This window comes from Eschrichtius robustus, chromosome 10 (assembly GCF_028021215.1).
Source record: "Eschrichtius robustus isolate mEscRob2 chromosome 10, mEscRob2.pri, whole genome shotgun sequence".
Classification (NCBI taxonomy): domain Eukaryota; kingdom Metazoa; phylum Chordata; class Mammalia; order Artiodactyla; family Eschrichtiidae; genus Eschrichtius; species Eschrichtius robustus.
The window spans coordinates 4,044,816-4,158,083 of NC_090833.1; the positions used below are offsets into that span (position 1 = coordinate 4,044,816).

At 47.7% G+C, this 113,268-nt stretch overlaps 3 protein-coding genes across 5 annotated transcripts; 1 reads left to right on the forward strand and 2 right to left on the reverse strand.

Annotated features, from left to right (window-relative positions):
- Positions 1–2,593: 2,593 nt before the first annotated feature.
- GTF3C4 (general transcription factor IIIC subunit 4) lies at positions 2,594–26,589 on the reverse strand. The gene is made up of 5 exons (XM_068553930.1): positions 25,861–26,589; positions 16,757–18,583; positions 13,402–13,532; positions 10,186–10,274; positions 2,594–8,652 (listed from the first exon to the last, which is right to left on the reverse strand). Exons 1-5 carry the CDS (start codon positions 26,200–26,202, stop codon positions 8,588–8,590), a joined length of 2,454 nt encoding a protein of 817 aa, XP_068410031.1. The 5' UTR covers positions 26,203–26,589; the 3' UTR covers positions 2,594–8,587.
- A 107-nt stretch (positions 26,590–26,696) lies between these two features.
- Positions 26,697–99,476, forward strand: DDX31 (DEAD-box helicase 31). 3 transcript variants are annotated; one of them, XM_068553931.1, is made up of 20 exons: positions 26,697–27,005; positions 31,797–32,053; positions 32,160–32,235; positions 33,248–33,291; positions 34,604–34,674; positions 35,624–35,688; positions 42,198–42,242; positions 43,580–43,621; positions 44,420–44,484; positions 46,040–46,159; positions 46,276–46,382; positions 47,898–48,133; positions 48,882–49,058; positions 52,801–52,860; positions 62,852–62,902; positions 64,460–64,599; positions 69,584–69,665; positions 76,660–76,771; positions 82,248–82,416; positions 98,783–99,476. In XM_068553931.1, exons 1-20 carry the CDS (start codon positions 26,910–26,912, stop codon positions 98,967–98,969), a joined length of 2,202 nt encoding a protein of 733 aa, XP_068410032.1. In that variant the 5' UTR covers positions 26,697–26,909; the 3' UTR covers positions 98,970–99,476. The 3 variants fall into 3 exon arrangements, with proteins under 3 accessions (XP_068410032.1, XP_068410033.1, XP_068410034.1); XM_068553932.1 differs by lacking the exon at positions 48,882–49,058; XM_068553933.1 differs by lacking the exons at positions 48,882–49,058; positions 52,801–52,860.
- Positions 99,477–104,294: 4,818 nt separating this feature from the next.
- Positions 104,295–110,764, reverse strand: BARHL1 (BarH like homeobox 1). The gene is made up of 3 exons (XM_068553399.1): positions 110,305–110,764; positions 106,197–106,419; positions 104,295–104,589 (listed from the first exon to the last, which is right to left on the reverse strand). The coding sequence occupies exons 1-3, from the start codon at positions 110,762–110,764 to the stop codon at positions 104,295–104,297; spliced, it is 978 nt and encodes a 325-aa protein (XP_068409500.1).
- Between the last annotated feature and the right edge of the window lie 2,504 nt (positions 110,765–113,268).

A 113,268-nucleotide genomic window follows, 5' to 3' on the forward strand; every position in this document is an offset into this window, starting at 1 on the left:
GAATCTCCATATTGTTCTCCACAGAGCCTGCACCAATTTACATTCCCACCAATAGTGTAGGAGGGTTCCCTTTTCTCCACACCCTCTTCAGCATTTATTATTTGTAGACTTTTTGATGATGGCCATTCTGACAGGTGTGAGGTGATAGATACAAATCATTGTAGTTTTGACTTGCATTTTCTAATAGCGATGTTGAGCATCTTTTCACATGGCCTTTGGGCATCTGTATGTCTTCTTTGGAGAAATGTCTATTTAGATCTTCTGCCTATTTTTTGTTTGTTTTTTTGATATTGAGCTGTATGAACCTTTTGTATATTTTGGAGATTAATCCCTTGTCGGTTGCATCATTGCAAATATTTTCTCCCATTCTGTAGGCTGTTTTTTTTGTTTCGTTTATGGTTTCTTTGCTGTGCAAAAAGGTTTTAAGTTTAATTAGGTCCCATTTATTTTTGTTTTTATTTCCATTACTCTAGGAGACAGATCCAAAAGGATACTGCTGTGTTCTGCCTATGTTTTCCTCTAGGAGTTTTATAGTATCTGGCCTTACATTTAGGTCTTTAATCCATTTTGAGCTTATTTTTGTGTGTGGTTTCAGAGAATGTTCTAATTTCATTCTTTTACATGTAGCTGTCCAGTTTTCCCAGCACCACTTATTGAAAAGACTGTCTTTTCTCCATTATATATTCTTGCCTCCTTTGTCATAGATTATTGACCATAGGTGTGTGGGTTTACTTCTGGGTTTTCTATCCTGTTCCACTGATCTATTTTTGTTTTTGTGTCACTACCATACTTTTTTGATTACTGTGGCTTTGTAGTATAGTCTGAAGTCAGGGAGCCTTGTTCCTCCAGCTCTGTTTTTCTTTCTCAAGATTGCTTTGGCTATTCGGAGTCTTTTGCGTTTCCATGCAAGTTGAAAAATATTTTTTTGTTCCAGTTCTGTGAAAAATGCCATTGGTAATTTGATAGGGATTGCACTGAATCTGTAGATTGGCTTGGGTATTGTAGTCATTTTGACAATATTGATTCTTCCAATGCAATGGAATGTCAACTACTTTTTGATTAGTGCTTGCATGGTATACTTTTCCATTCTTTAAAACTTTCTGTATCCTTATATTTTATATTTATCACTTTTAACATTAAAAAAAATCAGTCTGACAGATATTGAAAACAAACTTGTGGTTACCAAAGGGGAAACGTGGGGCAGGGAAGGGATAAATCAGGAGCTTGGGATTAACATACACACACCACTATATATAAGATGGATAACCAACAAGGACCTACTGTATAGCACAGGGAACTCTATTCAATATTCTGATAACCTATGAGAAAAGAATCCGAAAAAGAATGAATATAGTACATGGATAACTGAATCACTTTGCTGTACACCTGAAACTAACACAACACTGTAAATCAACTATAACCCAATAAAATTCAAAAAATCAGTCTGACAATCTTTGCTTTAATAGTTTATTTACATTTAATATAATTACTGCTCTATTTCAGTGTAAAAGTCCATTATCCTTTTGCTTTTCATTTTCCCAGCCTATTCTCTGTTTTTTTTTCTTGCCTTTTGAGTTATTTTTAAAATGTTCTAGTTTTCCCCCTCAGCTTAATTAAAAGACCCTTTGCTCTTCAAGTGTTTACCATAGAGAAAACTTTACTTATCAGTGTCTAATATGGATTAGTTTTACTTGCTCCTAGACAGGACCAGGACTTACAGAACTGAGCACTCCTGACTTGCGGGCATGTGTTTTATTTAAGAACCTCAGGATGTTCTGTTTCACACAGTCACAGCTTTGCCCTCCTGCCTCCCCTTCTTAGTGCCCTTGAGTTCCACCTGACACCACCCTTTAGAATTTCCCTTGGTGTGGGTCTGTTGTGAAGCATTATTTTCCATTCTTATTCGTCTGAAAATGTCTTTCATTCTTAAAGGACTTTTTTTGCCAAGCTCAAAATCTGAGGTTGGAAATTATTCTCTCAGCCCCCAGAAGGCACCTTTTCACTGCCTTCTCATTCTCACCATTTCCATTGAGAAGTCGTCTTTAAGTCTTATTACTGCTTTTTTTTTAAAAGTAACTTGTCTTTTTTCTTTGCTTAGTTTTTTCTCTTTGATTCTTCAGCAGTTTTATTACTGTATGTTGAGGCGTGTTATTCATTTTCTTTATCCTGTTTGGTGTTTGTCTAGCTTTTCTGGTTGCTCTCAGCAGGAGGATTTGTCTGAATCACAGGTTTATTGTTGCTGAAATCCGGCAACGAGCACTTCATTTAAGTACTCACCAGATACTATTTAACTGACATTGTTAACTATACGTGGTCTAATAGCCTACTGAAGCTGTTTTATTTCCCCTTACGTTCCTCAGACTTGTTCTGGAATAAACCACCGAAGGCATACTGAATTGCTTTCGAGGTCCTTGCTAATGGCCATTTCTTGCACAATTCTTTCCCTTCTCCTCTGCTTGTGCCTGCGCATTACTTACCTTTGCTGGTGCTGGTCAGGACAAAAGAGGTTTCTAAGCTTTGCTACAAACCAGGTGAAAATATGCACACGATATACAAGTAATTTGATTATTTATTTTGAATAAAAAAGTGGCCAAGATAACAATACTAGTGGCTCTGCATACAAAACACAACATAATTGAGGTTATTTCACATTTACAAAACTGCCATTATGTACAGCACTGGATATTCACAGCAACTTTAATAGACTCTAAGTACCAGAATCCTAAGAGCAATTGCGGGGGATCCAAAATGGGAAAAAGCTAAAAAAAACAATGATCTTTCATTAACTGGAAAATTGGCCAACCAGCTAACTGGTAAAGAAAGAGAATCTGCTACCCTTTTCTTTAGTAATAACTAAAATAAGATTGCCCCACAGGACTGCATTTGACAAACAGCCTCCATAATTTCCACTTCATTTTCTCTATAATCTTTCCCACTTCAAACTTTCCCCAGAAACCTCTGCCCTATTATCAGATAAAAGCTCAGGACACCAGTATATCTTCAGGGAAAGAAGATAACTAGTGCAAAGGATACAGCATGGTCTGCTTCAGCCCAGGAGACCCAGTTCAAACCCAAGAAAGAATTCTGCCCTCTTCCGGTCATCAGTTCTTCGCAGTTTTGAACACACTGGAAAAGTGAACCATGCTTCCTCTTACAGGTGGCAGGAAGTTACTCACTCATTCGCTGTATCACCAGCACCTACTCTGTGCAAGGCACTTGACACTCGGTGCTGCAGGAACTACCAAGATGAGACAGACAGTTCCTGCCCTTGAGGAGCTTACAATCTAATAATGAACACTATGTACATACGTATAATGCAGAGAAGCAGCCAGTTCTTCTGGATGGGGGTATTCCAAGCAAAATGTGCTATTATTCTTAAAATTTTTTTATTTACACACTAAACGTTTAAAACACACCACCTAATCAGATGGTAAGCATTAAAAAACCATCTCCTTTCTATAACCTTAAGTTTTTAGATGCCTGTTCTTTTTATTTCAAAAAATGTCATATGTAAACAAACACATAATTTGAAGCCAAGCACAAAGATAGCACAGGCATTGGATAAACAAAATATATACTACTCTACACAACACAGACTTATTTTTCTATACAGTCTTATTTCTGTATACACAAGTTTGATGTTCACTTTCTTTTCATACACTGAAGTACAAATCTGAGTCAGTCTTGAAAAAGACATAATTCACTTTTGCATTTAATATTGCATTAGTACCAAAAACAAAACAAAACACCCTAGACCTCACCAGTCTGTTAGCCAAGCGTCAAACTGGTAACACATGAAATGCTTCAAAGCCACCACCTCTTACACCATCCAATGAGACCATTTCACAGGACCTTTCTATGAAACTAACAGGACTTCATAATAGTGAGGTAAGCAAGTTTTTACCTTAGAAATAACTATAAGATTTAGAGTTCTGAAATTCAATTCCACCAACCCATTTACAATATTTCAACTAGACAGCCTGCACCTTTGCTTTATCACATCAGTATGAAAGTATCATCATTCCCCCTTTGCAGCTCCTCCCAAGCCTGGGATGAATGAATGAATGAATGAATGAACACCATGTTGGTTAACCATATAATACTGTGGTAAATAAACTCACTGTCTAGGACCTCATATTGTATATTAAGTCTCCCCCCCCCCCCCGAGTATAGTTATAAGTTAAAATGCAAGATAAAAGCTGAATCACCTAATCTGATTAAGAGGTTGGGGGCATACATATGTATATAACAAAAAGATTAACTTCTTTACAGGACTTCTTTATATAAACAGTCTCTCCCCTGTTAAATTTACTGATTTCTACAGCAAGTTTTCAGAAACAGCCATCTTAAAACAAACCATACATGCAGATAGGAGGCTGCACCCTATTTACCAGACTCAGGCCGGCCAGCCAGTCCTGATACTGATGTGTATCTGTGCCAGGGAAACAAGTCTGCATCTTCTGAAAACCCTGCTGTACACCAGGATAGCAATGCTGTGGTGAGAGTGACCATTAGAAGCAAGTCTGCAAAGCTGACTTAATTCAGTATAAGGACAGTCAAATCTCACGCGCTCTAACGTCAGCTTGAACTGCAGATACCAGGTTATCACATGAAGATCCTAGCTCCAAAAACTTCTTTTAGCATCAAGAAAGAGCAGTTCAAAGCTTAATACCTATGAGACTTGAGACATGGTCTAAAACTCTGCTGGAAACTGCCAGCTGATACTTCCACTAATAGCTAAAGTGCAACCACTTCACTTCAGTTAGATCTGCTATAGAGGCATTTTTACAATCCGACGATGGTGAGGGGAGAGGCTAGATGCCCGAGCCGCTCTGCCGTCAACAGAGCTGCTGAGCCCCGCGCACACAGGGGGCAGCGTGAGAGCACAGGGATGTGTTCACCCTCAGTCATGGAAGCCTGCAGACCCCAACAGTCCGTGCAGGGCTAGCCGGAAAGAGATGCTTTTACTTGTCCGGCTATTTGCTGTTTGTGCTGTCCCATCTCTAAAAAGAAAAGAGGGCAGAACCTATCTTTCCCTTAAAAAAATTTAGGCCTGCTGACTTTGAATATAGCCAGAATTTTTTGGCTTGTCAGGAATAGCTGGCTGGGGGAGCAGAGTGGGTGGTGGCAGCGAGCTGAAATCCAGCCCACTCTGCCCCAAGTCCAGCCTGGAGGTGTGGGAAATTTCCAACAGGGAAATTGTAATTCAGAGTTTTGAAGAAAACCAGATACAGTTTATCAAGTTGTTAACAACTAACACTATTACCCTTAGAAAGAAAAACTACTGTTTAATAGTTTCTTCTAGGAAGGGAGACCTGCTATGTGGTTTAGTTTTTAGAAATTTTATCACAAACCTATTTTTCTTTCAAATCTGGTAGCTCAGAAGGTGTCCTAAAGCTGAGAGAACTAAAGGGACGGAACCGGAGAGGACCTCTCCTGGAAGGAAAAGCGAGGGAGAGGGAGGTCAGGAGCAGAGAGGACGGACGGACCTGTGGAAATCAGACAGTGACAGTAATTCCTGCTTTCATTCCAGGAGCCGCGGCAATTCACCAAACCCCGACACAGTTCAGTGCTGCCAGGAGAGCGGGTGCTCTGAAAAAGCAGCTCTGCGTTCCTCCAGACAAGACCAATGAGCCTTGATTTCTTCTGCATATTATCTGACACCATTACCATTACAACAGAATATATTTTAATATTCAATTATTACCCTTGGACATTCTTTTAACCTAATTAACTGGTGAAGGCTGCTAATAGGCCTAGCCCACACGCCCCAACATTAACATCCTCAAAAACTTCCTAGAGGGAGAAGCAGAAAAATCTCACCTTCGACCATGAGCTTCACCAGTGGTTCTAATAACTCCTGACATTGAAAAGTAATTGGTAGTTTTGGCAGATACAATAGTAGGCAGAGATGGCTTGAAGTCTGGGTAGTGGACATATGAGGATTTCAGAATGAATATCAAGCCTAACAAACTATCAATTTCTTATCTAGAATAATAGGAACAGATTAACCCTCAGCAGAGAAAGTGTGACACAGGTGTGGATATCAGACTCCCAAAATGCAACGCTGTCGTGGCTTAGAAGGTCTAATTGCACAGGACCTTTGCTCCTGCACCTTCATGCAAAGCAGTGGCATCACCGCCGTCTCATCCACGCCGTGGAGCGGTGACAGCTGAAATTAACTTGAAATCCACTACACAGATCAGGTAAGTTTTAGGAAGGTATAGAGGGCATGGTAAGTGTAAACCAGGAGAGACAATTTCCCGGTGTCCCTCCCGCTCTTCCAGGGCTTCACTGCTCAGCACTCTGTCACCAAGTATGCTGACCCTTAGGACGTTCAGAAGTGCACTGTGTTTGTGATGCTGCCATTAACTGCAAATCTCCTCTCGTTCTCACAGGTCAATGGATTAACCTCCACAGAAGAGGGGAGGGGTGGGGAGAGGGGGCGGAGGGCTCCCAACTCGGTGTGCAGAAATTTGAGGCAGGTGCTGGCTGGATTTCAGCCTTAAGAATGCCATTGGGCAGAGCCCCCCCAGAGAGAAGCCACATTCTAGTAAAAGAGGTGCCATGTTTACTGCTACCCAGACATACGAAATAACTCAGGTGACCCTTTTTAGTTTATTCCTAAGAGTCAAATTCTCCCCCCCAATGCATAACTGCTTTAAATAAAAACTTAACCTAAGTTTTAAATGGCAGCAGCACAAAATTCCCCAATAAGAACAAATCAACTACTAACTCTGATTAGGAAAAAAAAAAAATAAGTGAAACTAAGCATGCTATGATTATAAAAACTGCAATAATTCCTTGACAGGATCTCAATTTTTACTGTCATATTTACTGTAAAGTGAAACAGCTCTAGGCACAAACGACCGCAACTATACAACTTTCTGAGTTGTGTTCTTCCTGATTTTAATGCTCCCTGGTTCTCTTCCCTGACAATCATTTGAACATGCTGGACCCTAAAGTCTGGATAAACGCTCCTCTTGAAATTACCACCAAAATGAGAAAGATAAGCAGACGATGCCAGCAGAATTGAACAGCAGCAGAAATACAGAATTCAACACAGGAGACAGAAACGAAAACTTGAATGGGAAACAAAAGACATTTCAAAGCAGACTGTCTGGAAGTGCCTCTTAAGGGCTCTTGTCTCCAATACCTACGGACAGAGCAGGGAAGACACTAGGGGGAGAGAGGCTACAGGTGGGAGCGGGGTGTCTGTTACACGCTCTCCAAACAGCGAGTGTTTCTCAGTGAGGACAAAATGTCTCTCACTAAGGATACAAAAATAAAAGCAAGAATAAGTGTTAGAATAAAGGCAAATTAGATAGCATTTAAAATCACTTAAATTTCACATTCTGTATTTCCCATCCAACTTTCCAGAAATATGCACCATTTCAAGGTGAGTGCATTACAGTCCTGTTAATTAGCACCAATCCCTAGGATACTTATTTTAAAAATCCAAGAACACTGTAGTTCTAGAATGTCTATTTTTAATTTTAGGTTTTAAGACCAATTAATGTCTAACATCTCTTCTTAACAGTCCACAGGAAAATGCCTGTATTATAAATATCGAGGACCTTTGCAGAGAGAAGGAATTCCCAGCCTCTGGTCGACTGAGCTACACACACGATAGCACCAGAGCTCAAGGGTCCACACTTCTGAGCCGCCTGTCTCTTTCTGGAAGTCTCTAGACAGACTCGGGATATAAATGATACGTCTGGAAATATCAACATTAAAAATATTAAATGTTTTAATTTAATACTAAAAGGAGAAAATATTACTTTTCCTCCATGTACAAATATCTCACCAAGTTGTCACAGGTAAGTCTGAAGAGGGTTGTGACGCATGTGAACAGGAATACTTGACATCCTTATACCTGTGAAGGAGTCAGAGCAGGAAACTGATGACATGGGAGAGAGATCATTAAAAATAAGTCACAATTATTAACTTACAAGAGTCACCTGATCTTTTGACACATTAAAACCAACTTTAGTCTTGGCTTCAACCTCTTTCAAATATGTAGTTTTAAGAAAATGTTTTCAATATGCATGAAAAACAACGGGCGGGATGCAGATCCGCAGCTATTTGTTGAGAACAAAATATCAGGCCCACAGGTTGCTTCAGACACTTTAATATCTGTTGGGACACTGCATACCACGTAGCAGGTAACTAAGGCTCCCTGGAACCACAAGGCAGTTCCAGACCAAGGCCAGGATTAAAAAGCCTAACTTGGCCCAGCAAGGCCCTTATCCATACTCCCTAGAAGGGACCATTCTGTTCTGAGAAATGACAGGGCATGCGTTTTGTTCAAACTGCTTCAGTCAAGACACTTGAAAAATAAGTGTTCCTCATTGGCAAGGAGTTGGGGGATAACGTTCATCTCAAAAGGACTTAAAATCTCTGCACTCAGTCACTTTAAAGACATCCTTTAGTCCCTGGAGACAGAGAACGCAGTTCAGCAGTGAGTCCCCACGCCCTATGTACAGTCACGAAGGGCGCCTCTCCTCTTGCACGTCCTAGCTCTCGGGGCTGGACGGCACTTTCCACAGCAGAGTACGTGCCCTTTCCATCTTCCCATCGTGGACATTCAGAAGACAGGAGAATCACAGAAAGGGCAGGGGCTTTGCAGTAACCTCTTAATCCAGTCAGGATCTGCAAGAGTAAGACAAGCAGTATTGAGCGTAAACTTCAGAAAAGGCAATCAAATGGGATGAGCCCTGGATGGATCACAGTATTAAGGGATGGGCATTCTGGTCCCAGCTCTGTGTCCCTGGACAGAGCCCCTCACTACAACATTCTAGACAAGGCTGGACCAAATCTGTGGTTCCCAAAGCTAAGTGTGTAATGAAATAGGAAAATAAGGGTAATGAATGAGTGTTTTCATAAAGCTAAATTTATTCTGTTTAAAGAAAGGACTATACTTTGTTCTGAGAGTATTTCCTTCATACATGGATAATGTTAAAATACTCTTATAAAATGACAGTAACAGTAACTTTAAAAAATACATTACTTGGAAAAATAAAAACATGGCAACACTGTGTCAACACTTTCTCCCCCTTTTAAAAACTTGCCTGGTCTGTGAAATACTGTGCTCTACTGGTTAGTACTCTCCAGATCTCAGCGATTCACACTCTTCCCAAGAGCTGTATGTGGCTCAACACAAAATCAACCGGCAGGTGTGTTTTTTTAATTTGTTTCCATCTTTTCCTGATTTCCTGTCTAAATAGTACACCAATTCTCAATTGCAATGAGTGTTTGAAAGTCCCCCCAAATTTGCTTCAAAATAATCCAATAAGAGGAGGGAAGAGGGGGAGGACTACAGATGAAACATTAAAGGTCATGAGCTGGCAATTTTTGAAGTTGAATGATGGGTACATCAGAGTTTCTTATACTCTTTTTCTCTACTTTTATGATTGCATTTTCCATAACAAAGAGTTAATACAGAACACAAGCTGCCAACACACCGACTTCTCAGAATTAGAGAGCTTCAGCCAGGTGAGAGCAAAAATCAATAAGGGTGTAGTTTTACACAGAACATTTTGTTTTACTTGAGACCACAAATTACCCCCAAAGTGTACACAGGTGTATAATGGTGTCTAGTTAGCTCATTTGGTTAGTGTGATGTTAATGAGCCTCAGGTCATAAACTGACATTCATGGGACTGTTTACATCACTAATTCCTGACTCACATCTACGATCTTATTTCCAACTAGTTATGTCATAAATGTGGGCTTTGTCACCGGGGCTATCAGGAAAGAGAGTACTGACCAACCCGAAAAAGAATCCCACCATGGCTACTAGAAGGATGACTGCAAGTGCACGTCCCTGTTTCAGCAATGCTGTCTTTGTATACGTTATCAGTTGCAGAGTTTTCCTTCAAATACTGTATAGTCTATACATGCCATCTAAAACAAGCTTTTCTGAATAAATGATTTGCTTGCAGTGACAGAACAGTAAACTGCAGCCCTACTTACTCACATACTAAAATGCAACAGGTATGTTAACGTGCATATTCCAGTGATCATCTTTTAATTAGTTGTGGCTCATGATAATACCGTACAGAGCACAAGGAGCCCGCTCGCCACCCCTGATGGCGCGAGACTAAGCGGGATGCAGGACTTGGGGGTGCTGGCGTGGTGCCAGCGTGCTCCAGCTCACCCTCCCGCAAGCTGGGAAAGCACTCACCTTCTGGGGCTGGATGGCGGGCAATGCTGTCATGGAGCAAACACCTCCTGTATATCAAACTCTGGCAGGACTGGTAGGTCAGGAAGCACCTGAAAGCAGACAGGTTGCACCATCAGCTCTACTAAGGGTGGAAAGCAGCAGTGTTGGAGGTGACTCACCACATACAGTTATTCTAAAACCACAAGTTAACTGAGTAAAGGGCAGAAACAGTTCACAAATGCATGGCGACAACGTATCCCGCTGTACAGGCCAGACCTACCCCACCCCACACTTAGTAAAGGGGAAGTGTCGGTCAGGCTAAACCAAGAGGTACAAAGCTTCTAATCCAGACAGTCACTGCAGCTTCTTGTTTTTGCCATGTTTGCAGCACTGAGAAAGGATGTAGTCTGCTTACACCTGATTGCACTGTGAATTTTTCATATGTTAAAAAATATCAATTATGTATTATACTGGAAACTATTCTTGTTAGTGATTTTTAAGATTAGGTATAAGCACTGTCTTTAAGAATCTGACAGCACAGTGGGGAAAACCTGAAAGATATCGAAGACAAAATTAATGGTGCAAAAAAAGAAGGGCCATGAACAAAAGCTCAGAGGTTCAATTCCATCCAATGACCATTCACTGAGCATCTACCAGGACCAGGCAAATAAGGGAAGGTGGGCAGCAATGGGATATCAGAGCGAGCACTTGGGCTCTGCGTGGAAGGTTTTCTGCAGGATAACGGTGTTTAGGATGAGCAACTAAGCAGTAAAAAATACAAAGAGGAAGGGAGGTTGGGGGAAGGAATTCCAAGTAGGTTTACCTTGAGTAAAGACTTGGGTGTACAGGAAGAAAGATTATACCTGAGTGGGAGCAAGTACCCATTCTCACCGGGAGAAATTACACCCAGGTATTCTGGCACTAACTTCAATCAGCAAAAATGAAAATAATTTTTGTGGAAGAAGCCATCTGAGAGACAACAATGTATAGTGGTTACACATGGAAACTCTGGAGCCAGAAGGCCAAGTTCTCAGCTCTGCCGCTAACCACCTGGGTGCCTCTGGACAAATTCAAACTTCCCCAGGCCCCAGTTTCCTCATCTGTAAAAATGGGAACAGTGGCGGTGCCCCTCATGTGGCTCAGGATGCGTGTACTGCTTAAGAGTCGTGCCTGGCACGCTGGCAGCGCCAGGCGCAAGTGGCTACTGTTACAAGGCCACTGCTATTACAAGCTTGTTTCCTCTTCTCCCCAAACATAAGGCAGAACAGTCAGATCAGAAGAAGTCTAGGGACACAGCAACGGCCGGGAAATCCAGACATCCGTCAGTCAGAGAGGCAGTAATGGAGCACCCACACAGTGGAAAGCTCTGCAACTGTTGAGAACGGGATCTACGTACTGATGTGGAAAACGCCCACAACATCTTGCTAAGAGAACACGCAAGTTGTTACGGTAGTTATATGTAGCACAATCCTGTTTCTATTGGAAACAAACTTTAAAAACCTACTGAGTGCCTACCACACACCAGGCATTGTTCTAGAAATAGCCATGAACAAAGCAACCAAATTGCCTGTCTTCGTGAACTTTCTATTCCATAGAAAGGAGAAAAACATAAAGTAGAAAATATATTAAGTGGGACCTCCCCAGTGGTGCAGTGGTTAAGAATCTGCCTGCCAAGGCAGGGGACACGGGTTCGAGCCCTGGTCCGGGAAGATCCCACATGCTGCAGAGCAACTAAGCCTGTGCACCACAACTACTGAGCCTGTGCTCTAGAGCCCACGCGCCTACAGCCCGTGCTCCGCAACAAGAGAAGCCACCGCGATGAGAAGCCCGTGTTGCGCGACGAAGAGTAGCCCCCGCTCGCGGCAACTAGAGAAAGCCTATGCATAGTAACGAAGACCCAACGCAGCCAAAAATAAATAAAATAAATCTATAAAAAAGAAAGAAAAGGTTCTTCATTAAAAAAAAAAAAGAATATATATATATATATATATATATATATATATATATATATAAAGTGGTGATAACTGCTAAGGAGGAAAATAAAGCAAGGAAGAGGGATGAAGACTACATACTGAGAGGGGAGAGGGATGTCATCAGGTGTCATGATTTTAGGCAGTGTGGCCGGGAAGGAAGCCCTGTGGACACCTGCTGGAAGAGCACCCCGGGCAGAGAGGACAGCCAGTGCAGACGTCCAGGGTGGGAGGGGTGCTGCGTGTACCTGAGGAACAAGGAGGCCAGTGCACCTCGAGTGAAGTCAGCAAGCTGGAGAAAATGTAGACGAGATCAGAGAAGGGATGGGGGCCAGGCCATGGAGTCTTGACCACTGACTGGATTTTAGCTTTTACTCATCAGAAATGGGCAGCCACTAGAGAGTTTTGAGCAGAGGGGGTGACATGAGCTGATGAGGTCGTAATAGGATCACAACCTCAGCTCTACTTAGAACAGCCTGGAGGGGGCAAGGAAAGACACGGAAGATGGGCTGGGAGATAACTATAATAATCTGGGCAAGAGATGATGGTGTCTTGGACCAGGGATGTAGAGGTGGAGGTAGCAAGAAAAGGCTGGATTCAAATTTGAAATGCCTTTATAACTTCCAAACAGAGCAACTGAGTAGGTGCTTAGATATGAAGTCTGGACTGAAGGGGAGCAATTCAGACTAAAGCAATATGTTTAAGTCACCAGTGTACAGATGATAGGCGACAGCCCAGGGAGAGTGCTGACAGAAGAAAGGCAGGTCCAAAGACGGACATCAAAGAGACACTGTGTCCAGAGGGCCAGATGATAACAAAGTGCTTTAAGGAGGAGGAAGAGGGAGTGATCAACTGCGTCACATGCAGCCCGTGGGGCCATAAGATGAGGACACGCCAAGGTTCCCTCTTAGAGCGAGACTGAGAAGCCCTCTACCTTTTGTTAGAGTTAAACCAGAGTACAGAAGCACTTTATATTCTATAAACTTCAGCAGGTATTGCTTTTGTCATACTGATTTTTAAAAATTTAATGCTACTTCAAAGCAAAATAATATTACCAAAATAAATAAACCCCTATATACAAGAAGCAGAAAAAAACCCATCATTAAAGGGTGTCTTGCTTGAGTCAAATGGATGGTACAAAGCCCACACCAGGTTTTATAGTAGCAGCTTTTCTCCAACCTAATGGCATGGGCAACATATACTTTGGATAAACACTTTACAGTGGTTTGTGTGACACAAAACTGGAAAATGACCAAAAGCCGCTTACCGGAGCCAAATGTGGCCATTGGAACAGACCGCCTGTTTGCGATCTGTGAACGGCAAAATCTCTTTACACAAACTACAGTGCTCAGGGAAAGTTTGCTTGTTCATCTTCTTTGAGATGTGTCCGATCAGCACCTAGTAAGACAAAGCAGTCAGCAGTGTTTTGTGGTGAGTGCAGGGCTTCCCGACACAAAGGAGAAATGGAAAACTACACGGTATCTTACATAAGACAGGAGCTCTGCATCTCCACGTAGGCCCATCACGCTCTCTGAAAAGTAAAAAAGCTGGACCTTCAACTTGTGTCAACTGGCTGAGTACAATAAAATAAATTCATTCAGGCACCCTGTGACGACAGAGTGAACTTTACTCACTAAAGGAAAAACTGTTCTGAAAACGCAAATCTTATTACTTGCCTTTAGTTGCTTCTGAAACAAGGACTTCAGAGTTCTGTTAGAAGACAAAGTATTCAGCTACACTTACAATGTTTTGACTTTAAGAAAGAAAAACATAATCTCTATAGGCAAAATATCATGTGAAACACTAACTCTGTAGAACTATACAAATGTCTATTCTTTAAGAAAAGCTTACAAAGTAAAAAGATAATCAAGATTAAAAAATAATACTTTCCCCTTCTGATGGCCCAAAGACCCATGACCAATCTAGTCAGCCTGCAATTGGAGACCAACCGACCTCACAGCAGAGGCATGGCGGGACCCACCGTGGGAGTGGGAGAGATGGACGGGGCAGGCTCTAGGCCTTGGCCCTACTTCAGCTTTGCTTGTTTCTCCGCTTTGTTTATTAGAATTGCATCACTCCCAAAATGAAAGTCTGAAAAACACTGATCTACTTCATTATTTTGTTGGAAGAACACCTTTACCAGCTATATTACTGGGAGGCATGGGATACACCAATCCTTAAGAACCACCTTGTCTTACTAGCAGATAATGTCCTTCAAAGTTTTAATCCATTGACACTTAAGCTCTTGTGTAAGAACTTCTTAGTCTGCGATTCACTAAAATTAGTTCACTGAAGTTCTGAACGGTATCTTAATAGCTCAAAAGGGTGTCTTACCTACTCTACCTATAATTTACAAATTTAAAGCCCATTAACTTTTGGCCTTTATGGCCTTGAAAATTCTAATTTATGGTCCCTTACAGCAGGGACAACCAATGTACTAGGTTTGAAAAGATTCATTTTTATGCACACAGTAGGATTTTACTTTATTTTTTAGATGTTGAAAACAAAATTTATTCCGTCTTTCAAAATATATGCATTTATTAAGAAAACTGTCCAATGGTTTACTGTCAGATTTCACAAGCAAGCTTCAAAGCAGGGGATAAAGAAAGTTATAAATTCCAAGTTACAAGTTAAGTGCTCTCCTTAGCCTTTAACTAGTAAACTCCAAAACAAAAAACATTTGTTTTACACAGTAGGATTTTAAAACATGAAATGTATTGTTTTCAATCAAAACTCAGTTGCTGTAGATGGGCAGAAGTCTAATCTTCCCTTCTTTAAATTGGCTCTGTTGGAACCAAGTAACTATGCTAAATGTAGCTTTCCATGCTCATGCAGCATCTGGTCAATTATTCTGAATCATTGCCAACCAGCTTCCATTACAAATTCCCTAAAATGTTTTTGTTAATATTTTACGCTTATAACATCCCTGCTAGGTCCTATGAACCAGTGATACCAGAAAACTCTTCCACACAATTTAGACCACAATGAAACAATTCTTAAAAGTTGACTTTCAAAGATGAAAAGTCCATTACATGAACAGTACATCTTAACTACTCGAGTGTGAATGAAAGTACTGCTTGCCATATCAGTAAACAAAGGATGTTGCAGCCATCGAGCCATCACATTACAGCTGCCCGTCGGTGAGCCCTGAGGGAACTCAGGAGGGAGGCAGGATGCACTCCCCCCCCCCCCCCCGGCCCCCGCCCCTGGCAGTCAGCCGCTACAGCCACCCCCGACGGTGCACCAAGGAGACTCGGGATGAGAAGCACATGGGGATACTGGCCCCATGTAGCTGAGGTGCACATCAAAGGAATGATTTCAGTGAGCCCAGACTTTGCATCTTCCCATACATAGAAAAGCGCTAAATTTCTTAACTTCAGATATCTGGTTTTCCTTAATTAACAGTAACCTTTAATGCTCCAACTACCCTGGCCTTTGTTGCAACAACTCCAATATATCCTGGCTCCACCCCCTTGCCCCTTGGGAGCAGTCCCTCAGAGCTATCTGAGATGCTGTGTCCCAGGCTTAAGTCCTCAGTTTTGTCTGCCGAATAAAATGTAACTCTGAACCTTTAGGTTGTGTATTGTTTTTCAGTCAACATCAGATTGTTGCAAACATCCTTAAGAAATAATTTTAGGGGTGTACGGGTACACACACACACACACACCTTTCCAACAAGAAAATGCAACAAGTGATTCGCGAATGGTTTAACATTAGGCATGAAGATATCTGAATTTATTACCTGCAATTAATATTTTAGATAAGACTTTAGGCAGTGAGAATAAATATCAATCTTCAGAGTAAAAAGAACCACAGACATCTGTGGTCCTGAATATTTTAGTATACAGTATGTTCCTTAAAACCCAATTCCTCAGGATTTTAGAAGCTGTTAGCTCAGGATTCCTGATTAATAAGTCTATATAACACTGAGCTACACAAAGTTAAATGATTTCTTTCCTATAGGAATTCCCAGAACCCTCAGAAGGACGATGTACACTGGGAACCTTTAAGAGGAGTACAGAGCATGCAGTATCTCCCCAAGCTTGGAACCCTACTGTTCTGTCAGGGAACTTGAATTCTGTGAAATACATTTTGGATAATACTGCAAGATTGTTCTACCATCAAAATAAAGATTATAACCCAGTTTTTGTAACAAAACAAAACAACAATGTATAAGTAATCATTTGTTTACCTCTTATGCCCTTCTAGACTAAATCAGAAGACCCCTCGAGTACTATCAAACGGAAACAATCCCGGCCACAGTCCTCCCCAAACCTTCTGCAAACGGGAAGGGAAAGGAGGGTGTGCCACACTTCCCCTGCTGGGTCTGCCCAATCACAACGCAGTCTGCTTCTGGAGCTCATCCACAGCCTGGAAATCTCCCAAACCTTGCGTATCAATCAAGGCCACAGTGAGAGTAAGAACTGAAATATTCTTTGTGTGATATGAATATGCCCTCTGCATTCATCTGTTTCTTATTTATTCTCCCGCACCTCATGCCAATCAATTACCTAAAAAATGTCAAAGCAGAAGTTGAGCTTTACGAATTAAGTTTAGGTCATTTCTTTCTCACAAAGAAAGCAGACTTTTCAGTTTCAGTGCTTTTGTTAATCAACACCTACCCGTGCGGTTCTGTCATCATACTCTTCATCAGACATTAAAAAGTTACAGAGTCCCCGGGTGGGGATGCTAGTGTTTTCTGTGATCCAGGTGTGCAGGTATACTTCGCCTAAGACTCGCTTCATGTGCTCCCGGGTCAAGTGCATTTCCACAGCTTCAATTTTCCCTTGGATTTCAAGGAGTTTCTCTTCCATTGGCTCTCGGCCTCCAACGTCTCCAGACTGAGCGAGCGAGTCATCTGTGGGGCCCTCCGGACCACCTTCTTTGCTCCTCTCCTGAAGGCCTTGCTTATTTGTCTGTTCGGAGGAAGCGCCTTCTTCCGGCTGCTCACCCTCAGCACTGCCCGTCCCAGGTGAGTCAACCAGTAAGATTTTTGAGTCCTCAAGGATGGGTCTGCATAAGGCTTCTGAAGCGGTTTTCTGCATCGACTGGTATAAAATCCTCAGGAGGAAGAGTTTGAAACGCCAATAATAGGTGGCCCCACTGCTTTCAATCTTTTTTTCCAAAGCTTCTTGTAAAAACTGAGGGATATGTTTATCTTTTAAAATCTTCCAACGTACTAGGTCTATTAGATCTACCTGCTTAAAGAGATTTTGAACTGAAGATTCCAGAAGCTGAGCAGCTGCCTCTTCAAAGCTTTTGAGAGTAACGAACTGAACCTGGTAGTTTTTGTTAACGGGATGGAGGCCGTTGACCATGCCCTCAGTGGTAATGACGGCCAGGTACGCACCAAAGGGGCTCACGGCTATCCCGTGTGTCCTCACTGAGCCAAACACATCCGAGAGTTTAATCAACTGGTGTTCAAACTTCAGTGCAACATCTGTGAAAATGGGAATCAGCTGCCTCACCTTCCCATCACTGGAACAAGTATATACCGTCCCATTCTGCTTGTCTGCAGTCATGGAGACAATCGGCAGTGAGTGCAGGCCTGTGACGTGAGAATTGTGAACATTCAGACCTGCTTTGGAGATCAGAAGAAGACACCAAAACACATAGGGTCCTCTTGCGGCCACCACTAAGCTACAACTACACTTCTGGTAAGGGTGATACAGCGGTACACACTTGATGCTCTGTACTGGCAACTGGTCCATTTCTTTCCACAAGACGACAGGCTGCCTTAACGTGAAATAGCCTTTAACTGCTTTGAGATTGACAGGAAGAATTTTTACAGGTCCAAAAGCACTCCCCACAATAAGGCCGCTCATTTTCCGATTATTGTGCTCATATTCCCACCAAAACAAAACACTAGGAGAGTTGATTCCTGACTCAATCGTGTTGCATGAAGAGATAGATTCCTTTCCTACAAACGGTAGCTGAAACTGCCACACAGCAATGTTACCGTTTTCAAAGAGGACGGCCAGGAGCACGCTGCCCACGTCACGGCACTCGTTGTTATGCTTGACCTGCTGAGTGGTACAGATGCCTGACCACTCCATCCTGACTGGTGTCTGCATGCTGTGTCTCCTCTGAAACTCAGCAAAATCCCTGAGATTCCCTTCTGGGGCCTCACTTTTAGAGAACCTGTAACTGGTCTCATAAAGACGTTCTCCATAAATCTCCGTCAGATCGACCAGCTGGACCCACTGCAGTCTGTTGAGGTTAGCCTGGATGGTCAGGCGATTGTCCATGGTCAGTGCTGCCAGGAGGCACCTGCCATTAGCATCACAACCCATGGGGGACCAGCTAGTGTACTTGAATCCTCTCAATGGTGGCAAAGCCTTCCCCTCAGGGTTGAACACCCTGTCCAACATGAAAGTCTGACTGACTGTGGGGTCTTCAGAGGTGGCAAATTTCTCCTTACACTCAGCAACTTCCGTTTTTGAGCCAACCTGAAAATAAGAGATATAAAAACTATCAGATAAATATTTCACTCTAAGAGGACTATATGTACATTGCTTAGGGCGAATTAACTGATTCACATAAATACATAAATCAGTTACATGTTTACATATTATAAATATGTAAAACAGTAATTTGATATCAGTTCTGTTAATTTTGGCATGACATGCATTTAAAAGATCAAGCACATGTCTAAGACTAAATGAGCATTCACTCAGGAAATGGCAATTGTTTTTTAAGGGTCAGAATAAGTGCTGTCATTATTCATAGCCTCGTTCCCACATTGTTCTCAGAATTGACATATGCAGTAGCAATGACAGAGATGTACTTGATTCTAAAGAGTCAGCTAAGCATTCTGCTGAACTAGTCACAAAACAATAAAGGAGAAAGTCATGAAAAAACATCTATCTATATACATCTTTGATACAATGAGATGTTTGCATTTTTAACAATATTTTTTTTAACAATATTTTTGTAATACAAATGTCAGCTCTTAAGTTTTCTACCTAAAATTTCATTTACAAATTAAGCTGAGAGCCAACTCCAACAGTTCTGTCCACTGTTTCTTTCTTTTTTTTTTTAAATTAATTAATTTATTTTTATTTATTTATTTTTGGCTGCATTGGGTCTTCGTTGCTCTGTGCGGGCTTTCTCTAGTTGCGGTGAGCGGGGGCTACTCTTTGTTGCAGTGCACAGGCTTCTCACTGTGGTGGCTTCTCTTGTTGTGGAGTACGGGCTCCAGGCCCATGGGCTTTTGTAGTTGTGGCACGTGGGCTCAGTAGTTGTGGCTCACGGGCTCTAGAGCGCAGGCTCAGTAGTTTTGGCGCACGGGCTTAGTTGCTCTGTGGCATGTGGGATCTTCCCGGACCAGGGCTCAAACTCGTGTCCCCTGCATTGGCAGGCGGATTCTTTTTTTTTTTTTTAATTTTTATTTATTATTTATTTATTATGTTTATTTTTGGCTGTGTTGGGTCTTCGTTTCTGTGCGAGGGCTTTCTCCAGCCGCGGCGAGTGGGGGCCACTCTTCATCGCGGTGCGCGGGCCTCTCACTATCGCGGCCTCTCCCGTTGCGGAGCAGAGGCTCCAGACGCTCAGGCTCAGCAGTTGTGGCTCACGGGCCCAGCCGCTCCGCGGCATGTGGGATCCTCCCAGACCAGGGCTCAAACCCGTGTCCCCCGCATTGGCAGGCAGACTCTCAACCACTGCGCCACCAGGGAAGCCCCTGGCAGGCGGATTCTCAACCACTGCGCCACCAGGGAAGTCCCTGTCCACTGTTTCTATAGAATAATGTCCACTGCCGTTAAGACTATTTGCCGTTCCCTGAACACTCCCACTCTGCCTTCCCTGGCTCCCTTGTGTAGAATGCTCTCGTTCCTCCTATCTGAATCCCATCCCTCCTACCAGGTCAAACTCTATGAAGCCTTCTGAGATCATTCTAGCTTTCATTCATCTCTCCCTCCTCCAAGTCTGTAACATACATGAGCAGTGCTATTTATTTAATGTCTAGGTGTACAATGGTGAGCTCTTTAGAAAGATTTTAAAGGGACATTAAAGACAGAGGAGAGATAAATGACCAAAAGAAAGTGGTCCAGAGCTATAAGAAAATAGTCAGAAAGGCTAAAGCCAAAAAAGAACACAGGTCAATTAAAATATGGTTTCCATTATGTCAGAAGCAGGAAGAAGAAAAGGACTTGAACCACTGTCTTTAGAGAAATGAATAACAGAGAAAGCAGAATCTTTCGATTCCTTTTTAGTGTCAATCTTCTTTTACATAGAGGCTGATCTTTAAACGGGAAAGGGTAGATTAAACATGATTAAAAAGGAACTCAAGCCTAAATATACATGGATATAACAAAACTCACTTTAAACCCCCAAGCCCAGAGGAATTACACTCCAGAATACAGAAAGACCTTGGAAGATGAACTCAGAACCATTACATTCCTCGATAAAGCTTGGACAACCAGAGATGTGTCAGAAAACCATAATGCAACAAATAGTTAACTGCTAAATTGCATAATAAATAAGCATATAAAATGAAAGGTAAAGTCCAACAAATGAATTAGAAGACTAACTTTTCCTAAAGTGTGTTAAACAGAACATCACTCCCCTAAATTGCCCCTTGAAAAAGAGGTCTATAACCAAATAAGTTTTGAAAATGCTATATATTATACATTTATTCCCCCTTCAAGAGTTACAGCCAGGGAGCTACTGAAGAGACTTATTTAACCAGAGTTATCCAAACTTTTATTTTTTATTTACTTATTTATTTTTTTTACCATTTAAAAAAAATTGGGGTATAGTTGCTTTACAATGTTGTGTTAATTTCTGCTGTACGGCGAAGTGAATCAGCTATACGTACACACATATCCTCTCTTTTTTGGATTTCCTTCCCATTTAGGTCACCAGAGAGCATCGAGTAGAGTTCCTTGTGCTATACAGAAGGTTCTCATTAGTTACCTATTTTATACATATTAGTGTATATATGTCAGTCCCAATCTTCCCAGTTCATCCCACCCCCACCCTTCCCCCCTTGGTGTCCATACATCCAAACTTTTTTTTTTTAAACAATAGAACCTTTCGGGGGGCTGTCATCTCTGGAAATTGTGTCTTGGGCAGTGTATCTTGATTTTAGGGTAGTCTCTTGGCTATACCTACAGACATGCTGGAGAAATACAGACTGGAAATTCCAATTAAATACAGGTGTCACTGGCTAACCTGTTAATAAAACAATGCTAATCAAAGCCCAGAGCTTTGGATGGGTATATAAAATTTGAGTAAAAATCTGTCCTGTGATGCCAGACTGCCTGGATTCAAATCCTGGCTCTATCATACACTAGCTCTGTGACCCTGAGCAAACTGTTTAAACCTTCTGGCTTTAATTTCCTCGTCTATAAAGAGTATAATAATACATGTTCTCATAGAGTTTGGAAGGTTAATTAAGTCAATGTATGTAAAGCACATACTAATAAATACTCAATAAATGTTATCTATGATGACAATTATTAATACTCTCTGAGGATTAAGTAAATGTTAATGAGACCTAATAAAAGTGTGTAAAATGCAGGGTAGGTAGGTATTAAGTTGTCCACCAAATGAAGGGTAGATATAAAATTGTTCACCAAATCCCATAATCCTGTAAACTAAGCAATAATCCTCAGACTAGGACAATTTACTATTACAGTAAAAGCTACTATGGAACTGAAAGTAAACTTACAGAATGTATAACCCCAAACAGCAGCACAGAATGAAATAAAGGAAGCTCAAGCTTGGTCCTACTCACTGCAGGAAGAATCCTCGACGGAATGGAGAGCAGTGTGGATGTCAGCCAGTAGGGAAAATCCTTAGGGTTTTTTGTACAGTAGTTTCTAAAATGTTAGGTAGTTTGAATTAGCCTACTGCACCTCCCCTCAACTCTCCATATCACAAAACTAGTTAACAAATCAAAACAAGTACTCAGATGCCCTAGGAGCATACCAGTTAAGAGTCCAGCTCCCAGAGGCTGACCCCCAGCCAATCATTTGACTATCACTATCCTGTTCCTAGTTGGCCACTATTACAACTAATAGCTACGTACTTTGTAAGCACCTAACAAATAAAAACTCATTTGAAGCTATTAGACAGAAAACTTCTTGAGGGCAGGAATATAATTCCAAAGACAGGAAACAGTTATTTAACTTAATGTAGTAGATGGAGTTAATATTACTAAAGTTCTTAACAACTGATACAAATTAGTTATGCACATATTATTAGAATTTGGAACTGTGTACAACTAGATGATTCATTAAATCAGCAGTCCAATGGGAAAAGAAGTTGCAACTTATTCTTTTTTTTTTTAAATTAATTTATTTATTTTTGGCTGCGTTGGGTCTTTGTTGTGGGGTGTGGGCTTGTCACTGCGGTGGCTTCTCTTGTTGCGGAGCACAGGCTCTGGGCACGCAGGCTTCAGTAGTTGTGGCACGCGGGCTCAGTAGTTGTGGCTCGCGGGCTCTAGAGTACAGGCTCAGTAGTTGTGGTGCATGGGCTCAGATGCTCCACAGCATGTGGGATCTTCCCAGACCAGGGCTCGAACCCATGTCCCCTGCACCGGCAGGCGGATTCTTAACCACTGCACCACCAGGGAAGTCCGCAGCTTATTCTTTTTTTAAAATTTATTTATTTATTTATTTATGGCTGTGTTGGGTCTTCGTTTCTGTGCGAGGGCTTTCTCTAGTTGCGGCAAGTGGGGGCCACTCTTCATCGCGGCGCGCGGGCCTCTCACTATCGCGGCCTCTCTTGTTGCGGAGCACAGGCTCCAGACGCGCAGGCTCAGTAGTTGTGGCTCACGGGCCTAGTTGCTCTGCGGCATGGGGGATCTTCCCAGACCAGGGCTCGAACCCGTGTCCCCTGCATTGGCAGGCAGATTCTCAACCACTGCGCCACCAGGGAAGCCCCCGCAAACTTATTCTTAAGTCACTATTTTATTGCTTTTCAGATTTATATCATTCACCTTTATATCACGTAACCTCAGTGCCCAGGACACTAACTTGCAAATAGCAGATAATATGTCAACTATTATTTAACTGCATATTTTCCTGAAAAAATTCATAATCTAAATAACGATCAGACAAAAGCTTCAAAGAGGTTTAGTATCTACCTTCTAGCAGTGCTACATACTGAAATCTAGGTTGCAGAATGTCCGTCTTTCATGTTACAGCGAGCTGGACAGAACCAAGTAGATTTAAATCCACAGGGACTGTCAACGGGTCGTGCAATCAAAGTACAGATAGAGACTTCTTTACATTCCTACCATTACTCCAGTTTTATCCCACAGAAGCCTCTTTTAGAATTGCAGGACAACTCAGCATTCATTCACCAGGCAGTGCTAGGCTAGTAAGACTGCTAATTGATTGGTGGTTTCTGTGATGTGCATACCGAAGAACAGTGCAGAAGGGGAAGATGCCACTAATTAATTTCAGGAAAGCAATCAATTACCAGAGGGATATATAAAGATTTCCTGTTACTCATTTTTCAGGTGTGGAACCAACGACAGAGTCAAATTTTTATCAGAATACAGTACTATAAATAACTTCATATCCACAGCCATAGCATTAACCCAGACTCCTTCCTTCATACTTGTATGACTATTTTTTAAATTGAGCATTTACAGTGTGCCAGGAACTGTACTAAGTAATTACACATGTGTATGTATGTACATGTATGTACGTACATAAATATATATTTAACTGAATCTTCCAAATATTCTAAACAAGGTAGGTTTTACTACCCTCCCTTTATAGATAGGCCTATCTTGCTATCTGGTGCCAAAGTGCAATCTCTTAACCGCTGTTTTATACTGACCCCAACAATCATCTACTTGCCTCTAGGCCAGCCAGATTCATATTCTTGAACCACACCAGGTCAGTCCACGTCTATGATACTGTAACAGCACTTTAGGCCTTCCTAGATTGAAGTCAACCATCTCAGACTGACCTTCAAAATTCCCAAACTGGCCTCAATTTACTTCCTCTGACTCTCTAGGAAAGTTACTTGAACTCAACTGTTGACCCATCATTATTTACACAAACAGCAGCAAGTTATGCTCATGATTTACATGTATGTGCGTGAGATGGGCACCTCATTCCTGCCATCTGGATGACCCTTTCCTCCGGAGGACTTCTTACAACCCAAACCCTACCTTTTTTAAGGTCTGCTGCAGATTCACCACCAAATAACTTTCCCTGATAAAAGCATCTCGCTTCACTATTCCTTCCTTTCTTTAAATTCTCTCTGCTAAAGTATTAAATCTCTACCATATTGAGACACACACTTAAGATTTTCTCTAGCTGATGTGCATATGAACATCCTCAGCAACAGTAAGTTTCTTTTCAGCAGAGCATACACCTTTTAAAACCCCTTTGTTCTGCCTCCCTCCTTGAGTGTTTCTCAGTTCGGCAGCATTACGAACATCTACCCACCCGATTGGTTATACTTGAATCAATTTGTTCACATCTTGTCCAAGATCTTAGAAGGCTTAGTCATACAGGTTTACCAATGATCCAATTCAACATCAAATTATCAGTTTCAAACTTGGATTAAGTATCCTAAAAAGTGGTGTGGGTTCCCAGCACCCTACCCAGTTAGTGATTCCTATTTTAAATGGCTGTGCAGGGTAAGAGTTTTTTAAAAAAAACTTCAAGTTCACAAAAATACGTTCTCTTTATGTAGATACATACCCTTACAACGTTTATCACTACCCATTATTACATTGTTATTTGTTCACGACTTGCGAAAAGAAGGTAAGCTCCATGAGGACAGGGACTTTGTTTTGTACAATGCTTTACTTCCAGAACCTAGATTGGTGCCTAGCTGATACATAGTGGTATTCAAAAATGTGTTGAAAGAATGAATATACACTTTGTCACATATATGCATACAGATCTATAAAAGAAACAGCAAAAGTTTTAGTACTTTTAAACCACTAAAATGAACAATACGACTTCCTACTTAAAAAAACAAAAACAAAAAACTTGCAAATGGTGATGATAGAACAATAAAACTTCAGGAGCCCTAAAGTTCTGAAGGCAAACTTAGTTAATATGAAGCCGAAAGCACTAAATTTACACGGAGATCTCGGGCTTTAAGTTTAAGAACTGCACTTATTTTCCAGAGGCTTTATTTTTCGTTCTACATCCCAAAGCCTCTTAGTTATTGAAGAAAAACTGGAGTACTAACCCCGACATCCAGTATTTATGCATCTGCGCACGATGAGAAGCAAGGACCATTCATAATAAAGTCACTGAAACAGTTAAGACAATGGAAAGAACCAGTTTTTCTCCTCCAAAGCAAAAGAGGCGCAAGGGGAGGGCACAACACAGTAAACAAAGCCAGCCAAAGGCCTCGGGGAGCAAGCCCCAGACAATAGGAGCCACGCTAGAGGCAGGTCTGGGGTTGGGTCAACAGGGGGTGGAGCCTCAGAAAGCACCGAGGAAAGAAATCGGCGCCCGCAGCCGGCCAGACGCTGGGGCAAAGGGGAAGCCTGGCTCCGAGAGGGACCTCCCGAGATGTGTGCGTGTGCGTGTGTCAGGAGTGGATGGGTGACCCGGGAAATCGGGCGTAAACGGCTGGACAGTTTTTTGTTTGTTTTTTAAGCTACCGTGACCCTAAGCGCTGGAGGCGAGGAGGGGAATCCCCGGACTAGGCGTGGGCCGGGATTCCCCGGGGACCCGTGACGCGGCCGCGGGAAGGGAGCAGGAAGAGACCCCAGGGCTGCGGCCCGGGGATGACTTACTTTGAGGAAGCAGCTGTTGAGAGGCGCAGGCACCGAGGTGCGGTGGATAACCAGGTCCTGGCCCGGGTTGTGCACGTCGCAGATGAGCTCCAGCACAGCGATGCTGCGGGCCGTGGACACCGACACGCGGTGGTCATCGGACCACACCAGCGGCTCCAGGCCGCTCACCGCATACTGCAGCTTCACCGCCGGTTCCCGCCGAGTCACCAGGAGGCGGAACGCGGCGCTGGGCCCGGGGGCCGCGTCCGACCCCGGCTCCTTCCCGCCCGCCTCGCCCTCCTTCTCCTCGGGTGGCGCAGGCCGGTCGGCCGCGGGCCCCACCCGGGCCTTGGCCGTATTCATCTCTCCTCGGATGCAGAAGCCGAACCCCGGGCGCGCCAACCGCGCGTCGCCGTCCCGTTGCCGCCTCCCGCACCGCGGCCGCCGGCCCCCAGCGTCCCCTCAAGCCCGGAGCGCCGCCGAGCCAGGAAGGACCCCGTCGTTGCTAGGCGACCCAGCCCTGCCAGGTGGCCAAGGCGCTGCCTGTAAAAAACGCTACTCCTCTGCTGGCCGGACAGAAGCGCCCGGGCTGGACAGCGGGTGGGCGAGGGGCAGGGACCACCCCTCCCTCCACCCCCGCCGCGGCGTGATCAATCCCCAAGCCCTTTTAGGGACCTCCTGGGGCAACTAAGGTGCTGAGGGAACAGTAACCCGGCGGCAAAGGAAGGAAACATTGGTTCGATGGGGCACGTCTCTTCTTGTTTCTCAAAGGAATTCAAAGAACTGCACGGCATGAACTGTGGGGTTGAGTGTGACTTGACACCCCCCTGCCATAGGCCAAGCCACGAGGGACGCCAAACGGGGCGGCCGCCTCGCCCTGGGGCCCCGGGGTCGCGGCTTCGGTCTCTAGTAGCGCGGGGCCGTGTGTTCGCGGGCTCTTTGGGACCCGGAAGGCGCGCGGGCGCAGGAGCCGGCGGGGCAGCTACGCGGGGTCCTCGCGCACGTCTCACGTGGGTCCGAGCGGAGTGGAGGTCCCGGTTCGTGAGGTCTCGACTTGCCTCTCCGCCGGCATGGCAGCAGCCGACGGAGTGCTTCCCCACGTTCCCGAGTCCCGGGCCGCCGTCCCCACGACGTCCTCCAGACCCCGCCCAGCCCAGTCGAGGCGGGTGAGTTCTGACCCGGTTTCGGATTCGTTCGCACCCGGGGCCGCGGCGCGCCGGGACCTACCGCCTTGCCTCTCGGTCGGGGTTCGAATTACTTGCGGAGTTAAGAGGGGAAAGTCAGATATCGGGCAGCTCCTGGAGTCGCCGAGCAACACGTGTCTGAGACCGGGACACCATTCTGCGGAGACGTTCTTGGAGGGAGCGGAGCGGGTGTAGACGGGCGGGAGCTGGCGCGGGCTGCTAATTGGAGGCAGGGATCTGAGACTGTCACTCGGAGAAGTTAGGAACTGACGCTCGCGCGAGAGGCCCAGCTTGTCACTTACCAAGCGCATCTCTAAACTTTCAGCCGCCCTTTCCTCGACTCTAAGGGTCGTTTGTTTCGGGAATGAGGACTGGAGACTAGAAATTTCTTTGAAGAGTTTTCAAAACTGGGGTGTATTTTCATCCACGTGCAGTGAAGGGGGAAAAGAAAATACAACTCATCAATATAATCCTCTCATTACGTGAGAAAAAGATGCCTTAAATTTAACCCAAGCCAGAGCTGAAAATTGGTTTAGGATGGTTGGCTTAGCTCCTAGGAAAGAGGAGGGCTGCAGGGCAGAAATCTGTTGGAAAATCATGTTGCCTTAATGACCAGGAAGGTTACAGTTGGTGCCATGGAAAGTGTGTGTGTGTGTGTGTGTGTGTGTGTGTGTGTGTGTGTGTGGCGGGGGGGCGGTTCTCGAACAAGCATCACTTTATGCCATTGAAAAATTGCCAAAGTTCGGTTCAGTTCCTTTCTTTTTTTTTTTTTTTTTTTTTTTTTCGGTTCAGTTCCTTTCAACCAATGTGGTGACGCTGAAACTCCTTGAGTTCATATAAGCTTACATCAGCTCATACCCACTGTCTGGATTATTGTCTAGATTTTTTTTAGTGATAATCCACTTCAGGATTTAGAGGCTTGTAAGGACTTTTCAGCTGGGTGATGTTGTAGCTGCATCTATGCCGAGGGGGCGGGGGAGTATCAGTACCAAAGAGCCAATTGGGAACGTGGAATTTGGAGTGGGGTAGACCTGGGATTTGACCTTGCAACATGCTAGCTCTGTGACCTTGAAGAAATTACTTCACCTCTCTGATCCTCACTTTTCCTATCCATAAAATGAGAACAATAATTTCTACTTCATATAAGGCTATTATGAAGATTAAATGAGATAATATACATAAAGACTCCATACGTTTTCTGGCCCATAGGAGCACTTCATACATGTCAATTATTTTAAAAAAAAGTCATATTGGCTCCATTTTGGGTAATAGAATTGCTACATCAGGAGGTCAGTAGGGTGCTTGTGCCGTGTACATGCCTAGTAACTAACACATAGAAAGCACTGAGTAACACTTTGTGGAGTGAGTTGAATAAATAAATGTAAGCTATCTGGTTTTATGATTGCTTGAACCACTGTGTCAAAAAGATATTAATCAGGTGATGATCACTGTCTGCAGTGGCCTTGTCTGCACCTACATTTTTGTTTATGTCTTGAATGAGAATTATGTATATGCTGATCAAATTTGCTAGTAGCCTGAATTTGGGTTGAGTAGCTCATATACTGGACTTGGAAAGACCTTGACAGCTTAAATTATTCTCTATCTAATGCTATGCAGAATGTTTTTTCTAAAAAAAAAAAAAGAAAAGAAAAAAATACAAATTTATTGTAGGAAATTTGGAAAGTAAATGAAAAAAAACCACAAAACCCACCCATGATTGTCATACTCAGAGATAACTCTGGGTAACATTGTGGTATATATCCTTCTGGAAAACAAACAGAACAAAATCGGGATCAAACTATACATGACGTTTTCTAACCAAACAAGATACATTTTCTAACCAAGCAGGATACATTTACTAGATGGTGTTGTAGCATTGTTGTTAGGAACCCAGGGCGTGGAACTAGTGTCTGGGCAAAGCCTTGATCCCTCAGTGATCCTGGGGCAGATTACCTCACTTCTCTGCCTCTGTGTTCTCATCTTAAAATGGGATGATGCCAGTACCCTATGGATAGATGACATCATTCGTGTAAGTATTTAGTATACTCCCTGGTGTATAGTAACTACTGAATACGTTTATTAATATCAAAGACATGGCATGTAGACTGTTAGGGCGGGATGGACCCTAGAGGTCACCTGCCATAATCCCCTCATTATGCAGGTGGGGGAGCAGACTCAGGGACTTGCTTGTTTTTAGAAGATCCAGATGTGTCCCTGCTCTTCTCTGCTCAAATGCCACCTCATGAAGCATTCCTGTATCTTTGCCTCCCTTCCCCTCGCTGTGGGCCATGGTAGTCTTACTTCATGTTTTGTGCCCAAATGACCCTTTGTCCATACCTCTTCTGTAGTACAAATATAGGTTTGGATTTGCGATTTTACACTTTTGTCTCTTCCACTAGTCTGTGACTTCTTCAAGGGCTTGTCTAATCTTTGTATCTTCAGAACCAAGCTACTTGATGGTGGTCAGTTTTTTAAATGAATGTGTTGTGGATGCTGGTGGGGTGCAGGGGAACTAACAAGTAGAATAGATCCAGATCACGGAAAAGGATAATTCCATCACGTGTTATTCATTAATCTTACAGTTATTTATTGAGCACTTACTTTGTGCCAGACGTGGTCCTGTGCAGGGGATTCAGTGCTATCTGGGACAGGCTTGTCCATTTCTTCCAATCTAATGGGGAAGACAGACATCACACAATGAATTACGTGCTGTATTTATTATTTTACTGAGTGCTGCAAAGGAGAATAAGGGTGCCAGGAGAGCCAAGAACAGGCACCCTGGTTTGACAGGTGGAGAGAGGAGGTCAGGAAAGCCTCTTCTGAGGACGCAGCAGGTAGCCCTAGATCTGAAGGATGAGTATGAGGGGAGGGCTGGGGACATGGGTGTAGGAGTAACATGTGCAAAGGCCCTGAGGAGAGAAGGAGCTTGGTACATTCTAGGAATTTAAGGAAGTCCAGGACGGCAGAGGGTAAAGCTGAGACTGGTGAGATGGGCAGAGGTTAGATTCTAAAGGGCTTTGTAGCTCGCATTACACATTTTCAATTTTAGCCGAGCAATGGAAAGCCTGCCTGATACTGTGCTTAACTCGGAACACTTGCCTGTTAGAGAGAAGTTGACATGGGAATAAAGAGTGACCGGGATGGTAAGGGATCTAAAGTTTGTGTCCAGTTTGGGATATTTAGTCCAAAGAAGGAGGAAAAAGAGGAGTTCTGTGATGAATGAAGGAATGTTACATACAAGAGTTGCTGCAGAAAGCAAACTGCAAACTAGTAGACGGATCTTCCAGGAGACAGGTCTTGCCTGGATGTCAGAAACAGCTTCCCAGCCCCTAGAACTTGGTTGGGGACAGAATGGGCTGCCTCATGGGATGGAGAACAGTAGGAGGAGGTGTAGGCAGGAGCTGCAGGGCCACCTGTCAGGGGGTCTGGTGATGGGAAGTCCACACATGCGTTGGGGGGAGAGGCCTTTGGGCCTTTTTGTGCTCCAAGAGCCTGTGGGTCTGTAAACCAGGTAAGATCTGCACGTTTCATTCCGTCTTACAAATGATTCAAGAGACCTGAAACTTGACTTCATCTCTTTTTAGTCTGAAAATTTGGGACTTCGTAAAAATAAATTTGTAAAATTTGTAAAATGAAGCAGGTCAGTTACCTACTTCATTAATACTAAATATTAATACTAAATATTTGAAGTTGTATGTATCGAATTACTTATCTATAGGAGCCCTTAGGGTTGCCAGGAACAAAGAACTATTGTTATTGCTAGGTTAGTCAAAAGCTGACAGTCATGGCTAAAGCAAGCTGATGTGTACACAGAAGTCATGATTTCAAGCCAAGAGGAAAATAACATATTCCAAGAGAAACCAGAACTCCACAGTAACAATTCCTAGCTACTCACAGGATGTTTTTATATTCATGTGTAATGTAAACTGGAAGAGAAGGCCAAGGAAAATAGAGGAATTGGATGAACTTCTCCTAGGGGAAGTTTGGACATCATACATTTAACAACATTCATGTTACGGAAATGAGAAGCAACAGGCAAGAAAATGTCTCGTATCGTAGCCTGTAATCGGCGATCAGACAGGGAATGGAAAGGCGAGGAGAGTTGGAAGTAATTGCAGTAGAGGTGATGGATGGAGCTGGATTCTCATTTGGAATGGAAACGGTGAGGAGGAATCGTCTCCAAGCCATCTGAACCTGGGGGAGCAGCTTGAGGGCAGAGAATGACGGCGATCCAAGCGCTCTGGGGTGGAGCGGTAATAAAGGTTTCCGCTTCCTGGGCATAAGCTGGGATGCAGCATCCCACATGTCGTCACCGATGGGCTTTGTTGGCGGCAACAGAAAAGATTCATTTCCCCTCTTCCTCGTCCTTGTCATGTGCGTGGATTCCTAGAGATTTGGATTGACTCAGCTTGCACACTTCGCAAGGTGGGTCCTCTTCTCCCCGCAAACAGACTCCCATTTGTTAAAATTCAGCCTGAAAAATGTTTCTTCCTTCTTGATTATCTTGGTGGAGTTGAAGGTTAAGGTGATTGGTGAGGTCTAGTAGATGGATCAGCTGAGGTTTGTGGGTGTTTTTTTTCCCCCTTTTTGGGGGAAAAAAAAGGGCTGAGTCAAAGAATCTGATTGCAGACCCTAAACTGTTGCTTGACATATGGGGCGTAATGGTCTCTGCAGGGAGAGATGCAATTCTGTGGGCAGTCAGGCTTCACTCTGAGGTCTGTTTTCATGGACTAATGCATCTCTTGTCACTCTTTCCTTTTGGGAACGATGCAGCAAGCAGCGGCCACCAAAAGAAAATACCGAGCGTCCAGCGAGGCTCCCCCAGCGAAACGGAGGAGTGAAACATCATTTCTCCCGGCCAAGAAAACTACTGCTAAAGAAACTCCAAGGACTTTTAAGGGGAAGGCACAGAAAACGTTTTCTCCCAAGAGGTCCTCAGGTGGTGCGAGTGATGGAAACCAGGAACAGAAACCGGGCATTAAGACTTCATCCCTGTTTAAAAACAACCCTGAGATTCCAGAACTCCACAGGTATGTCCACGTGTAGACGCCCTTCGAGAATAAAAGGAATTAAGTGTCTTCTGCCTTTTTCTTTGTTTCTTGGAACTGATGCCTGCGTCTTGTTCGTCATTTGCAGACCTGTAGTAAAGCAGGTGCAAGAAACAGTGTTCACTTCAGATGCTTTTCAAGCCCTGGACCTCCACCCACATCTAGTAAGTATCCCTCCGTGTTTTATTGGTGTGTCGATTTTTTGGGTCTGTTTGTTCATTCAGAATGTCTGTGAAATGACAGTTCTAGGAAGAAAAAAAATCAAAGAATGGTTATTTTTGCGTCAAGTTACCTGGATGAACTCAGATTGATAAGATGCTCTTCCAGGACCGTTCACGTGAACTCACAAGTCTGTTCACTGTTCCCACCCAACTCCCCCTTTTTTTTTTAAAGAACTCTGAAGACTTTCCTCACCTAAGTCATTTTAGGACTGAGACTCCACATATCGAACTTGAAATCCACCTCATATTACTGGATAGATAACGACATCAGGGCTATTCTGGGTGGCTGATGTCACAGGGACCTTAGGAGAGGGAACAGAACCGGCATCTTGCTGTTAAGGGAGTTATAAAGAATTGAAGGAAGAAGGGGCTCTTTAAACATGCATTTGCTACAAACAAACGGACACTCAAAAAAAAAAACAACAAAAAAACCGTGAATGAGTGTTCCAGCCTTATTTATGAGCGAGGTGAGAAACATACATTCACTTTTAGGGAGTCTGGATTTCCTTGGCTCATATGGTCATGGCTTACCTACTCCTTCTTTCGGGTGGGTTACCTCTACTTGCTTTCTCACCTACAGGTTGGAGTGGGGTTTCCCAGCCTTGGTACCGTGCACGTCTGGGGATGGGGACCCTGTGTCACGGGGGCTGCCCCGTGCGTCGCAGGATGTATGGCGGCGTCCTGTGCCGCTACTCACTTAACGCCAGTAGCACCTCCACCCCCAGTTGTAACAACCAGCAATTTCTCCAGGCATTGGGAGGTCCGGGGGAGGCAGTGCTCAGAACCACCCCCAGCTGAGAACCACTGAGTTAGAGGAACTTGATTTGATCGTGGTCATCCATTTTTACCCCAGTATTTTCCCCTTTTTTGCATCCTTATTTGCATTAAATATATTTGTACCAAAAAATTTGTTAAAGAAAAGTTTTTTTGTTTTTGTTTTTGTCTTTTCTCTTAGATTTCCACAATAAATACGGTCTTAAAAATGTCTAGTATGACCAGGTAAGAGCTCCGGGTCAGTCTTGATTTTCTCAGGATTTAAGTGGGTATAAACAGATGAAATCTGAATTGTCTGTGAAGGACAGCAAACTCGTGTCTTGGCATTAGAGAACAGGCCAGATTATTGACCCTCGAGGGCTTGGTAGCCGCTCAGCTTCCCCACCTGGGAGATGGAGGGACTGGGTCTCCGTCCCCTTCTGCCCTCAGCTCTAAACTGTAAGAGATCTCTGCTCCAGAAGATGGTCTGCATAAGATCCCACTGTTGTCTGTGCTTCCTGAAAATAACTTGTCTAGAATACAGAATTTATCTTGTCATTTCTTAGTAGTAAGAATTAGAGTCAGCTACAAGATAGGAGTAAATACTTAGTTGGATATAATGGATGCTGAAAAAAGTTTTTAAATGTTAGTGACAACTCCTGGAAAACAGAAATAGAGTGGTGACAGGTGTGGGGCAGAGATGACCCCCTCTCTTTGAGTATGTATGATTCTGTACATTTTAATGTCACCTTTCACTTAGAAGTAAATATTAATGAGAGTATCAAAGAATAAAATAAGGAACCCCTTTATTATTTTTTTGTTCAGTTTTATCAACCAAATTTAAGTGATTTCCATATACCCTTTTGGTTTTTTTTTTAAATTTTATTGAAGTATAGTTGATTTACAATGTTGTGTTAATTTCTGCTGCACAGCAGAGTGATTCAGTTATACGTATATATTCTTTTTCATATTCTTTTCCATTGTGGGTTAGCATGGGATATCGAATATAGTTCCCTGTGCTGTACAGTAGGACTTTGTTGTTTTAGTTGTTTGTTTTTGAATACACACGTGGACACACATCTTACTGTGTCCGCAACAGTCATATTTGGTTTTCTAGAGAACGGACAGCAGTTCCTGGCTGTCTGCGAGGCTCACAAGCTTCCTTTCATTCTTCTGCTTGGGAATCTTTCCATAATGTTTTATTGTTTCCTATTCCCTGGTTCAGAAGGCAGGAGAGTGTGTGATGTGCTTTTGTGGTGGCTCCAGCTTGTCATCAAGCCTGTCCCATTTTTCTTTTTAAGTAGTCTAATAGAACGGCCAGTCTCTGGCTTGCCTCAACATTTGCAGCCCCAAAAGTTCCAAAAATTTAACTGAGGTTTTATTCTTCTAACCGTCAAAGGTTTCTCAGCCCTTCCCATGACTGTTTAGGTAACCTCTGAGGCGGCGGGTGATAGAGCCTGGGGTCATTGCATTTTGTGTATCTTGCATCTCTGCGTGTAAACATGGGCAGGTGGTAGTTTATAGATAATCATGTGCTTTTTCTTTTGGGCGGCCCAAGCGTTCAGAAGCAAAGTATCCCTGTGTTGCTGGAAGGCAGAGATGCTCTCGTCAGATCCCAGACTGGCTCAGGTCAGTTGTCATTTGATTTCTGCCCTTCCTTCCTCCCTTCCTCGTGTGGTGGGTTGTGTAGTGAGGTGTCTGTCGTGGTGGTGGCTGCTTTGTTTGGTTTGGGGGAGGGGCGGCCAGGCTTGCTTCTGATTAGAGCCCTGAAAGGAAAGGGATGATCAATGGGGCCCGTGATCAGGAATGATCAGGAAGGAGTCAAGTCCGCTATCATTTCTCACAGCCCATCTCAGGGCTTTGCCTGGTCCCACCACCTATGGCCAGAGCTGCCTGCCTTCACTCCAGTGGGCGATGACTCTTTCCTTCTGGTATTAAAACAGTCCTGCTGGGAGCACACACTGATCGGATGCTAGTTGTTTTGCTAGAACACGGAACACCGTTCTGGCGCGTTCCAGAACAGTCTGGACTTGCTCTTCTGACCCTCGTGTGCTCTTAGTGGCAGGTCAGCTGTTCTCTGCTCCCCCAGCTCAGCCACCTTTCAGGTGGGTGGAAGCCCAAAGTTTTTGCCATCCTTGGTTTCTCCTTGGTCTTTAGAGGCCAGCTCTGGGGTTTCAGACTGGCTGGCTCCTCACCACGAAAGCACCACGGAAGACACTTACTTGACCACGGAAGCCCCTTTGAGAGGTTGAGGTGACCCCAGAGGGGGAGTTTTCTAGTGTCTAGGGACAGTCATTGAGTTGAGCTTCCATGTGACCTCGGAAATGTATCATTGTCTGCCTTGTTAGACGTCAAAGGAGCTGAAGGTGCGAGTTTATTAGAAGTACTGAATTTACAAAGCAGCGCTAGGAGTTGTGGCAGACAGGTGACTTCCGTTTCCACCTGGATGTGAGTGCACTTTTCCTGTCCCCAGACTTTAGGATGGCCCAGAGGTAGCAGCGCCGGTTCGTTTACTGTCTTTGGTTTTCTGACATCTACAGGCTCTGTGATTTTGATTGCTCTTGTACTTTTTTAAAAGGTAAAACTCTTGCCTATTGCATCCCTGTGGTCCAGTCTCTTCAAGCAATGAAATCCAAAATACAGGTGAGTAGAAAGTGTGTTTTTCTGGGAATTCCCTGGCAGTCCAGTGATTAGGACTCGGCACTTTCACTGCCGAGGGCCTGGGCTCAGTCCCTGATCGGGGAACCAATATCCTGCAAGCCACGCGGCGTGGCCAAAAAAAAGAAAAAGAAAAAGAAAAAGTGTGTTCTTCTGTTACCGTTCACAGTGCGTAAGAAGCCGTCAAACTGAACCAAAGCAGGAATGTTGGGACCAAAAGAATCTTTTCGCTTAGCTTTGTTTTCCCACCTCTTTTTAGTTCATTTATTACATAAGCGTGTTGCATCTGAAGACCGTGCCCAGAGTGGAATAGAATAAATATAAACAAATGTAACCATCATCCTAGTAGGTCTAATAGGGAATGTTTGTAAGATGCCCCCCCTGTGTCAGACATGGTGCCGAATGCTTTGCTTGTGTTGTCTTCTTGACTCTCTAACTACCCCAGTCCCACTGAGTTGGAAGGTACTATTACCTCGATTTGAAAAAAAAAAAAGAAAAAAAAAAGGAGGCTTGAGGAAGTTAAATAACTTCCTAAGGCCGTGCGGGGAGTGATTGTGGAGCTGGGTTTCCACCTCCATTCTCTTTGGCTCCAGAGGCCAAGCTCTTCTGACTGAGAGAAACGTGAACATTGTGTTGAAAACAGTGGTTTCTCATGAATAGTAGAAGTGAAAATAAGTACCCAATTAGCGGGTGTGACAGTTGGGCCTCCTTGTATTTAGTATTTTCTAGAACTTATCTTTAGTTGTGAAACACACTTAGCGCCTGGGCCAGAGGGGCCAGAACTGGGTTCCTTGGAATGGTCCCCTAGGAGGCCGTGTGACTGCCATGTTCCATAGGCATAGGTGTCATCTCAAAACCCAGCCCAGAATCTCACAGATACACCCTGGTTATTCTCAGTTGAGAGGAGACAGTGAGATCAGAAATAGGAAGAGAGATGGGTTCACAAACAGATGACGAGCTAGTTGGTTACTTTTTCCTCAGTTGGGACATGCAGAATTAGATGTGTATTGAGCCTGCCTGTTACTTGAATGACAAAATAAATAATGATGGTGTTGGATTACAGCCCACAGTCTAAAACAAATACCTATTGAGTCCAAGCTGATATAAATGAATTATTGAATAAATAGGTGGGACGAGGGGAAGCCCTTCCTTATACTAGAATTCCAGTGAATACTTGTAGGACATCATCATTTGGCAAATGACACAGGAATCATCAGAGATGCTAAAATGAGTGGATTAAAGTGTGATGAAAATGGGATATTTACACAGTCTCAAAGTATGTATCCAGAAGATACAGGAAAAAATGGTAACTTTACAGTGGGGAAGCCTGGCTGACGCCACCTTAACCAAGTGGTTGGATGGGGCCTCACCCGTGCCGGGATGTGTTGGCCTAATGTGTCTCCTGATAGGCGCATGAAGGATGAAACAGTACTTCTCTGGTTTTCTTGCCAAAAATGCACAACTCTAATTTAATCATAAACATCAGACAAAGCCAAATCAAAGGACATTCTGCAGAGTGACTGGCCAGTACTCTTCAAAAGTATTAAGGTCACAAAAGACAAAGAAATACTAAAGAGCTACCCCAGAGTAAAAGAGACGAAGGAATCATGACAACTGAATGCTGCGTGGTCCTGAATTGGGTCTTAGTCTGGAAAAAGCATGTTAATAGGTCAGTTAACGAACTTTGAATAAGGTCTATAGATTAACTGATAGTAGTGAATCAATGTTAATTTCCTATTTAATCATTGTATTGTGATTTTGAGAATCAATATCATATAAGGAAGCTGGGAGAAGGGTGTAAGGGAGTTCTTTGAACTATTTGTGCAATTTTTTGTAAGCCTGAAATTATTTCAGAACGAATACGTTTAAATGTTATTTAAATTTTTTTAAATGATTTTTAAATCAATAAATGCTACACAATCATCCAAATGGTGGAACCTTGTATAGTTATTAAAAGTGCTGTTTTCTTCAATTACTATTTGTGCACTTGACAGGCATTCTTGCTATGTTAAAAAGGCAGGTTATAAAGCAGTATGTATAATATGACTCCAATTTCATAACTAATAATTATATATATATACATATATATATGTGTGTACACACACAAAGGTGAGAAAGATAACTTTTCAATCTAATGCTGGTTTTCTCTGAGGTGGGTGAGTCGGAATTCTGTTTCCTGCAGGTGAGTGATGTTTTCTTCCATTGGGCACCTTGCAGTGCGGTGGTTCATACAAGGGCCTTAGCATCGTACCCGGTGTAGGTTAGAGAAGAAATGTGAATTATTAGAAGTCTCATCCGTTTAGATACTCCGGGAGAGCTTCTAGTAGAGGGTTTTTTCTTCCTGGAAAGTTGCAGAGTTTGGGCGTCTATTTGATCTGGCGTGGGTCCTACAGTTCTGGCCCAGCTGTCTCATTTGCTGGATCCGTGAACGGAGGACGGGAGACCTGCGATTACCTTCCCCAGGTGGACAGCATTTTGGGGGCTCTGCTCAGATCCTGGGTCTGAGTGTGACGTGAGCGCATCCCCTCATCCTTGTGTGCCTCGTGGGGGATCACGGCGGTGCCTGTGTCCTGGGGTTGCCAGGAGGATTCAGGGGGTCAGCGCATGGGGAGAGTTGAGACCTGCTTCCAAGCGCCTGGTGGTGATGGTACCCGCTCGCTGAGTCTCCACTATCACTGTCAGCAACAGGGACGTGTGGCTGGTTTGAAGGGCAGTGTTCTGTTTTGTTTTGTTTTGTTTTTTAATTTTATTTATTTATGGCTGTGTTGGGTCTTCGTCTCTGTGCGAGGGCCCTCTCCAGTTGCGTCAAGTCGGGGCCACTCTTCATCGCGGTGCGCAGGCCTCTCACTATCGCGGCCTCTCTTGTTGCGGAGCACAGGCTCCAGACGCGCAGGCTCAGCAATTGTGGCTCACGGGCCTAGTTGCGCCGCGGCATGTGGGATCTTCCCAGACCAGGGCTCAAACCCGTGTCCCCTGCACTGGCAGGCAGATTCCCAACCACTGCGCCACCAGGGAAGCCCAAGGGCAGTGTTCTGAATTGCTTAGATTCAGAGCATTAACCAGCCATGTCGTTGTTCTTATTTACTCAAGTATTTTTTTAATATCAATAACAGCTTGTTCTATTAAAGATTGGAATATTCTGTAGAGATGATTTAACAAGCCCAAATTTAATTCACTTATTTCAAGTGATGCTCAGTACAGGCCCTTGGAGTTCATTGTAAACAGATTTGACCTGTAAAAAAAACCTATCTTGAGGGAGCAGCAAATTCAAGGCACCGGCAGAGTCTTCAGTTACTTTAGTGACGGAATGAAAATGGACTGCTTTTCTGTGTTTTCACACTTTCAGCTCTTTGGGCTCTGATTTTGTTTAACATCCCATCCATCCTTCCTCACTCACTTCTGCCCTGCGAGGAATTGATTGGTCTTTCTTCTTCTCTGTGTAGTAACACCTTTTGAAATGTCAGAATCTCTAACACTGCTGTGTTGATACTGTTGTACTAACATGTTTACTGTTCCTCGCCCGGCTTCAGCGCAGTCTCGCAAAGTCGATGTTGAGTACAGACGGCTGTAGTTTGAATTCCAAATCCTTTTCTCCTTGTGGGTAAATGTTTCCTATGCAAAATATGAAAACCATATTTGTAACTTAGTTTGCTGCTAAATCTGTGCTTAGCTTCTACACTAACGTATTCGATTCATTCCCTAAGTGTCTGTGAGCGCTTTGGAGGTGCAAGGCACTGCTGACTTCCTGGCCCTTATTATGAGATTACTTTGTTTTCTTCTATTATTGTTACTGTTATTTGTAGGTATAATGTACATGTTAAAAAAATTTGAAGAGCACCAAAAAATATGCAGTGACAAGTAAGTCATTCTACTGCCCCTTGCCCTGAGTGGCACAGTTCTTCTCTCAGGATGGGATGGTCCTTATCACCAGTCTCTTGTTTAATCCTTCCAAGGATATTCTTTGCATATAAAGCAAATCTGACTATACATAGTTCCCCTCCCCCTTTTGTTGAAGTTTTTGTTTGTTTGATACGCAAATGGTTGCTTGCTGTGCATGATTGTCTGTGCCTTGCTTTTGTTCACTTAATACGTTTTGGGGATGGTTTCTTATCAATACCGTGTTGACCCGCCTTGTTTTTTTTAATGGCTGTCTAGTCTTCCACTGTAAGTATGTACCATAAATTATTGAGTCATTCCCTCATTGGTGGGATTTACATGTGTTCAACATTTTGCTACAAACAAAGCAATTAAACAACCTCTTTTTTTTTTTTTTTTTAATAAATTTATTTATTTATTTTTGGCTGTGTTGGGTCTTCGTTTCTGTGCGAGGGCTTTCTCTAGTTGCGGCGAGCGGGGGCCACTCTTCATCACGGTGCACGGGCCTCTCACTATCGCGGCCTCTCTTGTTGTGGAGCACAGGCTCAATAGCTGTGGCTCACGGGCCCAGTTGCTCCGCGGCATGTGGGATCTTCCCAGACCAGGGCTCAAACCCGTGTCCCCTGCATTGGCAGGCGGATTCTCAACCACTGCACCACCAGGGAAGCCCAAACAACTTCTTTATACACACGTATGAGTCTCTCTTTTTGAGAAATTCCTATAAGTGGAATTTGCATTTTTATTTGGTAGATAATACCAAAATTGATCTTTAAAGGAGTTATACCAACTTGGATTCCCACCAACAGTGTATAAGAGTTCCTGTGTGCCTGTGCCTTTATCAACACTATCGGCTGTTTTATTTTTGCTCATTTGACAGGGAAAAATATTGTATCGTAGTTTTGATTTGAATTTCTCTTAGGAGTAAAGTTGAGCATCTTTTCTTAACATTTAAAAGCCATATTTTGAATTCTTATTTCCATAAATTAGCTGTTACATCCCTCTCCATTTTTCTATTTGCGTTGTTGGTCTTTTTTATTTTTATTTGTAATTGAATTACAAACCTTCTTTATAAACTAAGAAATTGGCCCTTTCTCTTATATGTGGCATATTTTTTGCCCCACGTTGTCATTTGACTCAATTTTCTTCAGGTATTACTTTTCCATTCTGAAATTTAAAGATTGTTATGTAATAAAATTTATCAGAGTTTTATAGTTTCTGAGTTTTATGTCATCTGTAAAAAGGCCAACTTAATTCCAACTTCACTTTTCTAACTTAATTTTTTTTCTAAAAGGACATTTGAATTTTCCATCTTTTCACTGCTGATATAAATTGCCTCTTATCATATTTCCGGACTTTCTATATGTATTTGATTCTATTCTAGGCTGTATTTGTTATTGTGATCTCTATGTGCTAGCATCAACTTTTTAAAACTATTGTAGATTGAAATTGTCTTACCATCTGATGTTGTTCAGAAATGTCTTGATTATTCTTGCACATTTATTTTTCCATATGAACTTTGAAATCAGCTTGTCTGGTTATACATATTATTTTTTATAGCCATATGTATGTATACTTGGGGCATTTTGAAAATACTTTACATATGCATAAATATGCATGTTCATGGCAGTTTTATTAGAATTACATAACATTTATGGATTGATTTAGGGGGAATTAGCTTATTTATAATATTGAGTCTTCTTATCCAAGAATAGGCTACCTTGTTCCATTTATTCAAATTTTATTTTATGTGCCTCAGAGGTATTTAAAATGTTTTATTGTATAGATTTTGTACATTTTTGGTGAAGCTTATTTTTTTTCACCGTTTTTGTTTTTTTTGTTATTCTGAGTGTGATTCCATCTAACTTTCTGTGTTGGAAGGCTGTTGATTTTTCTGTACTAATGTTGTATTCAGCTAGTTGACTTGTCTTTTTTGTAGTAGATTTTCAAGTGATTTCTTTTTTTTTAAATTTATTTAATTAATTTATTTTTGTCTGCGTTGGGTCCCTGTTGCTGCGCACAGGCTTTCTCTAGTTGCGGCAAGCAGGGGCTACTCTTCGTCGCTGTGCACGGGCTTCTCGTTGTCGTGCCTTCTCTTGCTGAGGAGCACGGGCTGTAGGATGCGGGCTCAGTAGTTGTGGCACGTGGGCTCAGTAGTTGTGGCTCACAGGCTCTAGAACGCAGGCTCAGTAGTTGTGGCACACGAGCTTAGTTGCTCCGCGGCATGTGGGATCTTCTGGACCGGGGATCAAACCCGTGTCCCCTGCATTGGCAGGCGGATTCTTAACCACTGCACCACCAGGGAAGTCCTCAAGTCCTGATTCCTTAAGTTGTTTTTGTTTTTGTTGGTTTTTGGGTTTTTTTAGGATAAAATATCATCTGCTAATAATGACAACTTTACTTCCTACTTTCCAGATTTATACATATTTCTTTGTCTTTTCTGATTGCGTGGGCCAGAACTTCTAGATTAATGTTGCATAATCATGAGGGTCGTGGGCAGGCTTAGCTTTTTAATGAACTGCTTCTGACGTTTACAAGTGGCCACCCTTAATCTCCCCGTCTGGACCTCTGTGACCTGCGTTCATTCAACTAATGGCATTTTTCTCCTTCTGTGTCAACAGCGTGGTGACGGCCCCTATGCTCTGATACTAGTGCCAACAAGAGAGGTAAGCAGTCCCACTTTCGGAGTGCTAAGCAAGTACTTTCAGTGATATTGTTGAATTTAAAAGTGGTTTTTACCATTTTTTCCCCTGCTGCACAAATCACTACACCCTTTCCTTTGCCCAGGAACCATCCTTCTGGCTCCTGACAAGAAGAAAAGTTCAAGTACTCTTTGAAAACCAGAAGTTTTTTGGTTTTGGAAAAGTGTTTCCCTGTTATCTAAAAACTAATGACACTATAAATTTCTGTCCTCATAAAAGGAATAATCACATTTTTGTACGTTGTCTTTTTCTTTTACAACTTAATTAAAAAATAAAAGCAGTTGACCCTACAAATGAACTTTCATTTTTTTAAGAAGCTACCAAAAATTTTACTCGTTTCTGAAAGTTAAGCTTCTTGATGTTTTTCTTCTCTCTTGGTGGAAATCTCTTCTATCCGCTTTATTTTATTTGCCTTCAGAGGCAATTTCAGATTAGGGTATCTGTTTCCTATATCAAATGCTAATCACTTCCTTGCAGAGAATCAATCATGGCGATGGAGGTTTCTGTACAGCCTGCAGCATCCTGTCTCAGCTCCATCCATTGAAGGAGCGGGCACGGAGCTATTTAAATTTTTACAGCAGCAAACTCGCTACTTCCCTGGGATGCTTCCTGAATACAAAACGTGTGGAAACTGTATATATATCCTTGGGTAAAGGGATTATGTAGAGGCTTTGTTGATGGTTGTTAATGGTTATAAACTATTCAGTACATTAATTTTCTCTTTCTCTGGTTTCCACTGGGCTTGTTGGTTTTTTCTTTTTTTCCCCCTTTAATAGACTTGGGAAATGAACATCTCTGTCTTTAGCTACTGCTCTGCCCCAGCATAGCCTTAGGATATAGTCATGTCACCTGTAAAGGAACGTTCCCAAGGCTAGCCTGTTGCGTCACTGTGTGGTTTACCCCTTCACACATATTACATTCTCTCTCTTTCCAAAGGGAGCCAGGCTCAGGTTGACTCTGTTTCATTTTCTTCCGTCCTTGTGTACCATAGACTGTACTTTTCTGTGTGGTACTCTGGGAATTTGAGCCAGCAGAGGGAGCACAGAACACTGTGTTTGTGTATGTCCGAGAAATAGATGTGATGTCTCTAGCCACATTCTCCAGACGGACAGTTTTCAGAATCAGTCTAAGAACAAGGTGTATTTCCCAAGTAGATTCTGTGTATAGGGCTTTTTTAAAAAAATCCTAACTTTAGGTCCAAGGTTGGATCCTTATCACTTTACACTGTCTAAATTTTTAAAAATAAATAAAATGGTAAGAAGGGACCTTGCTCATTAACTCTAACTTTTTAATATTTACAGCTGGCCCTACAAAGCTTTGATACTGTCCAGAAACTGCTTAAGGTAAGGCAAGCCATGAGTTCAGTTTTGTCTTTTTTTCCTGACTTTTTGAGGAAAGAGAAAGATACCACAGTCTTTTCTTTATTTTCAAAGAGCTAGGAATTACTGCAGTTTTCCTTGTATTCCCTGGATGTCTCTGCTCACCCCAGATACAGTTTGTAGGTTTTTATTGATCTGAACCTTACGAATCACCAGTTTCTAGCTTAGTGAGATTATTAGTGTTTCCTGGTACTTCGGGTCCTGTAATCTGTTCATCATAGTCACTAGCAAGCCACCTACAGAGACTCACAGGTACAACCTTAAGGTGATCCAGTGAAAGCAACTTAACAAGCTGCAAGTAGGGTTTGTTTAAGAAAGAAGGGAGAGAAAGCTTCCAAGCCAAAGGCTGCCAGCCCACCGAATTAGACTGAGAATTGATCTTTCTTTTATCACGAGTGGGAGTAAGGAAGCGTTGTACTTGGGTTTGAGCTTAACCAAAAAGGAAAAAAAAAAAGGCGATAGACTTACTGAATTGTGTTTTCAATTCAGGCTCTACGGGGAAAGGCAGAGAAGCTACTTGAATCACTTAAAAAGCCCACATTTCTCTCTTACAGTGTCGGAAGCTAGTCGCATAGGTATAATTTAAGTTACTGCTAATATCCATGGGCATGGCAAGGCCTAGGAATTGTGTCTGCACAGTAATACCTCCTGCAATGAAAAGCCGAGTCCTCCCTCACGACCTCCTTAAGGAAAGGGAATTTGGAATCAGCCTCTGCAGTAAATGGGGCTTTGCATTGATTTTGGTCTGATGTCTTTCTGTAGCCATTTACCTGGATTGTGCCTGGAGTGTTAATGGGAGGAGAGAAGAGAAAATCAGAAAAAGCCAGGTAGGGGGAGGTTTGTTTGTTGTTAATTCCTTTTAAAGTCTGTCCTGTCTTCCTCTTCAGTAAGACTCTGGCCCTTCTCAGCCTGGGAGAGCCTTGTCTCAGATGATGGTTCCTAGTCCCAGTGTGTGGGGACAGATTGAGTCCCCAGGGAGTGGTCACTCTAAACGGTGCTGTTTTTTTAAATATTGGTGAACCTACCAGGGGCTGCTCCCTTTTGATGTGGTCAGTAACAGGTCGTTACCTTCTTAAATCTCAACCCCCACCCCGCCCCCGAGACCCACGGTCCCCCCTTGTTAAGGATGCATCCCCCTTGACTCCCTTTTGTGGATATTGGGAGTTTGGGAATTTTGTTGTTTGATTTTACAGAAACAAGATTATAAACCTACATAATGCTTTGCATCTTGCTTTCTACACCCAAATACATTGATTCCTAATTCTGTGTTAGAATTGGTAATGGGTGTCAGTAGAAAATTGTTGCAAGAAGTAAATTCCAAATTTTGTGCATTCTTTTAAAAACGTTTTTATTTTATTATAGCTTAATGCTTAGTAGTTATGCTCAACTATGTGTGTAGTCTGTAACTGAGGAGCAAATATTCAACTTGAAACCTTCAGGTGTTGGTTAGGGTAAGATTCCGCTGTAACTAACAACAGCAGTGGCGCAAACAATATGGAAGTTTTTTCTTTTTCTTTCACGTTTAAGAAGCGTGACGGTAGCCATCGGGGCTGGCATGGTGCATGCGCCAGCGTGAGGACCCTGGCTCATTCTGGCTTTTTGTGCCACTAAGTGAAGCTTCCATTTTCAGGCTTTCCTCATAGTGTTAGATAGTTGTTGGAGCTCCAGCCATTGTATCTGATTTCCTGCCAGTAGGAACAAAGATAATCATACCTCCTCTTTTTAAAGGTACTGGTGGGATTTGCATGCTCCCTTTATCCATTTATCTTATTGCCATAACATAGGCACGTGCCCACTTAATTACAAGGGCAGCTGGAAAATGTACTCAGCTAAAAGTTGTAGGCTTTTATTACTATGGACTAATGGGATGAAGGATGGTTGTGGAGTAAGAAGTTAGATTTATTCCACCTGGTCCATGGGGCAAGGCTAGGCCTATCGCATGGAAGTTACAACAAGGATCCAATGTAAGAAAAAAGCATTCTAACCATTAAAGCACGTTGGCATGGGATAATGCATTCAGGTGGGAGGTTCCCCGGCACAGATGCCTTCAAGAACAGATTAGGTGACCATCTATCTGGAATATTCTAGGAAGCGTCTATGGATCAGATAAAGGGCATTGGGTTATATAGTAAAGATTCCTCTGAGACAATTTTAATAGGATTTCAGATCTTACAGTTATGTTTTGTAAGACAGAGAAACTTCAGAGAAAAATTAGAACTTAAATATATCTTTGTATCCACTTGTCGTTACGCTTGTCATGATTTCAAGCTGTGGCATGTTGGCGCTGGCCATGAATGTCTCCTCCTTAGCCTTTTCCCTGTGTTTTCTATTGCTATGGCTCCATCTGATTTACTTTCTTTTATGATATATAATTTTAAACAGACTCCGGAAAGGAATAAATATCCTCATCTCAACTCCCGGACGCCTCGTGGATCATATTAAATCCACAAAGAACATTCATTTTCGTCGGATCCAGTGGCTGATTTTGGATGAAGCAGACAGGTGAGCCCGTCCAGGAAGCGGGAAAGGGCTGTTTCTGTGGTCTTTGCCAAAACTTCTGGAGCCCCTTAGTGTTCCCTTTATTCACGTAGATTAAAACTCCTCCCTTGACACCACAGAATCCTGGATTTGGGTTTTGAAAAGGACATCACGGTGATACTCAACGCTATAAATGCCGAGTGCCAGGAACGACAGAACGTCTTGCTGTCGGCAACACTCACGGAAGGTGAGTTGGGAAGAAGTGCTGTTTGTTCTCAATGGAGAGGAAGGGCCTAGATGCGAGCTGTGTTGTTTCCCAGCAGCGATTCTCAGCCTCGGTGGGGAGTGGGCGAGGAGGACGGTGTCGCGAGAGGACTGCTCTTCAAACCGTGTGTCCTGTGCTCCCGGCCTCCCTCTCCCATCATCCTGACTCTCTGGTCCCCAGCACGTGGGGAAAGGGAGAGGGGGCAGGTCCCAGGCCCAGAGCCCTCACAGGAGGGAGAGGCTGCTGTGCTCCCGTCAGGGCGTGGAGGGGGGGAGGAGGCTGCCTGCCGCCCACCTGGTGGTCTCGTGAGGCTGTGATCGCGATTGCTGCCCGCTGAGAGCAGGGCTCTTGTCCTGAAGGTGGTAACCTCTATCCCAGCTCATTTTTTGGTGTAATCACCCTGCCTTTCTCCTAAAGAGAAATCTGTCCTAAAGAATATATTATGTAAGCTCATTTCTGTCTTTCCATCATCGTAAGATGGAATTTCTTAGCTCTCTTTTGTTGATGGGAACACCTAGGCTTGGAAAAGTTGTATCACTCTCCACCAGGACCCCCCGCACGTGACTCCCTGTCTGAGCGACAACTCAGCTCTCATGTTCTTATGTCACTTTACTCGGTTTACTAGTCTGCTCTGGTGCACACGTACCACATGCCATCCACGTGACCCACCAGCAGTTCTCAGAGTGTATCCTAACTAACAGTGACTTTAAGAGATAATCCATGGGACTTCCCTGGTGGTCCAGTGGTTAAGAATCCTCCTTCCAACGCAGGGAACGCGGGTTCGATCCCTGGTCGGGGAACCAAGATCCCACGTGCCGTGGGGAAGCTAAGCCCGCATGCCTCAACTACTGAGCCCAGGTGCCTCAACTAGAGAGCCTGCGCGTGCCCGCAAGCTACAGAGCCCACATGCTCTGGAGCCCAAGCGCCACAACTACGGAGTCCGCGCGCCACAACTAGAGAGCCCGCGTGCTGCAACTAAGACCCAACGCAGCCAAAAATAAAATAAATAAATATTAAAGAAAGAAAGAGATAATCCATGGAAAGGGGGTTCTGTGCTCAAAAAGTTGGGGAAATGCCTCACGTTACCTCCTCCTCTTGGAGATTCATGTGCACATTTATACAATAAAGGTCCTGAGAAGGCCTGTAAACCCGGGAAACCCTGGGAAAGAATCCCAGGAAAGCTTTTCATCAGGGTTTTCATAACTTACTTGACCACAGAACCCTTTCTGGGGGATGGTGGGCAGACATCTGTTTCAGTGGTCTTCCACAGGTCAGAGTTTAGAGACACCGGTGGTGTGGATGGGCTGTTGGGCCCTGGGAAGAAATAGGTGGGTCTCCGCTGGACTGACAGTGGGGCAGATCAGTGCTGGCATTTGGGGATACCCATCAGGAGTTTCTTAATAAGCCTGGATGTGTGGTGTTGGGGGCTGTGCAGGTGTGACCAGTTCTACAGCGTGTGCCTGTCAGTTGTTTTGTCCTTGTCGCTTTTTCTCCAAGGTGTAACGTGGCTAGCTGATATCAGTTTACACGACCCAGTCAGTATTTCTGTCCTGGATGAAAGCCATGACCAGTCGAACCCAAAGAGCAAAGCCATTCCTGAAGCTTCTCCTCCACGAGCTAGCGATGAGCTGGACAGCTTTGCCATACCAGCGAGCCTCGAGCAGTACGTGACGGTGGTTCCCAGCAAACTGAGGCTCGTCTCCCTAGCGGGCTTCATCCTGCAGAAATGCAAGGTAGGTCTGGGGACTGGGTCCAGCCTGATCCGGGGAAAGACCACAGTTCTGTTCACGTCGGGCATTGAGGCAGTGAGCTGAGACACACACAGAAGTTTCCAAACTGAGCTGTGGTGCAAGCGCAGACCTTAGCAGAGATCTTTTCAGGCAGTGGTTCTAGGATTGCGGTGAAGACTCAGAGGTCACTGGTGGCCATTACGTTCAACTGAAGATCTGCCTCAAATACCTTTCCTGGGACTGATACCGGGAATGTCACAGGTGGTACACACATGCTGGATGTGAGGCAATACAGGGGCCTGTGCTCATGTTTTTTTAAAGAATCATCGTATTTGTATATTTACTAGAGTCACGTGATAACTTTCTCTGGTATATGGGGAGAGAGTAGGTGGAAGGGCTTGAGGGTGCAGCTTCAAGACTGACTGCGTGTGCAGAGTCCCTGCCGGGGAGTGCCGTGTGTGGCGGGACCGAGTGAGTGAGAGGGACACAGCTAAGGGCAACTTCGCTCTGAAGCATAATTGTTTTTCTCAGATGCAGGAGGCCTGTTCAAGTTTGCAGCTATGTCATTTTCCTGTCCTACATTCTTTGTAGTGTGGAGGATCTGTTATTTTTAAAAATAATTCAAAGCCATCTGTCACCTCTGTTTCCAGATCGGGGCTAGCCTGCCCATGTGTTTTAGAAAGAGATTCATTTTAAGTGTCACCTGATCTTAAAAACACGTGGTGGTTTTTCCCCCTTTGTATCGATGTAGTTTGAGAGAGACCAGAAGATGATCATCTTTTTCTCGAGTTGCGAGCTGGTGGACTTCCACTACAACCTCTTCCTCCAGACCCTGCTGAGCGGCTCAGGGGCTCTGGCCCCAGGTGGGTTGCCATGTGCCTCCACGCGGTTAAAATTCCTGCGGCTGCACGGCAACCTGGAGCAGGAGGTGAGCCTGTCCTCCCGGGTTGGCCCTGGCTTCCCTAGGGGCCCCGCTGGGCCAGGAAAGAACGTGGCTAAAGTGGGCGACCCACCAGAGGCCAAAGCGGGTGACACGGCTGTGTCGATGGGGCGAGGGGAAGCCTATTGTTCCCGTTTGATTTTCCTCCGGGAGCTGGTCTCTTCCACCCGAGAGAGCTCGCAGGCCCAGCTTGGCCTGACTGTACCCCAACCAGCTGTTAAGGCAACAGAGTACCACTAAGTAGCTGGCACCAGGGAAGGGTTTTGCCTTTTTAGTACCCAGTGTGTAATTAGGGCTTGATGTCTTCAAATTAAGAGCATTAATGGAGCTAAATTGTGGCTCCCATATGGTACTGCTGAGCGTGACTGCTGTCATTGTCAACAAGATGCAGCGCTTTCACTCGGAACACTTGGGTTGGGAGAGGACGCTGGGTTCCAGAGGGGCTGCAGGGGCTCAGCGCTGGCGAATATTTTTGATCAGGAAGAAGAGTGGAACATTTTCCTCATCTTAGGTACTTAGCTACATTCACTCTCATTCCACTACTGGTAGGCAGGCCATCCATTTAGGGAGTCGAGCGGGGTGTAGAATGAGATGAACTCTCTGGAATTGTGGCAGGAAGGACAAGCAGGGCTTGGAAACGGGAGCCACCTTGTCCTAGAGCAGAGGTTACCAGGCAGCTTAGAAAATTAGAAAGCTTGAAAGAAAGCCAGAAATCGGAATAAGGTTTGACTAGAACCACCTTTTAAAAATCAGAACATTTTTAGAGCTAAAGGAGACATTAAAGGTCATCAAGTCCAGCCCCTCTTTTTGTTTATTTTGTTTTAATAATTAAGGAAACGGAGGTTTAGAAAAGTGAAGTTGCTCAAGGTTACTCAAGGACACAGCTTCTTTTTTTTAATATACATTTATTTTATTTATTTAGTTTTGGCTGTGTTGGGTCTTCGTTGCTGCGCGCGGGCTTTCTCTAGTTGCGGCGAGCGGGGGCTACTGTTCGTTTCGGTGCGCGGGCTTCTCATTGCAGTGGCTTCTCTTGTTGCGGAGCACGGGCTGTAGGCGTGCCGGCTTAGTAGTTGTGGCTCGAGGGCTCTAGAGCGCAGGCTCAGTAGTTGTGGCGCACGGGCTTAGTTGCTCTGCAGCATGTGGGATCTTCCCGGACCAGGGCTCGAACCTGTGTCCCCTGCATTGGGAGGTGGATTCTTAACCACTGTGCCACCAGGGAAGCCCACAGCTTCTTAATTAACACAAGACTATACAGAATTTCCTGAATATTCCAGCTTTAGTTTTGTAAACTCTTAATTTTTACCTTCAGGATCCCCAGTTCAATCAAGTTTGTTGATTTCATAATGTAATGCCATTTATGGGTTTGCTTTTTTTTTTAACTGATTTTATCAATACTGTAGGTCTGTTTTCTGCAGAGCCATCCTGCAGGGTAGGTGTAAGGATGATGAAGGAGCTGGATGTGGACTCAGAAGGATCTAGGGGTTTGAATGTGTCAACAGAAGATTCTGCAGTTAGGTTATTTCAGACTGTGTATCTGTCATTGTAACAGGGTGGTAACTGGGTAGGGTGTTTACAGCCGTGTGCTCTGGGGGCAGACTGCTTGTGTTCTGGTGCTGACTCTGCCATTCACTGGCTGTGTGACCTCAGGAAAGCATTTAACCTCTCTGTGCCTCAATGTCCGTGCCTGTGAGGTGGAGAGAACAGTAGTACGTACTTCCTGGGGTTGTTGTGACGACTCACTGAATGAATGCAGATCAAGTCCTTAGTACGTGGCCTGGTGCAGAGTGAGCATTGGGTAATGTCAGGTGCCATTATTGCTGTTATTTCTCTTTCAGGAAAAGTGCAGTTTTTTCATTGTTTAATAGTTGTTAGTATTCTACTTGTCTTGTTTATTAAGTGTTTAGCCTTCACACCCTCCCTATGAGATGGGTAGAAGGTGGCAGGGAGGATCTCTGTATTTCGTTTTCTAAATATTGGTGCAGTGTCTTGTCCCAGGGGACTAAGCTAAAACCGCCCCCATCGCGTCTTCCTGGCTTGTCACCCTGCCCCCCTGCTCCACATGACCTTAGTGTGGTCTCCCTAAGTGACTGACGTGACCCTAACCAAGTATTAGAGCGTCAGAGAGGAGCTGCTGTTTGAAGAAGTTGCTGCATGATAGCTGCGATGGATGCTCAGGGCTTTGGTGGCTGTGTTCCTTACCCCGAACCTGAGTACAGTATGTCTGGTCTTTAAGATTAGTTTCACGGGCTTTTATGAACTTTCCTGATTTTTTTCTGATTTTGACTCTACAGTGCAGCCATAAATTCCCTGGGTTCAGATCTCAGTTCAGTCCTGTATTAACAGTGTATGCACGTGCCTTGGGCAAGTTACTCAACCTCTCTGTGCCTCGGTTTCTTCCTCTGGAAGTGAGGGTGGTGACAGTAGCTGCTCATTGGGTTGCTTTGAGGATCGGATACGTTCAGACACGTAAAGTGCAGGCCAGCCTCTGATACCTGGTACACTCCCTACGTGCCGGTCGTCACTGTCCACTGTGCTCAGTGAGGTGCAGCCTGGGGTCCAGTCACGTGATGGGACGTGTACCCGCAAAAGGCCAGAACGAGGTACACCTTGGTGTCAGAGGGGAAAGAGAGACTTCACTTCTTTCTTTTTTCCAAATCTTCAGTGATTTGGGTATATTTCCTTTTTGTTGTTGTTGCTGCTGACAGAGGGACATGGCCAAGTCTTAACTGCTGGCAGCTCTGTGACTTAAACACACCCCAGTGTGGCCCCTGCAAGTTCACGCCCAAGGCCTTTTGGTCCAGCAAGTCTGCCTTTAGGAATTTACCCCAAGGGAATAGTTAAGCATGAGCACGGTGACTTGCCTACAGACCTGTTTATCGCAGCGTTGTCTGTGATGGTAAGCAGTGCAGACAACCTCAGTTGTCAGGAGTGGGGCGTTGGTCACGTGGTGGCGGGGCTCCCATTCAGCTGCATGTGGTATAGTCACGGGAGACGAGGCGGTTCGGGGCTATTTATTGGCATGAAAAGATGTCCACATTCAGTTGATATATGATAAGAGCATGTTAGGAGTGTAAGAACCATGATGCCAGTTTTTAAAAAGCCACATATTTGGTTATGTTTCGCCTAGAAAGGGGCTCAGGAAACCTCAAGGTGTTGCCAGCGGTGGTGGTTTGTTTTGAGTGGTAGGATGATTTAATTTCCTTCCTTTGACTTGAAGTATAATTTTTCTACAGTTAAAATATATGGCTTTTATAATTTGAAAATCTTTTTAAAAATCAGTTTTTAAGACAATTGCCCCATAGGAAAGGTTGGTTGTTGTTCAGCCTCTAGACCACCTGTAGAAAAGGTGTTAGAGTAAATTCTGAGTTGGGAACCCTGAGTGCAGGAACTTGTGGCCTTTGGCCCTCCTTGCTCTGGGTGTTGGCCGTTTCTGGAGGGCGTGGCCGCCGACCCCCCCACCCCCACCCCCGCCGCCCCGCATTGTCTTAATGAAACGTGCTGCCCTCAAAGCTTGTTACTCTGCCGCAGTCCAAGAAGCCTGGTCTTGTAGATATAGGGTCTTGCTGGAAGATGTGAAGAATCCACTTCTTCCTCTTTCCTGGCAAAACCTCTCTCTGTGCCTAAAAATAGTTATAGCAGCAGAAAATTGGGAGAGTTATGAGAATCTAAGCCTACCATGCTGGGCTCGATCTCAGAGTTATAAAGGCCCTATTTTTCCTTGTTCTTGTAGGAAAGAACAGCAGTGTTCCAAGAATTCTCACATTCCAAAACAGGGGTTCTTCTTTGCACGGTATGTATCATTCTGCGCTCCGTGGGAAGGTTGACAGTTGTTGTGATGGCGGTGGCAGTTTTTCGTCCCCTGACGATTTGCCTTGGGGTCACCAGCGCCACAGGGAACAGGAATTCCGGGGGCCGCTTGGTGTGGCTGGTCTCTTTGCACTCCTGGTTTGTCACCTTACTGCCACAGATAGCGGGCTGCCACCGCGCGGAAGACTTGGCAGTTTGCTCACTAATAGTGGCAGCTGTTTGTCTGAAAACGTGTGAATCTTGGCGATTTCTCTCCACCAAGAACTTGTAAATTACAGCTATCGGGAGTAATTAGAGCTGAGAACGTCTTTTCACAACAAAATCACTCTACTTGCCTCTGCTCACCTTTTCTTAAAGGAAAATAGATGCTCTTGGACAGATTTTATGTGCTGTTGTCCAGAACTGTCATTTGCCCCACAGTTTTCAGGGCCAGCTCACTCGGCCTCCGTCTTTGCAGTCGTGGGTAGCCGCCGCCTCCAGCACCGCAGTGACCTTTTTCGTGCACGCCTCTTGTGATCTTTTGAGATTGAAAACTCACACCTTCAACGTCCCTGCTTCTCTGGGGACTCACTTCACCAGAGTTGCTGCTGGCTCCCAAGATTAAAATGCCTTCCCTGTTTGTGCCATCTTGGAAGATGTAACTTAATCCCCAACTGGTTTTTTGAGAAATCCCTATATATAGTAATGAAATTGCACCGTCAACTTAGTAATCCTGTGAACAAGGGCTAGGTAGAAGCAAAGACATTTAGCTACTTGAATGCCTGTCTAGGCCTCGTTTAACACAATTACTTTTTAAGGAACTCCTGTTCTCTATTTAGTTTTAAAGGTAATAGAGATTGTTTTCTTTCTAAATTGAGAGTTTGTGAGCGAGTGCAGCTTTGTTTCTCGTGTGTGTATATATGCATGATCATCTACAAGACGGCCTGCCCGGTGACCTGCGGATTCTCGTGTGTGTGGCAAACAGTGGTTCCGCCGGCTCTGGTCCTTCAGATCTGAGAGCAGTTGCTCCTGGAATGCTTGCCTCAGAAGGAGATCTGAGTCTGACCAAGTAGCCCTTCTCTTTATGAAGCCCATCAAGTCAGATGCTTGTGTTTGCTCTAAAACTGTCTTCACATGCCTGGTCTAAAGCGAAGATGAGTCCAAGTAATCTACTTGATAAAGAAATTTGTCAAAAATCCTCTGTCTGTTGACACTTCTGGAGCCTGACCCCTTCCTGTTTCCTCTGTCTCCACTTTCCCTCTTGCTGCCTGTCCTTCAGCCAAACAGGGCCCTCTTTCAACTCCTCGAATGTGTCATTCTTACTTTTTCTGGCCTTGGGGGCCCTGGTACATGAGCTCCCTCGGCCTGGGACACACCACGCTGACTTAGACTAACCCCTTCGTAGGTCTCAGCTTCAGTGGCAGTTTTTCAGGAAACAGAAGCCCCAGTTCTTCCCCACGAGGCACTCCCAGCGGGCCCTGCATTCCTTTATGATGCTCCTCACAACTGGTCTAGGTGTCTTCCCACCAGAGCGCAGGCTCACGAGGACGGGGGCTGTCTTTCCCATCCCAGCGCCTGGCACAGAGCGGCAGGCACCCGGTGTTCGTGGGTTAAGTGGGAGGACAGCTGGGGCTCAGGAAACTCCATGCTGAGAATCAACTGATACATGTCTTTTTCTAAAGACTGAAGCTGAGATTAATATACTTGATCATTGGGGAATACTACTCAGCCATAACAAAGAATGAAACAATGCCATTTACAGTGACATGGATGGACCTAGAGGTGATCATACTAAGTGAAGTAAGTCAGACAGAGAAAGACAAATATATGATATCACCTATGTGTGGAATCTAAAATGTGATACAAATGAACCTGTTTACAAAACAGAGACAGACTCACAGACATAAAAAACAAACTTACGGTTACCAAAGGGGAAAGGGAATGGGGGAGGGATAAGTTAGGAGTTTGGGATTAGCAGATACAAACTACTATATATAAAATAGGTAAACAACAAGGTCCTACTGTATAGCACAGGGAACTATATTCAGTTTCCTGTAATAAACCAAAATGGAAAAGAATATGAAAAAGAATATGGGGCTTCCCTGGTGGCGCAGTGGTTAAGAATCCGCCTGCCAATGCAGGGGACATGGGTTCAAGCCCTGGTCCGGGAAGATCCCACATGCCGTGGAGCAACTAAGCCCTTGCGCCACAACTACTGAGCCCGCACTCTAGAGCTTGCAAGCCACAACTACTGAGCCCGTGTGCCACAACTACTGAAGCCCGCATGCCTAGAGCCCATGCTCCGCAACAAGAGAAGCCACCTCAGTGAGAAGCCCGCACACCACAACAAAGAGTAGCCCCCGCTCGCCGCAACTAGTGAAAGCCTGCAAGCAGCGACAAAGACTCAACACAGCCAAAAATAAATAAATAAATTTAAAAAAAAAGAATATGTGTGTGTATGTATAGATACACATGTGTATATATATACATATATAAACTGAATCACTTTGCTGTACACCAGAAACTAACACAACATTGTAAATCAACTATACTTCCATAAGAAATAAAAAAATAAAAAATAAATAAAATAGGAATTCCCTGGTGGTCCAGTAGTAAAGAATCCGCCTTACAATGCAGGGGACACGGGTTCGATCCCTGGTCAGGGAACTAAGGTCCCACATGCCGCGGGGCAACTAAGCCTGCGCGCCGCAACTACTGAGCTCGTGCGCCTGGACGACAGCCCGCGTGCTGCAAACTGCAGAGCCCACGTGCCCTGGAGCCCGCGCAGCACAACTAGAGAAGAGAAAATCCTCACGCCACAACTAGAGAGAAGCCTGCCCACCGCAGTGAAGAGCCCGTGTGCCGCAGCTAAGACCTAATGCAGCCAAAAATAAATTTTAAAAAATAATAATAAATCTTTAAAGAAAATGAATAAATAAAATAAACTTCTTTGTAAAAAAAAAAAAACCAATAAAATAAAGAATTTAGTTTTACCTATGGGATTCTCTCAAACATTCCAATAAAGAATTGTTTGTGACATGAAAAAAAAAAAGTGCTCACTGGGAATAAGTTCACTTTTTCATATATATGATGTTATATGAAGAGTGAGTGTTACAGATCATCTATATTAAAACAGAAGGCAGTAGGAACCTGTGTGTTGGAATTTGGGTTAGGACCAGAACAAAATGCTTTATCTTTGACCCTTAAGATGCTGGATTTGTCCCTGGTGGGAAATTATTGAGTCTCCTAGTGTGCAAATGCTGCCGTGTTTTTTACAGACATGGGTGAGCTCTAAGTCTTAAAGAAAACTCCAGGTATTTGAAGTTCAGTTTTTTGTTTTGTTTTTGGGGGTTTTTTTAGTAGCTCTCTGGAAGAAAAGATCATTTTCTGAAATGTGATTCTCGGTGGGGTCAAGAGCATATGATGACTTCCTTGTCCTTTTGGCTGCTGCTTGCAGGCAGGTGACGTCAGCTAGATGAGGAGCACCATTGACTTGGCACCTCTGCCCCCGGCCAGTCCCGGGTGCCACATGAAAAGCAAGCTCTCACTTGCCATAATCTGATTTCTGTAAGCCCCTTGGTGCGTGTTCCCTTGCTGGCCCAGGTCACGTCCAGCATGCAGAGCCTCTGCCAGTCTCATCTTTTCTTTATTCTGCTTTAGGAAATTACTGGAAAAGAGCTGGGTGGAAGCTCATTCCTCTCCATTTCTAAGCCAGGGGACAAGCCCAGAGTCCCCAGTGGTGAGAAGTTCTTCTTTCCTGCCCAGTCTTCCTTCTACTTCTGCCGTGTTTGTTTGCTATAGGCAGAAACTTGGGGTGTCTGAGATGCTTTGGCTGTGATAGGTGGGGCCTGGGTTGGGGAGATGTTGTCACTGCGTCCGTTTCAGCAGCCTGTTACTTGCCGGGCTCTGAAAGCTCTCCGGGAGCCTCCTGGGTGTTAATGAGCAACGGGGCCACAGCAGGACAAGGCAGATGGAGGACTCGCTTCTCTGGATAAAAGGGAACCACTTGTTAATTGTTGCGTGGGGACTTTCCCCCTTCGCACCATATCTTTTGCCATTTTGATTTATCGACCCGAGATCGTTTTAATGAGGCCAGAAGACTGACTGTCTTGTGTGAGAAGTTGGGAATTGTGGTGTAACCACACAAAAGCTCACAATTCTGCTGTTTCCTTTACTTCTAGAAAATCCCTCCCTCGACCCCATTTTCCTCCCTTATATCTTTTCTATTGTGAAGAAAGTTAAAGGTGTGTCTCTGTGTGTGTGTGTGTGTGTGTGTGTGTGTCTGTGTCTGTGTCTGTGTCTGTGTTTCCTTTCATCTTAAACATTTTAAAAGCGAGGATCTTCTTAACTTCACGCAGTCTTGCGGGACCTGGTACATGGCTGTATAATGTGGGTTCTCAGTACACGTGTGGCCCCGATGAGTCCGGAGTCTGGGCAGAGGGGAAAAGATGGTCAGGGAGGAGAGACCAGTCTGGGAAAGAGAAGTCCTTACATATTTGAAATATAAGTTTGTGTCCTCTAGAAAACTGGATCTAAGAAGAACCCAAGTTAAGGAGGGAGCAAGTATTAGCAGGAAGGAGTCATTTGGAAGTTCAAAGCCCACTTTCCTCAATGGAGTTAAGAAATCAAAAGAAGCAGAATATTTCCTCCGGCTTATAGTGAGGCACTCACCCTAAGCCAGAGGTTTTTTTTAGTACCCCTGTTGAGTTGAGGGGTTGGGAAGGAGAAACCCCACCGAGTGACTGGAATGTGGCGTTTCCAAGCCCCCTCTAGTTTTAGGGCTGATGCGTGGCCCTCCCTGGTTGTCCCTGGATGTATGTACCCAGTGCCTTGGCCTTTTCCCAGCAAGGAGAGGCACTTCCGGCTCCACCTGCATCCGCTGGTTGAGTATCCCTTGGAATGTTTTGTGCTTGTCCACACATGCCTCCTTTTTCAGAAGATACCTAAAGCACCTGTGCTGCTCTCCTCCACCTTCTCTCTCTCTCTTTTTTTTTTTTTTTTTTTGCTCGAAACACACCGTTAGGTCTGTGCGGTTCTTAATTTCCTCTCCTCCTGGGAAATTTCGCTGTGCCAGGCGGCCAGGAGACAAAGGAGGGGGGCTGTAAGCATCCCAAGAATGTCCCTTCAGCACCCCTGAAGAAATGGAGACTTTCTCGGTTTTCTCTGGGGTATGCTTTTTAGGCGAAGTTTATCTTTTCCGCTCGTATTTCATTCGTGTTAATGGCAAGATCATTTGGAGATGGTTGGCTATTGACTCAGTTACGCTAACTCATGTTGCCAGCTTTTTGGCGGCTCCAGCCAAGATCTCGCGCCTCTGACAGCTTCTGCGCTCTCTCCTTCCCCCTCTGATTACGCAGCCCAATCTGTCACCCGGACGACGGGGGCCTGTGCCCCGCTGATGGCTTTCCACACGCCGCAGTAATGACTTTGGCAGGACGGGAAGGCAGCAGAGGCGAATTTGCTGCGTCCCTTGCTCGGAGAGCCGCAGGCCCCCTCTCCCTGTTAGTAAAAGCACTTTGTGAGGTTCTCGGGTAAATAAATGAGTCATTTTAATCCAACTGACAGGCTGGCACCTGAGCAAGCTGCCTTCCATCTGTACCCCTTGGTCTCATGGAGGCGGCCAATTGTCAGGCCCACGGACTTCAAGGCCTGACTGGTGAGTGTCTTTCAGAATTGACTTTAGCGATTCTTTCACCCTAATTAGGTTAAAGGAATACAGTTGGGTTGGATCTAAGTTCTAAGGGTGGGCGGAGAACCGAAGCCTTTGCTGAGTCTTGTGCAGGTCAGTTTCCTGTGGCTCTGGTGCTGCTGGCTGACAGCATCCAGGAAGATGGAGCCATGTCCCCTTCCTCCGTGGTCCTCTGCCCGGGTCGGGTGGATGGGGTGTGAGGGGGGAAGAGAGCCGAGAGGCTTTTAAATTCCCACCTCATTGCCTCCGTCCAGCTCTTATTTCATCACGAACTGGAACACTCAGATTTACAATTCTCAGGACACTTTGCACACCCACTGTCTCATTGGATCTTCACAGCAACCTCGGGAGATACGTAAATTGTAGCCATTTTATAGGTGGGTAAACTGAGGCTCGGAGAGCAGATTGCCTGGATTGGTGGCTGCTAAAGTGGTCCTAGAGTCCGGTTCTCCCTGTTCCTGCACCGGCAAGATTGAGCCACTCTCCCACCCTCAGAGTAGCCTCGGCTGAGACTGGAAAGAAGTGCTTAAGGAAATGGCTGGTGAAGTCGAGCAGTGGCTGGCTGTGAGGTGCCCCCACCCCAACACCAGAAGTAGTGGGCGGCAGGAAGGTTGTCAGCCTGGCGTCCTGAGCCGATTGCCCAGCCCGAGTGGGAAAGAACCGTGAACAGTCCTGATGGCGGTGGCTGCCATGCCTCCTAACTCACTGTCTAAGCGTGTTTGTACCCGGAGTGGCTTTCCTAACATCGTATGCTAGTTTAGAGATTCATCTGTGTTTCTTAGTTGGATTTACTAAACCGACGAGCACTACATTTTTTACAAAGCTTATCTGTAAAGCTCAGACAGCCCATTGTCTACGTACCTCTCCCAGTGCAGAACACTTAAATGAAGTAAATCATTTCTTAACAAGAGCTTCGCAGATTTAAGAACCCGTCAGTTTTTCTACAGACACTGACTGTGGTTAGTGTAGAGAACGCTCTAAATTGTGTTCTCAAAGGCATCGGCTCTGGAACCTCCGCCTTCAGCTTTCAGGGCACCTGGGAGCTGTCAGAAAACACTTCCTGGGTGGTTGACACACTTCTAACACACGAAATGTCTACTTAACACTTATAAATGCAGCCTCTGGCCATCGTTCAAAGGAGACCCACAAATCCCAGGTGGGATTTAATCACAGCGAAGGCAGACCAGCCCTGACTTGCCTGCAGTGGTCCTTCTGGGTGACTTAGATGATGGTGGGACAGTGTCTTCCTTGGGTCCTGCCTCTGACCCTGGAGGATAAGGGTATGATTGTTTTAATGTGCTTCTTACAGAACTTTGCGTAAGATTATTATTTTTTAGAAAACCTTATATACCTATAAATTCTTGGTGATACTGAAAAGCGAGGCGAGAGGAGGAAGAGCTGTCCTTTACAGAAGAATGCCAGTTATAAAAACGGAAGGAACGATAGGCTTAGAAAGCCATCATTTTGTAGACATCAGGGTAACAACTGATACAGACAAGTAGCATCAAATGATGCTAAAACCACTGGGCAGAATGTTCTGGGAAACAGTCTCAAAGTTTCCCTCCTGAGGTTACTCACCCATCGCAAAGGAGAAAGGTACCGTCACAAGGGAGTGAGATGGTGGATGCCACCTGCTCCAGTGACCGAGCACAGCGTCCCCAGCACAGGACAGACACCCTGCCTGTATCCTGAGGTCTCGTGCTGGGCGGTACACCCCACCCTGATGTCGTTCTGCCAGAGCACTCCCCCTGAATCTTACTATGAGGAGACAGAAAAGTCCAGATTCTGGGATGTTCCTCAAGACACCTGGACTCTTCAAAAAATGATTGTTATCCAAAAGATAAAAAATAAAAAGAAGTAAATGTTAAGGGTAGGGATACAGTTCTACGTTAAGGAAGTCTAGAGGGCTATAATAAAAATAGAATGCAATGATCTAGGCTTCAGTCCTGGGTTAAGAAAGGAAAACAACTATAAAAATCGTCTTAGGTACAAGTGGTGAAATTTGAATGTGAACTGATTATTATAAAATAAACTTATTTATTGTGAAGTTTCTTAGGTGTGGTAATGGTATTGTGATTTATGTAGAAGAATGTCCTTTTACTTAGGAGACATGTGCTGAAGTATTTAGGGGCAAAATGTCATGATACTTGCCACTTCCTTCCAGATGGTTCAGAAAAACACGTGAGTACAGAGAGGAAAAAAGCAGCTGTGCCAATGTTTAGCAATTGGTGAATCAAGATGAAGGACTGACAAGTGCTCGTTGTACTCTTCTTCCAGCTTTTCTGTAGGTTTAAATTTTTCTAAATAAAAATGCGGGGTTGGTGGGGGGGAATAATATGCATTCGTCGTCAAAAGAAAAACAGAGCAAACAACGCAGGAAACTGCGAAGAGAAAAGTAAAAATTGCCCCAAATCCCTCTACCTCGAGGTAACCACAGTTGACAGTTTTGGTGAACCTCCTTCCAGGTGTTGGTTCTCTTCTTCTCGATCCATCTGTCCATTTATCCATTTATCCATCTGTCTACTTAATGTTTGCTGTTTTTGTTACCCTCCCTTTTTTCCTGGATTTTTTGGTGCAAGAAAGACCATTGGTCCTTTAGAATGCTCCACATTGTGTCCTTGTGGTGCTGTTTACCTTGTTCCTGTCTCCCTGCAGTAGATCTAGGCACTTGTTTAGATTCCATTTCTAGGGTTTTGTTTTTGTTTTGGCAAGAATATGTCATAGGTGATATTCTGTCCTTCCTATTGCATGACAGCTGGTTATCTTACTTTTTAATTTTTAATTATGTTGAAACGTGGTCTCAGGGTCAGAATTATAAGGGCCCATTAAAGGAAGTCCAGCTTCCATCCTCATCCCCTCCCCCCATTCTCTTCCTTCCCGTATAGGTCACTACTTTTTATAAGCTTTGGGGGTTTTCCCTCCATTATTTCTTTTTCAAATATGAGCAAATATATTTGTATTTCCCCCATTTCTTACACAAACGCATACTATTCACACTCAAAATATAGCCTAGATATTCTCCACATCAGTACATAGGAACCTCCATTCCTTTTGTAGCTATGTAAAACTCTGTTCTATGGGGTAGGTGTTGCCGTGTTTTATTCAACCCGTCTCCTGCTAGACATTCGGGTTATTACCAGACCTGCAATTATAAATAGTGCTGAACTTGGTGGTTTGTGACCACCTAGATGGGTGGGATGGGGAGGGTGGGAGGGAGGGAGACGCAAGAGGGAAGAGATATGGGAACATATGTATATGTATAACTGATACACTTTGTTATAAAGCAGAAACTAACACACCAGTGTAAAGCAATTCTACTCCAATAAAGATGTTAAAGAATAAATAAATAAATAAATAAATAAATAGTGCTGAGATGAATAGCCTTGTGCATAGATCATTTTAAATTTTTGCCAGGGATGGATTGCTGGGAGATTGCTCAGGGTCAAGAAGGGAGATTGCTCAGGGTCAGAGGGCAAGTGCATATGTAATTTTGCTGGATATTACCAAATTCCCCACCTTAGGGGTTTGTATTATTTTGCATTCCCACCGGCAGCATATGAGGGACACAGCATCTTTTTTGATAGTGGAACCGTATACTGTAATATGGTCTTGGAAAAGTAAAGCCGACCTGGATTTGAGGGCTACCTCTGCTTCTTAGCTGTGTGTCCCTGGACAAGTTCCTTAATCTCTCTGAATCTTGGTTTCCTCTCTATCAAATGGGAGTAATAGTTGTCTGAGGCGTTATTTTGACAATGAGTCAAGATAACGCAGGTAAAATGCTCTCCACCGTGTCTGGTGTGTAGTGAGCGCTCAGTACCTGTTGGCTGGGGCTACTCTTGGTGTGACTTGTGCTTGGAGGTGAATGCCAGGTGTACCTTTATTGCCAAAGACTGGAAGATTCCCATTTTCTAGTCTCTCTGCCAGAATGGCCAGAAACCAGAGAGCAGAGTCTTTGCTCTTGAGATGGCGACCAGCTGAAAAGAAAAGAAAAAAAAATCTCCATTGCTTTTATACTTTTTGTCTGTCTGGTTGATGACTGTCTGATCATGACTTATTTCAGTTCTCAGGCCTACATGCAGATGATGTTCTTTTAGTGAAGTGGGCTCTGGCTGCCTCACCTGCGGGTTCTGTAGAACTAGCCTCTGAATTGGAATTTTACCCACAGGTGGACGTCAGTGGGTTCCTGAAGTTGTGCACATTGCTGGGGGGTGAGCCCTCAGAGTTTGCATTAGATCATCAAATGGATCCATGACCCCCAAAAGGTTGATAAACTCTGTCCTAAGCCATATTCTTTTCTGTTTTGAAGGATGTTGCAGCTCGGGGCTTAGATCTCCCTCAAGTCACGTGGATTGTCCAGGTAATGTATTTAACTTGTTAAGGTGCGAGCTTGAGGCCGGAATGTGTGATCATGAGTAAGTGCATTGGCTTTAAGTAGAATAATTATTATCACCCTCTTGGGTGTTGCCCTGGTCTCCAGGCAGCAACCAGCCCGACCTGCACAATTCTCCTGACATCTTTCCTTAACCCAGCCCACCTGCAGCACAGGCTGCAGACTGTACCACTGCAGCACAGCCTGCAGACTGTACTGCCGTGGGAGGGAGGGGCAGGCTCCCCTGCTCACAGACTAATGTGTGTCACACACAGAGTTTTCAGCAATCTGAAAATAACAGGAATTACCTGGGCCCCTGGGAGGCCTCATTCTGTCCAAGAGGCGATGGCTCAGCTGTCCTGAGAGCTGTGTCCATGCACATTGACCTGCAGGGGGCAATTAAGGCCCTGACAGCATCTTACACATACCTCTAGCCTTAGACGCTTTGCCAGAGGGTACAGGTGTTAGCACTAGTCTAGTGGTTTTAGTTTTGTTTTTTCTTTTCCTTAGTCTGCAGAGTGGTATTTTTAAGCCCTTCTGTACGGGGGCCAGGGGACATGGGCCCTGTTTACGTGAGTCATGGTTTATTCACATTTTAGTGGAATTGCATGCCTGTCACTAGCTAGGAAATCTCTGCTCACCGCACATGATGACTTTGCGACTAGAGGCATTGTGTCTTCTTTCCTGCTGTCCATGGAGCAGATTTGAAATAGGAAGGCGAGGATGATTTTAATGTGCAGGAGGCCAGACATATAATTGATCATTGAGAACCTTCTTATAATCGTGGGTATTGATTAGTTTAACATGCCTGGCCTCCCATCATATTCTTGGCCCTCTGGTCTTTGATTCACGTAGCAGCAAAGAAGAAAAGGGCAGAATGAGTACAGGGACAGTTGGTGTTAACGACGATGACGTTACTGCCGTAGAGAGCGTCCGTTCTGCTGAGTTAGAGCATTGGCCCTTTTGCCGGGTCAGGAACACTGTCCATGGGAGCGGAGGCGTTTCCCTGCAGGAAGGGGAACCTGCCTCTCAGCTGGCCTGCAGCTCTGCTCCGTTGGAACTGGGTGGCCTGCAGCGAGGCGGTGGAGACCTGATTCTCTGTGCCCTGTGCAGCGTCTTTCGTGGCCTCAGCCCCACTGCTCTGTCTACTGAGGAAGTAGGCCAAGGTCGTGCGGCCATCCTGCGCAAGTTTGCGCCCACCTGCCTGCATTCTCACCTTGCCCAGTCACCTCAGTGAAAAGATGCAAATAGGAAAATGAAGAGACCTGTGGAGAAGTGAAATTAAATAGGAGATATTGGGACGAGAGGACGTCTCGTTTATCTGAAACTTGGCCACTGTTCCCCGTTGGCGTGTCGGAGCCCTGTTATTTCCAATGAAGCCAGGAGTTTCAGGGTTGAGTGACTTCTCCTTGTGATTGTGGTAGGGTAACCATAGCACCAGGATTTAATTCTTGGGATACCTGGAGGCAGGTGAGGGGTATTGCACTTCCAATTGATGGCAGTCCCTTGATCTGTGAATGCCTTCATTTTTGTTACCCTTTTTAGTACAACGCTCCGTCTTCACCTGCTGAATACATCCACCGGATTGGGAGAACCGCCCGGATTGGCTGCCATGGGAGCTGCCTGCTCATTTTGGCTCCTTCGGAGGCAGAATATGTCAACTCGTTGGCTTCTCACAGAATCAAGTGAGTCAGAAACACGGGGCTTCGGCTGATCTCACCTAATTAACTTTCTGTCGCTTCTTACAGTGGATGGGCCTTGTAAGCTGCCGAGGAGCCATTAACCCTTGTGATCCCTCAATGAGTCCCAGAATAGCCAGTGGCAAAGACTAAAACCCTTAACGCCATCAGCACATGACAGTTTTCATTGCGTTGCCATTCCAAGGCGTAGAACGATCTGCTGCGCTCTTTCTTTCAGGTAGAGGTCTGCGTTGCGTTGCTCCTGCTGCGCAATCAGCGTGCACCACCCGCCCAGCCAGCTTCTCAAAGGTCTCTCTTAGTCACCATTTTTGTTTCTTGCAATTAATTAACGCTTAGGACCTTTAAAGTTGGAAAAAAATAACGCTTTTGATTCTTTACACAACTCCCCCTCCCCCAGGAAAGGAAAACGAGGGAAGAAACCATTAGGGGCAGGTGAATTATGTACCCCATGTCTGTGGCCAAGGCTGTCCAGCTGCTGTCTCGTATGCATCCAGTCAGATGGCAGCCTCTCACATCCCCCGGCGTCAAGCCCCCAGTTCCAGCCCTGGGTCGGGGACTCCACGGGGCTCAGCAGCATGGAACCTTCGCCAGGGGCTTCCGTCGAACCCCGATCTCCCCGAGGAGAGACAAAGAAAGCAAAGACAGAGGACAGCGGCTCGAGCTGGCCAGGGGTGATTGTGATGAAAGCAGAGAGCATCCGCCTGGGCCACGGAAATGAGTTTGTTTAGTCATGTTTTCCATAAAACCTAAGGTAACAGGCTCTAAAACTGGGCTTCTGAAGGCATGCGGTTTTTCACACTGATCTACTTTCACGAATTTCTTCTGCTCAGAGAAAGTACAGAGATGCACAGAATGTTTTTGGAGGCACAGGAAGAGCCGTGTGATGCCCAAGGTGGTGGCACGGTACACGCCGGGCACGGGAGTGGCCCAGCTGCTCAGAAGCCACTCGGTGACTTCCCCCGTCCCCAGTCAGACTTCAACACTCTCAACACTCTTTTGAGGTTGCTGCTGTGACCGTTCGTGGAGTGAAGCTTTCTCAGAAAACGTGCTTCACACCCCTCAGTGTCGGGGGAGGTGAGGACCCGCACCCGATGAATTCAAGAGGGCAAAAATGAGGGTGGTGTGGGTTTTCCTCTTACGTAATTCTCTCATCTTGATACAGCTTGTCAGCTGAAGGAGTGGTTTTTGTTTGTTTCAGGAAGACGTGCATCTCTTCTCTTACTTGTGAGAGAAAATCTCATGTAGATCAGTCAGTCACGTTTCACCAGGAGCTCCATCTCCAGCTGGATTCTGAGTTCCCGGGGGCTGGAGGCCGCTTCGGACTTCTCTCTGCGGCCCTTTCAGAGTCTAGGCGGCACCCGATCAGGCAGTTCCACTCCAGAAATACAGGGGGGTCGAAATGAAAACCCGCCCCGGCGCCGTAGCTTTTGCCCTCTGTCCCGGCGATTCGTGTACGTGTGGAAGGTGTTCTCAGAGGTGTGTTGTCCCACAAGAGGAGGGACTCGCTGCACCTTGGCTGCCTCTCTCTGCCTCCACGGCTCCCTCCTCCTTCCGTTCTAGACCCAAGTTCACGTTCTCCCCTTCCTCCCCGTCAGCCGCTCTCTCTGCTTGGCCTCCTGTGCTCGTTCACTGTGATGTGATCTCCTTGCAGAAACGGGTGCACACAGTTCCGCAGTCAGAGGGTGATGGTCCAGCACAGAGTCGTCAGCCTAGATGCCTCTGCCCCTCTCGCCTCTCGTCCTTGTTCTCGAATAAACGCCTTCCAGTTGATTGCTATGGAAGGTTCAAATGTAAGCCTGAAGTTGAAAGAGGGAAAAAAATAATTAGCACCAACATGAATCATTGGTGAGCTGGGTGTATTTTAAAGGTATAAAAAGGACAGCCCTTGGGACTTCCCCGGTGGCGCAGTGGTCAAGAATCCGCCTGCCAGTGCAGGAGACACGGGTTCGAGCCCTGGTCCGGGAAGATCCCACATGCTGCGGAGCAACTAAGCCCGTGCGCCACAACGACTGAGCCTGCGCTCTAGAGCCCGCGAGCCACAACTACCGAGTCCGCGTGCCACAACTACTGAAGCCTGCACACCTAGAGCCCGTGCTCCGCAACAAGAGAAGCCACCGCAATGAGAAGCCCGCGCACCGCAATGAAGAGTAGCCCCCCGCTCGCCACAACTAGAGAGAGCCTGCGCGCTGCAATGAAGACCCAACGCAGCCAAAAATAAATAAATAAATAAATTTTTTTAAAAAAGGCAGTCCTCCCTTTTGATGATCTTGTCTGGAAAAAGAGCCCGCAACATTCATGGGAAATTCAGCATAAGGTTCACGTTCAGGAGAGAACTCAGTGATGCCAGAGACTCGGAAGGAAGTTCAGAAGGACGAAGACTGGGAAATACCACGAGGAAGAGATTTGGGTCTTATGTGCTGTAAGAATGTTCTTACGGGGGGGTGTAAGAACATTCATTTAAGGGGCAGAGAGTTCTGTAGGAGTCCAGCCTCACTGGTTTCTGCCCTGAAAATTCACCTATTGAAGTGACTGGCCCTGAACCACTGGCTGCTTCACCGGTGAGATGTAGTCAACCCGAGTGATGATCAGATCTGTCGCTACGATACTGCCGTGCGTTACACTTGCTGATTTCTGTTTGAGGAAGGGCTGTATGTTGGGGATCTATATATAAACTGTTTCTTTGACTTAATACAAAAAACTAAATCTAATAAGAACTAATTACAAAGTATGCCATGGAAAGAGGCAGACTTGAAGATTCTTGGAATACAAAAGGTACATGTCTAAAATATCAAAAAAAGGAGGAAGACATGTGTGCCTGTTTGGTGCCTAAGAACCTGAGAGCCAGGCGGTGCACTGCTGGGACGGCTGATGAATTACAGAGAAGATTCAGGAAGGCAGGCGGAGGCTCTCAGCAGCAAGGGCCATCGCAAGAAATCACCGCCCGCCCCCATACCCCCAGCGCGTGGAACTCGCCCTGACAGTTTAATTTAGCAGGGCAAGAGACAGGTGCCCCGGGCCGCTTCGCCTCTGTCTGAATGCTCAGAACTTTGTCTCTGCAGCCTTCTGACTTCTTGGTATTTGCCAACTTCTTCACTTTTTCCCACTTCTCCATTAAATGTGTTTCTAATGAAAGTCATCATTGGTTTATTAAAATGTAAATGCTTCCTCGAAATGTGTTATTTCTTAGATCAGGCATAAGACAGTTCCTTGAATTTATTTAGCTGTCTCTCCTCATAGTGTGGTGGGATGATTCAGGTTTGTTGATAGAACCATAAATAAGCAGAGTAGATGTGCTTTGTTCCTCAGAAGCAAGATTTCTTAGACTAGGAGGAAAAGGCCCTTTTAAACTATAAATCACTCCAGTGCAGTCCCAGCTCCTGTTCACTTAGGGTAAATGGTCCCCCAACATTGTCATATGGACACATACAGCATACGAGCCGTGCCCTGGCTGAAGGTGAACATTTGAGAAAACTGTGCCTTTCTGTGGCATATTTAGTTCTTTGTATCCCTGACTGCGAATGCCATTATACTTATTTTCTTTCTCCCCACTTCAAGATCTGACCCCAGGCTCTTATGTTGCTTTTACTTTTGTATTTCTTCTTTTTTATTTTTCCTCAAGAAAAAAAGTGATGAATAGAGGCAGGTCAACTAGAAAAAGGAAAAGGCAGGGCTGGGCTCTGATTTTTACCTTCCTTCAGCTTTCCAGGCATAAATGAGATGCAAATTCAGTAGCCGTAACATTTCTCTCCCGTATGAAAAACAGATTTTCCAGGAAACCACGAACATTTCCCCCCCAACTCCTACACTCTTGGTATGTACTCCGCATTCTCCGGTTGACTCTGTAAAAATATTTTCCGAAGCCACGTGGCTGTGAGCTGGCAGTGAAGAATGAACGGTGAGGGCTGGGGGCTGGGGGTGTACGGGGAAGCGGTGACACAGCTCAGGCAGATCGTGTCACAGACATGACATGTTCATTCATAGCTTTGTCAGAGTCACCTTTAGGGGAAAGTCACCTTTGTCTTCTCCCACAGAAGAGGCTGCCATTCACGTTTTAATTTGCTGTTACATTTAGGAAAAAACAACAACAACAACAACATACAAGAAAATCATTTCTCTTTCTATGATCTGCTTTTCTCCCCCAGAGCTCCTCCTTCCCTCCTCCTCTTTCCCTGGGGAATTTGTTTCCCTCCTCGCCTCTGACACAGGACTCCGCCGCGCGCCCTTCCTGGGGCGAAGGCTGGGGCCTTCCAGAGCCGTGGGGGGCGGTGGGCTGTCTTGACTCCCCTGCTGGGCAGCTTGGAGTGTCTTATTCTGGCTGCTGACGGCTTCTGTTCACAAGGGAAGCCTGAGTTCTGGTTTCAGCCATTCGCATGTAGCTCTAGATTCGCCAGAGATCGTTTGGTCCTCACCCCTGAATAATTAAGAGACAAGAGCAGCAAAGATCCCTCAGGGTAGATTAGGAGAGAGTTCTGGTGCCCTGACGGGCGATGGGCGTTGGCCACCTGTTTACCTTCACTCAGGTGTTTGATTACGCCTCACAGTTAAGGGTCTTCAGCCACCTCCTTTCTTTAAGTATGAAACTAAAGGGACTGTCGGAAATTTTTTTTAGTTTGTCTTCTATTCAAGTCAAGGTCATCTATCAATAAGCAGGCCTATTTATTTAGTGTTCCAGATTTACTAAGAAATAACGACATGATCCCTATAGAGGAAATTCTAAATGTAGCCTATGTAAATGTATCAGGCAGGAAGGAAATTGTTGGGAATATTACCCTGTCTGTCCCTTTAATATCATAGAGGGCCCCTTCCTTCCAAATTCCTAAAGGTTTAGGAAAACATTCCCTTTCCCTGACCAAGTGTTGCTTCTCCTTTATATCAAATTAGCCTGAGGAGAGGCCAGTTTTATGCATCAAGATTCCAAATGTTTTTGAAAGAACAAAAGGTTTACCTCGATATGCCCTTCCTTTTACAGTGTTTCTGAGATAAAGATGGAAGATATTTTGTCTGTTCTGACACGGGATGATTGTTTTAAAGGGAGACGATGGGGAAGCCAGGTGAGTTTTATTATTTATCGTGTTTGCCACTAACAGACGTGACGCATTTCCTGATTTGGGGAAGCAGTGATTCTGAGTATGGGGAAGTTACTGCCTCTGTCGAGTAAAACGTGTATTTTAAGGACCATGAACATTAGGTGAGACCTCATCTTGATGGTGTTTTTTCTGTCTCTGCTCCTGGACATGTTTGCTGGGCTCATCCAGTTAACGGGCTCCAGTCCGTCCTGGGCGTCTGCCAGGCTGCAGCAAGCTCCCCGGAAAGGAGGGCTCATCCCAGGCCAGAATGAGTCTGGAGGCAGCGTTACACACTGAGCGCTGGTGGTCCCCCTCCAGATTATCAGCAAGGACACCTGGCTAGACCCGTCCACCCAGGACAGCGTGGAAAAAATAAATAGCTCGGAATCTCCGTTCAGACACACTTAGTTCATCCATTTTTTAACGTTCGCTATACACAGAGGAAGAGTGAAGTTGAGATCATTGAGAAGAAGAATTTTTATTATCCGTGCAGTTCCACATGGAGATCCTGAGCAGTTGCAGACAGCCCGGGACATCCTTTCCTGCTTCTTTTCCGAGGCTTCCCCCCTGCTCGGAATCACTCCCCCGCCTCCGCCCCCGGCTCTACCGCGTTACTCAGTGTATCACATGTACTTGTCAGTGTGTGTGTAATGATGTTGCTGTGTGTAATTTTGTCCATGAAATTTTAATTATTTGGATATTTTACATTTCTTTTCTGATGCCTGAGGATAGACTGGAAAGTCAGAGCCAAATAGATCAAGTTTAAGAGTTTCTTTTATGCATTAGCATGTGTCTTTATTTGGATCGATATTCTCCCTGAGGCAAGGACTCCATCTGGCTGACCCCGACTTAAGTTCTGTTCCAGAGAGTACCTCCGGAAATGTATCTAAGAAAAGGAGAGGAAATAATCAAGTGTCTGTTACCGCAGCGTGTGTTCCAGACCTGGGACTGTGCTAAGCTCTTTACACGCTTGGTCCCATTTCATCCTCTCAGCAGCCCTATAAGGCAGATGTTACTGTCCCACTTTATAGGTGAGGAAACCGAGGCTTAGAGAGCTGAAGGAACATTCACGAGGGCACAATAATCATTGATTCTCCTGGTGTGAAAGCAGGCCATCTAACTTCAAAGCACCTGTGCTTCACCATGTACCAATAAGCCTCTGTTAGTATTAGTTAAGCCAAGAAATTGGAACTAAAGTGCTTGTTAAATTGGGTGACGTTAGCCATTTTCATAAAGGTGAGATTTGGTCAGTAAATGGTACCACAGCAAAGATCCCCGTGAGCAAGAAAGTGATTAAGGACTCAGTTGATCAACACGTTATTTTAAGTGATATTTTAAGTGATATTATAGAACAACCGGGGCACCCGAGACTTTGGGCCATCCCATATTATCGATAGTCTGTTGTCAAGGGAACTGACCAGAAATGAGACACTCATTGGTCTCGGCACACTTCTCTGTCCTTTGGAAACTATTGCAAATTCTAGTTGGCGGGGGGTGGAAAGGTGGGGTGGGGGGCGGTGGTTTTCTGGGGGTTTTTTTTGGTTTTTTGGGGTTTTTTTTTTCAAATGTTCCCACGGCTATTTAATTATAGCCCCGGGACAGCTACGTGGGCTAAGCAGGGGCACCTGGGGAGCGGAGCTGTCTGCGGCGGCATGTAGCAGCAGGGTGGCCAGGAGCATGGCCTTAGGGCCCAGTTCCTCGTCTCACCAGCTGTGTGGCTTTGGGCCAGTCCTGGGCCTTCCTAAGGCTCATGAGTACATTTCTTCATGTGTACAACTGAGATAATATTAGTATTCTCAGAAGGAGATTGGAGGGTTGAGTAGGAAATAACCTGAAAGTCCCAACACAGGTAGCAAAGGGTATTCATTATTATTACTATTATTATTATTATTTTGTTACATCAGTTAGTAGCAGATGTGGAATTAAAGTCCAGACTCATTGACATGAAGCCCAGCGCCTTTTTTTGCTGTTTCACACTAAGTGGAAAATTGGCATCTGCCTGCTCTCCAGAAATAAGAGCAAGCCGCAAAATTACAAAATGAGATGGTAAAGGTTTGAATAATCTAGTCTTACACTGTTTCCAGGACCGGCTTTGGTGTCAGTATTTACCCCCTGAACACAGCCCAGTTCTCTCCCGGGTGCCAATGGTCGTGTGCCCCTGTGCATCCCTGGGGAAGCTGTGGACGGGTTCGGGGCCCCTCCGGCAGGACGCTTCCCCAGAGCAAGAGAACGTTCCTCTGCTCTTTCGGGGGACAAGCCACAGCCATTCTGTTAACATCTGCCCTTCTGTGGCCTGGCAGCCCCAGTTCCTCTCCTTAAGCCTTTTCTGTGGCCTGAGGCCAGCCTTGAAGACTGGCTGGGGCTTGAGGAGCCTTCATAAGGTCGTGGGTGAGAGCCGGGGCCCAGAGTCGGACAGACCTGGGTTCGAGTCCTTGCTTTATAGCCAGCCGTTCTGCAACCTTGAGCAGATTATCTCCTCCTCCCCAGCCTCAATTTTCCCATCTGTAGAATGAGGACAGCACGAGTACCCATCCTGGAGGGTTGCTGTGAGGTTTAAATAAAACGAGGCCCAGCATGCTCTGCACACCCTGGGCCATGTGAGTTCACCTCAATCCTGAGTTGCTGCTCAGATGGACAGGATGTTTTGATATTTTTAAGGTCTGGTGGTCTTTGGTTTTAAAAAGAAAAAGTGCTAATCAAGGTTGGGCTTTCACCGACACCAAAATAACTGGTTAACTTAGAAAACTCAACTAATCATGCCAGGTTCTAGATGTTACGTCCATAAACACCACTTGTTTGACCAAATTTACCTTTAAGTCAGAGGACAAAGAAAAACGAAACTAAATTGACTTCATTACTAATTATCTCATGGATATACAGCCTGAAAGAGTATATTATGTGCATGACTCATGTGAATAGTAAAGAGAATAAAGTAAATGCTGGCTACAACTTTTAATTCTGGGGGGTTTTTTACAGCTTTTTTTCTCTTTTTTAAAAAATTTATTTATTTATTTATTTTTGGCTGCATTGGGTCTTCGTTGCTGCACATGGGCTTTCTCTAGTTGGCGACAAGTGGGGCTACTCTTCGTTGCAGTGTGTGGGCTTCTCATTGCGGTGGCTTCTCTTATTGCGGAGCACGGGCTCTAGGCGCGCAGGCTTCAGTAGTTGTGGCTCGCGGTCTCCAGAGCGCAGGCCCAGTAGCTGTGGCTCATGGGCTTAGTTGCTCATGTCCCGCGGCATGTGGGACATTCCTGGACTAGGGCTCGAACCTGTGTCCCCTGCATTGGCAGGCGGATTCTTAACCACTGTGTGCCACCATGGAAGCCCTTAATTCTGTTTTTTTGTTTTTTGTTTTTTTTAATTAATTAATTTATTTATTTTTTGTCTGTGTTGGGTCTTTGTTGCTGCACGCGGGCTTTCTCTAGTTGCAGTGAGCAGGGGCTACTCTTGGTTGCGGTGCGCGGGCTTCTCATTGTGGTGGCTTCTCGTTGCGGAGCACGGGCTCTAGGCGTGCAGGCTTCAGTAGTTGTGACACGTGGGCTCAGTAGTTGTGGCTTGTGGGCTCTAGAGCGCAGGCTCAGTAGTTGTGGCGCACGGACTTAGTTGCTCCGCAGCATGTGGGATCTTCCCGGACCAGGGCTCGAACCCGTGTCCCCTGCATCGGCAGGCGGATTCTTAACCACTGCGCCACCAGAGAACTCCCTTAATTCTGTTTTAAATACGGTATGTCTTAATTGGTATCCTCAGTGTGGGCAGTTCTCTCTGGCACACAGGCCGGGGCCGGGCAGATGAATGTGGGCTCAGTAGCTGGGCCTTCTACACACCGAGCCAGACACCTCATCGTAATGCCCGTCTTCACCCAGCTTGGTTGAAGGCCATTGTAAATGTCCTTTGGCATATACATTTTGGGGCTTCTGTGAACAGAACGCAAGCGAGTGAAGCATCTGTAAAATGTATATTTCATATTTAGGTATATAAAATATATATGGCTACGTCTGGGTGCGCGAATGTTCAGCCGCCTACAAAGAGAATAAATGTGATCTTTCAACTTGACTGGGAAGTGCTCAGAAGGTTCTAGGGACCGCGGGGGTAAAACTCAGCTTGGCAATAAAATGATTAAAACAAAATCCTTCCATTTAGTTTAAAAATGCCTTAGAAGTTGGCGATTTCAAGACACATGCTCCAAATAACCAGCCCCCCCCCCGCCACCCCGCCCGCGCCCAGCTGCTACCACCTAGAACTTTGTACAACAAAAATAATCCAGCCCAGCTGTCTAAGACTCATCTGTTGCCTCTTGATAGGCATGAATTTTCATCTTCACGGTATAAACACAAACCCCAACATGTTTTTCCTAAAAGTTTTTTGTCCTATGAAATACATCTGTAAACTCATCCTAACAAAACGCTCACTGGCATGGTGAGAGATTAAAATAAGATCACAAGCCCCTAGCCTAGTTTTTGTGGATTGTCTCTTCTCTCCAAGATCAGTGGGGTCTTTACAGAAAAAGGGTATTGAATGCGTCTAGACCTTTGGAAATGTTATTTTTCTAAACGACCCACAGTCTGCTAGTTGCAAGTTGCTTCATTAAGCAGGACTAAGTCTGCGTCTTTGAGGGTGGGAGAGCCGGTCCTGCGGGATGTGCCCTCCGGGGTCTGACCCCCTCTCATTATGGGAGCATTTACCTGTCTGGGGCTGAGCCAGCACTGCATGACTCTGCTCCCTGTGTCTTCAGTTTAAATTCAGACTGTCCTCCCAAGAAGACAGCTGAAAAATACTCATTCTCAAGAGGGGCAATTTTAAAATAAAGTATTTCTGGAAGTGGCAGGGTAAGACCTGCTTTCTCCTAAGTATATTATGTTTTCTGCCATTAACTTTTTCTTATATTCTACTAAAGTGACCTCATCATTTCAAACATGTGAACCTAGTTTTATTGCGTTTTTTTCCACATATTTCACTAGTATACACACTCACATTATACGTATGTATATATGTAATTTTTTTTTTTTTTTTGGTTGGGAAGAAAAGATACCTCATTTTGAAACCTAAAGGGGGAAATAAGAAAAGCCCTTTGTAATATATTGCCATATTATCACTAAATCCCCTGACAGTTGTGACACAGAAGCAAGTCACCTGTCACTTAAGCTTGAGGTCTCTTTAATTTTCTCCTGGAATTCGCACCAGGCTGTCTTTAATTTGAGGCCTTTATTGGAATTCTGAAACCTCTCTGCCTCCCTGGCTCTCAGATCTATTCTGAGAGCTGTTACAGAATGTATACAGTAACCAACAGAGGGATTGGAGAGGGCTGCAGCTCTGTTTATTTAACACTCTAGAGGGATTTTTGTGCTTATTCGGTCCTGGCTGCCCGGCTTTCAATATCGCTTTGACAACCATTCTGCCCTTCTCATTAATTTTAAACAGTTAAAACACAGGAAAAAGAGGAAAAAGTTTTCATTATTAAAGTGCTTTACTTTTTAATAACAGAGGATTCTGTCCGCCAGGGGAAAGGGCATCCTTGCTAATTTCACATTCATATTAAAAAAAAAAAAAAACGCAAGGAAGGTGACAGTTTCGCTGCTGAGGTGGCTTAACGAAAGGAGGGCAGCAAAAAAAAAAAAGTTTGCATTTCACATCAGTTAAGAGGGTAAAAAAAAAAAATCCTTGTTAATGACAACAGCAAATGTCCACTTTCGTAACACAGCTCCTGAGTGACTTTTCTCTTGACATTTGAGTGGATAAAACCCTTAGGGGGACCATGTACCGTGAAATCAGCTAGACTGTCATCAACCAAACAGGTAGCAGGAATGATTTGACTAAACTAAAAACATTTTCAGGTTGTTAAGTCTCTATTAACACAGAGACAAATGTCTCTCCGAAGAAGGAGGCTTTTTCTTCTCCTCCCTTTATTCTTTCTCCGGCAGCTTTAAATGTGAAAAAGACCGGGGTGACGGGGTTAGGGTCGGTCAGCCAGACCCAGGGGCTCGCACCCTGTCCTCTACAGGAGTTAAAAGGAGCATGAGCTGGGTCTCACACTGGTGAGACCCACACTGGGGGGTGAGTATGGGTAGAGCTTAATTAGCACCATCCAAAGAATCAACATCTTTGGGGAGGCACATTAGCCAAATCCGGTTCTTTTGGATGTTGGTTTCACGTTCAATAGAAAACATTTGTGTTAAGATACAGGAAACAAAAGCCACTTGTTTCTAGGGGGATATAAAGAAAGGAAATCTTTTCTCTGGGGTTGCTAAAGGCTGAAAAGAAAAGAAGTTTTTATTTTCCTCATATTTTCCATCTGTAAGGTCTTCTGTGCAGACAGATGTGAGTTCTTACAGAGGGACTGTTGGCTGCAAAGGTCCCTGCCATCCTCTTGAATGTGGCTTGCTGGAGCAGCCCACTCCTCAGTGGGTTCCTGGGAACTCAGCACAGAGGTCTGGGCTGAAAGAGTGAATCCGAAACACTCAGAGTCTGAACCTCCTAGGAATGAGGAAGCATGCTCTACGATTCAAGGACAGACTAACCTGTGGTCAGGTGACTGTGGGATGCTCTTAGACAGGAATGGCCAGGCTTCCACCGATGAGTATAAGGCAGGCGAGGAGATTGAAGGCGTAAGCGGGCCATACAAGATTCCTTTAAAAACTGCTTGTGTCCAGTGATGTTTTAAATGCCTGAATTGGACTTGGAAAATTCCAAAGTGTCTCCAGTAGACTTTGATTTTGAACATGAGTCATAAGAGGCCAGGAAGAAAAGTAAATAAGTAAATAAAGAAGAGACATGATCTGCTCCCTCACAAAGCCATCCTCATCTTTGCTTGACTTTAGCATCTTTATCGCGCCCTTTTTTTCCCTAGTAATATTGAAAGGATTACCCTTGTTGGCCCCTCTGTGGTTACTGTGTGATTTTACTGTTATTAAATCTGTTATAAACTGCTTCATTATTCCTGACTCTGACTGTCTCTCCTTTAATCCTGCCGTCACCCTCCCAGAAACCCCGCTCCGTTGGCCCCCAGGAAATCCGAGAGCGAGCCACGGTCTTGCAGACAGTATTTGAAGATTACGTGCACTCCAGTGAGAGGACGGTCTCCGGGGCCAAGAAAGGTCGGTCGATTTCTTAGGTGATTGTGGATGGATAACCCAGCAGGGCATCGTCCCCACCTCCACCTGCACGCCCCCCAGACAGGTCGAGAGGCCAACCAGGCGTCTTTGTTCAGCAGCAAGAGCCTTCAATCTCCCTAATTCTGCAGGGTTTGGGACCAGGCACGGAAGGCTTTAAAGTGATATTAAATGTTAATTTCATCCTTCCCCGTGTTTTGCACAAATGAGGCTTTATCCTGGCTTACATCAGGACTAGAGCTTTGACCCAACAACTTGGATCTCAGGGATCCATTTTTCTCTTTCTTTGAAAACCAGATAGAAGAGATATGACACGTCAGTAGAAATAGTTGTCGAGATGGAAGTTAGAGATGAAGGCAAGGGCTGGAGTTATTAGAGCAAAGCAGTTCCTATTTGAAAGTACAAAGAAAAATGAGAAAGAACAGTGCTGAGGAAGGGCCATAGGCCATGAACCCAATTCCTGGGAAATTTACAAAAGAGTTAGGTATTAATTTAATATTCAGTGCCTTTATAGGATAAGTTGGCCCCTGGGATCACCAGGCATTAAGGGTGGACTCAACAGTTCACCGTGAGCGCTGAACAGAGCACGGGAGAAGGGAGCTTAGAACAGCTGCGTGTCTTTCATGCTGGAATGTGTGTGTCTTGGCTAGTGACTTACCCCCATGTTGGGGGATCCAGAGTTCTTTTTGATAGTTACCTACTATTTTGAGAAGAATGCCAGGCTGGCTTACCAATAGATAAACACTATAGAATCCTTTCTTTTCTTCTTTTTATGAAATGAATCTTTAAAAAAAAACAACAACATTCCTTTAACAAATATTTATTGAATTGGGCGCCGTTCCAGGTGCTTGGGATACACCAGGGATCAGAACAGACAAAAATTGTCACCCTTAGAACATTCTAGTGGGGGAGCAGAAGATGAATGTAATAAACACAATAAGTAAATTACGCATAAATTAGATAGTCTAGGGAAAGGTGATGAGAACGATGGAGAGGAACAGAGCAAGTGAGGGAGACGAAGGGGTGAGGGCAGAGTGAGCCCTGTCCTGAAGGTCAAGAGGGGCCACCCCGTGGCTCTGACAGAGGGCGTCCAGGCAGGTTGGGGCGTGGGGGTCAGAGTGCACGGGAACTCCAGGACGGCAGTGTGGCTGGAAGGAGGGGAGGGGTGGCAGAGGAAGGGCGTGGAGGCCATCCAGGGACCACGAGTGGAAGGGGAACCATTGGAGGGCTTGGGGCAGAGGTGTGGTCTGACAGGTCTGAAAAGGTCACTTGCTGCTGAGTGAGAACAAACTCTGGGGGCAAGGGTGGAGGCTGGGAGACTGGCTGCCAGGCACTTATGGTCATCTGGAAATAGATGACAGAAATAAGTTAGTCAGCAAGTATTTGCAAGTGCCTGTTACATACCTTAGCACGTCATAAAGGCAGTCCTTAGTTAGGCAGTCCTTAATCAGAACTACCCAAGATGAGAGATGAAGTCCCAGTAATTGCCCCATAACTGCTGATAAATAATTAGCGTGTATTCCAGTCTGGTTTCTGATAATATCCTGTCCTAACGTTTCCCTGAAGTGAATTCAGCAACTCCTAAGGCTCCTCCTGAGAACCTGCCCTTAAAGATGCACTGGAACATTCTGTCAAGAGGAATAGAATGTTTGTCTCAGTGGAACTTTAGAGTTTGGTCATTTGTTGAAAGTTAGGCAACGTCAGCTTTCTGTACGATGCATAATCAAGTGTTTGCAGCAGGATTTCAGGGTTAATAGCAGAGTTGCAGTGAAGAGAAAGAACACCATCATTACGATGTCGGTGTCAGAGGTAATTTGGATATTCTAGCGAGCCTACAACTGTTTCAACGTGGCTGGGTCATCAGAGTAAAAATTACAGTGAATAGTCCGTAGAGAATGCGGTTTTGTGTTTTCTCTCGTTATCGTTACCATTGCGCTTTATACCAAGAAACAGACAGAGTTACTTGCCTTCTTTTTAAAGGATGTTGGAGTGGGGCCAGTCCCCAACGTTTATGTACCAAGAAGGAAATAAATGTTTCATCTTTTAAGGAAACTGCCTGTAGAAGATCTCGGTCACCCCACAGCAGACGTTAGGTTCTCCCCTATTCTTCTCTCTCCTCTTACTTAGGATTGAGTTCTGGAGGTTTGGGAAGAATATACATATAATTGCCACACCCCAGGAGTTGACACTGTCTTTTGCATTTCAATCTGCATATGCAAATTCCCCACTACTGACTTGCTTCCCTTTTATGCCATTTCAGAACCCACCTCATGAATAATTAACAAAGCAGCTGGGTTTTGCCTTCACGGCAGAAACCTAGTTGGAAACTGGGCCAAGTGTGCATTTGTTTTCCTTTTGTATTTTCTGACCCAGTCATTGCTAATGACCTGAACTTTATCGTGGTCAGTTTCCAGAAGCAGTTACCCCTTTTTCCCCTCATGTCTTGCATCTTGTAGCTAGAGCTTCAGGTGGTAAAAATTGTGGTAACCTAAGTTTGAACTCCAGAGTCCTGAACAAAAATTTCAGAAAGCGGAGTCCTCTACCTGCACAGCGCCACTTGCCCTGCGGTTCGAGCCGCTCTGCCCTGAAGAGCAAGGGCTACACATGTAGGGCTTGTGCCTGGCTCCGGAGGGATGCTTCTCGAAGTCAAGAAAATGCAAACTACTGAAATCATCCCTCTCGCCTCAGTGTGATCAGAGGGAGGTTGGCTTCTTGGCCAAATGCTTTGTCTTTAAGAGAATTAGAGCAAGCAGCCTCCTTTCCCCCTTTCTTTGGGTGGTCGTCGCTGTTGATGTGCCGCGTAGGAAAGTGCAGCGCGCCTTCTCTGTACAGACGCGTGCTCTTCTCGGGCAGCGGTGGGGTCGGGAGGAGCGCGGATGAGCTGCACCTTCCAGGCTGGAGTTTTGCTCTGTTCTGCCTCCTTGACCCTAAGCCTCATCTGCAGGATGCCGCTCTTCCTGGTCAGATGTCCGAGGGTACATTTGGTTTTATTGCTCAAAAGGACAGAATGTCCTTGGAAGGTATTTTGAAATAGATTTCCCTTAATTCTGTCATCCTCTGGCTCTGAAGTGGGACTTGGTGACGTGCCAGTGCCTGCTCTGATTGGCTAGAGCATCATCCGTCTTCCCAAATAAATGCCTCCTTTCAGGACTTCTCGCCTTTCCGCTCGCCTCGGGCCCACAGCCCTCTTCCTTCCACGCGTTCCTGGTGCGGCCAGCAGGGCCACTTCCTGCCCCTTGGAAGGTCCTACAGACAGCTGCGCTCCGTCTGAGGTTCCTGCTTCTCTGAGTGGGCCCAACCTGGGAGTCCGTGCGTGTATGTGAGGACGACCAGCTGTCGCTGTCCCCAGCGAGACAGGAGCCTTGAGGACGGGGAGGCTTAGTGCAAGCAGGCAGTGGGAGATGCTGCCTGACGAGTTGTCGAGGGAGAGAACTCTCCTGCCGTTTCTTGGCGAACTCATTATCCCCGTACAGCTGTTAGTTGAGCACCTACCTCTCCCAGGACAGAGGCTCTCCAGCCTCAGCTCTCAGGATTGGTGTAGAGAAGAGGAATCTTCTCTGACCTGCTAATCTGCTCAAGCACAAGAGTGAGATGAGTGAGGAGGCCTGGGCCAGTATCGGGGTAAATGAGATTTTAGAGGTGCAGACTCTTTGCTTTGGCCTGGCGTGGTTCCAGTCTGCTTTTTCTGTCTAGAGTAAATGTTGGGGGTTGGGAAAGAGAGGGAGCTGGAGAAGAGGCTGGCGTCTCCAGGGTCGCGATAGTTGTAGAGCTTTCCCCTCTGAGGACTTGAATATGTGTCAGAACCCTCCAAACAGCACGGACCATTTGAAGCGTTAAAGATTTTCCTTGAAAAACCTCGTCCCCAGTCATTAAAAAGGGGAGTAAGCACAGATTTAAGAGAGGGGTACAGTGGAGTTGCCTTGGTTATTATTTCTCATCGATTGGGAAAAGGAGTTCACTTTGCTCGGTAAATAGAGCTTTGACGGGTTCCCAGGATCCTTCCAGGAGCTGATCTGCTAAAATGACACTTTTTATTACTGTTCATAAACGCCAATCTCCAGGTGCTGCTGGGATATTACGTTTAAGCTGTGGGCAAACTTGCCAGTCCAGTGGCTCAACAAGCGAGGGCGAGAGAGGCTGGTGTTTAGTGCCTGCTTCCATCAGAAGCACTGTAGGGCGGGGCTCCGGGGGAAGTAAAGTCAGTGGGGATGGAGATGGGGAACAGTCCCAAGGGTCCCCGCCTGCCCTGTTGGAGTGAGACAAGGGCAGACACTTGAGTGTCACTGTTACCGGGAGACATTTAAGGGGAACGAGGTATAGGAAGATGATTCCTCAGAGGAGCGCCCAGGGGCTTCCCTGGCGGCCCAGTGGTTACGACTCCGAGCTTCCAGGGCAGACGCACAGGTTCGATCCCTGCTCGGGGAACTAAGATCCCACAGGCCGCGTGGCGTGGCCAAAAAATTAAATAAATTAATTAAAATAAAAATAAATTTTTTAAAAAAGGAGTGCCCAGTCAAGGGGCAGCCAGAGCGCCACCCTCCTGGGAACCGCCTGTGACCAGTGCCGGGTTGAGGACAAGGGCCTCTTTCTTAACTTTAAAACAGGACCGAAACTTTTCGTGATGGACTGTCTGAGGGACAGCTCTACACCGCTGGCAGTCCTCAACAGATGAACTGTCTTGTGGGCTGTTTTAGAAATTTAATACTTTTCTTTCTCTTTAAAATTCTATTATTGCTTCCGTTTTTACACATTCTTTGAAAGGGTAAGAAACCCCGTATCGATCAATTCTGGATGTGTTAGCACAAATTCGGTTTTAAAATCCCATGAGTATATGGAGAGCTGATGTCAGTGATTCCTCCAGATGGGCAGATGGAGGTGGCACTCTGGGCGGAGAGAGTGTTTACAGTAATGGTAATGTACGGTAATAATAAACATAAGGGCAATCATAATAAAGCCTTGTGAGCCTTTTAAATTTTGTGACATTTGCATGTATTACCTATTCGAAAAAATAATAATTCGATTAGGGAAAAATTTTCCCAATATAAAGGTCTAATGATTTCATTTTTCATAAGAAGATGGTATACATTGATCCTGTCTTAGTTTCTTCACTCATTCTCTCATTCATCCATTTATACAACAAAAACCTGCTGTGTGCCAGGTACTGTGCTAGACCCCAAGACTATAATGAAGAAGGAAACAGGACCCTCCCCTCTAGGTTTATTACAAGCTACACAGTAAAATGTGAAATTTTATTGGGTTTATTCATTGTGGCTGGTAGACTTACTTATTTTTAGAAAATTTAAAAAAATACACAAGTATAGCTTTAGGTTGTTGATGCTTGTTGTGCTGTCCTGGTTGTGTGTCCATCGTGGCCCGGCAGGGTGAACTGCGCAGGGCAGCCCTTAGGCTGGGGCAGCTGAGACCCGTCCTGACCGCCTCCCGCCCTCTCGCTGTCTTTCAGCCCTGCAGTCCTTCATCCGGGCCTACGCGACCTACCCCCGGGAGCTGAAGCACATCTTCCACGTCCGATCGCTCCACCTCGGGCATGTGGCTAAGAGCTTCGGGCTAAGAGATGCCCCTAAAAATCTCAGTGCCTTGGCCACAAAGAAGAAGAAAGCAAACCTGAAAAGGTAAGTGGGCTGAATTTGTCCTGTGACAAGTGGCTGAGGGTCAGGTGGGTATGGAGAACTCTGTCCAGATTGGCAGATTGTTGAGATGGTGTGGGGGGCTGCTGTGTGCCAACTTGGGCTTTTGTGGTAAATTATCACCAGTATCTGCCCTTCTCTCAGTATGGTGAGTGCTTGGAACAGCTGGAAAAATACCTAATCTGAATGCTTTTAAGGCACTTGCAGAAATTCGGTGACGTCTCCTGGTGGGTCCAGAGTAGTGGGGGTTATTGGAACAGCAAGAGTGCCCACGCATAGAGTAACTCAGGGGCTGTTCACACTCGGAGCTCCAGATGCTCTGTGGTCCACCCTGGAAAGCTTCAGGGACTTGAAGGAAGACTGTGGTGTGTTCCGTGAAACTCTGCTGCGGCCGCAGGGCTCCCGCAGGCTGGCTGGGCGTGGGGGCCAGGCCCGGGGCTCCCAGCGCCGCGTGCTGCTCTCCTTGGTGCTGACACTCACCTCCAGCGTTGAGCACGTGTAGGCCAAGTGCAGTGGCCTCTTCTCCCTCCGCCCCCTGCTCCCCACCCCACCCTCCCCCAAAAAAACACGTGAGGAACCGTCCAGAGTCAGAGTGAGAAGTGTTGCCCTGCAGGTAGGGCACTGGGCTCCGAGTCCATCTTCAGTTTCAAGAGGTCCTGAGATGATTTCCCTCCACAAAATGCAGTTGTAAAAGGTCTCTTCCTCTCCCCAAAGACAGGGTATTCATGGGAATTCCCTGGCGGTCCAGTGGTTAGGACTCGGCCCTTTCACTGCCACGGCCCTGGGTTCAGTCCCTGGTCAGGGAACTAAGATCCCGCAAACCACATGGTGCAGCCAAAAAAAACACACGGTGTTCTTTTAGTACCAGCCCCAGCCCTTTGCGGGAACTAGAGTTTCTTAGGTACCAGGAGCTGCTTTTATGGGGGATTTGGGGCAGATCATTGTTTCTGCTTGCTAATTACAAATGCCAGTATATCCTTGCCCTGCCACTGAGCACCTGTGGGCAGTACCACACTCTCCTACGTGTCCCAGCACAGTGTCTGTCTCGCATGTTCACCGAGAAGAGCCGGTCACGTCATCAGCCTCATCAGGGCCCAGGTTCTCTGGTTGAAATGACAGAGGGAGATGCCCGCCCAGTGCAGGGAGACGGCTGTTGGAGTTAGGGGGCTTGGCCTTCGGTTCCAGCTCCAGCCTGACGTGAGCTTGTGAGCTTTGGGCCGTGTCTTTGCTTAATTTCTCAGAGCCTCATTTTCTTCAGCTACAAAAGGGAAAAGGAAATCCACGTTTTTAGCCACTTCAGAAGAATCAGAATTAGGTGATACATGTGACTGTGCCTTTTGAACCATGAAGGGCCATCCAGGTGAAACACCTTAGGACAGAGAGCTGGAGACCAGCTGAGTTAAGATTCCAGAACATCCAACTGGATCTGTCCAGGGACTTGGCACTTAGAAGGCTCTTTATAATGGATAAAAGGTTGCCTAATTCTACTTCCCATTTTGGAATTTTTAAGATGCTTGGTCTTTTTTCTTATAGTAATCCCTCTTATATAGGGCAACACTCCAGTGATTCTGTGAGGCAGGCATTTCCCCGCACGCTGTCCTCCGATGCCCGGACAAGACTGAGACACGTCCGGCTCTGGTTTCTTCCAGGCGGTTTTGAGGTGCAGAGCGTTGCCTGCTGCCACACTCTACCTGTCCTGGGCAGGACTGCAGCCAGAGACCCCTCTGCTCGAGCCGGGTCCTCCCAGAGGGAGAAGGTGCCTCGGCTCCACTCCAGATTTGGGACTGCCATGCACCAGAGTTAGGTTCCTGCCTTTAGGTTTGGGGTAGCTGGCATCTGTACACAGTAACTGGTTTTAAGTATGTGACAAAACTGTGAGGCTCGCAGTCAGGTCTGGAACGACCTCCTAGTGATCTGGAAGCCTGGCCGTCCTGTCCCATCGTCTCTAAAACGCCGACACCTGCAGGAGGTGGGGATCCATCTGCCACATGATCCCTGGTAAGAAACACGTATTTTGTTTATTCTTCTTCCTGCAAGTAAATGTGACCCCAGTATTTTATTGTCAGCAGCTGATCTACCTTTGCAAGCATTAATAGCAGCTCTTCAGACTGGGTATGCCCAGCCCTCACCCAGGGAAGGCACAGGCGGAGGCTCGAGGCGCTGGGGGTCGGGGGGGGGGGGGCGGACTCGGAGCCAGCATTGTCCTTACCTTGCGAAGCCGCCAGGGAGAGAGCAAGCCGCCGCCTCCCGCTTCAGCTGACCCGCGCTGGCAGATGGGCACCAGGACGACGATACCCCTGTGAGCAGGGGATTTAACAGGGCTTTATTTAGGGAAGAATGGGCTGATTAGCCGATAAAGAGCATGTAAGATGGTATGGGGCAGCCTTTGATGTCTGGCTGGCGCGGCAGGGAGCCGGGTGGTGAGTGACAGCAGCGTGTCACGCGATTACTCCGCCCGTGACAGTGCCGCTCTCCGTTCTTGCCATGTCACCACTCTGTTACAGCTACTTTTTCCGTTGTCACGCCCTTCTTTTGAAGGCATTTCTCCCCACACTCCTTACACCCTCCCGCCCCACCCCTGCCTTGCTAATGCAGACGGGCACTCAAGGATACAGTAGGTACCTTTCTTATTGGGGGAGATCTTGTCACTCCTGGAGGAAGAATGGCTTTGCAGCTAATCTGCACATGGACCGTATCACTGTGGTCGGGGAAGCGGCAGAGAAACTTGACAGATTCTCCGCACCTCAGTCAGGGCTCGAGCCAATGCCAGTCGCCGCTTTTTAAGGAACAGGAAAGAAAAGTCCATTAAACCCCACACAAGTGTGGAGAGTTATGCTGTGGCCACAATGATTGTCCTGAGCCGAGGCGTCTCCTCTGAAATCCATCTGTCAAGGAAGAGAATGGGTTCCTTGGGTTTTGTATGGGTGGGTAAAATAATAGCACTAAATTCTCCAAATTATTCTGCATTCCATTTTATGGTGTTTACTGCCTAGAATAATTATGTTATGTGCAAACCTCTGATATCTGCAAACCAAATTTATGAGACCGTAAGCAAAATCCTGTCTTGCCTGCCATCCCCAAGCAAGGAGTTCACCCGGGTATTAGCGGATGAGGCCAGGGCAGGTTAGGCTTGGAGACTACCGGGCATTTCTATGCAGTGACAGAGGGAACTTTTATCTCGTCTATATGCCTTTATTCCTTTACTGGACCACTTTTCAGAAAAAGGAAGAAAAGAGTTAATGTCCCCAAATAAGGTCTTAATCAGCAGGTCTCTCTCTGTCTCCTTTTTGAGTCCTCAGTTCTGAAGGGGAACAGTAAGTGTCTTCCCCCTGCGCACAGAAGCACAGGGTCACGAGCACTCTTCTGCCACCGACACACAAGCCTGTCAGAACAGCCCCCCACCCCAGATACCTACATATCCACGCACACAGGGAGTCGGTGCTGTTGGTAAAATTTTGAATGGCCCCTTAGCAACATCCATCACGAACACAGCATTTTCCTTCCGTGAAATGCAGTTCTGATTTTGAAGCTAGGTAGATTCAGCAGTCCCTGAGAAGCAAAGGTAACATACCTTCCAAAATTTCCATCTTCCCAGGAGACGCTGAGACCCAGCGCTGTCTGCTCTGGGAGGGCAGAGCTGGGTTGTTCGCCAGGGTGTCTGTCTGTCTGTCTAGGCAGTCACACATGTGAGTAGAACCTGTCCAGGACCAGTGAGCAGACAACTTCCTCATCCGTTTGACACTCTGTGGTCACTGGTTCAAGGATATAGAAAGTAATGAGCCTTAAAGTCTTAGTGTTACGGTGGCAATGTGAAAGGGCGAGTCTGTTGGGTTTAAACCACCCTATCTCGTTTGGATTATATGCTATAATTGTAAGTTTACTTCCCCCCAAACAGTTTAGTTTGCAGCTACCTAAGGCTGGTCTCACCACTGGCTTCTACCGTCTGGGTCTTTCTGAAGTTCTTCTTCGTGCGTAGAAGATTTCTTTGTATAAATGTTCTCAAACCAGCCCGGCTAAGTGTTACCTGGTAGTTCTCATTTGATCAAAAAGTAGAGCTGTGTGATCCCTTAGTGCTTACTGGGTCCGGGTATGCTTGGTCAGGGCTCAGCAGGCTGGGATCCGTCGTGGAAGGGGACATGGGGCTGGTCCCCTGGGGCCTGGCCTCACATCCTAGCCACCATACCCAGCACGACAGAGCATGTCCTTCACCTCTGTTACTTCCAAAGTTCTACGTTTAGTGTATTTGTTAAAATAAGGAAACATCCTTAGGGAGGTCATTCTTGCCAGACTTTTCTCATCTGTGAAATGCTTTATCACTGAAGTTCAAATCAGAGATTTTGTAGACCTCCACTTCAGGGTCATTTTTCACCTTTTTTTTTTTTTTTTTTTTTTTTTTTTGCTTTTTATTTATTTATGTTTCTCTTTTTTCATTGAAGGATAGTTAATTTACAATGTTGTGTTCGTTTCAGGTGTACAGCAAAGTGACTCAGTTATACATATGTATTTATATATTCTTTTTCAGATTCTTTTCCATTATAGGTTATTAAAAGGTACTGAGTATAGTTCCCTGTGCTCTACAGTAGGACCTTGTTGTTTACCTGTTGTATAGTAGTGTATATATGTTAATCCCAAACTCTTAATTTATCTCCCACCCCCCCATCCCCTTTGGTAACCACAAGTTTGTTTTCTATGTCTATGAGTCTATTTCTGTTTTGTAAATAAGCTCATTTGTATCATTTTTTTAGATTCCACATATAAGTGATAAGTGGTGTTATGTGATATTAGTCTTTGTCTGACTTACTTCACTTAATATGATCATCTCTAGGTCCATCCATGTTACTGCAAATGACATTATTTCATTTTTTTTTATGGCTGAGTAGTATTCCATCGTATACGTATGTACCACGTCTTCTTTATCCATTCCTCTGTCGATGGACACTTAGGTTGCTTCCATGTCTTGGCTATTGTGAATAGTGCTGCTGTGAACATAGGGAGGCATGTATCTTTTCAAATTACAGTTTTCTCCCATTTTTCATCTTTGAAGGCCTTTGCTCTGTCCCTCTCTGTGATTCTCACTCTCACTTTTTCAGTAATTATTAAATAACTTGTGAGAGTTACTGTGTTGAGTAGACTCTAGTTTGAGAAGTTCATACCCCCATCAGCCATCTCCCTGCCCCTCCACTTGTTTCTTAAATGCTGACTGTGGGAGTGTCACGCAGTGATTAAGAGTCTGGGTTTTACCCACACAGGCATCTGGGTTGGATCACTTACCGTTCCTGTTCCTCAGTCCCCTCACCTCTCAGAGAGTGGCACGGAGCCTCGCAGTGTTGTCTGGGGATCAAGCAGGTGACGAGTACAAAGCATCGACACAGTGTCTGGGACATGAACACGGGGGAGCATTTGTGGAGGTGGTGACCCAGACAGGAGCGTTGGTTCTTCCCGCCGGCCTTCATCACACTTAGAAGCGTCCCTGGAACGGAGAGAGTGAACCTGTCATTAACCTTTTAGCACCTCCCAGTTCTCTTATCAGGAGCCACCTTGAAAACGCAGAGCTGGTCCCCTCCAAGACGAGCATGAAGATACTGCAGCTGCATCTCCCCGCAAAGCAATATTCTCATCATTAGGAGCAGCTTGCCTGCCAATTTTTACGTGGCATTTACAGCCTCCCTGATGTCACTTAATTAGCTGAAGGCAAACCTGGAATCTTGCCCACTGGGAAAATTCTCCCGATTTCCCTGAGCCAGTCATCGTTCTGTAGGAAGACAGAGGGGCCAAACGTGAGGTCAGAGGCTGGACTAAGCCCCGTTTGGAAACACGGGGGATCCTCTGCGCACGCGATCTTGGAGCGGCGTCCTGCACCGCTGACCCCTCCCCTCATCCCTCTGGCCTCCTGGTCTCTCCCTTCAGCTTCCCCACCCCGTCCCCATGAATCCCCTCAACTTCATTTTCCAACAGTCCACTACTGAGCCTCCTGCGGCCCTTCTGGTCCCGCCGACTGGTGCTCCCCTCGCCCGTCGTGCCCTCGCTTCTTCCAGCCTGTCGGTGATGTCTCGTTACTCTGATGATTAGGACACACCCCCTCTTCCCTCTCCCCACGGCCTCAGCTGGCACCCCTGCTTTCTCGTTCTCTCCCGGGGCCTTTGCCCAGCGTGCTGCGGGCCTGGGCCTCTCCTCACCCCTCTTCGTCTTTGGGCCTCCGTCCCTTCTTCGAGGAAGTCTCCTCTGGCCCGCCTGCCTGGGTGGACACCGCGCGCCCCCATTCCACCCCTGACCCCACCCGCTGACCGCCGTCACGGGAGCCCTACACGTGTCTGTGATGTGTGTCTGTGTGGCTCCTGTCTCTCTCCTCCTCTCCCTGTAGCTCAGGGTAGAAACCCTGTCTGGTTTTCCTCATCGCATCCCCAGCACCTACCTGGCACGCGATAGGTGCTCGGGAAGTAGTTTTGAATAGATGAACGGAACCTGAAAGTCTTCTGTAATCCTGAGAGGAAGAGCATAAAGGGAAAGAGAAAAGAGGAATTGTTCTGACGGGAACCAGGTAAATGCCTCTGAATTGTTTCATTAGCCCAGCGAACAGCAAATCCTGCCTTTCGGAGCGCCCCGTCCACTCGTTAGTCTGTCCTGAGAGAACAAGCATGGGGTCGCTTTCCTCTTGGCATGAGATAGTCCCCGAGAAGGACTGAGCCTCGGGCCCCGTTTCCCCGACGTCACAGTGGAGGAACCCACAGAACGTGGAGATGAGTGGGTTCGGGATCGGGGTCTCCACCAGCCTGGGCAGGGCCCGGGCAGATGCCCACGGAGGGTCAGTTCACTCGACCTCAGCCTGAAGACCAGAGGGAAATAGCTAGGACCGCCGGCAGTGACTGTCAGGACAGATGTGCGTGTCCCGTGGAGCAGGGCAGCGGAATCTCCTCTCACAGTCTGCTGGGGAGCCGTGTGAAAATACAGGAGGGCCTGTGCTTTAAGGATGAGTTAGGGTTAAGGAAGAGAATTTTCACATAGAACCTGGGTGAGTTGTATGGACTGTAGCCAAGACCATATTCTGCTGGCCTCTCTGTCAAGGGTGATGAGATGGGTGACTTCGAAGCCCACGCTGGCTTGCCTCTCTGGGACATCTGTACCGACAAGAAGTGTCCAGACTGGGACAAGGGGCAGGATGAGTGCTCTGGGTGGTGGCTGGGTCTCTTCTGGGTGAGGAACACCGGCACAGAGGGGTCACTTGGGGGTGATGTGATTATTGAGGTCCCCCCGTTGCATTCACACGCAGCCCTGGGTTGAGCTGCGTGGGCAGGGCTCCTCGGAGGGCCGGCCCTCCCGACCTCAGCACCCCTGGCGCAGCTCCAGGTCGCTCCCTGCCCGCCGCCAGGCGCCAACCCTGCACACGCGCCTCTTTACATCTGGCCCTTGCTTCTACCACTGTTTGTTCCTCCTGACACCATGCAATTACCAGCCTCCTCATGAAACACCCCGCCACCGGTCCGTGCCCACCCCCGGCTAATGAGGCAATCAGAGGGATTTCACAGTGACCCTGCGCTGCCTCCACACCTGGGTCACCTGCAGACAGCGGGAGCCACGGGGCGTGCTTTCAGGCAAGCAGTCAGGGCTGACAACAAAGAACAGGAACCCAGCCAGCCTCTCCCGGGAGGATGCTGGAGACGGCACATTCCCGTTGGAGCCTTCCCGGCCCTGGAGTCTGAAGATGTGCCCGGCCCAGCACGTGTTGGCAGATGAGGCCTCGTGCAGCAGGAGAAGACCCGACTCTGCATTGCCTTGTCCTTGCCCCGGGCTCTTCTAGTTCAGACCATTGGAGAGATCAGGAAGGAGCACGACGGTTCCCCAGCTCTCCCCTTGCTACATACAGCTTAGTTCAGGCTGACTACTCCCCTCCTCTCACCTGTCCCCACGTTCCCCGGGCTCCTTCACATCCCCAGCCCCTCCACATACTCTCTGCTCTTATGCCACAGAGCCTTCCCGTCTCGTTAGGACCCATAGGAAATGACTTCAGGTCTTTTCCAGATGTTCTCTCCATTCTGGCCCTGACGTTCCAGCAGCAGGCTGACACGTGGAGTGACGTCTTAACCAATAAATAGTCCAGGAGAGGGATGTGGTTTGAGAGAACCGACATCCCGGAGTGATGGCATCTGGCTGTGTGCCAGCACGTCTCTTGAGGGAGTACGTGTGCCCCTGGCTGTGCCGAATCCACGTGCGCTGTCTCATTGAGCCTCACCAGGTCCCTTTGACCACGGCCGAGTTCCCAGTAACTGGTGAGAAAGTGGGCATGCCCGGTCATGTGGCACCGAGTCTGAGAGACTCCGGAGCCCCCATTCCTGGCACTCGTCTCCTTCCTTGCATGCACCCCTTTGGAAGCTTCTGGTTTCTACGATTAGTATTAGGCTAAGTAACAAGTAGATGAATTCTGTTAAGGGTGTTTTTTGCCCGTGAACAGGTAATTCTTTGTGTACTGGGAGAAATGGACTTAAAGCAGGAGATATTTTGGTGCATGTATGGAAGGATTTGATTTGAAGCCATCAGAATGGCAAACCCTGGAGTGGGTGGGAGCAGCTTTCTGCTCATGGGGCGGATCTCTGAGAACAGACAGCTGCGGGCAAGATGTGGATCCGGCTTTTTCTCTAGCTTCCTTCTGAGTCTAGAGGCAGAGGGTGCAGTGGGAGAGGCCCGGGCTTGGAGTCAGGCGCTCAGCAGCAGCTGCGCGTTGCCGCGGGGCCTGTCAGGTCGTGTGGGGCGTGGGGAGGGATGACGGACACGCGGCACGCGGCACCGGCCGGGGCTTAGAGTCGTCGTCCAGTACATGCTGATTCCTCTACCCCGGCCCGCTTGTCTCTGAGTCTGTGAATAAAAAGTGGAAGCTTCACGGGAGTTCCCTGGCGGTCCAGTGGTTAGGACTTGGCGCTCTCACTGCCGAGGGTCCGGGTTCAATCCCTGGTCGGGGAACTAAGATCCCACAAGCCTCGCGGTGTGGCCAAAAAGAAAAAAAAAAGTGGAAGCTTTATAGACTCTTCCCTGAACGCTCCCGCCCACCGGGAACCTTGTGCCATCGGTCACATTACTCCTTGGTTGTAAGACCTCCGCTTCAGGGCTCCCAGCAGCAGGGTAGGGGGGACTCGCCACCTCCAGGGTGGAGTTAGTTAGAGCTCCTGAAATGAGCCCAAATTGACCACTTTCACTTTCCACCCTTTGGTCTCTGGGATTCAAATGCTGAATGTGCGTGATTTACAAACCTAACGATACAAGGTGTTGTTATTGATCAAAGCAGTCCCGGGTCCGCGTGACAAGGCGTCCGGTATCTGATGACGGCTGCTCATCTCCTCTGCCTTTCCTCTTTCCGGATTGTTAATGATAATTATAGTCAGCATTTTCCCGGTGCCTTCACGACAGGCGCTCTGACACGGGCTTTGATTCATTAGTTCGTTTAATCCTTTTGAGAGTGAGCAGCCTGGCACTGAGAGAAGTAGCACCTTGGCCAAACTCAGTAAGTTCCACAGCCTCTGCAGGACGGAGCCGGGATCCTCCCCTCCGAGGGCCAGCTCCGCTGCAGTGTGCCTGGCCCCGGCCGCCCTGCCCCAGCGCCTCCAGCTGACCCAGGTCCCAGCCCGTTGTCTGGGTGGCTTTTCTCTCCGCTCAGGTTCTTGTCAGAATCTGGCTCGTCCCAACTACACAAACATGCAGTAGAGACCGGCCGGCCCAGAGAGGAGGGCAGTCACGTCTGTCACTGCAGCCAGTGGTGACAGCAGAGACCACGGCTGCCACCCATGTGGGGCTCAGTGCCGGCTGGGCTCCCGTCAGAGCCGTGGGTTTCCTCCCCTGCTCCTCCATGTCCTCACGTGCTGTCCCTCTCCCGGGGCGGGGCCAGGACTCGCACCCTGGCGTCCTGGCTCGACCCTGTGCGGCTTCTCCCCTCCTTGGCATCGGGTCAGCCTGTGGCTCAGGTGGAAACTCGGCAGCTGAGCCCCTGCCTGTGTGCGCATGTGACGAGCCAAACCACCCGCCTTCTCTGACGCAGGAGCATGGGCCCCAGTTCAGGGTCACCTTCTGGCCGAGCCCATCCTTCTGGCCCGTTGGGGTGCTCTGCCGTCCAGTGTGCTGGCTGTCCCTGCAGGCTTCGACTCATCTGCAGATGTGATAAATATGCCTCATAATGTCATTCGAGTCATCGATAACGGTGTCAAGCAGGGCAAGCCCAGAGGGTTTGGAGCTGGGCCCAGAGGGTTTGGAGCTGGGATTCTGCCCAGGCTTATCAATCTCAGTGTTTCTAGGATACGGTCCTGCCAGTTACAAAAGCACTTAATTGTTTCCATGTGCACCCTGTATTTCTCCATCTTAACATTTTCACTGAGAATTAGATTTTATAAAGCACCCTTCGTTTTACCTTCACGCTACCCCTGCACCCATGTGGAGGCCCTTTCTGACGTGTGAGGAATCTCAGCTTAGAGGAAGCTTCTGACTCTGCAGGGTCGTCAGCTAGGCGAGGGCCGGGCTGGGATTCCAACCAGTGCCATCAGAGTCCTGCTGCTACGCCTCTTCCCCAACACCGCCACCTGCGGTGTGACGTCCAGGCCTGGGTCCTGACAGAACTTCCGTAAAGGTCTCTGGCACTTGGACAGGTAATCCCAAAGCTCCATGCACTTCTGGGATTCTGACTCAGGGCGTCGCTTTCAGACCTCGGCCATCTCTAAGCCTTGTCTCTGTCCCCCTTCCCGTTGTGGGCGCCTTTCCGGGCAGCAGGTCGGTCATGGCATCTACATACTGATCGCCTGTGACCTGCACGGCCTGGCCTCTGCCCGCCACCAGCTCTTCACTGGGTCTGGTTGTTAGGTGTGAGGCAGAGACCCACTTTTTCTCCATCTCTGCGTCCACAGAGCCACTCAGGAATTTTCTGGAATGATATCCACTGCCTCAGCAGGGCTCCCCTGGAATGGAGTGTCTTCTGGGGCCCTGGGAGTTTTACAGACGCTAGAGTCGGCGTGGTCCTAAGAAATCGCAAAGAAGGCATCCCTAAAATGGGCAGCCCATCAGCGTGCATCTCTGCCGAAACAGAATCCAGAGGTTAAAGAGCCCTGATGCACTTCCTTTTCCTTCGATGGCCGTAAAAGGTCTGATAGCTTGTTTCCCTTCAGTAGGCTAAATTATCGTCCCACACTGGCGGGTTCTGCACCTGAACTACTTTGTTGCCCCAGGGGGACTGCTTGTCACCTTCTCCCTGGAGTTGTTGGTCACCCTCACTGTCATCTGAGAGCCCCCTCAACCCCCTCAGATTCTGTGCCTTTGCTTCATCCGTAAGGGCGAGGCAGGAGGGTAGAAACTTGGAGTCAGCCTCAAGCCTCTGAAGCCTTCACTGTCTCCTTCCACGATCACTCAGAACCCAGGCTTTTCTTCCAGTCTGGGGGCTTGCTTCTGCTGCAGGGTCCTTGGGGCCTCAGTGTGGCCCTGGGTCATTTGCTTACAAGCAGAACTTTTCAGATTAGAGAAAGAAATACACTTTACTGGTCTTCTGTTCGTCTGTTTTAATTATACCACAAGAGAAAGATCCCTCACAAAATCAAACAAACTGAAAGCCAGAGGCAAAGAGGTTTTTGATAAGTCAACATTAAAATACTTTGCTATTTCAGCCCAGGGTAGAATTGTACCACTTGATTTTTTTTTTCCCCTAAAGTGAATATACTGTTTTTCCTGATTACAAAAATAATAATGTGTCTATTGTAAAAATTCGGGAAAGAGAGACAGAGCTTAAAAATCATCCAATAAAAGCCCACAATCCAAGTCAATCTTAATTCACATTTTTTGTGGCTCATACTTTCTCTGAAGGTATACATGTAGGATTTTTTTATGACTATGATGAGATTGAGCAAATCATGATTTCTTAAACTGCTTTTTTCACTTGTCATCCGGCTGTTACTCTTACGATGCACTTTTATCAGGGGTTCCAAAAGTCTTCGAGATCTGCTATGATGTGAACGTTGCTTTTGTACTGGAAATATTTCGTGTGAGGAACTTGCCCCTTATTTTGGTACAAACTTAAGACACAGCGGTTAAGTGTGTACGTCGCGGAGTCGGAAAGTCCTGGGCCCCAGTCCCGTCTCCTCCCTGGACGTGCTGTTTAACCTCCCTGCACCTCGGTTGCTGTGCCTGTGGTGCCTCTTTCACAGGATCGTTGAAGTAAACGAATTAGATGCCTCTCAAGTGCTTACAGCAGCACCTGACGTAAGTAGGTGTCATGCACGTGCTAATAATACAGTTATTATTAAAGTCACAGAGCCAGTGTCAGTGGCTACGATTTGACGTGCTTTATATTTAAATCCGTTAACAGCCCCTGTAATTGTTATTTGCTTATATGTTAATGTGTGTGGTGGACCCCACTAACGTCGTCGTCATCATCAACATCTATTCTTTAAATATGGCCTGCAGGGAGTGTTCCAAAAGTCTGAAGGAACGTACTAGAGGTACATTTCAAGACCTTGGGGAAAAGATTTCTTGTTCAATGACTGTCTCGGACAACTGGATGACTCTTGGGAAGAAATAGTTAAATTCGCCACATCCTACCATAAGCCAAAACAAAATCTAGATAGAATTAAGGCAATAGCAGGCTAAAAGAAAATATCCTTGAATACTTTAAAAATGCTAGGGTGAGGAAGACTTTTCTAAGCATGATCCTAAAGCCATAAAACGTAAAAGAAAATATTGAGAGACTTGACAGTACATAAAAATGCGTATTTTATCTTCTGATAAAATTTAAAATTCTGTCCTGCAAAAGAATGCCATTAGCAAAAGCCTGCGTTAGAATGGCTTTTTACGTAGGATGATCGTCTATGAATTTATTGATAAAGTTGGGAGAAGGTCCTGAGATCTCTCTTCTCCAGTGGCCATCCTAGCAGGCGTATTGATTTACTAGTTAGGCTGTGATTTCACCTCACTGGCAGTGAAAGTGGCATCTGCCTATCCTGCTGGCTAATCCAGCCTGGCAGCCAAGGGGGGGGGTGGTTATCCAGCCTTCACTACAAGGGAGTTCCCTGTGGTTAGATAAACTGATCTGTTGCTTGGTAACTACAGGATTACTCTGGTGGATGCTCAGGACGCCCGTTTGAGAGGGGTTTGGGTGTTTGGAGGGCAAAGAGGGCAAGAACGTTGGCAAGTTTCTGGGAGAACTGCAGCTTGGCAGGAGAAGCCCATCGTGGGCTTGGGTTTAGAACGTTTCATCTTCCCATCTGTACTTTGCCTTCTCGGCACTGGGCCTCAGAACAAAGGAAAAGCAGGCAGCGAGCTGGCCAAGGGCAAGGTGGGTCCCGTTGGGGTGGCAGCTGACAGCAGGGGAAATCCCTGCAGGGTTGACCCCAAGGTTCTTCCTCCCGAGGAAGAGGTCTGGGTCTGGAAGGCAGGAACCCCTGTTTGCTGTCTGGACCACCACTCAGAGTTTGAGTTCGGGTCCCAAGTTGGAAGTCCATTGACTAGAATAAAATCGTAACGTAGCTAGGAAATTTTGAGATCATAACCTCAAGGCAAGCAGGACCGTCTCCAAGCCCCGCTTTCTAACGGCATCCTCTGCCTCAGTCGGTGTGGACTCAAAGCCCCTTGATAAATATTCCTGATCCGTGGCATGACACACGCACCAGAAGTTACCTTCCACAGCCCCAGGGCTGGCTGAGTTTGCCTGGGAAGGGACAGATCTCACGTGACTCAGAAGCAGACGAGAGTGGTGTGGGCGTGTGTGCACACACCGGTGTGTCGCAGGCCTCGGTGCGGCCTTCGGTGCCGGGTCTGGAGGCCCAGCGGCCTGAGCCCAGGCGCGCTGCCCAGCGCCTTCGGCCGGAAGCGGGACGCATCCCCGGTCTGCTTGCGCCGCCGGCAGTTCGTGTATCGGTCCCCCAAATAAGAGTCTGGTTATTTATCGTTAGCAGTGGCAGGAGCCATCGTTGAAGTGGTAGGGCTTAGGCTGGGGCGGATATTTTGACTGAAATTTTGCATATTTTGAAACTCAGGTTGTTACATTTAAAATTATACACGAGGTGAGTACCTGCCTTCAAACAAGGGGGGGAGAGAAAGCGTTCCTTCCCGTCAGAGCCTGTTCACTCTGGCTGTCGTGTCACCTGGCTAAAAATAAACTGCAAGCACGGGAACTGACAGCCTTCCGTTTGGAACGAGTTTAGCGCGTTCCGCTGCAGGCCCGTCTCTTGCCACTTCCCAGCCACGCGTGAGACCCAACATGTGGACGGACCTCCCCCGGACACCAGGGCACACGGTCCACACGGGCAGGGTCCGGGGGGTTAGAACCGCTGCTGTGCACAGAATGGTGACGCGGTCACCGGAGCCCCAGCCCCAGGGTCAGTCCTGGCTCCTGTGTGGCCTGGGGCGGGGGACAGGGAGGCGGAGGTCCGCTTGGCATCTCTGGGCTTCAGCTGCCCCGTTTTTAACTGTGATTGTCTGCAACCCACATGCCAGCCACCAGCCAGCACTCCGTACGTCTTGCTCTCTTTACTCTTTGTTCCAAGTATCATCCCCATTTTTCAGATGAGGAAGCCCGCGTCACCCGTTCACGCCATTCAGCTAATGAGCGACAGAGCCGGGTTCCAGCGCAGGCATCTCCTTCACCCTTCAGCTCTCCCCTCACTCCTCCCTCTGTCATCTGGCCTCTGCCCGCATGGTCCCACTGACACGTTCACGTGAGACCGCGAAGGCCTCCTCCGCGTCAGATCGCGGTCCTTTGTCCCCCTCGACCCCACTGGACCTTCCTGTCCTGCCCAGTTGTTCCATCCGGACCGGCTGCCTGGTGGGAAGAGCTCAGGCTTTGAGTCCATCGGCGCTGTGTTTGCATCTGGGCTTCTGCTCCTGGAGCTGGATGGTCTTGGGGAGGTTACTTACCTCCTCCAGTCTTGGTTTCCCTGTCTGTAAAGTGAGATGGTAGCCATACCTGCCTCTCGGAGTGAAGCTCAGATGTGGTGACGTAGAGCCCAGAGAGTCCTTCCCTGTGTATCTCTCCTCCTTTCACCAAGTCCCGTCCCTGCCCTTGCACGTACTCTTGTTACCACAGATGCCTAGCCCTTAAATGCGGGGTCCTGTTATCCCCTTGCCTCAGACCTTTTTCCCAACACAGGTTGACTGTGCGTTTCTCCCCGTTTGTCATGGTAGAAACTGTTGTATGACTGACACGGATTTAGCCCCACCGTTGCTTGCACCCTGCCTTCTGCAGCGTGAGTGTAAAGAAATATGGTTGCTTTAGCCTAGTTACAATGGTGTCCCTTTCTTAATCAGTTTACTGTCACGGTATTAGTCCTGTTGTTAGTTCCTGGGCTTTAAAGGAGTTCTGTTATATTTATTTTTAGTCTGATTTATCTTCTGATTTTTACAGCAGAGGGAAGTGCTGTAAATATAAGTAGCAGAGGGTAACATCTGCCTTTTGTAAGAACCCAAGACACTGCCACGTCAGTGTTGAAGGAATTGCAGGCAGAGCAAGATGGATTCTCTGGTAACGGCTCTGTCGTTTTGGTTAAGATCCTGTCTTAAGAAACATTACTTTACTCTTCAGTTTTCATAATCATTTTTTCTGTGTACGACTGAACTTCTACAAATTTCCCCCTCTGCTTTTCTAATCAAATAAATGATGAGGCCGCTGTCCTTTGAAAACCGTTAGCGGGATTCACCATCTGACATTGATTTTCAGCCTTGGGCATTTTCCCTGCCGGTTGGGGCAGGTGAGGACCTCCCTCCCATTCCTGGGGCTGCTGCGGTCCATTCCCGGTGCGGACACTGACCGGTCTGCCAAAGCACACCTGGGTTTGGGGTTTTGGGGGTCAGAAATAATTTATAAGAGTCTCTTCGGTGGGTCAAGAGGTGTCTGTGGCGGACACCCCAGCCCTCACTGTTTGGCCGCCAAGCCGGGTCCCCAGGAGGAGGCCAGTTGCTTTAAACTGCACGGGGAGGTGGGGGCCGAGGGGGGCGTTCCCAGGAGCTGCTAGCCGGCGCTGACGGCTGAGTGTTGCCGAGTTTCAAGGCGGGTTTTTTCCCCTTCTTTTGGCAAACCGCTGTATCAGGCACCTCATTTGCCATCAGAGTGGGAGTGTGTTTCCGCTCTTTTTTTCCCCATGAAAACAACACAGAACAAAGCCTCACTTTTAAAAATGCCATGATATTTTGCCACCGTTATGAAAATCTGTCAGCGCCGTATCTAATCTTCTGGTGCATAGAATATCAAAACAAGCGCCATTGAAGGGATTGTACTTCTGTTAATACAAAAATGTCAGTTCTACAGTCTTGGAACCAGCTGCCATCAGCCTCTTTCCAAATGGAAAAGAAAAAAAGTAATAAAGTTTCCTTTCCCCCTCTGCTTGTTACTGTTCTTCAGGCCTGACCTTCATAGGAAGACCCAGCGTAAACAGCGCCTTGCTGAAATCTTGCGTTCCGAATACTCCAGCGGGATGGAGGCCAGCGTCACCAAGGTCAGAGAGCAAAACAAACACGCAGGGCCCGGCAGCCAGCCTCGCGGCGCCGTCCGAAACCAGCGCCCAGCCTTGGCCGTGGGAACAAACTAAAGCCGAAAGCCTCACGGAGGGACAGCGAGACTTCCCAGAAAGTAGTTTTAAGCTCTGCCCCCGCGGGACTGGGCCTCCGTGGATCCCGGAGGGGGCGTCCTGTTCTCTTCCGAGGAGCCTTGTGAGGACGAAGGGTGCCGCCCCCCCTGCAGACCCGGTGACCCGGTGCGCTGCCGAGACGCGCCGCAGCCTGAGGGGTCAGGGGGGCGGGGGTCAGCACGGGGTGGATTAGCCGCTAACCTGCCTTGTAGGTCTCTCTCTCTCGGATTTATTCCATCAGTGCCCGTAGACCACGTGGTGCCATCACGACTTCGTGTAAAAGACTAATGTCCTTCGCTGCAGCCGGGAAGGGATTTGATCCCGCCTGGCGATGACATTCTGAAGAAGTTTCACAGTTTACTTCAAGCTGCCCTCTCAACGCATATATTGGCCTGAATTTTGTAAAATGAGATTTTAAAAGCTGGATTGAATCGCTAAAAGAAGAGAGAAAAACTATTTATCAAATCATCTTCTTGGTGTATAGATGCTTTATTAAAAAGGACCAAAGGAGCATTTGGTGTGGGTCCCGACCGCCTCCAGGGGTCTTATTTCCCGTGCGCAGGGGGCTCGAAGCACCGCGTCGCATTTGCGTGCAATGCTCTCTCCTTCTTGTCCAGGGAAATTGTACTTTCTCAGGACTAATTGATTTACTGTTGCCTTTTTATTATTTGCATTTGAAGTCAAAGGGCACCAGTGTCCTGAGCTTTTCCTCCCATCGAGTCCCCTCTTGTCTTCCAGAAGGGTCCTGGGGTCTGTATTGTGGCCCAGGCCACAGCTGCCCCTCCCCCATTGTGTTTCCTGGGAGGTTTGAAAGAGGACCCCCGGGGCATATTGATTTCCCAATCAATGTAAGATTTGGACACGGGTAACTCCAGAGGGGTCCGAAGGAGAAGGGGGGAAGCCTCGGCACCTCTCTGTGCGCTGGGCAGTGTCCTCTCCACTTTGCCTCCTGTCCTCAGTCCACCCCCGCACCCTGAAGTTACTGGCATGGGTGTCGAGGCCCCACTTCTGTAGACCCTCCAGATCACATGAACTCAAGGGCCGAGGGAGGACCGTGAGAGTTACAAGGTGGGCCGTCTATGGGGATCTTGGGGATCGGGGTCGGCGTCCCTGCATCCATCCCTCGGGTGTAAGGTGAACTTTGGCTGGCACCACACCAGAAGGGACTCATCGTAAGGGTGACTGTGAGCCTAGTAAGCCCTGGTCCTCTGCAGGAGGGAAAATGTGACCTCGCGGACCTGGCTGTCACATAGGAATTGAAAGGAACGGTTGGTGAAATCTGTAACAATGATAATAAATAAGTCAACCTGCAGCACAAGTCATACTGACTTTGGGCAAATCTGCCACCTTTCTTTTATTTCCGTGTGTAATGGTCCACGTGATTTGGATGAGAAAAGGAGGGATCAAACTTTATAAACAAAACCCAGCTGTGTGAGAAACAGGATTAATGCCAGTGATCTAGGATGATCAAAGAGGAACCCTACTCTTTAATTTTTTTTTTCCCCCATAGTATTCATTCCATTAAAGGGTGAGTCTGCAGAGTTCTGCACTCCTGGTGGGGGAGAAGTGCCAGAACTGTGCAAAGCATGTAAGTGACTGTAATTCTGAGATGGAAACTCACTCTTACTTCGCTGACACTTAGGTGAGGGTTTCTTGCCATAGGTGCTATGTGGGCCTGTTTCTAAGTAGAATCAAGGTATTACCCCCAGTTAATAAAGAAACATGGATTTAGCAGATTTAGGGTTAATATTATCTAAATTTAAATAACCTTAAAATAAATCTCTTTCTTATTATGGCTCTTGACAGATTATACATTTCAGGCATCAATTAGGCAAAGCTTTAGCCTAATTCCACCACTGTACCTATTCTAATTTTGTGTGTATTTCCAATTGTGCCTCTTTTTCTAATTTCTCAAACTTACCTCTTTCTCTGTGTCATAAGCCTGATCCCCATATTTAAAAGTCAGAGAATCTGGACATTTCATGGAATGTTGCAACCTAAAGCTTTTTCCCCTCGTGGGTTTGTAAAATGCTTTTTTTTTGAATCCTAGACATCTTCATGTTTGCAGCCCTTAGCGGCTGCATATCTTCAGAGGGGGCCCCCCGTTCTCACGCACTGACGGGCAAAGAGCCCTTGGTGAGTGATTAAGGCAGCGCTGATGCAATGCAAACGGCATTTTCCACTCTCAGAGAAGCAGAGCCAACCAAATCTCGGCAAAGGACATTTTGACAAAGCCCAGTGGATTCCTTTGATTTTTTTCCCCCCTGTGGTGAGGGGAAGAGAGATTTAGGGAAGAAAGGGGAGTAAATGAGAGCCCCTTAAGGCAGGTGGATCCAAACGGCTAGCACCCTCGGTGTTTAGCACTTGAGCCCCTCAACGTAAAGTCAGCGGAAGCCGTTAAAATCCAACCATCGCTTCCAGGAGACAGAAATTTAAGGCTTTCTTTCCACTGGAGAAGTTGCCCTGCTTGCAAAGGGCGCTCCACTGGTCTCGTTAAATTGCCTGCATGACCATGACGCCTTATCTCTTAATCTGCTCCACGAGGAAAAGTTCGTGGCAAAGCCTTTCAGCGTGCTGGCGGCTGGGCACCCCTAAAATCAGCTCGACTTCTCGAAAATGCCCAGAAGAAGCCTTGCAGCAAGGCTGGTTGGGGAATCTCAACTTCTTCTCCACTTCGTTGCCCCTGCCCCCGTGGAGTCTACGTTTATAAGTTGGGGGGAGGTGTCAGTGGAGGAGCAGAGACACTACCCTCCCAGTGCCTCTCCTATTGTCTTGCCTGCTGGGGGTCTCACACAATTCTTTCCCCGCCCCCCCCATTTTAAATGAGAGTTCACCCAGCCCCAGGGTTGGGAACCGAGAAACCAATTTAGCCTTCTAAATGGATGACAGCCGAAGCCCACCTCACTGCAGAGGCTGTAAAGATATTATCACAGATGGGAAGTGCAGGACAATTTAAAATATTGTAATTATAAACTTGTAGGGAAGACTTGTTCTTCATTAATGTAAGATATGAAATCACCTCGGCGGTACAAGGACAATTACATAGTTGGGAATGTGTCTGTGATTTACACGGCCGCTGTGTAAATGTAAGGGTGGTTGCTCCAGTCTATGTCCTTCACTTACACAAAATGAAAAGCACACCAGTGCAAGTTGTCCTTTGATAGATTTTTAATATGATTTTAAAGAGTTTTGTTTGGTCTCATTCTTATTCAATGAGATTAATTTAAAGCACTTATCCCCTGGGTTTAAGTCAATCCATGTAGGATTTGGGCAGGGTTTGTTGCATGGGGGGTTTTGTTTGCAGGAGACTGTGAGAGACTCCTTTCCCACTTCATTAACCCTGAGTTGGGGAAGGTCCCCCGTCACCCCCCACCCCAGCCAGAGCTGGGGATTTACCAACCCCCATTCACATGCAAAAGAACTTGAAAGCCAAGGGGCTCCTTGACTTAATTAGCTGCTGTGCATTTTGCAAAATTAGAATAATACCCTCACCATCCCGGGAAAGAAAAGCGGTGGTGTGAGGGTGTTGGGCGGTGGGGAGGAAACAGTAGCAGGGTCCGGCTGGGGTTGGGGGGGGGGGGCGGCCAGCGTTTAAGCAGAACCCCACCCCTCCTGGCCAGGCAGTCCTCTCCGAGAGCAATCCTGCCGCAAAACTGGGGAGAGCTCGGCGTGCCGGCCCCCAAACTTGCCAGCCCTGGGCTGATCCTGGGAGTCTGAGCTGCAGGTGGTGTGTGGGAGGGGGAGCACCTGAGCCCACCTCCCCAGAGAGGAACTGCCTGTGGAGGTGACCTTGGCCCTTTGAACGTGAACCGGAGGTCTGGAGTCTGGCTCAGAACTTAAAGCCCTCTCCTGAGACCCTTGGAGTCGCAGGCTGGGGCCCGGCGGCTGTCGCTGGGATCTGGCTTCCCTCTGGGTCGCATCCCCCGCACAGTCCCCGCGTGAAGGGGGGAGCGAGAAGATGCGGGAGTCGGGGGTGGCCCGGCGGCGTCAGGTTCCCAGCGAAGGCTCGTCGGGTCCTACCCGGTGCGGGGGGCCGAGAGCCGCGTCGGCCGGCGAGCGCGAGCGGCCGGGGCGCGGGGCGGCCGGGGGGGGGGGGGGGGGAGTGGGGTGGGGCGGGGGTGGGAGTAGCCTCGGAGTCCATCTGTCGCCCCCGCGCCCGGCGGGCCGGTCACCAGCTGCCGGCGCCCTTGTCGTGGCCAGATGAGCCGCCTCAGCGAGGGCACCGCAGCTCGGCCCGCAGCCCAGCCAGCCCGGGCGCTGACCCCCACCCCGGCCCCCGGGACCGGCTGAGCGTCCAGCAACCAGATGGGGAGGCAGGGGCAGGTGGGGGGCAGCGTGCTCTCCTCACCGTAGAGATGGGAAGACTGAGGCCAGGGAGGAGGGGAGACCCCTGCCCACGACCACAGCACCAAGGAAGAGAGGGAGACGAAAATGCTTCCTTACTGAGGGCGGAAGGAGCCCGAGTCCCAGAAGGGGAAAATGAATCTCAAGGAGGGACGGGGAAGAAGGGCCGAGCGCGGACCCACCGACGGAGCGCGGACAGGCGCCTGGTCATTTGTAAGAAGTTTATTTCGACATTTAAAAAAGAGAGAGAACCCGAGGGGCCTGGCTGCCCCCCGGACGGAGGCTGGAGATGGGGACTGGGGGTCGGGGTAGGTGGGCAAGTCCCCTGACCCCTTCCTGCCCCGCCTGGGAGGAGGGTGGGCACAGGCCACAAACTCACTGATTCACGGACACAGTCACGGGCTCATGGGTCACGAATAAATAACTTCATATACACTTTGCACACGGTATGTACAGCTCTGCCGTCGGCCCTGGAGCTGGGGGGAGGGGCGGGGCGAGGCTCCACACTCCCCTTCGCCTCCGCGTGTCAGGGCTGCGGGGAGAGGGCTTGGTGTACCGCTGGAGCGTGGAGGGGGAGTGGGAAAGGGCAGCATGGGGGTCGCCCACCTGCACCGGGGAGGGGCAAGGGGGCGCGGGTGGGGAGTGACGGGGGCGGGGCGTGGGGATGTATGTACCCCCGGCGGTGGAAGTGGCTCCCTGATGGAGTGGCCGGGAGTGAGGACGCCGAGGATGGTTAGGGAGACTCAGTCCGGGGGTCCGGGACTCAGAAGACTTGGCATTTGGCCCTTCTGGGGACACTGGGCTGGACGCCAGGGAGGGCCGGACCGGGGGCCCCTGGGAAGGGGCGTTGAAGCCCCGCGCCCTCCCAGAGGCAGGCGGAAGGGGCCAGCGCGGAGCCCCGGAGCGGGGGCCGGGTGCGCCGCGGGCCGGCGGGCGGGCGCTTCACCGAGGCTGCGCGGCCCTCGGGAGGACGCCGGCCAGCGGGGGCAGCGGCGGGGGCGGCTCGCTGGCGCCCTGGAGTCCGTGGATGAGGATGCGGGGCACCAGAGGTCTCTGCAGGGCGGGCGGCGGCGCGCTGGGCCCGCGGTACAGATACAGCGCGGCGCCGGGATCCAGGTTGGAAACTAGACTCTGCGGGTAGAAATAAGGCGACGGGAACATCCGCTGGAGCGCTGAGTAATTGCCTGCCTCCGCCAGCAGCTCCAACCCGACGGCCGTCTGTCGCTTCCATTTAGTCCTAGGGACCGAAGTAAACGCGTAAGGCGGGGTCAGAACTGTGGCGCCCGGAGACCCCTGCCCCTCACGAGTGCTTGCCCCAGAGCGCCTGCAGGGACACCAAAGGGGTCACACTATATAATTCGTTAATAAATAGCGGGCTGCCAGGCCCCGTCTAGCGGGTTACATGCATCGGCTCCTTTAATCTTCCACCGGCCTTCCATGGCTGTTAACCCCACTTACAGATAAGAAAACTTGAGGCGCGGGCCCGTTTTCAAGATGGTCTAGGAAGAGGAGACCCCGGGTTCTAAGCTAGGCTGTCTTACCCCACGGCCCGGGGTCTGCCCTCGCCACCCTTTGCTCAGGGGATCGCAGACTGGGCGCTTGGGGCGGGGTGTGGGTGCTCCCGCTGGGCATCGGTCGCCTGGGGAGGCCTGAGGAAGGCGAGATCGCCCCGGACAGGACGGCGGGGGCGCGGGGGTCGGGTCGCCAGCTGTTGGGGGGGACTCAGTTGATCCTCCCAGCGGCACAGCCGGCCCGGCGGAGGCCAGCTCAGCCGCGGTACCCCAGTTGGAAGCTCGCGGGCCGGAGACGGCGACGGGAGAGGATGTGCGCACGCTCTCTCCGCCGCGCGGCCGCGTCCGCGGCAGTCCGCACGCAGATCCGAGGCTTCGGGCGAGCCCTGCAGTCTGTCTGGTCCCGAAGCCGGGAGGCTACCAGCAGAGGGTCGGCTGGGGTTAGGGGAAGGCAAGAAAGCCGAGGCCACACTGGCTGCCAGGGCTGCGGCCGGACTCCTGTGCGCACCTGGCCGGCGAGGCGGTCCCACCGAGTCGGACTCAGCCGCACCGGCCCCGTTTCCCTGCCTGAATTATTCAGCATCATCATAATTGTGTAATTACTGTAACGGGCCTTAATTATTGATGCCCGGAGCAGTGATCAGGTATTTATTATTAATGGGGCAGCGTGTTCTGAGGCTTGTTTATGGAAAGCACTGTTCCGGCCTCCGCTAAGCGTGTGTGGGTGACTGTGGTGTATGTGTGTTTGTATTACTGAGTTGCGTCGATGTGAGTGTGTGACTGTGGGTTGAGTGTGTGGCTGTATGCGTGTGCTTTGTACCTGTTTGTGTTTCTCTTCATCCTGTGAATGTGTTGGGGAGGGAGATGAGGAAATACCAGGTTCAAGACCAGTGCCCAACACCGATTTCCCGGATCCCCAGTCCCCAGGAAGCTAGGGCTGGGCCCCTTCCCTCCTTGCGTTTCAGGGCTAGAAAGGCTGAGGAGGCCAGAAGAATCCCCCCGGGAGAGCTCAGAGCCACCCCCTGCCCCCCAGCAGCTGCCCGGGCTGGATGGGGGTGGTAGGACGTGGCTAGGGTGGGCAGGCTTGGCCCTCCAGTGGCCCACATGTCTGTCTGTCCACCTGATCGACTCTAGTCCTGTCTCTCTCCCTCACCGTGGACTTCGGGCAAGTCCTTCGCTCTCTGAGTCCTCAGTTTCCCCAGTTTTACAGAACGGGGAAAGCTCAGGGGCCCTCCCTCGGCACATCAGATCATGTACTGGTGGGTCCCCTGGAGGGGCAGGGAGGAGAGCGGAGGGGGCCCTTTCGACCCTGTCCCCCGCAGCCGGGCCTCACCTGCGGTTCTGGTACCAGGTCTTGACCTGCGTGTCGGTGAGGTTGAGCGAGGCTGCGAGCTCCATGCGGTCCTGCACGCTCAGGTACTTCTGCCGCTCAAAGCTGCGCTCCAGCTGCGCCAGCTGATGGTCGGTGAAGGCCGTGCGTGCCTTGCGTGGCTTTTTCAGGCGCACCGGGGGACTGTCCCTCGAGCTGGAGATCTCCCGGTCGCCCTCCTCCTTCACTGTGGAGACACAGCCGCGCGTCAGGGCCCGGCCTCGCCGCCGCCTTGCCACCCCAGCCGGCGGCCCGTCACAGTCGGTCGTGTAAATGTGGCTCCCAGTCCCATGGAGCCGCGGCAGAGCAGCTCAGAGCTGGGACCTCCCAGCCCCCAGGCCGAGGAAGACTGACACCTCCGGGGAGAAGTAACCCAAAGCCGAGAGAGAACCCAACCCCGCTCCCGCGTTGCACCGGCGCTCCCTGGAGGGATTAACGGGATCCACCAAGTGGACCTGACAGGGGAGTGGAGAGGAGGGGAGGGGACCCAGGGGTTCCAGCCCGGTGGGCTGTGCGGATGCGTGCTCAGGGGTGCAGGACTGTGCCCCGATTCTCTGGCTGCATCCAGGCCAGGAAGGGAGGAGGCTGAGGGCCGGAATCTGGGGGAGAAAAACCCTCGTGGAGGGACAAAAACCCGTTCACCCTGGAGCGGACCGTGGTCCTGGAGAACAAATAATTGCACCCACATCTCGCCTGGCCCCTGCACGGGTGTGAATCTATAGAGATGGTCCCCCTGTTTCTTAAACTACAAACAGCGCGCACAGCACGGAAGGCGAATCGCCCGGGCGCCCAGATCTGGAAGCATGAAGCGCTTGGAAAAATAAGCGGCACGTTTGCCCCGCGGATGGGCACATCGCAGAGGTCCGTGTTTCCTTGTCAATACGATGCCTACTGTGGCTGTCTTGTGTTTCCCCCTGCCCCCGCCGAGTCGGTCAGAACACCCCAGCAGGGTCCCTGCTCCTGAGTCGCAAGGCTGGGACCGAACAATGTGGTTTCTTTCTTCCCCAACACTTTCCTTTGGGGTTGACGGCACTGCAAATGCACACTTGATCAGACAAGCTCACTGACCTCCCTCCTCCTCCCCCTAAAGCGATGATGTGACCAGAGACCACCTCCCCAGAATTGGCAGTGGGGTTTGGGGCTTCCCTTCCTCTCTATATTTTCCTTTATGCTGAGTTTCATTGAGCGTGGCGTTTGCAGTGACAGGGTTCAGCTGAATGTGAGTTGATTTCTCTCTGTAGGAAACAATAATCCGGTTAATTGAGCCACTAGGGAGCAAGCCTTTTCAACCGGAAAGGCAGCGTTTGGAGGCCGGGAGGGTGCCGGGCGCCGGGTGCACCCAGGCGCGTGAGCCGGTGGAGTGCTCGCTGGGCTTGTGAGAAACCTGGGCCCGTGCCTGCCTCCTGCCTCGTCCAGGCCAGTGCGCAGGCCTCTCCCTGCCCTCCTAGGCTCCGGCCGCGTTGGGGCACGGCTGCCTCAGGAGCTGGGGATGTGTTGGGGTGGGGGGAGCGGGACTTGAGTTCTGTCTATTATGCCAGGCAGGTAAAGTTTAAACAAGTTCAAGGAAACAATTATCCAAACCTCAAACTTGATATTGTGGAAAACTTACTTTTTGACCTGACTGTCTGGACTGACTGTTTTGGAAAATCCCCCATTTCTCAGGGCTGAGCTCCGAGGTCGGGGGTGGGGTGAGGGTTGAGTTTGGGCTTTTTCTCGAGTCCCTCTCCGGCACAGGCTGGAGCCTTCAGATATGCACTCGCCGCTGCCCAGCCTCAGCCTCCGAAATAGGCTCAGCCCAGATCTCAACGCCTCAGAGTTCCAGGCCCACCGACCCTGCCTGCTGGGAGCAAAGCGCCGGTTTCATTTCTCCACGGATATCAGCTCTGGCAGGAAGACTGCGCGCGCGGCAGACCGCCTTACTTCAAAGCCCAGCTTCTTTAAACGTTATGCCGAGGAAGCTTTGTACCAGAAACTCGGGATGGGACTGAGCTTCCCTCTGTGCCCTCTTTGGAGGAAACGACTGTTAGCTCGTTAGGTGGACAGGGGAATCGCTTAGATGCCCACCCCATGTGTCTGTCTCTCGGCAAGATTTCCTAACGTGGGTCCTGAAAAAGTCGCTTCCACCTTTGAGAAATGCTCCAGACACTGTCTCGGTGGTGGATATTCTGCTGCCTCTTCACCCCGGGGTTTTGGCGGTGCAAAGGCAGCGGTGCCTAGGGGTGGGGGAGACCTTCCTCCCTCCTCAGCTCCAAACCTATTTAAGCCATATGTGGACAGCTGGCCCTCATCACCTCCCTGATCAGATATCATCAGGGACAAGAGAAGAAAATTGATATTCCACTTATCTTAAACGAAACCTCTCCTCAAAATCCCACCTACGGGCAAGAAAATAAAAGGAGACAAGAGCCGAACCCTTTCACAGCACCAGCACCAGACACAAGCATGCAGGGCTGGTGGGGGTGGGGGTGGGGGTCTCGCCTCTTACCCTAGACATAAAACTGGAGTGTTGTGGCTGAGAATTATAAAGAATAAGATATGATGTTATACATGTATATTTACGTTGCCTCCCTTGCTTACCCCTCCTCCCCACCACGCACCTGTCTTTCTCCCGGGCAAGTTTTCCTTGCCTCTCTAAACAGGCCGTGGGGGGAGGAGGAAGGGTCTCTGGGCCACATGCGTCTGGACCTCCGTCCTGGGTGCTCTAGCCCAACCTGCCCGTCTTCTAGGCACGAGTTGCCCAGTGAGGCTGACGGAGGCTCCACCAGTTGTGTGGGGAAGTGGAGGGAGTGAGATATGGAGTGGGGCCCCAAAATGGGTTTCGGTCTGAGGTCAGGGCGTGTCCACAAACGAATTCTCGGTTGGGAAGAGAGTGTTAAATGAGCATTCCGAAATTTTTGCGAAGACGTAGTGCGAGTATAGACCGGGAGGTGTAGGGCCCCCAAGACAATAAAGAAGTAGCCTTTATAGGGAAGTTTTAGCTCATGGAAAGGGTTCTGGGAATTAATTATAAGGCTGAAAGAGCTCCGAACAGCCTCTGCCAGCCCCTCATTTTCTGCTGGATGGGGACACAGGGCTCTCTCCCTTGCAGCCCTGACACTCCTTCCCTTCCTGCCTGCTGACTTCTTCCTAAGAAAGAACTTTGCGCCTCTGGCCTCGCCAAAGACCTAAAGTCAAGGCAGTGGGCGGGGGCGAGAAACAAAATTAGGGAATTCTTTCTCTCCTTCTTCTCTTCCTTTTTTCCTTTCTTCCTTCTTCCTTTCCCCTTTCATCTTAATCCTGATCTCAGCTCCCTGGTTAAAACGGGATGGAAAGGAAACAACAACAATGGACAGATTCATGGAGGTGAAAACTAAAGTAAAGGGGAAGCAACCCCAGGATAGGCTGGGTGCCGGGGAATCTCTGGGTCCCACACACAGAACCTGAAGTTGATAGCTCAATGCACTTAAAATCAAATCCAGTGGGAACAGTTGGGCGGGTGCAGAGACCTCCCCTCTCGAAGAGACCTCTGAACCCGCTCCGTGCTTTTGCATGATTCCCCAGGCCCAGATCACACCGGGGCCAACGGGAGGGAAAGCTCAGTTCTCCTCCGCCCCTGGAAATTCAAATTAAAGGGTGGAAAATTCTGACTGTTCTCAGGGCTCCAGCTGAAATTTCCTGCTAGGTTTTCACCCTTATAAAAGGGGGTTCAAGCAGAACGCTTTGGGTCTTCCGTTGCTTCTGCAAGGTCTTTTCCCAGAGAGCCACTGGCCTGATAAGAACTTGCTTCTGCCCACCAGTGGGTTGGAGAGTCCACCGAAGTTTGGAAAGTTTGCTTTGTGCGTTTTGGGGAATCTCTCCTGGGGCACACAGCGTCCCTCTCCTCACTCTCTCCGCTGGACTCTTTGTTGCTCAGAAACATAACCACAGGACCGACTGAAAGGCTCAGACAAGACCGACTGCTGAGCCTGGGCCCTGGGGGGAGCTCCGAGTGAATATGTGTACCTCCCCACGGGTGTGCATGCCTGTTTAAGTACCAGTGTTCAGAAATATAGCATCCCCCCCACCCCCAAGTTTTCAACTCGCATTTTCTTACCTTTATACTCAGAGTCCGATGAGGCATTGCTGCTACTTTTGTCCAGCTTTTCTCTAAAGTCCTCCCCGGCCTTGGCCGCGAGACGGCCCCCAGGCTCAGGAGCGGCTGGCTGCCCGCTGCTAGAGTAGGGTGCACAGGCCGCGAGTGGTTTGCAGTCAGCAAGGATGTCCCTGATCAGAAAGGAGGAGCTCACGGTGCGAGACTGGGCTGGGGCTGAGAGCTGCCCAGGCTGCAGGTGGGAGTCCAAACCTGGGCCCGAAGCCCCGCCAGGCCGCGGGGCGCCCGTCTCCAGACAGTCCCTTCCTGGCGAGGCTGGTGAAGAGCAGTCGCTCTCCGAGCGCGGACTCAGCTCCAGGGGCGAGCGGCAGTCCCCGAGCAAGGGGTCCCCCTTGGGAAGGGCGGGGCTGCCCGCTCGGTGGGAGAGAATGGAGTCGATCCCAAAGCCATTGGAGCCTTCCATAGCCAAGCTGCGACCTGTCCTCCCCAAAAGCTCCCCACCCCCCCCCCAACCCCAGCCGCCGCTGCCCCTGCCCCTAGCTGCGGGCTGGCATGGGGAAGGCGGGCAGGGAGCCTGCGGGCACCTTGGATGGAGTTCAGCCTTAGGGGAGCCCGGGAGCCCTGGGCCAACCTCCTCTGCGCATTAGATCCAAAAGGGCTCAGCGCGTCTTCTGCAGCATCGCGCCGAGCCGCCGAGCCGAGGGGGGTGGTGGGAGTGTCAGGGAGAAATGGGAGGGAGGGTGCGCCAAGTTGGGGAGAGCAAAGGGGGAGACGGACGGCCTGAGCTCCCCTTTGGCACAGAAGAGATGCGAGGACGTTGGAATCTAAATAAAGAAGGGCTTTTGAAAAATCCAAACTGGACGCTTCCTCCAGGCGAGCAGTGGCCGAGGGCAGCGGGGTCAGCACCGCGGATAGCAGCGGGCCCGAGCCGCGCTACCAGCCGGCGGAACGGAGCGCACCTGGCGGCGTCAGCACCGCGGATAGCGGCGACAGCGGCCCTCGGCGCATGACGCTCCCCACCTGGCCGGGGAGGTCCTCTCCCCGCGCTCCCACAGCTCCTGGGGCCCGTCAGCACCGTGGACAGCACCTCCCGGCTCAGCTGTTGCAGCTCGCAGCCCGTCCTCCGCGCGCGCCTTCGCCTCCCCCCCTTCCTTTACAAAATGAACTTGTGTCACTTTTACTTTGGGGCTAGGGTTTTTTTTTTTTTTTTTTCGTTTCTTTTTTTTCGTTGTTTTTTTTTTTTTTTTTTTTTTAAAAGGGGACTCGCCCACGTGTCCCCGGAGTGATGACGCTGATTGGCTCCGGCCGATTTTGGGGGTGATGTCACGGCTCCGCAAGCCGCTGCCCGATTCCTTTCGGTTTGATTAAAAGAGACACTGAATTAATTACAGCACGGACCCAACTGTTTACCGGCGATTTCCACACGGTTTGCTTTCATTAGGTCGGTGATGTGGCTCCTAATGAGGGTGATTAGCTCAAGGGGGGTACAGGCTGGCGGGGAGGGGTCCAGAGCCCGGCTGCCGCTGCCTGCCGTTGGGTTGGAATGTGAGGTTTCTTAAGTTCCCCCTACACTTTCCCACAGTTATTCAAATTATTCGTCCGCCAGGCTGTCAAAGATCCCTTTTCTACCTCCACCCACCCCGCCACCCCGCCGTTTTCTCTTCCTTCAGCAACAGAAAGGGACTAAATCCAGCAGAAAAAGAACTGTGTGTGTGGAGAAGATATTTTAATTTGTTATGTTGTTTTAGGGCGTTTCCGTCGGGGTCTACATGTTTTCCGTGCAGGAAAATTTGCAGCCCTCTCTCTGACCTCTTTGGACCCCGCGGGCCTGGTAGGGGTGGGGAAAGCTCGGTGTCTGCACCTAGAAGGAGCCAGAACGAGGGCTTCACTGTGGGGCGAGGGTGGAAAACGTGGGCATGTCGTGTCTGGGACGTTAGGGGGACCCTGAGAAATCCCCGTGGCCCGAGAGAGACAGCGCAGCGGACCCCAGCCCAGCCGATAGCCTCTCCTGTGGCGCGTGTCCCGGGATCGGGTGTTTTTGTACCTCTGAACAGCAGCACGCGAGAGCTTCTGAGCGCGAGTGTAGACATCTGCAAACGGCTTCTCATTTCGCACGGAGCCGGAGCTCGCCCGAGGATTTATTTTCAAAGCAGCGCTGGAAACACGGTCTTTTCACTGTGAATAACTCTCCCCGCACCCTCCCCGGCTCCTCCACGACGCTCTAGTTCTGTGCCTTTCAGGGTTCGGCCTCCGGTGCCGGGGCGCAGGGCGGCGGGCAGGTCTGAAGCGCGTCCGGGGCCTGGATCCTCTCGACACTACCCCAGGGATGGCGACCCGGGTCTGCGGTCAAAGAGCCGAGCCCGCGCACCTGCAGCCGGGCCCCGTGGGCCCAAGGCGCCCTTCGCTCGCCCAGCGCCCGGAGCCCAGGCCTCTCCGGGCGGCCCGCGCGCTCCGGGCCCCCTCCCCACGGGCCCCCGGAAAATACCCCGGCCCCGTGTCGGGCTCAGCTCTGAGGTCTCAGCGGAACAGTGAGGCGCCCGAACCCCCCAAGCCCGAGCCCCGGCCCGGGGAAGCCCCGCACAGCCTGGCGGAGCACAGACTTCTCCCTCGGGCGAGGTCGGCGGTGGCCTCCGGCCCGGCTCCCCGCCCGCTCCCCCTGAGCCTGCCGGCAGATTGGAAGCGGCCTCGCCGGGCTGGGGCCGAGGACGGGCGGCTCCCCGGGGACGGCGGGCCCGGCTCGGCTGCAAGCTGTCGGGGAGGCGGGAGGGCGGGCGCCGAGGGGCCCCCGTCCTGGCCCGGCGGCCGCGTCAGTGGGCGCCTCCCGTGGCGGGGCCGAGCCGGCCGGTCCGTTCCTTTTCGTTTGGTTGATGGGGAGGAGAGCATAAATCACGAGGACCCTGGGCTGCCCTCGCCCTTCCCGGCCGGCCCTCAACTTGGGCCTCGTTTCTGCTCTGGGCGCCTCTGGAG

Excerpts from the sequence above, each read along its gene's own strand:
- GTF3C4 (XM_068553930.1), bottom strand. The coding sequence starts at position 26,202 with ATGAATACGGCCAAGGCCCGGGTGGGGCCCGCGGCCGACCGGCCTGCG. Across the intron at positions 18,584-25,860 it reads TCAACAGCTGCTTCCTCAAA|GTTGGCTCAAAAACGGAAGT; the intron begins GTAAGTCATCCC and ends TCTTATTTTCAG. Across the intron at positions 8,653-10,185 it reads CCGCCATCCAGCCCCAGAAG|ATCCTGACTGGATTAAGAGG; the intron begins GTGAGTGCTTTC and ends TTACTCTTGCAG.
- DDX31 (XM_068553931.1), top strand. The coding sequence starts at position 26,910 with ATGGCAGCAGCCGACGGAGTGCTTCCCCACGTTCCCGAGTCCCGGGCC. Across the intron at positions 32,054-32,159 it reads GAGATTCCAGAACTCCACAG|ACCTGTAGTAAAGCAGGTGC; the intron begins GTATGTCCACGT and ends CGTCATTTGCAG. Across the intron at positions 43,622-44,419 it reads CTGTCCAGAAACTGCTTAAG|CCATTTACCTGGATTGTGCC; the intron begins GTAAGGCAAGCC and ends GTCTTTCTGTAG.
- BARHL1 (XM_068553399.1), bottom strand. The coding sequence starts at position 110,764 with ATGGAAGGCTCCAATGGCTTTGGGATCGACTCCATTCTCTCCCACCGA. Across the intron at positions 106,420-110,304 it reads ATCGGACTCTGAGTATAAAG|TGAAGGAGGAGGGCGACCGG; the intron begins GTAAGAAAATGC and ends GTGTCTCCACAG. Across the intron at positions 104,590-106,196 it reads ACCTGGTACCAGAACCGCAG|GACTAAATGGAAGCGACAGA; the intron begins GTGAGGCCCGGC and ends TTCGGTCCCTAG.